Consider the following 129,153-nt stretch of genomic DNA (forward strand, 5'->3'; position numbering starts at 1 on the left):
ATAGTGTAAATGAGTTAAAATAAGAGAGTTGAATTCTTCACAGGGTAATATGGAAACCATCATGGAGTTATTTGCATTTCTATTTTGTCTTCTCCATTCAAATATAGGCTCATTGAGAAGAGGATCAGGATCAGGACTTCCACAGACCCAGCAGAGTTCCTTGCATATTAAGGGGACAGGTAAGTATAATTCTTCAAATGTCAGTTTTTTTCAACTATATAATGGTGTTAATAATAATTGCCTATTATGTAAGAGTATTGTTGTATCCACAAGAGAACAGTTACTACAGTAGTAAAATAAATTATATAAAGACTTGTAAATTTTGAAGTGCTATTGCTGACAGGTCATTAAATCATTCTGTTTAGTTACTGTATGTGTGTTTGAGAGAGAGAAAAAGAGAGAGAGAGAGAGAGGAATAAGGATATATATGTCAATTGGTCTTCTAGTGTGGTTTCTGGTGTCCCGGCATTTCCTTGTCCTTAAACTGATAAAGTTAGTGATTTGAACTGTCAGAATTTAGTAGACAGACTCCGGTATTTAACGTAACCAGTAGGGGGGATCTTAATAGGGAAAGAGTGAAGGAGCAGAGGTATCAAATGGTAACAGGCTTAGCAAATGGCATGACTATAAAAGCCATTTTTGAAAGACAGCCAACAAGACTAATTGGGGTTCTAGCCCAATAAAATAAAACGAATGTGCCTTGCCTCAAAGGGGGTCTGTAAAACTCTAGTCCGTTGTAGAATGCTCCACCACACCAAGTACATAGGCGCAATGTGAGATAGGCATGGAACACATCTAAAATCTATGCAAACTAGAGTGACACGAGGAGTTCTACAGGGGCCAGAGGTAGCGTTTCAGTCTTCTGACTTGGAAGATCACATGAAATGGAAATGTAGCTTTCTGGAGTTCACTTCAAGATAAATACAAATGGAAATATGTGGAAGCTTGTGAATACAGTTTTAACACTTCTGAATTTTTTTTATTTTTTATTTTTTTAACACTTCTGAATTTAATTAGAAGGATGATTTATACAGATGACAAGTGCAGTAGCAAAGAAAGAACCTAGCTAAAAGACAAGCTTGGCATCTCTCAAATCTGTTTGCATGTCTACAAAATTGGGATGATAATAAAAACAATATTATTAGAAAAAATAAACAGATTATCAAAATATTCTTATATTGCAAAACACACATAAAAATGTAAAGAATAAGACTCATGATTCCACTTAGCATATAGGAAGCCGCATGACAATGTCACTTTCACAAAATCATGCAAAACCATGACTTTTTTCAGTGCATGCATGAGAAAGCTAAGGTCAACAGACTACCAAGGGTAGAAATTTCAAATGGTTACAGCCCCTCTGAGGGGAGAGAGGGGCACACAATAGTTGGACTGTTGGTAGGGCATCTAAGGAAGAGGTCACCATAAAAGTGATTTAAAAAATTAATATTTTAATTTTTTTAACTGAATGTATTGGCTACATGAGAATTTAGATTTCCTGGAAGCTGAAGACATCATGAAATCTCATTAATTTGCTAAACCTATGACATGCTAAAATTAAAAACACACAATATCAGAGACTGAATTCAGCATATGAAACAGTAAATTAATTTGAAATTAAGATCAATAGAAAATATTTTTACTGAAATTCAGAGAAGAAAAAGAGTTTTAAAAATATCAGAACTTCTAGGATATAGGGGACAGGTCAAAGGATCTAATATACATGTAATTGGAATAAGAGAGGAAAAAGAGAATGGGACAAAAGAAATATTTGAAGAGACAATGGCCAAGTTTCCCCCTAAATCAATTAAAGAAAACAATCAGCAACTCAGAAAACCTAGGGATAAATATAAATAAAACTATAATTAAATACATCATAGACAAATAGATGATAGCAGACTTTCCAGCAGGCACTATACAATCCAAAAGAAAATAGAACATGAACTTTGAAATACTGAAAGAAGAAAAGTTATCACCTCAAATTTCTATCCTGAGCAATAAAAACATGTAAAAATAAAGATTAATTAAACACTTCTTTGGACAAAATGCCATAAGAAATGTTAAAAGAAGTTCTTCAAGCAAAATGAAAAATAGTACTCCATGGAACTATAAATCTAAACACACACACAGAGAAGCATCAATACAGTAGATGTGATAAATATGAATTTTTAAACATTTAAAAAAATCATTAAAAATAATTAGCTGTACAAAACAAAAAGAGAACTAAATTGTAGGGTTTATAACTAGTAAAATTAAGATGCGTGATAGTAATCCCATAAAGGATGAGAGGAATAAAGTAGAAGACTGCTGTTGAAAGATCATTACATTATGTATGAAATGGAAAAATATTTGAGGAAGACTATGGTGGCCTAAGGATGTATATTGTAAACCTGTAGAAACAATATAAAAATAAGCAAGAGATATAACTAATAATCCAATATAAGGCAGAGTAAGAGGAAACAGGGAACAGATAAAACCAAAGAAAATCATTTTAAGATTGGTTTTAAAAATATCAATAATTACATTAAAGGCAGTAGTCAAAACACAGCAATCAAATTTTAGAGATTATCAGAATGTCAGATGGGATAGGTTGACTAGAAGTGGAAGGATATGGAGAAAAGATACACATGCCATCAATAATCAAAAGAAAGCTATGATAAATTGATTAATAACAGACAAAGCAAACTTCCAAACAAAGATTTTTACTAGAGATACAAAGACAAATTACATAATGATACAGGGATATAAAAGGCTTAAGTATGAAATGCAAAAGCTGATAGAACTGAAAACAGAAATAGAGAAATTTTGGACTTGGAGAAATCAGCCTTCCTTCCTCAGTAATTGGGAGAACAAGCAGACAAAAATCTTTCAAGTATAGACTTGAACAGTATCAGCAAACTTACCTGAGCTTTATAAAATATTCCACCCAATAAAAATAGAATATACATTCTCTTTAAAGTACACATGAAACCTCACCAGAGTAGACAACTATATTATTGGTCATAAGACAAATCTTGAAAAATTCATAGGAATTAAAAGAATACAAAGTATGTTTCCTTAATACAAAACAAACTAGCAATCAATAACCAAAAATTATACAGAAATTATCAAATATTTGGCAATTAAATGAATATACGCTAAATGACTAGGACTAGTAGTCAATAATTTTAAGGAAAATTAGAAAATATTCCAAATTAATTAAAATGTGAAAACAGAGCATATCAAAATGTACAGGATATAACTAGAGCAGTGCCTACAGGAAAATACATTGTATTACATGTCTATATTAAAAGAAAATAAGTATCTATATTCAATAATCTAAGTATCCATATTTTTTAAAAGATTTCATTATTATTCATGAAAGACACAGAGGGACAGAGGCAGAGACATAGGCAGAGGGAGAAGCAGGCTCCTCGCAGGGAGTCCAATGTGGAACTCGATCCCAGATCTTGGGATCGTTCCCTGAGCTAAAGGCAGATGCTCAACTGCTGAGCTACCCAGGCATCCCGCTAAGTATCCATATTAAGAAAATTGAAAAAGATGAACAAAATTACAAAAATCATGAAACAGAAAGAAAACAACATGAAGTAGCATTCATTAAAATAAAATGACCAGGTGCTGATTCTTTTCAAAGATAAATAAAATTTATAAAACTTTAGGGTGACTAATTTTAAAAAAGACTGAAAAAAATAAAAATGAAAAGACTGAGGAAAAAGAATGCCAGAATTAGTAATCAAATAAGGATATCACCCAGATTGTACAAATATCAAAAGGAAAAAAGAGAGTAGTATAAATAACTTTAATAATTTAATGAGATGAACATTTTTGAAAAGTGAAAGCTATGAGACTGCACTCAAAATTAGCTAGAATGATTAGTTCTATACCTTTTATTAATGAATTTGAAATTTTAGTTAAACACCTTCCCTCAAAGCCATCTACCCGCACAGATAACCTCTCCTGGTGAATTTTATCAAACATTTCAGGAGGAGATGATGTAAACTTGACACAAACTCTTCCAGCAAATAGATGAGGGTTGTTATTGACTAAATACGTCCCTGCAAAATTCATGGATTGAAATCCTAACTGCCAGTATGATGTTATTTGAAGGTGAAGTCCTTAGTAGGTGATTAGGTCATGAAAGTGGAGCTCTCATGAACAGGATATTGCCCTTATCAAAGAGCTTCCAGAGAGCTCTCTCACTCTCCCTGTCATGTAAGGACACGGTAAGAAGACCACAATTTTTTTTTTTAAGAAGACCACAATTTATGAATCAGTAATAAGGTACACACCAGACACCAAATCTGTAGATGCTTTGATCTTGGATCTCCCAGAACATGGGAACTCAGTGTTTGTTGATTAAGCCACTTAGTCTATAGTATTTGTGTTATATTGTGAATGGACTAAGGCAAGCATGTAGTTCTTCCTAAACATTTATGAGACCTCTTACCAAAACTTGAAAAATATGTTTCAAGGAGATAAAAGATCTATATCCCTCATTAATCAAGATCTTTGAAAAGTAGTATCACTTCAAATCCAGCAGTATGGAAAAGGATAATATGTCATGATCAAGTGGAATTTATGCCAGGAAGGCAAGGTTATAATTCACTAGGGAGTAAGAGATTGAAGGTGGGTAAAACTGGTAAAGGGCGTCAAGAGATACAAACCTCCAGCTTCAAAATGAATAAGTTATGGGGATGTAACATACAGTATGGATACTATAGTTAATAGTAATGTACTGTATATTTGGAAATTGCCAAGAAAGTAACACTTGAAAATTCTCATAATGAGAAAAGAAATATGATCTTGTATGGAGATCAATGATAGCTAGACTTATTGTGGTGATTATTTCATAGCTTGCACAAATAGCAAACCATTACATTGCACACTTGAAACTAATATATGTCAATTATACCTCAATATAAAATGAAACAGGAATAAATTTAACAAAATACATGCAAGACCTATGCTTTTTTTTAAAGATTTTATTTATTTATTCATGGGAGACAGAGAGAGAGAGAGAGAGGCAGAGACACAGGCAGAGGGAGAAGCAGGCTCCCTGTAGGGAACCTGATGCGAGACTAAATCCCAGGACCTTGGGATCACAACCTGAGCCGAAGGCAGATGCTCAACCACTGAGCCCCTCAGGTGCCCCTATATGGTTTTTTAAATTAAAAAACTGTCAAGAAGAATCAAAGATCTTCATAAAAGGGAAATACAGTATGCTTACAGATCAGAAGATTTAATACTATTAAGAAGTCACATTTTCCCAAATTGATCTAAAATCCAATGAAATCCTAACAAAATCTCAGTAAGTTCTTTGGTATACATTGACAAACTGATACTAAAATTTTTGTGGCAATGTAAAAGACCTAAAATAGCCAAAAAAAAAAAAATTGAAAAACTTCTAGAAGGAAACATAGGAGAAAATTTTTTGCAAGCTTGAGTAAGGGAATGATTTTGGGGGGCACAAAAAAGCATGATTAATTAAAAAAAAAGACCAGATTTAATCAAATTAAAAATACCTACTCTGTGAAGGAAAATGTTATGACAAGGAAAAGACAAGCCACCTAGTGAAAAAAAAAAAAAAAGCAAAACACAAATCTTATAAAATTCTGGTGTTCAGATATATCAAGAACTCTCATAACTGAATATTAAGCAAAAGATTTAAACAGTTCATCAAAAATATATGAATGAGAAATAAGTACATAAAAAGATTCTCAGCATCATTAGTTATTAAGAAAATATAAATTAAAATAAAAGATACCAGAATACATTTATTCAAATGGCTAATTTTTTTAAAACTGGCAATGCATGTCAAATGGTACCAAGAATACTGAGCAACCGGGACTCTCATATATATCTGGTAAGAATGCAAAATGGTAGATCCATTTGGGAAATCAGTGTAGCTATTTCCTATTAAGTGAAAACTTGACCAGGTGATTTTAGGAAACCTGTATCTATGTATTTGTCCAGGTGAAACAAAAACATAAATCTCAACTCAAGGCCTCCTATATTAATGTTTATGATGACTTTATTCATAATCATCCCAAACTGGAAACTACCCAAATTTTCACCAACTCCTGAATGAATAAGTAAATTGTGGTATATCCATCCAATAGAACACTCTCATTAAAAAGAAACAAAGTGCTGATACATTTAGTAGCATGGATAAATCACAGGAGCTTTACTCTAAGTGAGAGAAGCCAGACACCAATGACTATATACTGTATAATTTCCTACAGCCTTCTGGAAAAGGCAAAATTATAGGGATAGAAATCAAATCGGTGGTTACCAGGACCTGGGGGTTGGGTAGGGTTTGACTGTGAAGAAGCATGAGGGAAATTTGGTGGGATATGGACAAAGTCTATATCTTGATTTTAGTGGAGGTTACATACGGTTTATGTTTGTCAAAACTCCTAAAACTGTACATTTTAAAAAGTCAGATTTTGTGTGTATAAATTGCATCTCAATTAACTTGACTTAAAAAAATGTTAGGAAGTAACAGATTTTAATTCAGGTAAACCACAGCATTTGCAGTCACGTTGGTCTTTACAAAGGATCTTATTTGTATGTCTTTTTAACACAGTTGTGAGGTTAGATAAGGTGTTGGGTCTTTTAGCTACACCATCCAATCCCTTTTCCAGTCGGGTGTGACTGAAAGTAAACGTAATAGTAGATTATGGGGAGAAAGCAGAATGAAATCCCGGTGTGTATTTCACACACACAATTCCCTCCCCTGTGGGCTGCTCTGGACTGGCCATGTCCCTTGATGAAAGGTCACATTTCTTCTGACAGGCAACTTTGTCTACCCATATTCCTCTGTCTCTCCTTAAATTTTAACCCTTCAAGATTAGGGATAATTGGCTACTATTGGGTTCAGGGACCAGAGAGGTCCCTCTACACCCTGCCCACATTAAATTCTCCACAACTTATTCAATTTCAACGTGCCATCTCTTTACTGTCACAATCCTGATTGATACATAGAACAAGGTTTAACTCCTAATTCCATCACTTTGAAGCTGTGAGCACTTGGCCCATGCATTTATCATATTTGAACTTTAGTTTTTTCATCTGTTAAACATGAATAATAATACCTCTTCAGCAAGGTTGTCATGCAGGTTAAATAATGATATACTAGCTGAAGAGTTTTCATTAATAGTTTCTCCCTTTTTCATCTTAGTCTCTCCCTTCTATCACTGGATGTATATTCTCTTTCAACTTCTTCACGTGCTCCTGTTTCTGCTCTTTCAAGGTAACAGAATTTCCCTAAAATGTATTAATGCATAAGCAATTTATACAGGGGGTATATAATGTGCAGAACCCTGCATAAATGGCTTAAATGTACCATGGTTATGTTCCTGGAATAAGCTTGCTATTTCGACTGCTGCAGAACAGTTAAGTCAAACTTTTGAATTAGGTCAACAAAATCCACAAATAGGGTGGAATCTTTGGACTGTCTAAGCAGGGACAGATCTGGAATAAATCAGCCGCAGATATCACTTGTCAGCATGCTGAGGGAGGCATTTCAAATAAGAGTAGAAGGTACGTCAAAAATATTGGCTTCTGGTAGCATTATGATGTATCCATTAAATCTATACTGAGAGTTTTCCATCATGTGGATTCAAGCTAACATAATCATTTTATGGCAGTAATGTCTAAACAAGGGTCCACAATTAGGCTGTATTTTTATCTTGACTTGTGAACTATCACTGCCAACTACTCAAATTTCAAGCTTTTGAGAGGTATGTTATCCTGGAAACCCTTCATTAAAAAATGAAACATTTTACTGTCCCACCAATTCAATGTGCTCTGGCCCGTCCCTATCTAGATCCAAATTAACCATGTAATTGTTTCTACCCTAATGACTAGTATTTTTAATGACTTTTAGAGAAAAACCAAAGAGAACAAATTTATTTCTATTTTCACAAAACATCATCTGGCTTGGATTCTTTTTCTAGCTTTTTAAATAGTGAGACAGGATGACGTTGTGGGAAAGGAACTGGATATGGAATTAAGATACGTATTTGAAATCTGGTTCTGCTACTACTTCCCAGCTGTGTGGCCTCAGAGTCATTTGATTTATCTAGACTCAGTTTCCTTTATCCATTAAATGGGCATCTGGTGGTGAATCAAATGAGCTCATAATGATCTAACAGCATAATACGTATTTTAGAACTTAGTAACTTATATTTATTTATTTATTTATTTATTTATTTTACAATCTGTGTGAATAAGGTTGCAAATGTGATTACTAGGAAATGAAATGAAGAAACCTTTCAGACAGAGGCAGGAATGTTTTGGTGAAATGAAAATTAAAATACTGGAGGACGGAGAAAGATATGAATGATTACAATGCCTGCATTTATAGCCCACATGTCACAGTTCGGTATTTATAGGTTTGTTAGTGACAACCTTCCCAGTATAGCAATGTTAATTATGAAGTAGCTGTCAGTCTCCCTGACACAGCGCTATGCACCTGACTAAGGCTGAAACTGCTCACCATTTCCATAGATGATCATTTCATTTAAGAGTCCAAAATATACACCAATAAATCAGTTTGAGTTTCTGGGTATAATCTCCCTAAATCTTACTTTGAAATAGCCTGGTGAGCCTCTTTTTTTTTTTTTAAACAAATCCTAGTGCATTTTTGTTTCCCAAATATGATTTGTAATTATCCGAGCTAGACATAAAACCTCAGGGAGAAGTGATGGGTCTCACGCTGAACACAGTATTAAATATATACTTAAATTTTCCAGAGCCCAAGCTCCTGTTGCTACTTAAATACCATGATCAAAGCAATAGATAAATATGGAGAAGAGTAAGAGGGAAAGAGAAAAGCTGAGAGAAAGAGAATAAGAAAGAGAGAGAGAGTGGGGGGGAGACTGAAGAGAGGCTTGGGAAAATGTTCAGTGGAAAATCTAGAAATGATGTAAGAGAAAGCAAAGACAGGGATTGGAGTAAGGGGTGTCTAACTGAGACTATAAAAACTCAGAGAGAAAACTCACCATCAGGGCTGAGTTTGGGAGAAACTGCACAGACAGGACTCTAAAGTTAGAATCTCCTGATTTTTCACAAGGTAAGTTAAATATAAAAACTATGAGAAAAACTTAAGGGTTTACTTTTCTTTTAAACTACTTTTTAAATTTTCACATACTGTTAAAATGTTTCGATTATATCTTGATTTTGAATGTTTTTTGGTAATATTTCCCTCTCTAAAATGAGTAGAAAAATCTAAGAAGATATTTTTGTAACACAAAATTAAGGTGGAGCTAATTGTTCAGATATTTCTTATTTATTATATTGTTTGTTGCTTTTATTTCCCACTTCAAAATAAAGAGAAAGACAATGCAAGATGATGATTCTCTATATATGTTAACAGTATTAATTTTGCTTTCATCAAAGATGTCCAATGTTAGAAAATGTTTAAGTGTATAAAAGTGCTCAACTTTTAAAAGCCTCGGTAGAAAAGAAAGGTTTTCTCTTATCTTGATTTCTATCAAAGTTAAAGCTTAAGAGATATCCCTAAATTAATCAAATTCTAAATTCAATATTCTATATTCTTTAAACCTAAAGTATCCTCTGGTTTTCTTCTTATAAAACTCAAATGTGCCACTGTGATATTAACAGTTTAGACTTAAGTCATACCAATTCTTTTGTATTTGAAGTGCTCTTGCTATTAAATGATTACATTGAGAGTTAATCTGAAACATATATTTGAGTTATGTTTAAGAACAAATTTAAAACTTTATTTCAGGTTTCCATCTGTAGGAATAGTGTACACTCAATAAATTCAGTTTTACCAATGCAAAATATTGCTCCTTCAAAATACAATGATAGATTCCACAGGTTTAGGATGGTGATAATTATTTGTTTTTAAATTATCTTTCTAGAAATTAAATAATGTTAATAATAATAATACATTATGAAGATTTTAATGCCCACATAAGTTTTGAAATTGATAGGTCTCCCCAAAAACATCAGGCATGGCATGTATCTCCTCCATACTTTGGTACTAGTTTTCAGTATTCTTACAGAATTTTTCTAAGGAAACTCTCCCATGGATGTGAATTCAAGTCTCCTCTTTGTAAGCAAACTACATGCACTGTGGTGTCATTCAATAAGTCATTTAGAGTAGGCTTTTTTTTTTCTCCCCCTTATTTCTTGGAGTTTTGAACTGATTCCAGTATAATGAATATGGGCAGTAGAGAAGCAGATATGTTTAGTAGACTAGATTTGGGCTCTTCGGGACTATAATTTTAACTTCTTGTTAAAATACTTTCAATGATTTGAACCTTTGATTAATAAAATTAGATTAATGGAACTTGTCCCAAAGGAACAGAGCTCAAGTAAGCAGTCCCAAAATATTGCCCCAACTCTGTCACTGTGTAGTTTATAGCTTCAGGCAAGTCTGAGGCACAGACTAGGGTTCAATAATATCCTGTTATTATGGAAAGAAACAAAAAAACTGGAAATGCCATGATACAGAGTGGGAAAATGGCCAAAGGAAGCTCCTACATCAGCTAGTTTTCCTATATTAGAGAATGAAGACTCAGTTTCACAGTACTTTGGAGCTAATCTTTACACATGGCCTAATTTAATCTTATTGCCCATATTTCATCTACTAAGATCTCTATCTACTGGACACTTTTGCTTAGAGACTATGGTGCCCTCAGAGGAACATGAGCTTGGGGGTCAGAAAACCAGACTTCTAATCCCAGTCGTGACTTCAGCACATTTCGCTCAGCCTTCTCTGAGGCTTCCTTCTCCCCTGGAGTTATAAAAGGTGAGCCCCAGGTCACCAGGTGCCCTCCTAGCCCTGGGTACCTCTCTATGTAGGCCAACTCCCCTGTGCCTGAGGTCTCTCTGATTAGAGGTCTCGTTTAAGTGAGCCTTTCCCTGTCTTTAATCAGATAGTTCTCAAGGTATCTCTGTGGAGCAGTGGTTAGAGCCAGCTGCCATCATTGCCGGGGTCTTAGCTGGCCTGAACTGACTGTCGCCCAGCCTTAGCCTTATCAGGCTCCCATCAGCTTAGGCCTCAGCATGAGGCTGCTCCCACAAGAACAGTTCCTCTATTATGCCTCACCCCACTCCCTCCTTTTCTTTATCCATCTTAAAGTTTTCCTTCATCTCCTTTCCCTTTGCCAACCTAATTATCTCTGAGCCTTGCTCTCTCCATCTGTTGAGAGTGTTAAATTTGACAGTTTCCGATGAGCATCCCCTCCATTTTCTAAAATTCTATGTTCCTGTGACACATGAGGCTGTAACCATGCAAAAAATGCACTTTTAAAATATCACCCATACCACTTGGCTGTTGGCCCACCAAGTCAGAGCTGTGGTTCCCACGGGATCATTTTGCCGGGTGCATTTTCCTGTAAGCTCTCTCTTGTCCATCCACACCAAGGCTCTAAGAGGCATCCTCTCTTCCTCTGTCTCTTTTGTGGTCCATCCCTTCCCAGCTCTTCCAGTGCTTGTGTAAGGTCTAGTTCCAGTAACAAGATCCTTCATTCCCTTAATCCCCATGATGGTTCTACTTTCATGACACAGCTTGACTATTGCTATACAGTCAATATCATAAAAACTCTGTGAAAATCATAATCCTAACAACATAGAGATTTTCAAAAAAACAAAGTCAATAAAGACATTTTATGAACTGTAAAACAAAAATAGGTATCATATAAAATTCTATTAAAATTCAATTAAAAATTCACTTTTGTTACTACAATGAGAACTTGAATAATTATGTTTTGAGTATAAAAGAGATTACTTCCCTTTGTTTTCTTCCCATTATGATATTCTGTTGTATGCTAATATTTTCATGGAAATATTTCATAGAAATGTTATTGCTGAAATTAATGATAATGCATAATGTACTATAACACCAAATGTCAGAGTGGTTGCCACTTATAACTCTCTTTGGTGAAATTTCTCTCCTTGCTCTATATTACTTTATTATAATTCATTTAATAATTACAATACCAGTTTGCCATAATTCTAGAATTCAAGTAATTTAACTGAATTTCATCCTTAAAATGCATAAGGATAAAAAAATATTTTTCATGACATAAAAAAGTAGTATGGCATCTTTCATTAAGCTGCCAGATTTAGAAGTCATTATCAGGATAATGATAACTATTATTTGCATAATTAATTTGTGCTAGTCAATTGCATTATTTGTAATCCTTATAATAAACCCACAAAGTAAATTTGTGCCCCATATTCCTGATGAAAATATTAAAGCAAGAGGCTAAGTAGCATACCCAGTCAAGAATCATATCCATATCTGTGTAACTTAAGGACCAACCTCTTCCTGCTAATTGACTTCATTGTATACAGAAAGTATACACACAGTACAGGGAGTTTGGATACCGGTATTCTAAAGTAACTCTGCTTGTCTCAAGGCATCTATTTTAAAAAATACAATTATAATATTTTTTCATTTAGATCTAGCATGATTGATGTGGTGATGAAAGGAGAAACATTAATTTCAAAATAATAAAGTACTATGCAAATGTTTAAAAAATGGTTACTTACAACAATTGCACTTGAAAGAAATGGAAGAGCCTGTTCTTACAGGAAGGAATTCCTGGGCAGAGCATGTGGTCAAGGAGTCTCCACTTTGACCAGGCTGTGAGCATCTGAGGACAAGATGGGTATCTTACTCACTGTTATCTCCCTGGCGCTTGACACATAATATATACCTAATAAGCACATCCTATTGAGTACGATAAAATTTATATTTTTGACCTTTCATGTACATTTTAGACAGTATTTTTTATTGATTATATTGGCCAGTTAATGTAATTGAAATGTAAGTTAATATTTTTATCATATATTGTATGTAAGTACAAAATGGGATAAAAGATAAAAGGTGGTGGTAACATTCCACAATATCTAGAGGCTTATCTATGCCATCTTTAATTGCGTTTATCCTTTGAAAGCCTTTTTATGCCAGATAAAAAGCCCTCCAATGTATCAAATGGCCAAGCAGCTAGTTTATGTACAAATCTACCAGCTTTTCCCTACCCATAATTTTAATGATACTAGTTTTTCTCATGATCGAGCATTAGAATAAAACAGGAACTCCCATTAGCAGAATTGTCTAGAATTGTCTACAGTCATACACTAAAGATTTTTTCTATTTCCAGGTGACATTGTTTTATTTCAAGAAACTTGCATTAATTCAGGGATCTAAGCACAAGCTAAGGTTGGATAACGAGCAATCTTAAACTCTACTGGGAGAATTACTGGAGAATATTGATTTGTGTTGCTTTCATTAGAATGAGAATCTGAGATATTGAAACATTAATGGACTTGCTGGGACTCTGTCATGAACTCCGTCCCATATTACTGTGGTTGTACAACTTGGGCAAATCTCTTCTCTTCCCTAAGCCTTAGTTGTTTTCATATCAATAAAGCTGGAATGTTAATATGGTCTGCATTCCTATTTACCTAACACATAAAGCTGCTACATTCATTCATTCATTCATTCATTCAACACATCGTGTTAACTCTAAATACTTTGTTAAATTTATTTACCTGGGCTTTTTAGTAATGCAATCTTCCCTTATTGTCATTATAAATTCCCTCTTAAATTTTTGCAAGAAAAGAAACTAGTACTATGATTGCAAATTCCAACTAAGCAAAAAGAGAGACTTAACAACAAAATTTTTGAGATTTTTCCAAAGGCAATAATGTCTAAAAAAAGAATGAAAAGGGTGCCAAATAGAATAAAATCAATTAACACATGTATAGTAGTAAATTAACATTCTTCCTGATTCATAGCATTCAGGAAAAGTCCTTTGAAAATGCAGGTGTGTGCTACACTAAGAACATGTCATCCGTAAACATTTTACTTTATAAGCAGTTTGTTTTGGAGATGGAAAAATGTTTTATGCTTTTATAAATTGGTTATACTTGAAGGAGCATGAAACTGAGAGTCTGAAATGTAAGTTGTTTTTCTGGCTCTTTTAACTTGCTCTGTGATTTTGGAAAAAATGTACTATTGCCTACTGAAGAGCAATGTGAATGAGAAAGAACACATTCCTGATATTTTAATTAAAACAAAAAAAAAGGGGAAATATTAAGCTGCTATCTCAATTTGCACCTTTCTTTCAGGATTGTACTTGAAACATAAAGTACCCATCACACGGGATCCCTGGGTGGCGCAGTGGTTTGGCGCCTGCCTTTGGCCCAGGGTGCGATCCTGGAGACCTGGGATCGAATCCCACGTCGGGCTCCCGGTGTATGGGGCCTGCTTCTCCCTCTGCCTGTGTCTCTGCCTCTCTCTCTCTCTCTGTGTGACTATGATAAATAAATAAAAATTTTTAAAAAAATTACTCATCACACAATTTACTCAAGATAACAAATTTTACAAAGAGAATTTCAAATAAATGTCTCAGCAACACAAGTATTTTTCTCAGATGTATTTTTGGGAGGATGATATAGATTTTATATATATATGCTGACAGAAGCCACAACTTATAATTCAAACTGCTTTTGGACAAAAATCCTCAGTGATTTTTAAGTCTTTTATTTATGATGATACAAAAGCAATTACCCATTCCTATAATTCTAAGTGCTACACTGAGTTGTTCACTGGGGCCAAATTCCAGAGGCAGGGAAGCTCCAGTAAGGAAGAGACCCTCAACTCATCTCTCAAGTATTTCCAGCACCTGGCTGCTTCACACTTCAAAGAAAACTAGTAGCAACTTTCTTACCACTCTGTTCAAATACTGTCACTCACCGAAATATCAAAATTATCTGTACAATGTCAAACTGCAATGTTGCACAATCTGTAATACTTTATCAATGCCCCCAAATTTTCAGTTTCCTACCTGGTTGTTGAGTGTAAGTTTAATGTTCCCTGGAAGAATTTGGCTTCAAAGATCTGCCTTCAGCTCAAATATAATCCCCTTGAAGCCATGTAGTTAATCTTTTCCCATGATCTTATAGTTTACAAAACGTTTTCATGTACAATTTAGAGTTCCCATTGAAAATTTTTTACCTATTGTGAAATAATAATAAAAGTGATTTGGTATATTTTCATAAATAATTATCTTTATACATAGTAAATAATATGAAATATAAGATTAAATACACTTATTACTGATATTTGGCAATCCTAAACCAAATCCACAATGCTTATGCTGCTGGTAAATTAATTAATTTTAAATTAACTAAAATCGAAATTTTATGAATTCACACAGTGAGTTTTATTAGACAATAATTTTATTTTGACAATTTAAGCATCTTGTTTAGGGTCACCAGACCAATAAGTAGCACAGCAAGGACACTTTTCTCTATCCTTCAAGTCTAATTCTGTGTTGTTTTTCTCACCATCACAGAAATTTTTATGATGTTTCTACCTATTTGTTGACTGAAAGAGTTATAGTTTTATAATACTAAGCATAATGACTTAAGCATGATGAAAAAAAAGTAAAAAAGCCCAAGTAAACATTTGAAAGTACATTACGTGTACTATATTTCATCCATTCTGATGCACATTTAACATCTTGGAAATTGGAATGCATCATACACTTGATAGGATGTCATAATTTAATTGGTAGCATGTTTTCTTTTTAAAATACATGTATTAGATGGGATCTCTTACTATAAATGACATGTTAAAATGAAAGATTTGGAGGTCCTCCTGATTCAGCTGGAAATACTTTAAATTCAAGAGGAATGTGTTTATGTCAAAACCTACATGCAATTTTATGCATAGACTGGATGATTTGAGGGACAGCAGAAGGTCTTTCTAGCGGCACCTGCACCAACTATTATCATTGCCTACAATGTCTGTACTTCTGCCAGAAAAGAGCCAGATTCACCAACAGACTTTTAAAAAGCTAGAAGCAACATTAGACGTCATTTAGACCAAGCCCATTTCACTCCACCTAGAGAGGAAAGAGTTAGCCCAAGCAATAGATATGGTCAAGCCAAGGCAGGGCCTCAGTCTCCCAAGACTTGGAGCAGGTCTCTTTCTAGTACAGTGAGCCACATAGACTTTGTGTCAGGCATTGTCCCTTTTAGGTCCTCTTTTGAGATAAAAAAATGATAGTCACTCTGTTATCTATTATTCCTAAAGCTTTTCTTTGTTATCAAAAAGACCTGGATGACTGTAACTCATGGAGCAGGGTACAGGGCACACTGAGCTTACTGTTTTACAGACTTACTCGGAGCCACGCTGATTCACCAATTGCTTAGATGACTACCATCACTTTCTTTTTTAATTAATTTAATTTAATTTAATTTAATTTAATTTAATTTAATTTTTATTTTATTTTATTTTATTTTATTTTATTTTATTTATTCATGAGAGGCACAGTGAGAGAGGCAGCAGAGACGTAGGCAGATGGAGAAGCAGGCCCCCTGTGGGGACCCCGATGAGGGACTTGATCCCAGGACCCTGGGATCAGGACCTGAGCCAAAGGCAGACCCTCAACCGCTGAGCCAACCAGGCATCCCACCATCATTGCTTTCTAAGAAGATGGTGAGCAGTGCAGTGCGCAGGTACCCATGGTCATTGCATAGTGTCAGAACTAGGGACCTTTTACAATATGTCCTATTAAATCTCACTTTAAAAATATATAAAGCCTTAATTAGTTTGTAAGTCCTTTATCCTTTATCTTTAAGCCCTTTATTTTTAGTTTTTGTTGAAAATAAGGGTAGGGCAAAGTCTATTTTGAATATTTCCAGTCAAGTAACTAGGGTAAATTAAAAATTCCCAAAGTTATCAAGGTTCACCCCCAAACTCAGTATTCTTGAGACTTTCTAACATTTCTACTACCCATAAGTCAGACAGTAATGATAGTCTTAGGTTGAAGAGAAGTTTTCTTCATCACCAGAGTAGTTTGTGTTTTTCAACGCCAGCCCTCAAGGCAGATAGTTTAAAAGTGTCATTAAAAAGTGCATACAGTCAGATGTTGGCTCACAATGTTTTTTTTTTTCCAGCTTAACCTCTCTCTCTCTCTCTGACACCTACCCTCATTCCTGTTTGCTTTCTTATTTAGATCTGTGGGTTTTGATCTTTTCTCTTTTTTCCTGTCTCAACCCACTTGAGAGGGTTTTGTTTTGTTTTGTTTTTGGGGTTTTTTTTTGTAACAACAATGACTCATTTTCTCACCGATTCTCAATAAGGCAAACATCTTTCTTCATTCTAACAGAATTCTCATTTAATTCTAGCTTAAATATAATTAAATAGTTTCTTTGCTACTGTACTTTCAGAGCCTTTAATATGCCAATATGCATGCTCTGTGTTCCTTGAGGGAATCTACAATACATGTTGCTTCCCAAACTTAAAGGACAAAACTTCACACACCTGGCTCCCTCCACTGCCACTCCAGCTACAGTTTGAGGATCCCTTTGGGATATAATTCTGACATGTGGAAAAGTCTTTGAAACAAAGGTTGAGAAGTTGCACAATGTGAATGTTTGTTTGTTCAGCAGTATTATTCACAATGTGAAAATGCAGGAACATAGTAGACCAGTTGGCTGACAGTGAATGAAGTACTGCACCTAATTTTATCAGTCAGGTCCCACACTCACTGTCTCCTTTGAAGATCCTCACTAGCCAGAGGAATAATATTCAAAAACTGCTCAATGTAAATTACTGATGTCCTGGAAAAATGACAAACGTCTCTGCTCTGGTATATTCCCACAATGAACATCCTTCAGTGTTCTTTCGATTTGGAGTGTACATGGGGCCAACTAGATTTTAAGTCATAGGCTATATTTATCCACTATCAACAAAATAGGGAAACGGAGCTCAACCTACTCTTTTCCTTCCCTCCCTATAATTTCCTCTATTTCTAATTTTGTGGCAATCAAGTTTCAACTAGTTAATCAAATGTCTTTTGTGTGGCAGGTGCCAGGGTGTTTGTTTTCATTAGTGTACCAACTGCCATATTTAGGAACTTGGCCTTTTGGTTAACTGGCTACAGCATGGCTTTAGACCATTAAATGTGTGTATTTAAACTCAGCATTTATTTTTACATCTCCCTATCCAAATAATCAGGATGTGGTTATCTGTAAGATGATACATTATGACTTTTTTCCTATATACACCCAAGCACAAAAATATATGCCTTGGACATAATCATCAATATTATAAATGCCCATCATCCTGTGCCATTTATAATATCGCAAAGATGAAGAGAAACCTGGTTAGTAAAACGTACATAAAAATAGTTAAAGGAAATCCACATGGAAAGACTTATAAAATTGGACAGTTTCACACTTTGTAACCTGTTTTTAACATGATAAAAAATGAGGAAGGCAAACATCACAATTGTAGCTTAACTTTGATTGAATAAGAGAGCTATTTTTTAAAAAAAATAAAGATTTGCCAGAAATATGAAGTCATTTTTAAAATAATTCAGGTTTTGATGTATCTTCTTCAGTTAAAAAGACATCAGAATAATCAGGAGGAAAAAGTGTAATTCTGTGGCAGAAATTCTAAATAATTTGTAATGCATTTTTATTGGTATTTTTATCGGATAGCTGTTGCATTCTTTCTTGTTATTTTTCTACTGTCTCAATTTAGAGAACTAGTCATGAGTTACTGTTTTTTGATACTTACAAAAGTGCTCAGCTCAGATATCAGTTTGTTAGAAAGAGAATACAGAATTTACTGCCCTCTTCCAGAAAGGGTGGAATATAAAGAAGCAACTAGTGGTTAACATAGTAAGAGTCCAAAATATTTGTTGGTGACATATTGAAGAACTAGTTTAGACTAACATGAAAATCAAAATTATATTCAATAAATGTTATAAACAACACTAAAATCTGTTTATGCCCATTTTAAATGTTAATAGACATGGTTAGCACAGACGCTACCCCGTCTATATAAAACACCTATTTGTCTGTATTCTAACAGATGGTCTTTCTTGCTAAAATCTACACTAAGGTTTCACAATAGCAGTATTATAAGGAAATGTCATAAAAAAAATTCTTGGATCACACCAAAGCGAATGTAGTTACTAAAGAAATACTTAGTAATACCTCATCAGTGTTCTTTCATTAACAAATTATAAGTACTATAGGGGATAAAAAAAAGTTTACATGAATCAAGTCAATCCTCTCAAAGCTCTTTTGAGGTGAGAATTATTTCTTGCTTCACGAATGAAAAAATAAAGCTCAAGTAGATTAGGTGATGCACATCCAGTGTTACTAATACAAGGAGACTCAAGTCCAATTCTTCAGATCCATCTAAGCATCCCATCCTTTTTAATCCCAGAAATTTTCCAAATTTTTTTTATGGAAATAAAAGTCTATTGAGACTTCTCACTCATCATATATGAACTGGGGGCTGGGGAGGGAGAGGTGGGAGGTGAGGCTTTGTCAATATAATGTACTAAGTGACGAAGTTGGGCCCATTCTATTGTAACCCACAGACTATAAACTTCCCTAAAACAGGCAATGCCTCCCCTTTACCAGCAGTCAAACTGGCAGCTAGCAGACCCAGTATAGACCATAGATTAGCTTTAATTGTCTATATAGTGGTTTTTTAAAATATAAGAAATCACAAATGTATAAATAACACATCTTTGTGCTCACTGCACAGAATTAACAAATGTACTATTGAGACGTATTTGCTTTAAAAAATATATTCATTAAAACTAAGTCCCTATGTTTCCCTCCCTCCACAGAGGCAATCATAGTCACGAATCAAGTTCCATTGGTTTATACTTTAAGTGTGTGTATAGATTTCAAAATATATAAAATTGCTTTGTGTATTCCCAATTTAGGTAAATGGTAGCATAGCATATATGTTGTTCTACAACTTCTCATTTCCCCCAAAGTAGCTTCTTTGAAATCTATGCATACAAATACACATAGCATTTAAGACATTGTTTTAACAGTAGATACAGATATATTTAAGTCATTTGTTCTAAGTCCATAATACGGATGTACCTCAATTGATAAATCCATTTCCTCCTGGGTAGAGTATTTGGGTTGATTCCAGTTTCACCACTATAAACAATGAGTATACAAACTTTCTGATACATGTCTCCATATAAACATGTAAGAGATACTTTGGAATATTTACCAAGAAGTAAAATAAATGGGTTATAGTGTAGGACATGATCATTTTCAACTTTTCCGGATATTGTCCAATTTTCTTCAATCCAATCCAATCAATTGGATTGATTTCCAAATCCACCAGCATCACTTGTGTTTTTCAGTGTCCAAGCACCATTCTAACATTTGCAATGTTCACTTTAAATTTTTGCCAACCTGATATATGTCTCTCTCTCTTTTGTATGAAATAAGTTGCAGGTATTTTGGGATGATGTATTTTTGGATGTTTATTTTCCATTAGGTTATTTCCTTTTATGAAATGCCCATCCATAACTTTGGCCAATTTTTAATATAATTGTTCATTAATTGTTATTTTTAATTTTATTTATCAGTTTTAAGCATTTCAAATGCTAATCTTTCTTTTATACAGCATGTTGAAGCTATATCCCATTTTGCACCTTTTGAATCTTAAGAAATCCTCTCATAACACAAGGACATATATATATTTGCCTCTCGGATATGTGGTGCTTTTGAATTTGTGAATTTGATAGCTTATAGACAGAGCACATTCTCTCAGGTTCATGCAGACATTGCTAGGCCTTATTTTCTAAAACCTGGCCAATTTCACACATTTCCCCTAGATATATGAGGTTACAATCCTTGGATTAGATAGTCAAAGAATAAAATTATACAAATTAGATTTCTCAGACTTTGGTTAGTTCAAATTATGATTATATCTATACAACCGCAGTCTAGGTTTCCATGGAAATGAAGCCTTGATAGAGTTCATGCCAGGAAAACTGACAGTTTCTATTAAGTATTATTTAAGTTTTGCAGAGATGCACTCCAGCACATAGAAGCTGAATGATTTGGCTTATCACCTGCATCTAACAAGTTTTACAGGAGCTTTTGTTCTCTATCTTTATATGCCAAACTAATAAATGTTGACTTTGATGTATGTGACCCTCAGATGCTGGACTGGAGATTGGCAAATGCACATTTTATTCTGGCCATGACGTTGATGCTGTGGAGTTCAGGAAAAGTACACTCAGTGGATGTAGCAACAGAGGTAATTAATGGAAACTAGCTTAAGGGATCATATATTTTTTATGAACAGAAGCCATTTCTACTAGTGTCAGAAGCAGGTGCTGCTGGAAAATAGATGCCTTCGTAGCACAAAATCAAGGAGATAGTTTTTTTTTTTTTTTTGTATTGTCTTGACTTCACTATAGATTCAGAGAAGGCCGGTTATCTGTCAAAAAATGAACTGGAAGTAATAAAGATTTGTATTCCCTGAACAAAAAGCATTAAGAGAAATTCCATTATCATTTCAGCCATATTTTTAATGAAATCAATTACATCAAGGTGAAGTGTTTTTGTGGGAAAATTGAAGTTGTTAACTGTCAAAATTTAACTCTCTTTGGCCAAACTCTGTACTACTATACAAATGTTTTCTTGCTGCCTTGACTAAAGTACACAGGGAAAGAAATGTGAGGACATCTCCATGCAGAGAAATGTTAATTTGGCTTATCTGATCTCATTAGAAAGTGTTCTCTGTACTTCGTAACTAAACAAGTGAGAATTTGAAATACATTTTACTGAAGGAAAGTTTTACATGAGTTCCATGAATTTTTTCCCCTGAGGATTAAGAATATCTTGAAAAGGAACCAAACTATTTTGTATGTGCAGTGATTGGAAGAATGAAAACATATCTTTTGGAGGATGCTCTGAGAGATAATAGAAGATCTCCTATATTTGCCCTTTGAAAGTTTGTCTACTACTCTTTAGAGTTTCTTTCTCATGATTATATAGCATCCTTCCCTTCCCAGTTTCTATGTCGTCAAGCTCATGTAAGGAAGAGATAGACATTATGAGTTTGTGGACATTATGGAGTCTGCTCTGTAAATAACAAGAGCCATGAGAGATTTCTTGTATTCTTTCTATATGAAGACAGTATGCATGAAATAATCAGCTTCATGGCAGTGTTAAGGATAGAAGAGAAAAAGGGGAGATAGGAGATAGAGAAGCAGGCCATAAAGTTATTAAGAGTATACACTAAGCAGTAAGGAGTCGCCGTTGATGGGAATCAGAAAGAGCAAGAGCAAGAGGGGTTTTCCAGGAAGTATTGACCAGACTTTGTGCAAATTTGGTTGGCTCAGGAAAGAGGAGGATTGATAGCTTTGAGTTTAAGTGTCAGACTATATGTATTTCAAGAGTTTCTGGGGCTAATGATGAAAAGAAAAATGTCACTCTTTCATTTTTTGAAGGGAAATGAAGAACATAGAGAATGGAAGAAATAATCGAAGAAGGACAGGAAGGGAAGAAAAAGAGTCTTGCCAAGACCAATAGTCTGGCATAAGGAGGAACGTGACTAGTGGAGGATGCAGGGAGGAGGCCCCTGGGACTAGTTTCTTCCCACAGGGGAATTTTATCATTTTCTTAGAAAAGTATATCCCCCTGACTGCACAATGACTAGAGATAATTAATAGAAACATTTTTTTAAAAAGATTTTATTTATTTATTCATGAGAGACACATAGAGAGAGACAGAGACATAGGCAGAGGGAGAAGCAGGCTCCCTGCAGGGGGAACTTGATCCCAGAACACTGGATCCCAGAACTGGGATCACTGCCTGAGCCGAAGGCAGACACTCACCACTGAGCCATCCAGGTGCCCCAATAGGAACATTTTTAAATGCTGTGATCAAGCTTAGGAAAGGAAAAGACAGGCTTCATAAATGACATCTACACTTTTCTGATTTGAATGAAGTGCAAACTGGCAAAATATGTAACAAACAAGAAATTTTGCATGGGAGGGTGAAATTATGGGGATAGTTCTGACTCACAGTAGACTCTCATTAGCATGTAGTAACACTGGGCAGCCCAGGGGGCTCAGCGGTTTGGTGCCTGCCTTTGTTTGGCCCAGGGCATGATCCTGGAGTCTCAGGATCGGGTCCCATGTAGGGCTCTCTGCGTGGGGCCTGCTTCTCCCTCTGCCTGTGTCTCTGCCTCTCTCTCTCTCTCTCCCTGTGTCTCTTATGAATGAATAAATAAATAAAAATCTTTAAAATTAAAAAAAAAGCATGTGGTAACACATCACATGGAAAGATATAGTAAGCTTCACGAGGGCAGAGACTGGATTCTGTTCATTTTCACATCTGCCAAGTCTAATGCAGAACCTGGTCCATAGTGAGTGCTTAATGGCTTGAATTAATAAATTGTGAATGAATGGTGAAAAGAAAGCAGTGTGAGGTTTGCATTTTCAAAATTTCTTCAACAAATATTCAGAAATTTGCTGAGTACTAACTATAAGCAAACTACTGGCCTAAGCATTGAATAGAATAAACAAATAAAAGACTAATTAGACACAGTTATTGCCCTCAGGATATTCACAATCGGAATCAGTACAAATATATGGTAACCAATGTAATACAAGGGAAAATGTAATGAGCACAATGATGAAAGAAGTATAGATAGAGTGCTGTGGGAATGATAAGGAAGGATGCAGTTGATTATTGAAAAAGATGTGAAAAGAATAATCAGTTAATATACTAAATTTTAGAGGCAAGTCTGTAGTTTTTTTTTTCCTTTATTCCTGTGTGTGTGTGTGTGTGTGTGTGTGTGTGTGTGTGTGTTTTGTTTTAATTATTTTGGATATACCTCACCTCTATGCATTTTTGTCCCCAAAAGGCTTTCTCTCAAGACCATAAATCCACAAGAAATCAAGTTTTCATGACAGGCAGGCAGGTCAGCTAAAGGTAACAAAAGCCAAATGAGATGATTATACATATTTAAGGTTTCTTTTTCTGAACAAATGGAATCACCTTTCCCGCCCTGTAGGCTTTTGATTCTGGAGTCATAGATGTGCAGTCACCACCCACAGTCAGGGAAGAGAAGTCAGCTACTAATCTGGCAGCAAAACTCTTGCTTCTTAATGAACTTGTGTCTCTGGAGAATGATGTGATTGAAACAAAGAAGAAAAGGAGCTTCTCTGGTTTTGGGTCTCCCCTGGACAGACTCTCAGCTGGCTCCGTTGATCATAAAGGTAAACAGAGGTAAGGAACATTTTTATTTTTTAATTCTTCCACTCTAATTTCAGAAACAGAATTCCACATAAAAAGTATAACGAAACCTTGTAGATAAGCATATTTGACAGTGTTTTAGCTAACTTGTGAGTTTAATACTATGATTTTGAACAGAATGATTTAGTATCTAAAATGACTGCTACAGTGTGCATTAATATTGTTATACTTTCCTGAGGAAACTTCCATTGCATGCAAATGTAAAATAGTTATTATCAGACTATTACAGCATTGGGAGGTGAGGGTGTGTGTGTGTGCTATGGGATAAATGTTCTCGCTACTTGAGTCTTCAATTTAATAGAGCTACCCAGAATTCCATTCCTATTTTCACCTATGAAACAAAGCTTTCCAGAATGAGTGAATGAGCCTACTCCCATATACCAAGAGGTGGTGGAGATCTCTCAGGACTTGGAGTCAGACATGTATGTTTAAATCAAATTTCTGATAATTTCTAGCTATATGACTTTACAAGAATCTTATTCTCTGTGATCCTCAGCTTATTTATCTGTAAAATGGGGATAATTACTTAACCTCTATAAAACTCAATGAGTACTTGGTATACTGTTATTATAAGAGAATTAGAGTCATTAAATCTCTTTAATCGTTGAGTAACTATAGTAATTTCGAATCAGTTTCAAACTTTTCATTTTCTACTTTCTCAGTCTTTGTTCCTGATCTCATACATTTCATATTAGAAATTGCACAAAAAACCACCCAATTACCAAGGTCAGGAATCTGAGGAATTTACCAGGATACCTTTTGCTTACTTTAAACATTTTATTTTTCATGAAATTCTTCAAATCTCATTTGTTTGGTGTCTTAAATATCTACAGAATATCTTTTCCTATTAAGGCTTTCCTAATTTGGGTCTAAATTATCTTTTTCATATTTATTTTTTCCTCCAATCCTCCTTCATCTCCACTTCTACTACCATCATTACCTTTTATCACCAATGTATCCTCTGCTCTACTGCCAGGGGAGATCATTTAACCCAAAAATCTTTTGGTGAATGTTCCCATTGCTTACAAGACAAAAGAAAACTCCTCAGCACACCCTACAAAGAATTTCAACATCTGGCACCTCATTTTTTCATACACTCATTTCCATGTCCTTTGCTCCAGTATCACCTGCTTACTTGGAGTTTGAGGACTTGTCATCTTTGTTCATAGTGCCATGACTTTGCTCCATGATTCAGCATACAGGATACAATTTTCTACACTTCTGAGAGTCTCAAAGCTACATGAGGAAATAAAATTACCACTTGGGGAGTGTAATTTATCCTACTTGTACTTGAAAAATAGTCCCTCACTCATACTTTGAAATTCAGACCCTATTTTAATTAAACAAATACAAATTAGTTCCACTTATTGTTGTAGGCATTGTGTTGAGTTCTGGTGGAAAACAGGAGGAAAGTATAGTCTCTTTCCCTCAAAGAAATCACATACTAATAAGAAATATGAAAATATTTATAATGAATTACAGTACAAAGCAAAAAGAGATATGTTTATAGAACAATTTATAGAAGGCCATGGAAATTCAAGGAATCAATGGAATTTTAGTGGAGAAAATATGCCTTCTAATAAATGATATTTCTTGATTCCTCAGTTTGCAGCATAGTCTATTAAATAATTGAAAAATCAACATATAGATGCCATATATAAGTATTTAAATATAGATTTATAATAGCATAAATACATAGCATATATATCAGATACATATATCATCAATATCATAAATGCATAAAACCTATATTGAAGTTTCATCCTAAAAATTTCTTCAGGAAGTATCATAAGGGGGGACCATATCAGGAGATATAATCTGTCTCAGACACCCCAGCTTGCAAGAAAAAGATTGGCAAGCATTTGATACCCATTTGACAGATTTTCACATATAAAGGCTCCAAATAAACTATTATAAACATTTAAAAAATCAGGGAATATTATTCCCCTGAGTACTTCTTGAAAAAACTGCTAGATGAGCTTCTTTGGAGGACAGAAATGATTGGAGAAATATCATCACAGGAATTGGCGTGAGTGTAACACTTCACTATGGAATCACAGTAAAGTGAGGGAGGCAAACCAAGAAACAGACTCTTAACCCTAGAGAACAAACTGAAGGTCCCCAGAGGGGAGACGGTTGGGGGAATGGGTTAAATAGGTGATGGGGATTAAGGAGGGCACATATGATGAGCACTGGGTGTTGAATCACTATATTGTACACCTGAAACTAATATTACACTGTATGTTAACTAATTGAAATTTAAATAAAAACAAAAAGAATATCCATTTACAAGTATGTATAAGGAACCAATAAGAATAATACTAAAATATAAAAAGTAGATTTGCACAAATGGAGTCTCACACTGTGTTCCTGCAAAAAAAGACTCAAAAGTAAAAAGATGGTAGCTCTTAGGTTAAATTACAAACAACACAATTTCAATAAAAAAATACTATCAGATATTTTTGTATCTAAAGAAATCGATTACAAAATTAACTTGAAAAAAATTAATAACTGGCATAGACGAAAAAAGAAGGGCCCTACAAAATATTTTAAAATACCATATTTTCCTTTCCATACAGTAGTATAATAGCCCATGGATAGACCAAAACTAAAAAAAGATAAATAAATTAAATAAACAAAACAGAAATTCAAGTAATAGACATATAACTTGATTTAAAAGCAGCCTCAGATATTAGTGAGTAAAAGGATAGACTGAATAAGTGACTTGGAAATATGGAAAACAAAAGATAAAATTGATCCTTTCTCAAACTATACATTGTGATAAATTGTAAATGAATCAGAGATTTAAGTGAGAAAACAGATGAATCCATTGATATGAAGAAAATATTGACAAGTTCTGTTCAGAGAGACAGTAGGTAAAGTCTTCAAAATTCTGATGCAAAAATCCAGAAAAAAATAAGGAAAAACTAGATACACTTGATTGATTACAGATTTTTAAAAGTTTCCATGGCTACAGATATAGTAAAGCAAAGTAAAAGGAAAAATAGTAAATTAAAGAAAGGCTTGTAACTTATACCAAAGACAAAGTGTTAATAACTTTAATATATAGAGAGAACTTTTAAAAATGGAGAAGAAAACAAACAGGTCTATGGAAGAATGGGGTAAAAATAGTTCACGAGAAAAGAAATGCAAATCATGAACAATCAAATGAAAAGATGGTAACTATTGTCGTAAGAAGAAAAGCATATTAAAGTTTTTCTGATATACTATTCTTGTGTATGTTAAATTGGCAAAAATCCATTAAAAAGACAAGATAGTCTTGCCCGAAATCCACCTAGTAGGTGGATTTTCAGGAAATATGAAAGGCAGAGAAATTACTTCAGAGACTCTAAAGGGATGTGAACAGCAAGTCAGACTATAGGGAACTGCAAGACGAATAATCCAGTTTCTTCAATAAAAGAATTACAAGGTTTTGAAGAAAAAGAAAGAGATGGAAGGGAAAGGGGATCCTAAAGATTAAAGCAGAATAAGACATTTATTAACCAGTCACAATGTTAGGGGGTCCTAATTCAAACAAGTGATTTATTTAAAAAATAACTTATGTAGGAGACAATTGTAAATATGAGCAAAAGCTACTTGATGATTTGAAGTAATTATTGTGTACTTTTATTTTTTTTTATTGTGTACTTTTAAATATCAAAATGGTACTGTGGTTACATTAAGAGAGGTTCTTATTTAAATATTTCATTGAATATGTTTATCTTAGATTTACTCCAAAGTCATACAGGAGTGAGAACAGAATGGATGAAACAGGTTTGCCTAACTGGTGATTGCTGACTTAGAATGAGGGATATTTGGGAGCTTATTACACTATTCTATTTGACAGGTGCCTGAAATGTCCCATGATAAATTAAAGGGGAAAAAGCTACACACTGAAAGAAAGAGTAGATTAGATCTGGCCAAACAGTAAATGGATTCATCATATGCGAAGGCTAAGGAAATTACTTTAGAATACACCAAGAGATGGAGAACAGAATAAGAAATTACAACATATAACTTAATCTAATAAGAGTTTAGTGGGAACAAATAGAACAGAAGGAATCACTACTTGAGGGGATGGGGTTATTTTTTTCAATATTTTCCAGAAAAGGTAAAATAAAGATAATTTTTCATATTCAGCAGTAATAACAAATTTTGACTGAAATAACTAGTATTGCTTTTGATCTTTAAGTGGATTAAGAATAATTATTCTGTGGAAAGTAACTCATGTAAGAGATGGTTTACAGGCTTGAACATTCAGGGCATGTTCTTGCAAGGGCTTAATAGCATGGTGTTGGCTCAATATCAGATACAGACAAGAAGCAAGATAGGAAACGAAATTGGGAAGGAGATTTGGGGCCACACAGGGACATCATGTTCAAAAACTATGTTCAAAAGCCATGCAAACCCCATATATAAACTCATTCAGTATCTCTGAAGCTAGACAGTGAAGGTCCCATCCAATGTATATAAATCAAGAAAGCATCGTAGTAGAGTGATGATCTTAGGAGGTCAAAAATTAGTTTTCTATTTCCTTTTTTTCTACCTTTCCCTTCACCTCTGACTACTTCCAGAAGTTGGAAATGAGTTAAGTGAAACTAATATATTGGCACAATAGTTTCCCAATGAGTTTAAAAAATTGAGGATTTCCCTTAATGTAGACTTTTTATCTTGTTTCACATCTGGAATTAAAATACAAAGACAAGGCCTTTCTGTAGTCTCTGGCATAACAACAAAGGTGAGCTCCGATGTCAGGATTATTTTATTTTGAATTTATTTAGAATTATCTATATACATTAATAATTTTCTCATGTAGATTTATTTATGCATTTTATATTTTTATTTTCACTAGTTGATGTTTTACTCTTTCAAAGTAAATTCAAAGGGCACATCTTGTGTGGGGAGTGTTTCGGTTTTATATTTTTAATAGGGATTTCTGTTCTTGGTAATAAATTAAATATTATATTTGGTTTGTATATTAGGAAGGTGAGAAACTTAAAATAAGTAGTAGCTCTTTTTTTTTAGTAGTAGCTCTTATATAAAATATTTCTCTATACTTCTTGAGTTTTAATAGAAAAAAATTAGATTTTTTCAAAGTGTAATGATAACTCAAAATTAAAGATTAAAATTTTAAATCATCTGATAAAAAAGTATCTTTGTATCATTGAAATGTATATAAAAGGGTGACAGGACAAAAATTTGCATTTTCCCATGTTTAATAGAAAAAGACACACAGTTTAGAATCCTGCAACTTTTTTATTAAAAGAAAATTCATAAGAACTATAGTAATTTTGCTTGGAGAGTCACACATAAGGTTATTTGCTGCTCTTTTATCATATATGAGACAATAACTTTGGTCCATTAATCCAGGTAGCTTTAAACTCTTCTCTATATATTTTTAAAATTTTCACAAAATTAGGAAATATCGTTTACTTTAACATGCATGTGTACACACTTTCGTTGTTGCTTGTAACCTATGGTTTTTGTGACTATGCCATCAAGTTTTATCCTTCCCAGGCATGCATTCTCTATCTTCTCATATTCACCCAGAGAGGGTCATGGGTCTGAGATCAATTTTCATACAATAGCCCCAAGATTGTATCCATCACTTAATCCAGGGATTCATAAACTTTTTTGGGTCATGGGCCACTTTGGGTAGTTTGGTGAAACTTCCTTCTTATATTATTATTATTTTTAAGTGGATAATATTCATAAAGTTCAAATCTTACCAATATTCGTAAAGTTCAAATCTTACCAATAGAATTATTCTGTATATAGAATTTTCCAAAAATTTTAAATTAATCCGTAAATAACAGCATATATGTTTATTAATACATAAAATAACAAGTTCTAAGAGCCAAGTCTAAAAAGTAACAATCAATTCAAGTAGCACTGAACATAAAAGCAATTTTGAAGTATCTACAGTGACTGAAATGTGATCTGAATGTAGCTGTGATTTCTATTTGTAACAGAGGTCTAGACACTCCTCATGTTATTGTGATTTGTTCCCTGCATTCATATTTCCATTAGAGGGCAATGAAACTGAAGATGTAACATTTTCCCATCTCATTTATGGATTCCTGAACTATATTGGTACAGGACTCCATATTTTAAAAATCTGACTTTCAAGTATATGACATGCATTATTTTATTTCCAATTATTTTAAAATATTCAGAAAAGGAAGATTTTACACTCTGCTTTTGAAAAGCTTCATAAGAGATAGAAATAGGAAAATGAATGAATAGTTGGGGAAGATTTAAAAAAAAATCATGAAAGGATAAACAGAGCAAAATCTATGTCAGATCATATTAAAATGAAGCAAAGAACCACCTATTGGTTCCTATTTTGTATGATGCTTAACTTTTTTCCTACCTTAGTTTGACATAGGCTGTACTTTCAAATGGATGTGCAAATTACTTTAATTCACGGGGCGAAGTTAACCATGCTTTGAAGTCCAAAGTATTTTCCTCATTCAGCTCATCTGTTTAAAGCCTGAAGTTAATGAATGGTTTTCTCATTTATGCAAATAAAGCAGCTATGATTATATCCCTGGCCAAGTAGTATCTACTGCATAAATGACCCTCTAATATTAGAAGATGCTAATAATTGGCCTGGAATTTCTCTAAAAACTGTGTCCCTTCACTCCCTCCCACAATGCTGAGACTACCTTGGGGAAATAAAAACAGTCCTAGTACTCGATATCTATATTTACTTGCTATAAGTATTTTCTGTTATTGTTTGAATTCCCTCATTAATATTTTGGGGTCAGCCAAGCAAGTGATATTATTGTGTCCGTCAGAGTTTCTGCAGGAAACAAGCAGCACGTGTGACATAGGAAAATTTGAGAAGGATTTGTTCACAACAGGACTTTTTATAAAAGACAGAGCAGAGGGGAATTGTTGTGGATGGCACAACAGCCTGAGACACTGGTCCAAAAAGAAAAGGAAGGGAGAGGTTTCCAAAAGTCGGAGAGACAGTCCTGAACAGCCAGATGGGTCAAGAGAAGCAGTGACCTTCCATCAAGAGGAAGTGATCTTGCAGGGCAGGAGGCAGAGGGAATTATCCTGATGTCACTTCCTCTGTTTTTCTAGTCTCTTTCCAAGGTTGCACATTACCTAACCAAACCAAAGACAGAGAGCAAAGGAACTTTTATGTGACCCAAAGAGGTCGGCCTCCTGGACTGAAAGTCAAATGAGCAAAGGTAGGGATTAATTCTGGCAAGCAGACGCTGGACTCCCAACGTAATTATATACATTGTACAGATACAGCTCAATAAACTTTGCTCCAGGACATTGTTATTATAACCACTTAATTCAAAGAGAAGGACTCCGTGGGACACACTCAGAAAAACATTTTAATCCTCGCCTACATGCATTCTAACCCATTCAGTAGAAGTTGTTTTTTTTTTTTTTAATTTTTATTTATTTATGATAGTCACAGAGAGAGAGAGAGAGGCAGAGACATAGGCAGAGGGAGAAGCAGGCTCCATGCACTGAGAGCCCGACATGGGATTCGATCCCGGATCTCCAAGATCGCGCCCTGGGCCAAAGGCAGGCGCCAAACCGCTGCGCCACCCAGGGATCCCTAGAAGTTGGTTTTTTTCCTATCTTTTAGATAAAGACAAGGGCAGGTACTAGGACTCCACTGGTCCCATTGAAATAATAAAGACCCCTCTGGTCACTTTTATAAGAAAACAACCATATTTCAGTCATCAAAATAACTGTTCTTATGTCTTAGCCCATACCATAGATATGATTAAAGTTTCTCTGCTCCCCTGCTTAGGCCCCATTCAAGCTGTAAAACTGTAATGGGAAAGGCAGGGGTGCTTCTAGTCAGTTGATCCTCACCCCTCCTCCTACTACAGTGGGCCGCCTTCCACTTCCCTGGTCTTGGGGATGGCAGTACAGAGAGGTAAAAAGAAAAAAAAATCTGACCTGACTGATACTTTTATGCCCCGGCTTTAGTGCTCTGTGGCCTCAGTAAATGGCCAAAGCTAATTCCTTATCATAGGATGTTTTTTGGGGGGATCATCACATAACCCCTATTGGGAACGTTGATATACACATCCTTGCTTCCTGCAATGTCTCTCCCCTGGTAAGTCAGTTTGCCCCTCAGCCTCATCCTCCCTTCTCAAATTCTTCATTTGACACCACCACCAGCATCACCCCTGGCGGCAAGGCCTTCAGGGAAGGTGCCTCTTGTAATGAACCTAGGCCAACTGTACCCATTGTGCTTGCCCTGCATCTGCTCCACAGAAAACCCACACCTTTGATTCTGGTCACTGAAACTGAAGCTATTCCCTATGTCACCATCTCTTCGTTCTTGCTGGGTGGAACTCTTATAGCTTCTTGCTCTTCAGATTTTCCTGACACTATCTCTGAGGCCTGCCTGCTTCCATGGGTATATGTCAGACTGTCTACATTTTTTCTTGAAGCTTGCCCCATATATGAAAGAAGAGGAAAAATACCACTGTTCTCCAATATCTCACTCCACAGTAATTCTCCTCAATCACCTACTCTACATCAGTTCTTTTACTAGAGTCAAGTTGGGAAAATCAATTTTTAGGAAACCCCTTTGCAAAAACTTTGTGAGTGTAGCATCCCACTTTGGAATGCAAGAAGAAACATTTGCCACCTACTTCTGTTTTTCCTCAGCTTTTTTGAGGCCACAGCCAAAACTAAGATAGAAAAAAAATCCCATTTTAACATTCTGATAAAATGGGATTTTTTTTCCTAATCCCTATAACTCCCAAGAAGATATTATTATTCTCATTTATTTGCATATTTTCAGGGAGACAAAATGGTTTTCCTGAGTTTACCAACCATAACGTTAGATTGTTTAAATACAAACCCAATGACTTTCCAGGTAAGCAGCTGCTTCTAACGAAGAAATTAAAGTCCTGCATGAATAAGGCACTTTTCCAAGGCCTAGAACAGCAAGGTTTACTTAGAATGTATGCATTAAATAAATAGTTTCAGAGAAAAATTATACCAATGATATATAGGTTTCAATCCTAAGCCAGACATAAAATTCAGACGACAGCTGAGAATAGAAGTTGTGGTTTCATCTTGTCAGATATGATTGCCCTTCTTGCTGACAGTCCCAAAGCTTAAAGATAAAAATCCTAACATTTCATTTGCCTTTCTAATTAATTGTGAAACAATCCTACAGACCTAGACTGACGTAGACATCTCATGATTTTTGCTATTCCTTTCCAGCTCTTATTTGGTGATGCCCAAGGAAGTAGTTCAAAATGGGCTCAATTTCAGAGTGAGAAACACAGGGAAATAATTCAAGTATGGTACCCTATTTCCCTGCTTCCTTTCTCCTAGTCAAAAAGCCTGGCTGAATAATAGGAAATGCTCTTAAGCATAATGATCCAGGACTCTTGTTCCTTATAGCTGCTCTTTATTGCCGGCCTCTCATCACAGCAGCTCAACACCACAGACAGTCCCTTTGCCTTCACTTCCTACCCTAGCTCATATATGAATGAGTTTAAAACCTTCTCCCCAAAGAAGATTCCATGGATAGGCTTTGATGTGTACATCACCCACAATCAATCAATCAATCAATAAATAAATAAATAAATAAATAAATAAAATTCTAGAAGACATTTTTATGTAAATCTATTTGCTGGGTAGAAGTTCTGAAGGTTTCATTAGGTTCTCACAAAGGTTCATGAGCCAAGCAAATGAAGATCCCCTATACCTTATCCTAGTACTCTACAGCAATTACGAAATCAAGCAAGCCTATATTACTTTACAGAAACTTGAATCTCATTTTTTATTCCAGTGTTCATGGTTTGTTTCTGAAGGCTTGTTCATATGCTCATTCCTTGGGATAATACTTCAGAAGGTGACATTATGCTTAGTCAGCACCATCATCATAAATTTAATAGAATCCACTTAAATTTGAATTACTACTTTGAAATAGAATTCCAAAAGTCATACATAAACTTTCTGCTAAGCCAAATAGCACTTTCTTCCATCTTCCTAAACACATCCCATTTATTAAGCCTCAAATTTCCATGTAGAGGAACTCTAATTAGGGAAAGACTGGCTTTTTGTCCTACCTACCCTTGATTCACTCCCTTCTGGAAGAGAAAGCAGTCATTTATCTAATAGGCCACTTACTGAGGACGAGTTGAGCATGTTTAGTAGATCCTTTTCTTCCTGTTATTAGATAACCATGACTAGTCACATAAAGCTGTCTAATACTAGCAGGAAATATAAAGAAGACCTTTCAAATGCAGATGTCAAGTCATATCTTATATTCAGCTGATCACTAAGAAAAATGACATTTTAATTTCCTTTCATTGATCATAGCTTGGTTATCTATTGTTTCTGAATGTGGATTCTGGTGGAAAAAGGATATTATGCATTGGTCCCTAAAAATTACATCATCATTCAGACTTATTATGGTCCTTCATCCTAATATTCTGGAATTTAGATTCAAAAGCCCAATATCTGTTTCAAACATGACCCTGTGGACTTTGATGATTTCCCTTTTCATGATTTAAAGGGCTTTGCTGAGTCCTTCATTTTAGTCTATCCTAATACATTAGTTCTTTCAAGTTCGTATAGCTGTCCTCTTATAGTCATTTCTTCTTTTTTTTAAGTTTATTTGTAAAGATTTTATTTATTTCTGCTAAGCAGGGAGCCTGATGTAGGGCTCCAACCCTGGACCCTGGGCTCTTGACCTGAGCTGAAGGCAAACATTTAACTGACTGAGGTACCAGGCACCCAAAGTTTATTTATTTAAGTAATCTCTACCCACAATGTGGGGCTTGAACTCATGACCCTGAGATCAAGAGTCACATGTTCTTCCTACTGAGCCATCCAGGCACCCCCTCATATAGTCATTTCTTAATTCTATACCTTAGTTTTGAATTGCAACAACAAAGATTGCAGGATTCAGAGGCCATCATTTGTTTTATTGTTGCCACATACTCCAAAAATTCTTCCTGGGACCTGCAAATTAGGTGTGATCTCTTCTCTTGTGGAATCCCAGAGCATTTTGAACTTCGCTGTATTAGATATCTATTGCTATTCAGGTGAACTACCCAACACTTAGCAGCTTAAGACATTAATAAACATTGATGTTCTTGTATAATTTCTGTGCATCAGAAACCCAGAAAACTCTTGCCTGAATGCATTCTGGCTCCAATGTTCCTGTAAAGGTTACAGTGAAGAAGTTGGCCAAGGCAGCAGTCACCTGGAGGCCTATATCAGGGCTGGATTATCCATTTCCAAAATGACCCATTCAACATGGCTGATGGCAGGAAGTCTTAGTTCCTCATTGGCAGTTGGCAGGAGGCTTTAGTTCATTGCCACATAAACCTCTCTATAGGACTGTTAGAGTGTCCTTAGGAAATGGCAGATGACTTCCATAATGTGAGTGATCCAATACGGCAGAAGCTGCAACATTTCCATGACTTAGCTTTGAAAGTCACACATTAATCACAATATACTGTTGGTTACAGAGGTCAGCCCTGCTCAGTGCGGAAGGAGACTGCATTATGGTGGCATTATTGAGGTTCATGTTGGATCCTGGCTACTGTACTCATCTAAGCCTCATAGTATAACAATTTAATTCCATCTTTTACTAATCTAAATTACCAAATTATTTAAGGGACCCCCAGTGGCTGAGTCAGATAAGGATCTGCTTTCAACTCAGGTCATGATCCCAGAGTCCTGGGATCGAACCCCCTATCAGACCCCTGCTCAGCGAGGAGCTTGCTAACCCCCTCTCCCTTTGCCCCTTTCCCCAGCTTATGCTCTCTCTCTCTCTCAAATAAATAAATAAAGTCTTAAAAAATAAATTCTGAACTATTAAAAAGAACATCCTCTGTTTACCACTACTGCATATGTTCCTTTTCTGCATATTACTCAAAGTTGCTGGAGTGCCATGCCTTTCTTGATAGGACCTGACATTTTGTTGACCATTTAAGAGATACCAGCAGATAAGACTGCTGTTTTTAGAGAACATTCCCCACACTCTGATTCTTAGGTTTCTTTCCTTGGAGCTCGAAATTGTAAGCAGGATTGGTAAAAGTTGTTGTTGTATAAAACAATTGGTAGAAAGAAAAGGAAAACATTTACATTCACATGAAATAGCTATTAACTTCAATGAAGTTCCAGTCCACAAACTAAGGCTTAAGATTTTTAAAGCTCTGGTTACCATATGGAACATATGTTTATACCTTGATGTAATTAAATCCCAATAGGATAACAAAAAAGAAGGTACAATCTTCAATTCATTTCATGAGAAAGCATTATCTGGTCATCAAAACTATATACAGAAAGAACAAGAAAAAAATTAGAATAGTAGCATTAAGGAGAGAAGATAAAATTCCTACAAAAAAAATATCAAAACAATTCCAGTAGTGTATTAAAAAGACAATACAGCATCATCATGTTTGAGTTCATCACAAAAATACAGTATAAGGTTAGTTTGCTTTGCAAAGTCAATTAACAGGATAATAGACTGAAGAAGCTAAGCCAGATCATTCAATAGATGCAGAAAAAGCACTCAGTAAAATTAAACATCTACTTATGATCAAAATCACTGATAAGCTAATAATAGAAACAGAGGGAAACTTTGTTTTAACCAAGTAAAGGACACCTATTAAAAAACCTTACAGCCCATGCTTTTAAATGGTGTCACAACAACAGAAAATCTAATAAACTATGAAAGGTCTTTTATGGAGAAAATTACAAAAATTCTTGAGAAGGCATGAAAGATAACCTAAAGAAAGATCTTAGATAGTAGGATTCGATATCGTAAAGACTTCAATTCTCTCCAGACTTATTTATACCTTTGATTCAATACAATTTGAGGTAAAGTTGCAAAAGGATTGTCCATGAACCTAACATTTATAAATAACTGAGTATGAATAAAAAAAAATGACCTTTGTCTCATTCCATATATAAAAAATTTCAAAAGAATTTAGAACATAAATGTGAAAGGAAAAACTACAAAAAGATTTTAGGATGAAATAAAGGAATATCTTCATAACATTAGAGCAGGAGTCATTAGTAAACAAAAAGTAAAAATATTGATAAATTTAAAAACAACATTAAAGATTTTAATAAAAGACACAATAAAGACTAACCACAAATGGGAAAGTATAACTGACAAAATCTAACTTTTGGAGTATTTGTAACCCTCCTACAAATCAATATTAAAAAAAAAAAAAAAAAGAACTAACTGGGATACCTGGGTGGTAAGTGTTGGGCTCTTGCTTTTGGCTCAAGTCAAGATTTTAGGGTTGTGAGATTGAGCCCTGCCTCGGGCTTCAAGCAGGGTCTGGAATCTGCTTAAAATTCTCTCTCTTCTCCCACTGCACCCCCCACCTTCTCTGTCTATCTCTCTCCCTTTCTAAAAAAAAAAAAAGGAAAAGAAAAGAAAAGAAAGAAAAGAAAAGAAAAGAAAAGAAAAGAAAAGAAAAGAAAAGAAAAGAAAAAAGAAAACAAAACAAAACAAAACAAAAACTAACCAATAGAAAACAGGCAGCAGACTTGAACAGGTACTTCCATGAGAAGAAATCCAAGCAGCCAATAAACAAAGGAAAAGGGGAGAAACTTATTCAGGGGAACCAAATTAAAACCACAATGAGATAAAATCGCAAATACTTGACATCTTGCCATTTGCAACAACATGGATAGAAGTAGAGGATATCATGCTAAGTGAAATAAGTCAGTCAGAGAAAGACAAATACCATATGATTTCACTCATTTGTGGAATTTATGAAACAAAACAGATGAATATAGGGGAAGATGAAAAGCCCACATTGCAAGGTTTGGCCTAGATCTGAAACAATTGGGAGTTGTCACACACCACTCTTGGATATGTAAATTGGTACAACTTTGGAACAGTCTGTCACTAGGTAATAGAATTAAGTATAGGCATAGTTGACAATGGTACGTCTACAAACACACTTGAGAGAAATCTTTAAATGTGCCCTAAAGGCATCTATAAGAAAATTTTCATCTGAAGAATACGTAACAACAAAAAAGAAAATAATTCCAATTTCCATCTACGGTAGAATGTCTAAATAAGCGGTTGTATGTTAATAGAATGAAATATTTACAGCAGTGAAAATAAAGAACTGAAGCTATATATATCAACATGGACAAATCTCAAAGCAAAATACTTGCTGAAAGAAGTCAAGAAGAGTTCGTACATGATTTCTTTTAAATAAAATTTTAGAACCATCTACACTAAACAAGAGAGTTTTGAATAATACATCTAGATTATAAGGAAAAGCAAGGAGATAATTAGACCAAAATGCAGTCTACAGATTACCTTGGCAACGGAGCCATGAAAGGGATGCAATTTGGGAGCAAGAATGCAGGTTAATTCCAAAGTGCAGGTAATATTCTATCTCTTCATTTGGTGCCAACAGGAATGTTCATTTTATTTTTCTTTAAACTGCAAATAGATAATTCTAGAGGCTATTTCGTATGTGTGAAGTGATTCTCAATAAAATATTTAAATACATATTTTATAACTTGTTTTAGAATGTAAAAAGCTTTTTAGAATGTGGATGATCAAAGAATATAAATGTTTTAAAAAATCCTATTTAACACAAGAAGTATATATTAGTGTAAAGTTTAAAGTTGTATTTAAAATAATCAATCTATTCTCTATATTAGTTTGGCAGATATTTTTGTATCCTTAAACTATTTCAGAATCGTTTAAAATGGAAAATGAACACAGATCTATAATATAAGCCATGTCATACCATTATTTTGTCACAAGAGGGACTAAATAGTCAGAAAGTACAGCTTTCCCCTTTGGTCTTAAGAATATTTCACTTTCTTAACTTTTATGTTTTACACATTGTTTATTCCTGTAAGTGTACTTGTTTAGAGCTTAGTACAGTGATATATATTTCATAACAGCAAAAGTGTTAAGATAAATACTAGTTTGCCATTTTACTTCTAAATAGTTGGAAGCTGTGTAGAAATAATTTAACTTACTGAAATATGATCTTTTTTTGGTTTAATTGCTTTATGGGAATAACTGTTTTCATTTTGTTTTAGTGCCAAAAATGTTAAATACTGAATGGCTTTTCATATATATTTGTTTATTGATTTTTCTTCTTTGATTTAAAGATACATATAAGCATTTGAAACCAATTCCAAATTTTAGAAAAAAACATCAAAGTATTTATATGGATCTGTGGCTAGAACAAAAGCATTCATATCCACTTGGCCAGTGGTTTTCAAACTCTGCTGTAAGCACCCTGAAGTGTTTCTGGAAGCTCTTTCAGGGACCACCATATAGGGAAAAGGAGGGGCACTTCTTTACAATGACAGCTCTTTTATTATTGTTTTTTATTATTAGAGAGAGAGAGAGCAAGAACACAGCAGGGGAAGAGGCAGAGGGAGAGAGAATGAGAGTAGCAGACTCTCTGCTGAGCAGGGAGCCTGATGCAAGGCTGGATCCCAGGATCCCGAGATCATGACCTGACCCAAAGGCAGATGCTTAACTGATTGAGATACCCAGGCGCCCCTATAGAGACAGTTCTTTACTTAACATTTTAGGTATTGATCTCTTTTACAAACCTTTTATTTGTATAAATAGTAAACTACAAATAGTTTGAAAACCAGTGGATAGGGGAGGACTGATAGAAAATGATAGTAGGATCAGTTAAAATGTGTAAAAATGATTTCATTAGCTTTTTCTTTTTTTTAAGATTTTATTTATTTATTTGAGAGAGAAAGAAAAAATACACAGGCAGAGGGAGGGGCAGAGGCAGAGGAAGAAGGAAAAGCAGGCTCCCCAGGGAGCAGGGAGCCCAATGAAGGACTGGATCCCAGGACCCTGAGATCATGACCTGGGCTGAAGGTAGACACTTAACCAACTAAGCCACCCAGGTGCCCCATTTTTTAAAAGACTTTATTTATTTGTTTGAGAGAGAGAAAAAGCATGAGAGTGAGAACATGATAGGTGAGGAAGGGCAGAGGGAGAGAGAGAAGCAAGCTCCCCAATGAGCAGGAAGCCCAACGTGAGGCTTGATCCCAGGTCCCTGGGATCCTGACCTGGGCCAAAGACAGATGTTTAACCAACCAAGCCACCCAGGTGCCCCATGTTTTTTTGTTTTTTTGTTTTTTTTTTAAGATTTTATTTATTTATTTGAGAGAGAGAGAGAGAGGCCTCGTTAGCTTTTCTCAAGTAAAATGTGAGCTTTAACAGATAATGCATATCTCATTCACCACTGTATGCCCAGCGCAGAGAATAAATAACAATGGTTCTGCATAAAGCAATCAAATTTAGTTAAGAAATAAGTGTGTTAAATAAACAAACAGGTCTGAAAGATAGGCGAGCAGGTATTATCTAAATTTGATCAAAGAGAGAGAGAGAGAGAGAAGCTCAGAATGACAACAGTCTTACAAACGCTTACACTACCATTAAGTAGAAGAACCAAATAGAATCAAAGTCTTTCATATCCTGGTTCCTAATCAAGTCTTGGGGAAAGAATGGAAGGAAAGGTCATGGAACAAGGGAAGATGTAAGGAAAAAAATAATTTATTTGCCTTTCCATCACTATAGCTGCCTTTTATTTGCTTGAGCAAAAAAAGATCAACTGCAGGAAAGAAAGGGGAAAATGCTACTTTCATTTATTTTATCTTTACTTTAAAAAAATGCATTAGGACTCTTAACCAATACATGTTCTGTTCTAATTTATAATAACACATCATACTTTCCTTTAAAAAAGCAGAAGCATTACTTTTCCTGCCACCATCCATGCCACAGGCGCTTTGGGAGGTCAGATCACATGTGTGGCACTACTCTTTCTCCAAACTGCCATTTCCTTCCCCTTCTCACCAGGCCTTTAAACATCTGGAAGGGGTTGCTTTCTCACTTCCTCTTCCTACTTTTTTTTTTCTTTTTTTATCTTTTTTTTTCTTCCTCTTCCTACTTGTCTGGAACTTCTGAGCACTCTCCTCCACCCTGAGGTGACTTTTATCTTACCCCTGCCCTGATGGAGTTAGTCAGTAAAGGGACTAAAGGGTTCAAGGAATAAAAGTCATTATCAGTCTCATTTTTTATATATACACAGCATTGCCCACGACATAAGCTCTCAATCACACAAATATATCCATGTTTTATCGCTATGGTAATACATTACCTTAAACTTCTGGACTCAAAACAATACAAATATATTATGTAACAATTCTGTAGGTCCGAAATCCAATAGAACCTTGGCAGTCACCATATGCCAATCTACACAACTTTTCTTAGTTTCCTTTCCAATTAGGTGCAGCCATGTGATGGATTGTTAGCCACTGTGTAACTATAATTCTCCCTGCTGGCTGCTCTGTGCTCTCCTTTCTTTGCCTGATGTGCCAGCTGACTAAGGAAGAAGTCAAGAGGTCAGCAGGTAGCACTCCTGGAGGGTCCAGAGGAGAAATCATTTCCTGTTCTTTTAGGTTGTTGGCAGAATTCAGTCCTTTTGGTTGTAGGACTTATATTCTCATTTTCTTTTGAGAACCTCTAGAAGTTACAGAATTCCTTTTCTTTTATTTTAGATTTATTTATTTGAGAGAGAGTGTGTGTGTGTGTGTGTGTGTGTGTGTGTGTGTGTGTATGAACAGAGGGGGAGGATGGAGGGAGAGGGAGAGAGAATCCTCAAGCAGGCTCCACACTGAGCGCAGAGTCAAGCAAGGACCTTGAGATCATGACCTGAGCAGAAATCAAGAGTCAGATACCCAACTGACTGAGCCACATGGGCACCCCTAGCATTCCTTTGTTCTTGATCCTTTCCTCCATCCTCAAGGCCAGTGGTGGTGGGTTAAGTGCAGCTCTCCAACCAACCCACTCTTCAGTCAGACTGGGCCTACTCAGATAATTCAGGATAATCTCACCTCAAAGTCCTTTTTAATCCTATCTGCAAAGTATCTTTTGCTACGTAAGGTGATGTACTTATGGGTTCTGTAGGTTATGGTGTGAATGTCCTTGAGGAGACCTTATTCTTACTACCATAAGGAAAATAACTGCTTAAAATAAAAGTTTATAAATTATGTGAATAAAAATAAAAAATATAAAAGGTGTTTTTTCTTTTTTCCAAAAATAATTCTTTATAATTATATCAGAATACCCATAGCACAACTGATATGCATAATTTCCTATGATTCTTCATCATTAAATGTATGCTTATTTTATAGAGAATATGTTTCCCCTTTGACTATCAAGTTGAAAAATATGTAGTCAATGTAGTATCAAAAAATCCAGAGTACAAAGATAGACCCCACTTAAGAAGGTATGTTTTTCAGAAATCTAAAGAGTAGAGGTAGTGTTATGGCTAGGTTAAGAATAAGCACTAATTTTTTTTCCTGGATTTCCCCCCCACTGATCGAACTACTGTCTAGCAGACAGCCTTATAAGATCATATATACTATGCCATCTGCATTGACTAACAGAACCACAAGCCAAACTAGAAAAGATGGTGGATGTGAATCAATAGAAAAGAAGGCTGCATTAGTACAAAACAGAACAAAACAAAACAAAACAAAACAAAACAAAACAATAAACACATAACATGGCCCTGTTCCTCCAATATCATTTGGAGATAACCTCCAAATTTGATTCATTGCCTATTTTTATCATCTTTGTCTACATAGTACTAGGCACATATGACTGACATATATAAAGCATTAAATATTAATTACCATGCAATTTATTGTTTTAATTACAATCAGTGTTAATGGATGTTCCATATGCAAGACACAGTAATAAAAATACCCCATGTTTCCATTTTTCTCTATACTTCTCAGAGCCTTAAAATCAATTATTTACCTAATAATGATATGAGGAACACTGATTAGACCTGGTAGTTAATGAAGACCTTGTGTCAATAAAAATGAGGTATTTTTTCCTCTACGTGTTCATATTTTCTCATTACTCATCTGAGAGTACTTAATCATAGATTTTTGAAAGCAAAGGCTATGTCTGATTTATCAATCCCAAGGTAGCCACAGGAGCCTTAAATGGTAGTTACATAATAAATGATAATAGAAAAAAATCATAGATATTGAAGTTTTTGTTCACATTTAGTGTTTAAATTGTGTAGTGTATATCGACAATCTAATGCAAGTAGTTAGAATAGAAGCTATTCAGAATGTTCTGAAACAAATATTGTTAATTCTTTAAGCCTTTGAAAATTGATTCAGTTGAGGATGCCTGGTGGCTAAGTGGTTGAGCGTCTGCCTTTGGCTCAGGTTGTGATCCTGGGATCAAGTCCTGCATCGGGCTCCCTTCGAGGAGACTGCTTCTCCCTCTTCCTGTGTCTCTGCTTCTGTCTGTGTGTCTCTCATGAATAAACAAACAACAAAAAAAATCTTTAAAAATAATTGATTCAGTTGTCTCTGTCTTCATGAAGAAGACTGAAAACTTCTCAAAGTTCCAAGACCAGTGAGAGATATGTTCTGAGAGTTCTGGGACCTCCCCTATTAGGATTTTTATTTGGTGGAACTAAGGGATGGCAATTACAAATCAAATTAAAATGTTTCTTCTTTCTAAAGAGAGAATTTACTAAACATACAAGCTAGAAGTCCTCTCCTCTGATTTTTTAAACTTCATTTTCATAATAAACTTTTTTTTCAAATAATAATTGACACAGAGAATATGTAACAGACATAGGCCATTTTGTACAAAGCTTATCTGGGTAAAATTTAAATGATGACATAAGTGATGACATAAGTAAGCACTATTACCACCCCCACCACCATTCTTCCCATGAAGAACCATTCTGAGTCAGAAACTGGGGAAAACACTGACCTAGTGCAATTGTCTTCCATAACAGAGGAATACACCAACATTTGAAATGAGAAAGGGACTTACCCAAGCTAAACACTCAGCAGATTGATATGCTGATTAGACCCGGCTTTTCATCTGCACTGTTTGATTTTGCATAAGTAATTTAATTTTTCAAACCTTCAGATTCCTCAGATATAAAGTAGAGGTAGTTATACCTACTTTGACAGAGGTTGAGAGGATAAGAGATAGTATCTGGCACATAGTAGGTGCTGATGAAGCTGATGAATGGTAACTAGTGTGTGTATTCCAACTCCTAAAGAAAGCCCCCAGATCCGCAAGATATAAAAGAACAAAAGTCATAATTGATAACTTGGACTTTAGCTTAAAAATGTTCTCCTTGGTTTGTTTCAGGAAAGTAATAGATCATCCAAAAAGGCGATTTGGTGTTCCTGTGGATCGGATTGGTGGAAACCGCCTCTCAAATTCCAGGGGCTAACTGATACCAAATGTGAGTACAATTTGAATGTGTAGCAGGATATGCAGGCTTCTGACTAGCATTTCACAATGGACTAATGGATGCATCTTGATTTGTATATTGCCCTTTTGATTTCCTAGCTTATAAATTCACTGTTTCAACATTCCTATACTCAGTTAGTATATTGATGTTAAGTAACTTAAATACATTAAAGAAGCAAAAGAATATTCGAGATCTACTTCACCATAAAAAGATTCAGTTATTCCCACAGATTTTATATAATTATTGAATATTAATATGTGAACAATGGTTAAAATTCTAATTGATGTAATAAATCACTGATGTAATCGATGTAATAAATACAGAACTGTGTAGTAATCCCTCTATTATGAAGAAGACAGATTTCAGTGACACGCACCATTTTGCATTTTGTTTCTAATGACTACATCCCCAGAATTGTAATAACATGGACCATAGGGGAGAGAACAGTATAGCAGAAAGAGTATTAGCCATGGCATCAGAACACCTATTCCCAATCCTAGCTCTGTCACTAGTTCATTATCTTGTTTCCATACTTGTTTCTCTATATCTTGTACTGTTAGATAGTAACATAGTGGTATGATGAGAATTAAATTAGATATATATGGGGCACACACTACACAAAGTGATCTTCGATTACAGTTCTGAAAATGTACTCTGTGCTGGGCCCTATACTTGGTGCGATCATCCCATTCCATAAATTAGGTCCGATCACTACTCAGTATCTTGAGAAGTAGTACATTACGAGGAGTGAAGTGTTAGCTGGAGAGGCCAGCTCTGTGGATCAAACCCCAGTTCATCTATCTGTTAGTTGTGGGACCTTGGTTAAATTCTGAAATTCCACTCTGTAAAATGAAGACAATAATAAATTCTATCAAATTATATTGTCCAGAGTACTAAATGAATTGAAACATATTAAGCATTTAAAGTAGTGTCTGACATGTAAGTACTCCATAATAATAATAGCTAATACTATTATTAATATTATACAATAAGCAGAAAAGGCATATTAACCCACAATGCCATATGGCTAGTAAATGATGTAAGTAGCTTAAATTCCAGAGCTTAAACTCCAGAAAGCTTAAATTCTGAGCTTACATTTTCAAAAGTATATTTAGTCATACATTATATATTTTAAACATAAAATGTTAAACATAAAATCTAGGCAACGTATTTTTTCTCAGTAAAGCTTACAGAGGATGCATCCTCCCTCTCAAGCAGATAAGACAATCTGGAACTGTTTTGCCAATTTCAAGCATGAATTTCGTGCTTTTTATTTCTCTCAGGATGATCCTTAGACCAATGATACAGATCCCCCAAAGCATCACACTAGCCCTGAACCTTTCAATTTAAATCCTGCCAGTTTTTTCTTTTCATCAAATGCCCTAAACCATAATGAGAAGTCAATATTTTTACTTCAACTTTATTATTCTCAGAATAACTCAGTTAAAAGAATTTTTTTTCTCCATGGAGCTCTTGATCAATGAAATCATGAAGTTACTGATGTCCACCAATATGAGAGGATTTAATGAGTACTGTGAATAAAACAGTGCATTTTGAGCACTACCATCTTCAAAACACGGTTTGAACTTTCCTTATATCTAGAGATACACCAAGTATGGTTACTCTTCAGGACTGTTTAAAATCACCACATTATCTTTGAGTAGGATCTAATTGCTATTAAAAACCAAGTAACTCCTTGAAATTAGGATCATAATCCTCCAGTTTCTCGATGTATTGAGAGCATTATGACACTGAGATTGAAACAATTAGGTTTCTACATGTACTCTATCACCTTGGACATGCTGGATTATCACCTATTTTAGTATTTCTAAATTAAACCAAAACAGGTTATGATTTAAAAAATCATGTAGGAAACTCATTTACATATACATTTTCATATGAAATTTTAGAGCATACAAACTCCAGATAACCACTGAACTATGAAAAGGTAGTTGAATGAATATAATGTCTCCTGAATCACTATGGGTGAAATTAAAATTCATATATTATGTCCTTCATAGTGGTATGATGACAACCACTATCCTTATTGTTAAAGTTTCAAGATAGTAATAAAACAAAAGAACAGGCTTACAATAAAATTTAGCATCATATATTTTCTCTTTCCCTTTTGTCAATAATTGCAGGTGCAGCCGTTCAACCATTAGGTTTCTATTCATTATTTCCTGCCATTATCACTGAGATTTCTCAGATGCTTTTTTGCTTCCTCATATGAAGTTTAGTGTTTTATAGTTTATAAATAGTAAAAAACATAAAAAAATATATCTGATTTCCATTTAACTTTACAAAATCACTTTTGTATGTTATTTCTTATTGGTACAGTATTTTTTGGATTAAGTCACTATGAGTTTCAAAAACATAAAATCTCACTTAATCCAATCCTTTTTTTAAAAAAAAATTTATTTATTTATGATAGTCACACACAGAGAGAGAGAGAGAGAGAGAGAGGCAGAGGGAGTAGCAGGCTCCATGCCAGGAGCCCGACGTGGGATTCGATCCCGGGTCTCCAGGATCGCACCCTGGGCCAAAGGCAGGCGCCAAACCGCTGCGCCACCCAGGGATCCCCAATCCTTTTGTTGTTGTTGTTTTGTTTTTAACAAAGGAGTCTGTGAGAGGGTCTGTGAGAGGAAATTGATTTGCTCAAAATTTTACAGACTTTTGGAGCAAAATCCCAAACCCAGGTGTCTCTGAACTTCTAGGCCAGCATTTCTCTTCATGACCTATAAAGTCTTCAGGATGCTAAGTTGTCATTGCTGGATGCCAACTTTTCTGGTTATACATTTCTAAAACAAACAGAAGTGGAATGTTATACTTTGTGAAAATCTTTGTTCCACTTCTGTGGGAATTAATGTATACTCTTTTAAAGTAGGTTTATTTGTGGTTCTCGGTTTCAGTCTTCATACTAAAAGTGAAACTGGTTCTAATCATGGAAGTTTTGCGTGGTTTGAGTTTAGATCTAGATGCAGCTGCTGTATGTTACCTAGTTTCCAGAACAGATAACCTCTTCTCAATATGTGTTTTAAAAAAGAAGATAACCTGGTATTTGGAACAATGTCTTCCTCAAGTCATTAACATATTGGACCACAGTTTTGAGTTTTTTATAGGCTTCAGCTCTAAGCAACTCAAATGGGTTTTATTTAACATTTCATATCTTCTCTAAATACAGTTAGCAAGTTCTACGTCACTGCCATTGAAACTAGGATGCCTTCCTGATGAAATTTGGTAGAAATGGGACTATTAGTTATGCTTTCCCTTGCTGCCACATGCACAAAGACTTTTAATAATGTAAGGCATATGTTGCTGTATTTTCCTGACAATTTTTTATTTTGGATAAATATTGACACACTATCATTCATATATATTAAAAGAATTCTCAAAGAGCAGAAATATCATGTTTAAATGTCAGTATTATTGTTGGGCCCTTTAAGTAGAGCAAAATATACAATTAGCAATGTGCTTTCATAGCAATAAACTGAAAGTATTAGTTTGATCATTTCTTTCTTATGTCATGGCAACATCCCTGAACCAAGATTGAAGACTGAAAAGAAATAGAATACAGCAGGTATCCAAAGCAAGGAATTGTGGCTTGAGCATAAGCACCTGGCTTGTACATTGAAGATGCTCCTTTTAATGTTTTTTCATCTGAAATTATCATTTTGCATTATTGTCTTTGCAATTAAAGCATGTCCTAAGAAAAAAAGCTATAATGAAACATCTTGTAGAGTTTTAGCTCTTGTCGATTGATGTTCATGGTACTTCCCTTATCTATGGAGCTCTCAGTAGCTTTAACAATTTCAATTTTCATTTTTGCAGACACAACTTCCTCGGAGGAAACGTCACAGAAACATGGAAGATGCTTCAGTGAAATCCTTTGCACTCCTGAATGATAAAACATTTAAAGAACTGACCTTCTGCAAATCCTTTCCACAGTTTGAACTTCAGTCTATCACATCAAAGTATTGTTATAACTTCAATTAAATTATGCAGACCATTTCAAAGCATGGATTTTTTAAAATATGTATTTTAGTTAAGAGAAATGGTTACCTAACTCCAAAACTTGCTTTTCCAAGAAACAATCGAAACACTATACAGTGAAATGCTTTCTATATGCATTTACTAGTTACACTTATGCTGTTGAAGAATAATAACTGAAGACCAACTTGTTTCTGTAAAACTTGGATACAATCTGTTTGCTCATTATTGAGGAACAAGGAAAGACACTGTTGTATATGTTCTCTTAAATATTTTATTTCTCTCTTATCCTTTGCCTGTGAGCCTCTTGGGTAATAATTATGAAATTAGGCTTCTCTTAATGTATTCACCTATCAGTCAGGTTCAACCAAATAAAACGTAGCCCAGAAATAAAAGAAGAAAGATTTATAAGCAAGGGGAAAAAAACCAGCAGTAATAAAGCCCATCAATTTTATTCTTCTAAAGAACTGAGAAAATACTTGCAGTTCAGAGCACATTAACAGAAGTAGGAAGTGAAGGATATCACTCATTTGTCAAGTTTGGAGGTTTCATGTCCCCTAACAACTTTTCTTTTCTCTAAATTACAACTGGTAGTTAATTAAGAGCAGCAGTGGTTAATTGTGAGAAAAACCTCACAGGAGTAACAGATGAAATTATGGGGGAAGGCTAAGAATCACTAAGTAGTAAACTACTAAAGCAGTCTGGGGCTCATTAAATATACATAATTTTAGCACAGTATAATAAGTATCTTCTTGATGCTTATTATACTGTGACTCACCTACAAAACTGGTTTCATACACTGTGTCTAATAAGGCGTTGAAAAGTATATTGTTTAAGAATGATTTCTTTAAAATGATTCAAATTATTTTTCATTGATCTATTAAAGCGTAAAGTGTCATACTCTGGAAAGTTCATTTCTCAACAGTAACTGTGATGTTACTGCAACTTAGGTACATGAGCCCGTTGTGCATTGGGTATGCTTTCAAAACACAAAGATAACTTATTTCTTGAAGCAGACACAGCATAAGTTAGCAGAAATTTTTAAAGCCTCTAGAAAACACTTCTTTAAACCCAAGTAATCACTGTCAAACAGATCTGACATATGAGAGGAAGGAAGTTTGGTCAGTAGGACAGAGGTTTATTTTAGCATAAAAGGAAGAATGTTATAAGATGGTATATTCATATTACAAGAGGAAAAATGGATAGTTGTTAATTTGAACTAAAAAATGAATAAATATATCAAAGAATAAAGTGGACTCAAAGAACATAGAAATGAACATGTATACTTAGAATACAGAGTGGGTTTGCATATAGATTCTTAGTTTTGGGGAAATCTTTCCAACTGATGAAAATCTTCACATTTAAGTTTAGAGAATAAACAATAAATTAATGGTTCTGTTAAATGTAATAGATGGACTGTAGCAAAGAGAGATGAATTTTGAGAGAACTAACCAATTCTGTTTTCCATAAACTTGCATTAGAAAGTTAGCAGTGGGTAAATATTCTGTAGGACTTGTCATTTGAAAGAATTATTTAAGAAGTTAGAATGTATCTTGCCATCTTTCCCCAACCTTCTGTTGAATTATAGAAATGTGTTCTAGGCCTTGGAAGTTCTTTCTTCCCTTTTTCGCCCATCTGGGTGTTTGTAAGCTTCTAATCCAACGAGGTGCTGCTGCTTCATGCATTGACAAAGGTATTAAAGCCTACTTTAGCCTACGATTTTCTTATGGTGAAGATTTATTTTTTTTTTCAGGTTACAAAGAAATTTTTAGGAAAATCTCTAATTTGTAATTTCTCCCCACCAAATAAATTTGTACAAGAGGTATCATTGGCAACTTTTTTCCCCATTGGGGTGACATTCATTTAACATAACATTAACCATTTTAATGTGTTCATTTGGTACATCACAATGTTGTGCAACAACAACCTTTATTTGGTTGCATAATACCCTCCAGTTCCATCCACGTTGAAGCAAATGGTGGGTATTTGTCATTTCTAATAGCTGAGTAATATTCCATTGTATACATAAACCACAGCTTCTTTATCCATTCATCTTTCGTTGGACACCGAGGCTCCTTCCACAGTTTGGCTATAGTGGCCATTGCTGCTAGAAACATCGGGGTGCAGGTGTCCCGGCGTTTCATTGCATTTGTATCTTTGGGGTAAATCCCCAACAGTGCAATTGCTGGGTCGTAGGGCAGGTCTATTTTTAACTCTTTGAGGAACCTCCACACAGTTTTCCAGAGTGGCTGCACCAGATCACATTCCCACCAACAGTGTAGGAGGGTTCCCTTTTCTCCGCATCCTCTCCAACATTTGTGGTTTCCTGCCTTGTTAATTTTCCCCATTCTCACTGGTGTGAGGTGGTATCTCATTGTAGTTTTGATTTGTATTTCCCTGATGGCAAGTGATGCAGAGCATTTTCTCATATGCATGTTGGCCATGTCTATGTCTTCCTCTGTGAGATTTCTGTTCATGTCTTTTGCCCATTTCATGATTGGATTGTTTGTTTCTTTGGTGTTGAGTTTAATAAGTTCTTTATAGATCTTGGAAACTAGCCCTTTATCTGATATGTCATTTGCAAATATCTTCTCCCATTCTGTAGGTTGTCTTTGAGTTTTGTTGACTGTATCCTTTGCTGTGCAAAAGCTTCTTATCTTGATGAAGTCCCAATAGTTCATTTTTGCTTTTGTTTCTTTTGCCTTTGTGGATGTATCTTGCAAGAAGTTACTATGGCCGAGTTCAAAAAGGGTGTTGCCTGTGTTCTTCTCTAGGATTTTGATGGAATCTTGTCTCACATTTAGATCTTTCATCCATTTTGAGTTTATCTTTGTGTATGGTGAAAGAGAGTGGTCTAGTTTCATTCTTCTGCATGTGGATGTCCAATTTTCCCAGCACCATTTATTGAAGAGACTGTCTTTCTTCCAATGGATAGTCTTTCCTCCTTTATCGAATATTAGTTGCCCATAAAGTTCAGGGTCCACTTCTGGATTCTCTATTCTGTTCCACTGATCTATGTGTCTGTTTTTGTGCCAGTACCACACTGTCTTGATGACCACAGCTTTGTAGTACAACCTGAAATCTGGCATTGTGATGCCCCCAGATATGGTTTTCTTTTTTAAAATTCCCCTGGCTATTCGGGGTCTTTTCTGATTCCACACAAATCTTAAAATAATTTGTTCTAACTCTCTGAAGAAAGTCCATGGTATTTTGATAGGGATTGCATTAAACGTGTATATTGCCCTGGGTAACATTGACATTTTCACAATATTAATTCTGCCAATCCATGAGCATGGAATATTTTTCCATCTCTTTGTGTCTTCCTCAATTTCTTTCAGAAGTGTTCTATAGTTTTTAGGGTATAGATCCTTTACATCTTTGGTGAGGTTTATTCCTAGGTATCTTATGCTTTTGGGTGCAATTGTAAATGGGATTGACTCCTTAATTTCTCTTTCTTCAGTCTCATTGTTAGTGTATAGAAATGCCACTGACTTCTGGGCATTGATTTTGTATCCTGCCACGCTACCGAATTGCTGTATGAGTTCTAGCAATCTTGGGGTGGAGACTTTTGGGTTTTCTATGTAGAGTATCATGTCATCGGCGAAGAGAGAGAGTTTGACTTCTTCTTTGCCAATTTGAATGCCTTTAATGTCTTTTTGTTGTCTGATTGCTGAGGCTAGGACTTCCAGTACTATGTTGAATAGCAGTGGTGAGAGTGGACATCCCTGTCTTGTTCCTGATCTTAGGGGAAAGGCTCCCAGTGCTTCCCCATTGAGAATGATATTTGCTGTGGGCTTTTCATAGATGGCTTTTAAGATGTCGAGGAATGTAGGCAATCTAGAAGAAATGGACGCATTCCTGGAAAGCCACAAACTACCAAAACTGGAACAGGAAGAAATAGAAAACCTGAACAGGCCAATAACCAGGGAGGAAATTGAAGCAGTCATCAAAAACCTCCCAAGACACAAGAGTCCAGGGCCAGATGGCTTCCCAGGAGAATTTTATCAAACTTTTAAAGAAGAAATCATACCTATTCTCCTAAAGCTGTTTGGAAAGATAGAAAGAGATGGAGTACTTCCAAATTCGTTCTATGAAGCCAGCATCACCTTAATTCCAAAGCCAGACAAAGACCCCGCCAAAAAGGAGAATTACAGACCAATATCCCTGATGAACATGGATGCAAAAATTCTCAACAAGATACTGGCCAATAGGATCCAACAGTACATTAAGAAAATTATTCACCATGACCAAGTAGGATTTATCCCTGGGACACAAGGCTGGTTCAACACCCGTAAAACAATCAATGTGATTCATCATATCAGCAAGAGAAAAACCAAGAACCATATGATCCTCTCATTGGATGCAGAGAAAGCATTTGACAAAATACAGCATCCATTCCTGATTAAAACTCTTCAGAGTGTAGGGATAGAGGGAACATTCCTCGACATCTTAAAAGCCATCTATGGTGAAGATTTAAAGTTGAATTAAACAAATTGATTTCCTATCATCTTTATTTTTTTAATGCAAAGTTATGCGTATGGCCTTCAGTTTAATTAAAGTCAGAGGTCACAATATATGGATTTATACTCTATTCTAATGTGTAATGCATTTATCTCATAATATATATACAAGACTTCAAGAACAAAAAGAGAAAAATGTTTTCTCCACTCATAGCTATTTTATTTTCTATTTTAATTTTTACCACTACTTTATACAAAGTAGAAAATAAGTCAGCAGTACACTAGTTTGAAATAAGGCATTCTTTTAACATAGCAGGAAATTAAAACATAATTTCTGTTAAGAATATTATGAATCATCTCATTCATTTGTGAAACTTCATAGAGCAAATTGTAAATATGGATTTATATCTTCTGGCATCAATTACATAACCTGTTTTTCATGAGAGATGTTCATTCCTGGTTGTATCATCTTAAAATTTACTCACACTACAAAAAGTCTAGCAAATTATACCTTTAATTTACAGATAACTTAAAGGAATCAAATTTCTCAAAGCAAACTATTAAAAGGTGATTTGGTGGAATCTTCTAAAAGGAAGAAGTAGCAATAACTTTTTAAAATGACCTTAGCCCTGAATGTTCAGAATGCATATTGTTTAACTATTCCAAAGTTAATAAATATGAGATGATGAACACAGGAGTTTTTGACTTTCTTTAGAACAGTATTATGTTTGTGTTTCTAACTAGTATAAATATGTGAGAATAATTAGGCATTATTGAGCAACTAATATTTATCTACATTTGATGGCTCCTAACAAGTATATAAATAACACTATAGATATATTACTCAACTTGATTTGTTTTATGGGTTTTTAAACTTAAACAATATTGTTCATTCTCTCTTACGAGATAGTTTTCTCTTTAAGCACCACAAAATTAATATTATGTAGATAAGCTGCATTTACCCCATGTGAAATAAGGAACTGTGTGTAGGCTCATCTGGCCATCTATTCTAGTCCTTGATTTTTTTTAAGCTACTTTGAGAGAAACAGAGAGGGAGAGAGGCAGAGACACAGGCAGAGGGAGAAGCAGGCTCCATGCAGGGACCCTGACATGGGACTCGATCCCAGGTCTCCGGGATCACACCCCGGGCTGAAGGTGGCACTAAACCACTGAGCCACCTGGGCTGCCCTATTCTAGTCCTTAATATTCTGTAAAGTTACTTTGATGATGTTTCTCTGCTAGCACAGGTGACAGACAAAATTGAACTCCCTGCCTTGAGTTGATTAAATAAGCTTGTTCAGATGCAATCAAGAGCAGTTTGATGTATAGATGTGAAAAAGAAAAAAAAGAATCAAGAAAACGCCAAAGAGTTTTGTTTATTTTTTTAGCACAATGAGTGTAGTCTCTTAAGACATGCTGAGTCTCGAATATTTCATGATGCTGTGGTGGAGGCAGAGATGAGAATTAAGAAACCAAAAGCCAAATAGTTTTGTAAGAAAGTTTTCGTAATAGCTATCTCTGAGACATCTAATGTTACTTTCTCCCAGAGCCCAATAAATCATATATTCCTTCTCTCTAGTAACATATTTATTTGGTTGTAGTAGTTTCAGTGACAGTTGTCCAAATGAACAGAAAAGAGATGGTAGCTAGCGCAATCATAAGAAAGAGAAAGGACAATTTTTTTTTCATAAATTGAGACCATAGAGTTTAATTTTCCAAGATGCTTTTTTAAAATATTTTAATGTATAGCTCAACAGCATGGTCATCACCAGACAAAACCATATATAGACATTGAATCTATGGAAAGCATACAATTATAGATACAACACTGTCAACTTTAGCACTACAAGTCCATTTGATATAGCCCATGCCAGACAAAAGTGCAACCGACTTGCCATTATTCACAACTTAAACCTTAAGTATGCAATATGTAGAATAAATGCCACCGTTACTTTATGCTTAAAATAGCTTCAATCTTTAAGCAGTAATAAGTAGACGTATTTCTTTTTTCTAATGTTCTTCTCTTTTTGTATCCAGAGAAAAAAACTTCAGACACAGTATTTCCAAAAGCAGGCTAAAAAAGAAAATGAAACAAATTCTTTATTAGGAGGATATTTGATGAAGCATTACATTTGAATAAAATAGTTCATGTGTAGCTCAGTATGAGCAAGAGAGTTTGGTAAAAGGATTGTTCAATGTGGTTGTTATGAGCCTCATGTGAATCTATACATTAATTAAAATTAAATAAAATTTAAAAATTCAGCTTCTCCATCACACTAGCCACATTTAGAGTACCCCATAGTGACTTGTAACCAGTGAGTACCATAATGGTCACTTCATCTCAGAAAGTTCATTTATATAGACTGTTCTACATAACAATGCACATAATACAGTTCAGAGAATACAGTAGGTTGTCCAATTAGATACATCTCTCTGTTTTATATTTGGGGTGACTGAAATCCCAAAGGAGAAGTCACATGAGTAAAAACTATGATAAATATGGTTCAATTTATGGGGGAGGGAGGGGAAAGGAAGGAAGAGAGTTTAAAGTTCACTTTGCAAATCCCCAAATGTTATTTAAGCAATTTGATTGTCACATTGAGTCTTCACATTCGGACCATAAAAATGATGCTTCAGAAAAATCAAACCAATTCTAACAGTACTCTTTAACTTTCAAATGCACAAATGAGTTATTTTAAATCTTCTATAGGTTGCTCCCAATCACTTGACTTATAGTAGCTTCATAGAATTCGGGATAAATTTCTCTGATTCCCGGGATGCCTGAGTGGCTAGTGGTTGAGCATCTGCCTTTGGCTCAGTGCCTGATCCCAGGATCCAGGATTGAGTCCTACATCCGGCTCCCTGCATGGAGCCGGCTTCTCCCTCTGCCTGTGTCTCTGCCTCTCTCTCTTTCTCTGTGTATCTCATGAATAAATAAATCTTAAAAAAAAATTTCTCTGATTTCCTTCAGTCTAAGTGGTTTAGAAAATTAAGACCTCAGAGGACAGGTCTTTGATTCACTATTGATGAATGGGACGCACAGTAAAAAAGAGTTTAAAAAGATATTCTTTGAAATACTCTTTGAAATAAATGATAAAAGTCTCTGCTTGCCAGGTTTCCCCTCCCTCTCCATTCACTCTGTAAACCAGTAACCCTCAAGTGCATCACCACCTACACACACAGTGTTATGACAGCCTCAGAGTATACTTTTCATTTCTACATGAGCCGCAGCTTCCTTTAATGAAACCACATTCAAATCCTATGAAAAGAGTTTATTTTCAGACACTAAACTGAGGAGCTTGGCCTAATTCAATCTTTTTATAGTGTGTTTCAGAGTTATCATCACTGACCTGTCTGGCCCTTTGGATATCATCGAATAACTCTGTCAGGAAGATATAAATGTACACATATCCAAAAATTACTCATGCGGGGCTCGATTAAGTATGCAATGGGAATACAGTTTGGGAAATTTTCTGGACCTGGATGAAAGGAAGTATCATGGATGATATCCCCAGTAGAGCCAAACTCTTCAGTGCTTATCTACCATTTGTCATCTGCATGAAGGAAATCCCTCACTATCATTCTGGTGTTGATGTCTGTCTGGTTCACTCTTGTAACCCTATTTTTAGCAGGATGCTATGCATTGGACAGCCATATATTTATTTATTTTTCATCTCCCCTTCCCAAGTTTCTTCAAATGTGCTGCTTCCATCTTATGTCAGCTTATGAAGCCAAAAAGCTAAAGTCATTGAGTGCAACTAAGTAAGTAAACCAAAGTGAGAGCAAAGAGACCTTTTCTTCTTCTTTTTTTATTTGCTAAATTTGACATTACATTTTGTAAATTTAAGGTGTGCAGTGTTACTTTGACAAATTTATATACTGTAATATGATTGCCATTGGAGTAGTATAGGTCACATTACATCATTATAGTACATACAATATCATTGTCTATATTCATTACACTGTGCATTAGATTTTTATGACTTATTTACTTCTCATTACAAGTTTGTATACTTAAACATCATCAATCTGATCCAAACCCCGTTTGCCTCCACAGCCCTCTGGTTACCACCATTTTACTCTTTTTTCACTGGGTGGACTTTTTTTAGATTCCACATAAAAGGGATATCATAAAGAACTTGTCTTTGTCTAACTTCTAATGTGCTCAAGTTTCATCCATGTCGTTGGAAATGATATTTTCCTTTCTCATAATTGAATAATATTCCAGTGTGTGTGTGTGTGTGTACACACCATTTTTATCCATTCATCTATTGATATATACCATTTTTATCTATTGATATACACCAATTTTATCCACTCATCTATAGATATATTCCTGGAAGTGGAATTGCTGGATCTTATGGTAAATCTATTTTTAATTATTTTTGAAGAATTTCCATATTGTTTTCAATAGTGGTTGGACTAATTTACATTCCCACCAATAGTGTGTAAGAGTTCCCTTTCACCACATTCTCGCCATCCCTTATTGTCTCTTACTTTCTTTATGATAGTCATTCTAACAGGTGTGAGGTGACATCTCATCGTGGTTCTGATTTACATTTCCCTGCTGATCAGTGAATCTTGAGCATCTTTTATGTGGCTTTTAGCTATGTTGATATCATTTTTGAAAAAAATCTAGTTCTTCTCATTTTAATTAGGTGTTTTTAGAGGTTTTTTGTAGTTATTAAGTTGTATTCTTTATATTTTTTGGAAATTAATCTTTTATCCAATATATGCTTTCTCAAATTTTCTTCCATTGTATAACCTGACATTTCATTTTGTTGTTTCTTTTGCTGTGCAGAAACTGTTGAGTTTGATGTGGTCTCATTTGTTAATTTTTGCTTTTGTTGCTTGTGATTTTGGTGTCACGTCCAAAGTCATTCCCAAGACCAGTATTGATAAGCTACTCTATATTTTCTTCAAAGAGTTTCATGTTATCAAGCTTATGTTTAAGTCTTTTCTCTATTCGAAATGAATTTTTGTGAGGTATGAGGCATAGGGTCCAATTTAATTGTTCTGCATGTGTTTCTCCAATTTTCCCAGCATTATTTGCTGAAGAAATCATCCTTCCTCCATTGGATGTTCTTGGATCTCTTGTTGAATATTAGTTGACTCTATATGCCAAGATTTAATCCTGGGCTTTCTGTTCTGTTTCATTAGTCTACATATCTATTTTTGTGCCAGTACCATACTGTTTCTTTTATTACTATGGCTTTGCAGTATAGTTTGAAATCAGATTTTGTTCTTTTATCCTCAGGACATCTTTGGCTGTTTGGGGTCATTTGTGGTGCCACATAAATTTTAGGATTATTTCTTCTATTTCTGTGAAGTATCCTTCTTTATTTTGGTGAGGATTGCATGAATCTGAAGGTGGCTTTGGAGAATATAGCCATTCTAACAATATTTATTATTCCAATCCATAAACACAGATTTCTTTCCATTTGTGTCTTCTTCATTTTCTTTCAGCAAAGTCTTAGAGTTTTCATTGTGCAGATTTCTCACTTCCGCGGTTAAGTTTTTTCCTAAGTAAATGGGCAGAGGACCTGAATAAACATTTTTCCAAAGAAGCCATACAAATGATCAAAAGACCATGAAAAATGCTCAACATCACTAATTATCATAGAAGTGCAAATAAAAAACACAATGAGGTATCACCTCATACGTGTCAGAGTGGCTGTTGTCAAAATAAACAAATATCAACTATTGGTAAAAATGTGGAGAAAAGGGAACCCTCATGAACTGCTGATGGGAATGAAAAATGGTGTAGCCACGATGGAAAACAGTCTAGATGTTCCTCAAAAATTAAAAATAGAACTACCGTATGATACAGCAATTATACTCCTGGGTATTTAATTGAAGAAAATTAAAGTGGTAATTTGAAAAGATACATGCATCCTTCTGTTGTTGCAGCATTATTTACAATAGCCAAGATGTAGAAGCAACCTAAGTGTCCATCAATAGACGAATAGATAAGGAAGACATTACATACACACACATACACACACACATTAGAATATCCATTAAAAAAAGAAATTTTTGCCATTTGTGATGTGGATGGACCTAGAGGTATTATGCTAAATAAGCCAAACAAAGACCATATGATTTCACTTATATGTAGAATCTAAAAAAAAACAAAACAAATGAACAAACAAAACAAAACAGAAATAGACTCTTAGATACAGAAGATAATCTGGCAGTTGCCAGAGGGGAGGGAGTGAAATAAAGGAAGAGGAATAAGAGGTACAAACTTCCAGTTATAAAATAAATAAGCCATGGGAACACAGTGTACAGTGTAGGAAATATAGTTAATAATATTTAAAAGCTTTATAGGGTAGCTAGATTCATCTTAGTGATCACTTCCTAATATTGTATCATTATGCTATACACTTGAAACTAAAATAATCTTGCAGATCAACTACAATTTAATTAAAAAATGTATTACTAAGTGTTTTACTGTTTTTGATGCTATTGTGACTGGAATTTTTTTCCCACTGCTTCATCATTAGTATAAAAAATGCCACAAATTTCTGTAAATTGATTTTGTAATCTGCCATCTTACTGAAATCATTAATTTTAGCAGTTTTTTTATCAAATTTTTGGGATTTTGTATATATAAGATCATGTCATCAGCGATTAGTGACAGTTTTACTTCTTCCTTCCTTCCTTGACTTTTATTTCTGTCTTTCTTAATTATTCAAGAAAGGACTTCAGCACTATATTGAATGGAAGTGGTGAAGGTGGGCAACCTTGTCTTGTTCCCAAACTCAGAGAAATCCCTTTCAATTTTTCTCCATTGAATATGATATTAGCCATGGGTTTGTTACATATGACCTTTATTATGTTGAGTTGTGATACTTTGATACCCAATATATTAAGGGTTTTTATTATGAAAGATGTTGTATTTTATCACATTAGACAGCAACATTCTTAATGAATTTAGTAGGCATCTATCAACAATATATTAAATGATTAAAGCAAAGTATAAGATTCCCCAGTAAGTATAAGTTATTAGTGCATTAGCTGGATCTCTGGGTCCATTTTCCTTTCATACAATCTTATTTATACCAGACAACTTCTAGTTACATAATGGAATCACACTTAAAATATAATGTAGGCTGTTTTTGTGACTTAACCTAGGCATTCAGTTCATATCTTTTATCACCACAAATATTTACTTTATTCCTACTACATACAAATATGTTTTAATATCACCTTGCTAAAACACAAAGAAGTTTCTTTGACATGCCCTCAAACTTCTCTAGCTGATATCCCAATTTCTTCTACTCTTTAGAATGAAATTTCTCAAAAGTGGTGTCTATTGTCGGCGGTTCCTGACAAATGATAAAAATATTGTTTTATCATGTTCTCTTTAACAAAAAGTCCACCAAGAAATTCATGTCAAATCCATTAATAATCTTTCATTGCTGTTCAGAAGGAAAGTTGCAGTTATCAACTTACTGGACTTATTAAAACTTTAAATACAGTTTCACTACTTTCTGGAAACAGTGCAGCCTTCCTTTGTCACTTCCTTCCTTGGTAGCTACTCTTATCAAGAGTTCCTTTGCTGATTCTCTCATCTGCCCAATTTCTAACTTTGGAATCACCCTGGATTCAGTCCTGGCTGTCTTCTCTTTTATATCTAGAGTCATTCCTTAGGTGGTCTGATCACAATACCAAGCAAAATTGATATGCTGATACCTGTCAAATTTTTATCTCCAATACGAGCTGCTTCCCTAAACTTCAAATTTATATATTCAATGGTCTATTCAGATCGTTACAAAAGTCTCCCCTTATCTGTGGGGGATATGTGCCAAGACCCCTTCTTCGTGGATGTCTTAAACTATAGATTGTACTGAACGCTATAAATACTATATTTTTTCCTATACACACATTAATATGAAAAAGTTTAGTTTATAAATTGGGCACAGTAAGAGATTAACAACAATAACCAATAATAAACTAGAACAATTGTTCTAGTTACAATTGTAATAATTGTAACAATATACTGCAATAAAAGTTATCTGAATGTGGCCTCTGTCCCTCAAAATATCTTATTATACTATAGTCAACCTTCTTCTGGTGATGATGTGTGATGATAAAATGTCTATGTGATGACATGAAGCAAAGTGAATGACATAGGTACTATGATGTAGCATTAGGCTACTATTGACCAGAATTCTGATATGTTATAAGGAGGATCATTTGCTTCTAGATCATGGTTGGCCACAGGTAACTGAAACTGCAAAATGCACATAAGGAGGCCTATTATACTGGGAAGATATTGTTATGCATGGCTGTAGTAGGGATATTCTTGTACTTTGTTTTTTGTTTGTTTGTTTTTTGTTGTTGTTTTTTTACATTTTCTAGGTGTTCCCATGACCCTGTTAAGTTAGATTATGATCATGTGCCTAATTTGGACAATTAAGAGTGTGTTTATCTATCTCCAATTCTCTCCTCTTCTACTACAGGGACACATAGAATAGGTAAAGAGTAAAGGAAGATAACCAACATACACAAGGTTTCATGTAAACAGAAAATAAATCTTAAAGCAATTTATATCACTGAGATTGTGAGGTTATTTTCCTAATGTAGTTTGCCTTATTTACCCCCCAAATACTACCTGACAACAAATAAAAAGGGAATAAAGAGAGTCAAGAAATACAAGATCTCAAAATGTTGAAAGAACTGACTTCTTCTAGATCCCAAACACTATAAAATAAGATTTGAAACTACTCCAAGTGACAGAGGCTCTGTAAATAGAACTCAGGGCAAAAATCAAATTGAGTGTATAGTCTTTAAGGTATGTTTCAGATATTTTCCAGGCAACTGCTACTAAGTAGGGGGTGAGAATGCAGAAAAATTAAAACTGTTATTTATTTATTTATTTATTTATTTATTTATTTATTTATTTATATTTTATTTATTTATTCATGACAGACACACAGAGAGAGAGGCAAAGACACAGGCAGAGGAAGAAGCAGGCTCCATGCAGAAGCCTGACATGGGACTCGATCCCGGGACTCCAGGATCACACCCTGGCCTGAAGGCAGGAGCTAAACCACTGAGCTACCCAGAGACCCCCTAAAACTGTTTTTTTGAAAGTATTTGCATATAGCAAGTACATGAGAAGTTTTCTAAATTTTTGAAACAATATCATTGCCAAAGAAACCATAAATCCTAAAACAAAAATATCTTTGACACTTTAAGACAAAATAAATCTTGGGCCTCCAACTTTGTAAAAGCAGGACGAAACCTGAGAAAACTATGTCATCCTGGAGAAGAGAATAATCCCAAAGTAGCATATAAGATGTGTCCAGGAATAAAAATGAAAAAGCAAAAATCTCAAACAGTACAGCCATTGGAAACATTACAGTGGGCAGATGACTCCTCCTAGATACCACAGAATCCAGTCAAGACACTTTTTCCCAACTGAAGGGTAGAGGACCTTTGTAATATTTGTCCAGCAGGATTTCAGAATTACTGGAGGATAGTATTCTTTGTGTCTCTTGTTTGTTTCCTTTATGAATGGGATTATTGATTGTGCTTATCTCATCCTTGTTCCTCTTCCAATTACTGGATTTGTCCTTTTAGCCAACAGGTCTATAAATGAAGAAGCTACACTGTAGCTGATGAAGACAGTATCTCCCCCGGGGGAGCCTATTCTTTGTTCTGGGTTCAGTCAGTGAAAGAAATCTGGAATTGTCTCTAATGGGAATGAGTTGAGTAGAGTCTATGTGGTTAAGGAGAGATCAAAGGATAGACTGTGGTAGAGGCAGTACTCCCCAACTATTATATGTACTTCTTAAAATCTCTCAACCTGTCTTGCCAGTATTTTGGGGCCAGCCCACTTGACTAATTCTAGCCAATGGACTTCAGGAGAAGCGACACCTATCATTGAACTGAGTTCTGAATTGAGGCAGTTTAGAGCTGGGATGTGTCCTCTATCCCTTTCCTGTGTCTTGGCAATATTAGGGACAGTAAAGATATAACAACATTCTAGATGATATAGCCAGAAAATAGAAGAGGATTATACTACATGCATTGAACTTGATTATTAATAGGCCTCTGAGATTTGAATTAAAACTGGTACCACATTATAGCCTAAGTTATGTTAATTATAGGAAGGCCCAATAAATCTCTATCTCAACACTTCTATACCATCAAACCTTTTCTTCTTCCAGCTATCTCTTGCTCAATAAATAGAAATCACCCCCTTTTACTTAGTTGCTCAAAATAAAAACTTAGAAGTCATTTATGATGCCTTCCTTTTTTTGAAAAAAAAATACTCAAACCACAGGTAATCCTACTATAAACTTCGTTAATTTTTTTATTCAAATATATCCAGAATCAGGCTCCTTCTTATCAATTCACTACTGCCACCCTAATCCAAGCTACTACCACGTTATCATCTGAAACACTAAATTCTCTTCCTTAATGGCTTCTCTGCTTCTACCTTTCCCCATCTTTTTCAGTGTATTCTCCATGAGGAGCAGTTCTGGTAAAGCTTATCTCATTATTCTCTTGTTCAAAGTTTCTAATGATGTCCCAGTAAAAGCTAAGGTCCTTAAAACTCCTGACAGTTCTCTCCCTGACAGCTTCCAATTCATCTTCTATCACTCTCTCTTTTCTGGCTCACTAGCTGAGTCACTTAGCAATTGGGTTATTGTTGGCATATAATTTTACCTCTCTGAGATGTAATTTCCTCATCTATAAAATAAGCATAGTAATGGATATCTTATGGTGTTTATGATGAAAATAAAATAATAATTATAGTATTGATCAAAACCATAAAAAACAAGTTAAGCTTACATAGTATTTACTATATGCCAGGCATTATTCTAAATGCCTTTCATATATTTACTCATCCCCCCAACAATCTCATAAAGATAATTATTATTATAATTTGCATTTGGGGGCAAAGAAAATGTATAGGAAGTTACATAATTGCTCAAGGTTACCAGGTAGGAAATGTCACATTGATTTTAACCCAAGCAGTTTGGCTCTAGAGCCTATGTATTTAACCACAATATTTTGACATATTAAAATATAAAATGTCTGGTATATGCTAAGTGTTTAAATAATACCAGTGCATCCTCTTCCCACTTAGTAGCATTGTGAATCTTAGGAAGGCTCACATCACTATTATAATAGAGGAATATACATATAATTTTTTCAAATATAATAACTAATTCAGCAAGAAACAATAATTTCCCAAGAAATGTTATAAGAAATAAGAGAGTCCAAAAGGTAAATCTTTCTAAAATTAACTGTGATGATTCAAACCTTAAACCAAGTGTTAGAGCAATGAGGGTTCTCCTTACTTCAGTAAAGATGTTCTAAAATTTGAATTGACTTAAAACTGGGTTGTTTCTATTTGTGATTCTCCCAACTTCAGTCTCTAAGCAAAATAGCAAGCATAGGTCACAATTTTAAACAATAAGACCCTATTTTACTTAAACCTGGGACATATGACTTTGCTACCTACTGCGGTAAACACAACATAGCTCAGATACATTCATAGGGGAACATTTTCATTGGCCTCTTTCTTAAAAATTAACTTGGATTTTGATATTCACCATAGGATTAAGAAATGTCAAGTTAATCTCTTCTCTCTCAGTAATCATTGCAAAAATTAATCTTTTAGATATCAATTTTAAAACTTTGAAATGAAAATTTACCTCGCTTATTTGGATGGGAAGAAGATAGACCATCTATAGCATAGGATATCTCAGCATCTTTTGCCTCTGTGAACTGCTCTTTTAGGTTTTCCAACTGTTAAAAGTCAAATATAAAAATTATTGATCTTTCATAAGAATGATGCTGCTTTCTACTGAAGAAGAATTAGAGTAAGACAAGAAAAGAGAGTAGGAAAAATGGAAGAAAGAAGAGAAAAGGGAATAGAAAAGGAGAAAAACTATAAAAAAGTAAATAAAAAGAATTAAATAGAAAAATACAAGGAAACTTAGAGACTAGCTGGAAAAGGTACATGACTCAACAGGAGATCAGGAAAAAACAAGTTTATGATGAAGGAAGTCAACTCTAGGTGTTAATTAATGGAGAGGCTGTAAACAGACTGTGTTGCTGGACTAGATTTTATGTCACCTATAACGAGCAGTCCTTTTCAAGGAGCTCCAAAGAGTTATGTAAATGTTTGAATTTCCTGAAATATTTCTCCTTTCCAGCAGAAAGAGAGAAGTATTTTGAGGCCTTTGAGGTTTTACCCAGGATTCAACCCATGTTAATTTTTAGCAATCTCTCTGATTGCCCATGCCCTGAAGACTTAACTCTTCAACCTGACTACTGAGGGTGTCCAACCTGCTCAGAACGATGGGGCATAATTCACTCTCCCAAACAGCCACATGGTTTGTATACTATTGGATTTGCATGTGTGTTTGTGGAAAAAGTTTTGAAATAATCTAACTTGGTGATCTTCACATTTTTTCCCCACATGTCAAGCAGTGGAGGAATAAAGCTGCTAACTGGCCCCCTATCAGGGCAGCTGAGAGCAGGTCAAGAATGCAACACCTCAGGCCCCCAACCAGCTGCTTTAAGCAGGACAGCTCCACCTGCATATGCTTCATTGACTAGGAACACATCCAATTTATTTGGGAAAAATGTATTTCCACTTTAAAAAATAATAATAAATTTTGAAAATCATGAATCTAGGTATAGTCTTCCATTTTATAGATGAGGAGATTTAGATCCAGAGAATTTCAATTTGTCCATGGTCTTATAGTTAGGTAATTGGAGAGCTGGGATGAGAATCCAGTTTCTACACGTTTCATCTCAAGATCACTTCAGCTATAGTTTTGTTTTCTTTTTCTTTTCTTTAAGTGAAATTTGACTATTTTTCCCCTACTTTACTCTGTCTCTAGCAGGAATAAAAAAAAAATTTACACTATAGTACTAATAATTTTTCAAAATGTGTCCAAAGAAGATGCTTGTAATTATCATTAAAATTGAAATGTAAGTATTTCACATTCTTACCTGGTTAAGTTCTTCCAGTTTGTTTGCCAGTTCTATTCCTGCAAGATACATTTTTCATATAAAAAATTTCATTGCAAGTAGTATTTCACTCACTTCAGAACACACATTCAGGATCTTATATGGAAGGCAAAGGTCTTTTCCATATGATTTAAGACCACCCATCATCCCTAAATAAAGCCCAAATATTTTCTCAATACCTGTAATATTGAATTGCAACCAGTTATGTAATGAGAAAATACTTAATTTCTAGTAACAAACACAAAGCTTTCTAAAATAGACCGTAGCTCTAACAAGTACTATTATTTAGTTCTAATAATTACTATTATTTAGAAATAAACTATTTTATTGACATGAGGAAATCTTATAAAACAATATTAAGTGAAAAAAGCAAGACACAAATATCTGTATAATTCAACTGAGAAATACCTAAAATATTAATAATAACTCCCTCCCTTACAATGAGCACGCATTTTTCTTTTTTATAATTTCATTCATTTTCTTCAATGAGAATATCTTACTTCTAATTTTAAAACTTTGTATTTTTGAAGTGTTTATTAAGATAGTGTAGTCAGTACATTGTCCCATGAATAGACATGTTCTTTAGGCCAGATGTTTTCTGAGAGTGTACCACACTGACATATTATCACATTTTTTTCTGAAGCTAGACTTACTGTTTCTGGCAGTATTTGTCATTTCTTGGAAAGCATTCTGATGCACAATTATAAATTAGATTCTGCTGTTCTTCAAAGAAAAAAAAAATCTCCATTGGTGTAGCCTAAATTTCCCACTGTTCTTTACTCCAACCATTTCCCACATTGAGAGAATTTGATTGCAAAATGTGCTATAAGACTGCAGTTAATTTGTGAAATTTCTAGTGGAAACCTATGAACAGATGTGAAGCATTTAGTAAAAGAAAATATTAACTGTGCCATTGAGGAGCTGCACAGATGAGAGGAAAATATGAGTAAAGGTAACTATTTTATAACAAGATGGTTATTGATCCCACTAGGACTCTCTAATTGAAGATACGATTTTAATATTTGTTAATAATGCCTTTGCTTTTAGCGTGAATATGAAGTAATAAAAACACTTAAGCCATCAGTGCGGCATAAAAGGGAGTAGTTACTATTTTATTTAACATACATTAACATTTAGAAAGAGCAGTTCAGAAGGCAGAATAAATTCTTGACTCACCAACATTGGAAGGTCTTTGGAAATCAAAATTTGTATTCAGTAGATCCAGCAATAGTTCCTTGCTATTTGTATCTTCTTTTGCTGGAAACAATTCATTTCCTGCAATAATCATCTCAATGTAATGAAACCTCCAATTTCAATCCGTCACTGAAAGTATTTCTAATTAAATACATTTTACAGGTAACTATCAATGCATATACTCACCAATAAAAGGGGTGTGGAGAAAGTTGTGTAATCCAAAAAAATGGGCTGATAAATAAATCGTTGCATGCATAGGAGCACTCAAAGAGAGTTTGTGAGAGGAAAGGTGGAGACGTATGTCTGAAACATGATACCCTAAAATTTACCTGCCATCATTTCTAGGTAGTAGAATTGCAGGTAGATTTCTTATTTTTTATCTGTATTATTGAAATTTTCTACTCTTGTGCTTAATATAAAAAATATAAATCAAAAGTTTTATTTTTAAAGAAAAAATAATTTATTTTAAGATTTTATTTGCTGTACAAATTTAAATATGAGACTTTTTGTGTTCTTGAGATTACCTTTAAAATCATCTAAGGAAACCTTGCAGGAGAGGTGGTATGATGTCTACTTTCTCCCTATTTTTTAAAATATTTTATTTATTTATTCCCAAGAGACAGAGAGAGAGAGAGAGAGAGAGAGAGAGAGAGGCAGAGACAGAGGCAGAGGCAGAGGGAGAAGTAGGTTCCCTGCAGGGAGCCTGATGCGGCACTCCATTCCAGGACTCCAGGATCATGACCTGAACCAAAGGCAGTTGGTCAACCACTGAGCCACCCAGGCATCTCTACTTCCTGTCTATTGACATCTTTCCATCTTTGTCAATTTACTTCCCAGCCCCTTCTTTGATCAGATGCTCAACTTTTTTAGCACTTTAAAATCAGAAATATCACCCAAATTTTTGTAAATATTTTATTCTGGAGTAGAAATCAGGACAAAATGGCCTTTACTCAAGCCATAAAACATGAAGACTCAATAAACTATCAACAAATAATGCAATTGAAACAACAGCTAGTGTATTAAAACAAAATGAACTTTTGTGAGGTGGCCTGCAAAATCAAACCTCTTTCACAGAACTTCTGTAGATCATTCACCCCATTTCCTAGTTCCTCATAGTCACTGACAGTGTGAGCAGAAACTAGATTTGCGAGTTTGAAGTTTATTTTTTTATTTATTTTATTTTTTATTTATTGTTATTATTTTTATTTTTTTTTTTTTTGCGAGTTTGAAGTTTAGATGTGCAAAAATTGTGGTTTTAGGTACAGAAATGGCTCATGATTTGAATATAAAATTCCATTAAATCGGGGATCCCTGGGTGGCGCAGCGGTTTGGTGCCTGCCTTTGGCCCAGGGCGCGATCCTGGAGACCCAGGATCGAATCCCACATCGGGCTCCCGGTGCATGGAGCCTGCTTCTCCCTCTGCCTGTGTCTCTGCCTCTCTCTCTTTCTCTCTGTGTGACTATCATAAATAAATAAAAATAAATAAAATAAAATAAAATAAAATTCCATTAAATCATCTGCCTTTCCTGTATCTACAGAATGTTAATTGATGAATCCAGAGGACTAAGAGGCTAATGAAAGGAATGAGAAAACCTTGGTGAGGAAGCAAATGGATGACTTGGGGCAAGTGACAGTATTGTATCTACACTGACCATAGTTCATTGATGCTTAGTCTTCAATTTCTTTACTTCATAAACATAGAAATTATCTGTGATGTTTTTTTTCTATTGATCAATTAAAACACTAATAAAATATTAATGGGACTTTTATTTAACATCAATTATATGAAGACCTTCAGAAATCATTTAAAGATGTGGCCATGCAATAACATAATTGTTATTACAGTTGTTTATGAAAATGTTAAATAATACACCTTATAATGTTTGTTTGAAAAAGAAATACCATACATTTGACAGCCAGATGATAATAGTTAACTTGTTTCGGAAAGAGAACTGTATAAGAAAAATTGATTCATTACCTTCAACTTAGAGAATGTATAAGATGAGAAGGAAGTAATGAGGAAAGCTTAGAGCTGAAGTTTTTATGTTTCATTCACAATCCACTTCTGCATGTTTAAGTGGGACATTTTTCACAAAAGAAAATTGATCTATTTTCCTTTCTTGGCCAGTCTGTTTTCTAGTAACTATGTTTGCGTAACTGTCCTCAGAACGTCTTGTCACTACCTTCTAAAGCAACCATCATTTACAGGAATCTCGGAAGAAATATTTTCTCAAAAAAATTTTTTTTATTATTCCTGAAGTTAATATATTCTCTAAGAAATATAATAGAAAATAAGTCTTTTTTTTCTTGATTTCATATTTAGTTTTAAAACAGATGCATGGGCAGCCCGGGTGGCTCAGAGGTTTAGCGCCGCCTTCAGCCCAGGGCGTGATCCTGGGGTCCTGGAATCGAATCCCACATTGGGCTCCCTACATGGAGCCTGCTTCTCCCTCTGCCTGTGTCTTTGTCTCTCTGTCTCTCTCTCTCTCTGTGTCTCTCATGAATAAATAAATAAAATCTTAAAAGTAAATAAAACCGATACAGCCTTAAAAAATTGCACTATTCAGACTGTTTCTGCCCTTGAACTAAAAGTTAATATTGATAAAGGAAATGCTAAATACCTGAGTGTCAATGCACCCTTAGCACAAAGGATGGCAAAGTGACCCAGATGTGATGGAGTGAATGCTTTTAGAAACACACAGATAATACGTGTTCATTTTTTAAAAAAAGATTTTATTTATTTATTCACGAGAGTCACAGAAAGAGAGGCAGAGGGAGAAGCAGGCTCCATGCAGGGAGCCCGATGTAGGACTCGATCCCAGGACTCTGGGATCACGCCCTGGGCCGAAGGCAGACTCGCTTAACCCCTGAGCCACCAGGCATACCAATAATACTGATTCATTACTACTTAAGATACTGGATCAAGGGTTTACTGTCTCCTTGCTTTACATTCAAATGTGAAGCTTTTTAGTTGAGACAGAGAAATTTTACCAGAAACAAATCTGAAACCCCTAAAATGATAAAATACCAAAACTTAATAAATTATATATACAGTATTCTGGGTCATGATATTCACTCTTCAGTCTTTTGTGTTAGGCAGTATGCTCAGTGTCAGGTTTTACCCATCAAGCCGTGCTTTTCTATAGTCCCAACAAAACGAAAGCTGGCAGAGTGTGCCATTTGTCTGAAATACTAACACAGAAAGAGCAAGGGATGGTAACCCCAACTTTGTACCCTGTCAGCAGACAAATGCTTATTTGAGAAATGTGTTAAAAGATTACAATAAGTCAAACATTTGGCTGCTATGACAAATGTGTGTATGGACAGAGGCTCACTCTAATCATAGACAATTTAGATAAGAAAGTGACCTTACTAGTAATTAAATCTTTTCCATTTACGTACAATGCAACAGATCCAAGGGAGTCCCCGAGAGAAAACTTTCCAATATACTGCCAGTGATATAAGCACATCAATGTGTGGTATTCTAGGGTCAGAGGTGTTATTTAATTTTAATCGAGAAAAAATGCTTTAGGGTTGGATTTTTCTAGATTCCACATCCACGTGAAATCAGAAGTTACATTTACCACTAACTAACATCCAAGGGAATAAAGGGGAAAGGAGAAAAAATGAGTGGGAAATATCAGAAAGGGAGACAGAACATGAGAGACTCCTAACTCTGGGAAACGAACTAGGGGTGGTAGAAAGGGAGGTGGGTGGGGAGTGGGGTGACTGGGTGATGGGCACTGAGGGGGGCACTTGATGGGATGAGCACTGGGTGTTATTCTATATGTTGGCAAATTGAACACCAATAAAAAATAAATATATTACCACTAACTAACATCTTAACCTTTTTGCAAAGCTCCCAATGAATGATGTCATTTTTCCTCACATGTCAGCAGAGTGGTAAGAATATTGAAAATCTCATTATTTCACAAGACCAGTGGAGGCCCATGAAGTGCAATGATTTTGACCAGCCAAACACAAAATGAGAGCCATGGATAAAATCCAAAGTTTTTGATTCCCAAGCTTCTATTTATGTCTCTGAGATAATTTGTTTTTCAATGGGAAAATCCCTATAAATAAATAACAAGGATTTATGCTTTTTTATTTTCACTGCCAAAATAACTGTTCTTTCACTGACTTTTAAAACCACACTTGAGACAACATGATCTAGTAAAATTGAATTCAGTCCAAAAGGGAGAAACTTAGCCCTCTTCTTAAGCCAATGTCATGTAAACCAAATGTATTATGTTCTTTTTTTAATTTTTATTTTATTTATTTTTTGTTTTTTGTCCTTTGATTCCCTTATGTAAGACAAAAGCTAAAGACTCCTTCCTATCAGGGAGGTCAGTTAGATGATGGTAACCTGAAGCTAGAAGGGAAAATAGCACATTTTAAGTTACTATTTTTCAAACATAAAGAAATATACAAAAGTCTCAATGATATTGCTCACCTAATAAACCAACATTAAATTTAGCTCTACTGATTTTCAGATGAAGAGTTATTTACACTACAAAATGAAGACTTTAAAGAAAGATTAACAGAAGTTACAATATTATTAGAGCAGATATTTATTTTCTCCAACTTTATATATAGTAAATATTTGTAGATGTCATAGATTAAATTATTTCATTTAACATAAGTACCCTAATATGTTAGAGATCTGATAAATGCATAATGTGGGTGCTAGCACTGTCCTCCTTGAAAATACTATGTAGATTTCCCCTTGCATTATTACCTCCCAATCTCTGCAAATACAAATTTCCATCTTAATTTGTTCTTTTCTGAGCCATTCTCCTCTCATAAATAACTTATTTATAATCTCATTGGATAAAAATATTACTTTTCTTTCCCCAAATGTACTTCAAAATATGCACATATTAGTTCATTGATTGTATTACTATTTATACACTCACCACCTATGGTCATAGAGTAGAAGTAAGAAAAAGGTTCCCCATGGTTAGAAAAAAAATAATAAAGTGCAGTTAAAATACATTTAGTACAAATTGATTAAAATTAATTTACTTGAGAAGAACAGCATCATAGATTATAATTTAAAACAGCAACTTCTGAAGGGATGTTTGATGATTACATAATACCAGTGCCTTAGAGCATTATTTCAATAATGGCAGAAAAATCAAGGCAATGCAAACAGGAGAATAAGGATTATTCACCCATCTGTAGGATTTTAGATTCACGTGTACATACCTTGGGTAAGATATGGCCGTCCATGCACCATTTCCAAAAAAATCATTACAGATAACAAAGTTAGGAATCCAAAGCAAAGAGTGGTTGAAAGAATCTTGTTCATGTTAAAAATCTGTGCTAGCAGAGAAACTGACTATCCAGGTCAAGATGAATACTTCAGTGGCTCTGGAATGCTGCAGAGATCACTTTTAAAAGGTGGCAAGTGTGCTTCAACTACAAATGATCTGAACAAAGAAAAAAACTTATAAAATGTAATGCATTCTGTCAACATGATTCACTACTTGGAGAAGTGACAGGTTTGCTACTCAGTCAATGACAGGAAGAACTCAATCGATATATCTCCTACCTGCCCATTTCGCTAAAAGCAGACATTCCTATGCATGCCCACGCACTCAGACACATGCACAAGCATAGTGCAAAAACTGGCAATGTCGAACCTATTGGTTGGATTTTCAGAACAATTAAATGGGAACAATGCCTTTCATTTGACTAATTTAGAGCCCCACGGAGGTCTTCCCATGTTATTTGCAGCCACCACTTCATTTTTAACCAACCAATAGATTTGAGTTGGGAAAGAGCTCAAATTGGAAATGAATCATAATGGGAACATTAATGTCTTACTGCACTGAAGAAGGATGGTTTCATTTTGCTGCAACCAGCACTTCTAGAGATTAAAGCTAAATCTAATTAATTCAAAGTTGGCAAATGTCCCGTCAATTACACTCTTTAATACTTGCTTTAATTGTAATGGTTTTCTTTTTAAGTCAAAGTCTTCCAGTATATCCACAATTCCAATTTTATGGCTCCAAGGATGTGCTAATGACCTCTGGCCTTGGCATTTACTTCTTCGATCAGGAGAACTCTGGATGCATTAGCTCTAAACTGACTCAGTTTCCTCTGCATAAACGGCAGCATGGGATGATATGAAAAAAAATGCAATGACCCAACTTTTCATGAACCCATTGCTTTAATAAATTCCCTGAATAAACTCTAAACTGCTTAGTTTGATATTCAGGCTTGTGTTTCCTTCGCAGGCTCATTTCCACTACATGGCCTTCTGCACTGGTCATAGTAGGCTTTCAATTGATGAACATATCTTGCACTTCCTTACTTCAGAGCATCACTTCTGTCTACCTGGACTCCATTCCACCACCATTTCACCTACTCATTCCTTAAACCCCTGGGAAATGACACTAGATCTGTTTAGTCTTCTGGATCTCTCTCTTTTGCTTTCAGACATAACTTTTTTTTTTTTTACCTCATTTGGATTACCACAAAACTGCTTAGATATCTATCATCACCCCAAATCCATTCTTCCATTACAGTTCCATGTTTTGTGTGTCTGCTTCCACTATTAAATTGTGAATACTTTGAGTATTCACAGTTCTTGTCGTGGACATTTCTGCCCTATTTGCAAATTTTGGAGCATTTCAAAGGAAAAATAAGTGAAAACATATTTGATTTGTGAATAAGCAGTAACTGAAATTTTTGGTAATTTAAAGGCAAAATTGGATAATGCTCTTAAATTTTACATGTAGGTATCAAGCTAGATGAATGGAAAGAATAATTGTACCTCCTTAAGTGCCTATTTTCTCTTGAGCCTTAAAATTCAAGAACAATGTCTTTGCAACTTGATCCTTAAAGTTGTTGGGTTTTTTTGAAGATTTTTATTTGTTTATTCATGAGACACACACACACACACACACACAGAGGCAGAGACACAGGCAGACAGAGAAGCAGGCTCCATGCAGGGAGCCCAATGTGTGTGGTCTCCAGGGTCTCCAGGATCGCACCCTGGGCTGAAGGCAGGCGCTAAACCGCTGAGCCACCCAGGCTGCCCTGATCCTTAAAGTTTATCATACCATAGTGTTTCAAAACCTTTCATCATTCAAACATACCTTGATACTATCATTACTTATTTAATACATTATTTGAACTAGGTTTTTAAGCTCTATTTTTAAAAATATATCAATATGGAAAATGAGAAATAAATATTACTTAATGGACAAATAATATACAACTATTATGAAAAATAGTATAGTTGCAAGTAATTATTAAAGAAAAAAGTAAAAACAAAATATAAAGTGCACCTATAATAAATCTGATCAATCATATATAAAATATAATAATAATAAATCTAATAATTGAAAATGAAGATCTGGGAATAAATAACAAATGAAATGCAAGTTAAATATGAATCAGTATTAAAGACATGTTCAGTTTATGGTTACTTAATTCAAAAATATTGAATATAAATAAAATTATTTGGATTTTTAAAAATTTTGTTGTTAAATAGGAGCACAAGGAACTCCAATTCCCATGGAGTTTGCCTTCTTAAAAAAAAGGTAGCTTAATTGAATTGCCTTCTCTAATAAAGTTGGATACTGATGACTCATTTCTTTTTTTTTTTTCTTTTTTACTGGCTGAAAGAGAACTTTTTACTACTATTCTGTACAGAAAATTCAACAGCATCCACTCAGCCCAGTTTGGTGGCCAGTTCTTTAGCCTTTGTCTTTTCCAACTTGGCAGCGTGGGCCACCCCAGTGAGGGTAGTCCTCATCATGTCTGTCATTGTAATTGGTCCTGATGGCTTCCACCAGCTTAGCCAGAGCTCCTCTGTCTTCCAAGTTAACCTGTGTGAAGATGACAGTGGTGCAGGTCTTCCTTTGACCTGAGGCCCCAGCCTGGCCTTCCCCTTGATAATGCAATGGGGACCCCCATCTCAAGACATGGGGCAGGCAGGAAGACAATCAGCTCAATGGAATCCACATCATATACAATCACTACCAGTTGAGGCTTCTTCTTCCTTTCCACCAAGGTGGTGACAGAATTAACCCCAGCTCTAAGGACAGGAGGGGTCTCAGTGGGGACATCCCATTTGCCAGCAACTTTCTTCTCAGCCCAGGCCACAGTTTCTTCTTCTTCTCTTGCTTTGTCTCTGGTCCATGTCTCTGGGCCAGCTTAGGCAGTTGAGTAGCTGTTTGGCGTTCCATGGTTTGGGTGAACTGGTTCATCACGAGAAGCACTTTTAGATGTTTATAGAAAATAGCCCTTTGCCACTGCTGCTGAATACTGCAGAGCCATTTTCAAAAAGGTTGAAGTCTCTTTTGGACTGAATGTCCTGTCTGATGACAAAATTCTTGGGCATTTTCTCAGCCAGGAGATTGACCATCTTCTTGGCTTTGGGCTTCTTCAGAACAGCAGGGGCTAGGACCACCTTCTCCTTAGCCCTCTTTCCTTTCAGAGTCTTGGATGGCTACAAAATGTTATGTATGACTTTTGTTCCACAAACATTTATTTCAGGAAACCACATGTAATGTCCTGAATTTTCTGTCATATTTTAGCTAATGTTGGCAAAGTCATGAAAAACAAGTTCTTTATCTGTGGCCATTCCATCTACTTTGGGAAAAAAAGCTACAAAGATCCTTATACTAAATATTTTATCTATCTCTCTTAATAATCAAAATATTTTACTAAATTATTCTCATGAGTATTTAATCTAATTAGTTGTTCAAGTAAAAACAAATTTTCAAGACTGGTCGCATTAAACAGACAAATGAAGTTAGAATATTTGTTTCTGGAGCCTTTAATGTACACAGCAATAACACATAATCAAGGACATTGTTGCCACTAATTGAAAAATCATCCATGCCAGGCCCTGTTCCAAGCACTTCACATACAGTGTCTTATTTAATTCCTTCTGTAGTCCCTCAAAAACTGTAAAGCTATTTTGATTTTTCACCTTTTACAGCAAAGAGCCAAAAGGAAACCTAGCTCTACTGCAGAGTCATACTCTTATCCAGTTTGTCTCTTGTCCACAGTCTGGAAAACATAGAAATGGAAAGTGATTGGTTGTTCCAATCAGAGAGATCCTGATTTTAAAGGAAATTTACATTTTGCTTCAAATTTTCAAAAGAAATCCTCTTGATCACTTAGTCTGTATCTCACGTATTGTTTCTAAATAGCATTTCTATTTTGTCAATGAAGACATTGTCATTATAATTTACTGATCACTCTAAGATTAATTTACATCTTAACTATTTCTCATAATGAGTGACAGCAAAAGCACAGATAATCAGGGTCCATAAGGTGACTCAAATACATTTGAATGATTACTTTCTGACTCTATTAAACAGTTGGGCTTTTTTTTTATCAGTAAGTAAAAAAACTTAAACAATTTCATTTTGACCTCCTTCTGACCCCATTATTTCTTGGTAGAATTCCTAATGTACAGTTAAGTGAGTGAAAGAAACAGCAGACAGAAGAGACGAGGCAAAAGTAGAGGCTCTGCATTCTGATAACTGTGTGCATGGATTTTTTTTTTCATTTAAAAGAGTTCAGAAAGCCTTTATTTGTCAAAATAAAGTAGAAATGTCTATTCAAATAACTTCACAATTTTTTAAATTGAATTGTCTTTTTATTATTAAGTTGCAAGAGTCTCTTATATTCTGGATGCCAGTCCCCTATCCAATATATAATTTGCAAATATATTTCTACATTCTATGGATTGCCTTTTTACTTTCTCAATACTGTCCTTTGAAGCACAGTTTTTGTTTGGTATTTGTTTATTTTTTCTTTGTGTGTATGTGTGTGTGTCTATTTTTTTAGCTTATCGAAAAACCATTGCCTAATCCAAAGTCATGAACACTCATGACCATGTTTTCTTTTAGAGTTTATACTTTTAGTTATAAAATGTAGGACTTTGATCCATTTTGCATTAAATTTTGTATATGATGTGAGGTATAAGTCCAACTTTATTCTTTTACATGTGGATATCTAGTTTTTATGGATATGTGGTTTTCCATCGATCAATTTGTATGCCCTTATGTCATTACCATACTATCTTTTTTTTTTTTTAAGATTTTATTTTTACATAATCACTACACCCAACTTGGGCCCTGAACTTACAATGCTGAAATTAAGAGTTGCATGCTTTGCCAACTGAACCAGCCAGGTGCCCCTATCATATTATCTTGATTAATGTAGCTTTGTAGTAAGTTTTGAAATCAGGACACATGAGACTTCCAACTTTGTTCTTTTTCTGGATCTTTCAATTTCATATAAATTTCAGAATTTGGGGGCAGCCCAGGTGGCTCAGTGGCTTAGCACTGCCTTCAGCCCAGGGCCTGATCCTGATCAGGTCCTATGTCGGGCTCCTTGCAAGGAGCCTGCTTCTCCCTCTACCTGTGTCTCCCCACAGGGAGCCTGCTTCTCCCTCTGCCTATGTCTCTGCCTCTCTCTCTGTATCTCTTATGAATAAATAAGTAAAATCTTTTTAAAAATTTTAGACTTAGCTGGTCAATTTCTGTAAAAAGGGCAGTTGGGATTTTGATAGGAATTACATTGAATTTGTAGATCAATTTGGGAAATATCACCATCTTAAAGATATTAAGTCTTTCAATCCATGAGCAGTTTTTCTGCTTATGTCTTTAATTACTTTCAAAGCTATTTTGTAGTTTTCAGTGAACAAGCCTTACACTAATTTTGTTCAACTTATTCTTAAATATTTTATCTTCTTGATGCTATAATAAATGGAATTGTTTTCTTGATTAACCTTCGCATTTTTCATCGCTAGGGTATGAAAACACAATTGATTTTTGCATATTGATCTTATTTCTTAAAACCTTGTTGATTTCATTTATTAGCTCTACCCTTTTTGTTTGTTTGTTTGTTTTTTGTTTGTTTTGAAGATTCCTTAGGATTTTCTATATAGAAGTTCGTGTCATCCATAAATATAGTTTTACTCTTTCTTTTCACTCTAGGTGCTTTTTTTTTTTCTTTTTCTTGTCAATTGTTCTAGCTATAACCTCCAGTACAATGTCTACTTATCTTGATCCTGATCTCAGAGAAGATAGATTTCAAGCTTTCACCCTAAGTACAATCTTAGTTCTGGATTTTTTGCAAGTGCGCTTTACAAGGTTGAGAAAATTCCCTTCAATTCCTGGTTTGTTGAGTGCTGTCATTATAAAAGAGCGTTCAATTTTCTCAGATAATCTTCCTCATCTATTGAGATGATCATGTGATTCTGTCTTTTATTCTATTAATGTGATGTATTACATTGGTTGATTTTTGTAAGTTAAATAAACGTTGTATTCCTGGATACATCCCATTTGTATGATCCTTAGTATATGTTTGATTCAGTGCACTAGTGTACTTTTTTTTGCTTGCATTTTATTGAAAAATTTGGCATCCTTACTTATAAGGGATATTGTCCTGTAATTTTCTTCTTATTTCATTGTCTGGTTTTGGTATCAGGATAATACTGGCATCATAGAAGGAATTAGGGAGCATTCTTTCCTCTTTTATGTTTTGAAGAGTTTCTGAAGGATTGGTGTGTATTATTCTTTAAATGTTTGGCAGAATTTGACAGTGAAATCATCTGGTCTTTGACTTTTCTTTGTGGGAACTTTTTGAACTACTAATTCAATCTTCTTATTTTTAGGCCTATTTTACTTATTGATTTGGTTTTAGTACTTTGTGTCTTTCTAGGAATTTGTCTATTTCATCAAGGTTATATAATTATTGGCATACAACTGTTCATGGTATTCCTTTACATACCTTTCTATTTCTGCAAGGTTTGCAATGATATCCCCAACCCATGGAGTTTACTTATTTTCCAATATAGAAATAAAACACTGAGATATTTTTTCACTTTTTTTATTAAGAAAAACCGTGAGATACAGAGACCTTTCTGGCAGGATCCAGGGAAGAGGAATAATCATAATAACGTGTATACCTAATATTGAATATCAGTAGGAATTAACATTCAGAGGGGCTCTACACTAGTAGATGGGCAAGACAACAGAAATTTCCAGGCATAGACACATTGTACTACGGGAGTTTAGCCTGTTTTCTAGTAGCACTTTTGTTAATAGTTGAAAGCATAAAAGATGTCTGAGTAGAAATGAGTAGGGGCTTAGATTCTGGTCAAACTAGAGGTTTAAAATCAAGGTTCAAATATAAGGTTCTTCCCTTATAGCACATGATGCAAAATAAAACATTTTTCCAAAATATAACTGAGGTGAGAACACTGGGCAATATATCATAAAATACAGTCTATTGGAACAGAAAGAAAGGAAAAACTGGATGGAAAATCCAGGATCTATTAGCATTGTTTGTGTAATAAGAGATTCTCGAAGCCTACAGATGTTAAGCAGTAGGAAACCAGACTCTTAGAATTGAGATTAGAAGAAGAAACTGTCAAAAAGGTTTGAGCCTCAGTTTAAAGGGTAGACTCCCTGGCCATCAGGGGCCCTGGGCTACAATTAATGTCTGTAAACTCTTCTTCCTTCAGCCATCATGGAGGTAGTAGCTGTCAAGATGGTCTATCCTTGCATCAAGAATCAGAACCTCCAGGGATGCCTGTGTGGCTCAGCAGTTGAGCGTCTGCCTTTGGCCCAGGAGAGTGATCCTGGAGTCCCGGAATAGAGTCCCATATCAGGCTCCCTACATGGAGCCTGCTTTTCTTCTGCCTATGTGTCTGCCTCTCTCTCTCTCTCTCTCTCTCTCTCTGTTTCTCATGAATAAATAAATAAAACTTTTTAAAAAATCCCTCCATTTGCCACTATCATTTAAACCAAACTTTCTCTTTCTCATCTTAAACAACAAATAAACTTTACTAGACTACTCACAGTGTCTTCCAACTACGGTTCCTAGGTTCTCTCTCCATCAAGGCCAAACTGCCAGAAAAAATTTCCTTCCTCTGGTTCTTTCCCACATATTTACTTTAGCCCAATTCAATCTTGCTTTTACCACCCTGCTCCCAACTCCACAAAACAGCCCTCTGCAAGAATCCCATTGCCGTTAAATCCAATGAACCCTTTTTAGTTTTCCTCTCCTCTTTTTCAGAATCTTCTTGGTTGACCACAGCCTACTCACTGAAAAACTCCCTGGTTTCCTCTGACTTTGCTAGTCATTCCTTTTCAGTTTCTTTCAACATTTCCTCCTCCTTTGACCTTTGAAACGTGAACTTTGTCAGGGTTTTGTTCTAGATTCTCTTTTCTTATCATGCTTCAATCTCTTCTAGGAAATGTATAACTTTAATCACTCCCTGCATATCATGACTCCAGAATGTCTGCCTCTCTCCTCACCTCTTTATGGAGTACCATACCTGGATTTTTTACAAGGTTCTCAATCATATCCAAAAGTGAACCCTTCATTTTTACTCTAGTGTTTCACTTCTCTTCCAAAGTTTGCTACCTGAGTGAGCAGCATGGCTATTTACCCAGTCATTCATTCAAGAGCCCTCTTCCTCTCCCTCATGCCCCATCTTTTCCACCCAATCGCAAAGTTCTATCATTAAGCCTCTTAAATATTTTTCAAATCTTTCCATGTCTATTTTTTTGGCACCTCCCTAGACTAGGAAGCCAACATCTCACACCTGCATTACTGAAATACCATTATTACCAAGTCTCCATATACTCACCATTGCTTCTCTTTAACCCATTCCCCACAAGCTTTTAGAGTACTCTTTTGGAAATGAAAATACCAGTTCATAATATTCCTACTTAAAACCCTTGAATCCTTTTTTGTTACACTTAGGATAAAGATTGAAATTCAGAACATGGTCTATAAGGTCCTGCATGATCTGCTTCTACCCATATCTTCAATTCGTCCAGACTTATTTTTGCCTTACCATAGATTAGCCACAACGATCTTAGTTCTTCAAAATTGTCAAGCTACTTTCTCCCACAAGGACTTTGTGTCTGTAGGGAGGCACACACTCTCTCCCCACTTATATACCCCCACACACATACATACACATATTCCATTTCAAGCCTCAGTTAATATTGTTACTTCCTTAGTGAAATCTCTCTGATTTTTCCAGATTAGGTGAGTCTGCCTGTCATAGCTCTCACTGCACTGTACATTTCCTGATTAGCCCATGTCTCAACTCTAAAAAAATTACTATGTATGCTTTTGTGCATTATCTGTATTTAATGCACTATCGAATTCAACATGTTGATTTCTGTTTGCTATATTTATAACCATATTGTCAGCAACCTCAAGAGGCCCTGGTACATGATAATCCCTAGCCAAATATTTAATGATTAAACAAATGAATAGAGTAAGGGTCCATTTGTAGTAGAGTTTATGCTTGGATACTTCCCATTAGTTTGACTACTTCCCTTCCATCTGCTAAAGGGAAGAAGGATACTGACTATTCCAGATGCAGAATAAGACTAAAGGAAGAAGAAAAGACAAATATTTCCAAAATAGACAGGGCTAAGATCTACAAATTTAGAGTGCTCAGAGGAAAAGATGGCAAGAAAAGGCAAAGGCTGGCATATTTTTTGTTGTTGTTTCTCTCCTACAGAGAGGAAATAAATGGCTTTGAATGAGTGAGGCAAAGAGGAACCAGACATGCCTTTGATGTAATAGGCAAATTAACTAATATGTGAACACTTTAATGTCTGTATAGGTCATGCAATAAACTGTAATGATGCTTGCTATGCTTGAGAAAAGAATGTCAATATCTGTGAGGAAGAACTGTGTTGAAGCCAAGAGATATCAGGAAAGAAAATTGGCAGGCATCCTGCAGATTCATTGAAGGTCTGAATCAATGCTTCTTCCAGAGGAGGTTGGGAGCACAAAGTATTTTTCTATGAGAATGTCTTCAAATGAAGAGCTTCCTGGTAACTTCTGTGCCTTTTCTCCTTGTGTGTGACTCTTGGATTTGAACTGCAGATTAAAGGGTTTGTCCCTTAGAAGTATCTAACTCATAGAGGAATACGTCTGTGTTTGGCCACTTTCCTGACTTTATTCTTGTTAGGAACTAATCTCAGAAGTCCTACTAACTCTTCTCTGACACTGATTTCAGCTTTCTCCTTTCTCTTACTCTGAGGGCTGGTTTAGCACTTGCCTCACTATGAGGTGGAGATAGGAGAATACTTTCAAGAAATTATTCTTTTGTTCGCATAGCTCCCACTGCCTAGAAGATCATTATCCTTCATTATTCTACCCAGGACACTCATTAAAAAAGAAAAAGTCAGAGGTCTAAGATTATATTTTCCAATTAAGAATTCCTCGATCTTCTTAGGGCAGAATTAATTGCTTCTTCTTCCATATACTGTGAGGCATAATACAAATTATGTTATTGCACTTGTTGCATTATGTTGCACTAATGAGAGCTGCATGTGGGTCTCTCTCTAAATCTGAATTGTTTGAGTATAGGGATAATGATTCCTTATCGTTCATTGTGACATACACCTTCCAGCCTGTGGTAGGATTTAAATGAAAAAATAGATGTAGAATATTTAGCATGGTTCTCGACACATAGTTTGTGATTGCAAATGCTAGTTAAAGTGAATAGTAATTCCACCATTGATTATTCTCATTTAAATAATCGCTACTAATAAAATTAATTTTAAGAAAATATTATTCAGCACAATAATGCACTTAAGAAATCTTTACATTGTCATTCAGCCAGGTTAAGTGTTTCTTGGTCACCTAGTGAAGAAAAAAAGTTAACACCTTCTCCTTCTGCCACATAACATAACTTCCAAGCTCTGGGCTTCAGTCTCTCATGTAAAATGTTAAGGTTGATTACATCCAACATCTCTTCCTCTTGACCATTTCGTAGCAACATTCTGCTAAAAACTTTCTTATAGCCTATTGTTCTCTATTTGTAGCATGTATAATCATTTTTTTTATGTTTTAAGAAGAAAAAAGATAATTCAAGATTGTTTGTACATTCATACATCTGACATAATATCTAGCACAATAATAGAACTCACAAAAAATTCATTGATGAATTATGAAAAAGTCACTGCTTTAACTCAAAATGGTTACTCTTTCTCCTCAGTAAATCTATTTTTTGTGTGCATTCGAGTTTATCACTTCCTTTCTTTTCATTTATAGGAATGATTTCCTGCTTACCCACAATATGTCGCCTTCTTCTCCTTGACTGAGCCATCTCCTCTTTATTTAGGTGAATTCCATCAGGTCGTTTTGGGTGGCCAAACAGATTTATGTATTTACATAAGACTTAGTCAAACCAGCAGGAGAATTTGTCTCATTCTAGCTGATGGCCTGAAGATATGAATAAAAAACAATAAAGTAATTAAAACATCCTTGGCTTTGCATAATCCATTTTGCTCAGTCCTAGATGATTCACAATGCTACATCACCCTCCACAAATTTCTTTTCATTTCTCACCACAATATTCTTCAAGATTTCACTCTGAGAAACCTTCTATATTATCAATACATTAAATAATAAATGAAGATAGACATTGAGCAATTCAATCTTATTAACTAAATTCTTGGTGATATTGATACATTTATAGAACTTCTGTCCAAAGAACGGTGCTTTAGAGAGAAGATGCCATTATCGTAATGAGATTTCTTCCTCTGATAAAAACCATTAGGTGGAGTCAATATTTATGAAGCTTTTATCCTGACTTGAGTAATTTGTAACTCCTGCTTGGGTATGACTTTTCAGCTCAGTTCTTAAGTCCATTAACTACTATAACAGGATGAACTCAGATTTACTGCACTACTAGAAGCTTTGCAAAGAGGTGTGGGTTGAGAGGAAGAGTCCTTGGAAATTGGAGGACACAGAAACAATCAATTTTGTTGGCTGCTGAGATTCAGCTCCATAGATAGTTTTGGCATAAGATACCCCAGCAGGCACAACTTACATCCCTTGAACTGATATTCATTTCCTCTAGGAGGGAAGAATTAATACAGGATTTGGACAGTAGTATCTGAGAACACATTCCCCTTCAAAAAAAAAAAAAACCCACAGTTGATTCATAATATTTATCCCCAATCTTATGACCATCAGTGAGGTGGGTGATATGATGGATACAATCATTCAAGGAGCTGTGTTCCATAAAGGAAAGGACCCATCAATAAGATTCTTAATGCCTAAATTCAACTTCTGATGCACTACCCATGAATATCATAACAATTAATGAGTCCTGATTTCTTTTTCTCCTTCCACATCCGGTGTTCTTCCTAGTGTTTCGAGCAGAGGGTACAGTGAGTAGTTGTTTATGGAGTATTATGTGCATGACCTTGACCTACATCCAGGCTATTTGTATTTACAGTCTTCACTATAGCAAGGCATATACTAGGGTGAGCACACTTGTTGAGATGCAAGTGGGTACCAGATCCTTCACTGGAAAATTGCAGAAGAGAGATATGGGTGATGGCTTTAGAAGAAAATCTAGTAGAGCTCCCTGAAACAGACTTCATCCAGTGAAAGACAGGGATGTACAAAATAAATATGCTGGCTTCCTTGACCTTGGTTGGGACAACTGTGAACTACGTGCTTCCCTGTCACCCAAAATTCCCTAGTAGATTATATTCCACTTGCCCACAGTGGTAACCTGCTTGATAACATTCTCTTTTGGTTTTCTTTCTTTCCCAGGCTCACTTCTCTCCCCATCAGATCCCTTTTGATATTTCCTCCCAAATAAACTACTTGCATTTGAATACTTGTCTCAAGGTATACTCTTATAGAAATATAATTAAGAAACCACTAACACAATGTGAATATAATATTCACATTTCATTTAAACCTCAATACAGAAACTCAGCAAACATACAATATGTTTTATATCATTTATCTTTCCTCTCATTACTCTATAAGATAAAGAAAGACTACATTGCTTTAAAACATAAAGAATACAAGTTAACTTCAGAGATAAAATCAACATGCTCACTGATTTCATTGTCTATAAATTAGGCAAGGGGATGATTGAACTCTGGCACATTTCACAATTTGCGAACAATTTATCATGTATTTTGCTAGTTTACATCTATTCTCATTTTACCCCAAACAACCTGCATCAGAAATATAAATAGCAACCAGTTTCCATGTTAGCCTCAGAAATTGCCAAAAGCATCATAGAGATATTGATAATAGTACAAAAGACATGCCTGGGGGTTCATAAGATGCTTGAGTACCAAAGTTTCCTCCGGTAAGGAGGAGAAATTTTCATGCTGAAGTTTGCAGCAGATTTCCTATTAACTAATCCCCTGAAGAAGCTCCAGTTCACCTCTGGCAGACCTTTCTTCCTCAACAAATGAGGGATGGGCTGCTGACAGGAAGCAGAGTGCACCCCACATAATTAAACAAAGGAGAGATTCCTAAGCATTACGTGACAAGAAAGACTCAGCAATCTCTGCTCCACCATTTAATTAGCTAATGAATGCCTGGACAGGCACTAAGTTACTTTATTGATGCAGAATTCTGTTCCTACCACTTTGTGTGAATACAGAATAATAGATTTTTGGAACCTGAGCTTCTTTTGAATGCTTAGCTTGACTTTTAAGGTGCTCCATGCATGGATGAGCCGCAACCTGTCTCTAGTCTCCTTGCTGACCACAGGTCCATATGCCTTCCATATTTCTAATACACTGTGCTTTTAGCCCAAGTTTTTCCAAAAAAGAAACCCCGAGACAAAATTATACGCTGGTGCTTTACTAGAGGGTACTAAAAGGTGGCGGGATATGCCATTTTGACATAAGGATCACTGAGAGATAAAGACACTTGAAAAACAGCAGGTGCAAGAGGGGTGGTATGACTCCTCTTTTTCTACCTGAAAGCAAGACATTAAACCTCATATGGAAAATACCTTTCCAGTATCAGGAGAAAACTAACATTCTTATCACTGAAAGAAATCTATAAAAAAAAAAAAAAACCTTGTTAAAATAAAACTTGTCTTTCTGGTCACTTATCTATCGGATTAATTACCCTAGCCCAAGCGCCTCTGCACTGTCACATCTTCACAACTTATTACTCTTTGTTCCATTCAGCATAGACACACATTCAAATCTAACTGCTTCTTTGGGTTTTCTTTTTTTTAAGATTTTATTTATTTATTCATGAGACACACACACAGAGAGAGGCAGAGACACAGGCAGAGGAAGAAGCAGGCTCCATGCAGGGAGCCTGATGCAAGACTCCATCCCAGGACTCCAGGATCAGGCCCTGGGCCGAAGGCAGGTGCTAAACTGCTGAGCTACCCAGGTGTCCCTGGGTTTTCATTTACTTATGTGGGCTCTCTGTCATGCAAAACTTATATTAAATACATGTTTATGCTTTCCTCCTGTTAATGTGTCTATGTCTATGAGTCCCAGTCAAAAACTCCAAGAAAGTTAGCGATACAATTTTGTCTCCTCCACAGTACAAAGAAGCATAAGATAAAAAAGAAAAGTAAGGCATGAGGGATCCCTGGGTGGCGCAGCGGTTTGGCGCCTGCCTTTGGCCCAGGGCGCGATCCTGGAGACCCAGGATCGAGTCCCACGTCGGGCTCCCGGTGCATGGAGCCTGCTTCTCCCTCTGCCTGTGTCTCTGCCTCTCTCTCTCTCTGTGACTATCATAAATAAATAAAATTAAAAAAAATTAAAAAAAAAAAAAGTAAGGCATGAAAAAAGGAAATCAAATACAGGGTGATGTGTTTCTGTGCTGGCTATAGTCTTACCTGAAAACCTATGTTTGATTGCTGAGTCCTGCAGAATAAAACTGACATCAGAGAATCACTGTACTATAGAATAGTCCACGGTGGATTAAAAGGGCAAGGCAGGGAAATTCTCTGCTGCCTCCATCTCATGTCTTCTATCTTTGCTCTACCCCATGGAGTAATAACTGGCACTTGCAGGTTCTATTATTACCCTCTTGACCCCCTAGGTATTCAGGTGGAAAGCTGGAAACTCCTCAACTTCATTGCACCAATAAGCCATTGCAGTTGTCTCTCCTTGTCTGTCAGTACCTCACCAATGTTCTTTTTTGTTTGTGTTGGTGGAACAAGCAGAAATAGTTGGGCCCTTATCACCTGGGTAATGGCAAGAGCTATTGTTAAAACATCTATGGCTTGGAAGGAAATCAGTGCTAGGGCCAGGGATAAAAGTAGAGATAAGCCACATGAATATATTTCAAGTGGCAGGGCAGCTTGCACTGCAATATGGGCCCCTCTTGCATAGGACTACACGAAAAATGTGCAGCCTCCAAGTCATTTAATGAAAGGGTCTCAATAGTATTACCAGTCGCCATAAATGTTACCTCTGAAATTCAGAGGGACCCACATACACAATCTTTTTCTCTTATATAGAATTTGCAAAGGACAACATTATGATTATTACTTTAAAGCAGAGTTTCTCAATCTTGCCATCATTAAGATTTGGGGTTAAATAATTTTTTATTGTGAGGGGGCTTTCCTGCACATTGTAGGATGTTTAGTTGCTTCCCTGGCCTCTACCCACTTTTGTTGTTACCCTGGCTTCAACCCCTAGTTTACTGCCTACTTGATGTCACCCCCGCTCACTGATTTTTGAACACCAAAATGTCTCCAGGCATTGCCAAATGTCTCTTGAAAGGAAAATCATCCCCAATTAATAGCCATTGCTTTTATTTAAAAAAAAATTAAAGATTTTATTTATTTATTCATGAGACAGATTGAGAGAGACAGAGACAGAGACAGAGACAGAGACAGAGACAGAGACAGGCAGAGGGAGAAGCAGGCTCCATGCAGGGAGCCCAACGTGGGACTCGATCCTGGGTCTCCAGGATCAGGCCCTGGGCTGAAGGCAGCGCTAAACCAGAGCCACTGGGCTGCCCTAGCCATTGCTTTTAGACACGACTCAGTCTGCCCCAGATCACCAGACCCTAAGAACATTACCCCTAAAATTTGTGGGTTTTAGTTCCACTTTCTGACACATATGTCCTGCTAGAGTATTAGGGATATTTGTCACCTCTTGCTTATCAACGTAATCAGAATGATGCTATCTACAGAGTTGACCACTAGGATATTCTGCAGAATGTGAGAATGACCATCATGGTCCGGATACCCGAGGATCAAGGTATAGTCCTAAGGACAATATTGCAAAAAATGTAGGATAGTTAACATAGCCATGAAAAGGGCAAGCTATATCTGATCCTCCATGCTAAAGGGATCACTAATTTGATAATAGCAAACCAAATGTCAGAGGCTGACTAATGTGCTTCAATAAACATAATGCATCCGCTATTGGGAGTCAATTCTCAGTGAGCATCCCACATTTTTGCATATCCTGTGAGCAGAGGCACTGGCTTCCTTTGTTCTAGGCTATTTTTCAAAGGAAGTTTTATAGCAAACAGCTTTGAAGGATAGAAAAAGCATATCCCTTAAGAGCAAATAGTAGGTGTATTTACATTCCAGTATAAGAAAAATAGTATCTCCCATCAAGGCATAGGATAAGCAGGCTTACTTGCCATTATGAAAGATTCAGGATCCCAAAGCTTGAGGTTCCTCTCTTAACACACCCCACCGACTATAAAGAAACGCCTGGCTCTGTTTGCAATACCCTGTGAGTTAGAGCTTGAGGAACTGGTGTTAAGTGTTAATGTACTGCTTTCTGCTCTTTCTGTTCATTTGTCTCCAACTCAGGAATCTCATGTTTTCCACCAGCATCCATGGAACTATGGCAGGCTAACTTATTAATTTGCCAGTGGAGTCGAATCTCAGACCTTTCACGGTTCTTGACATCCAGCAAAACAGCAGTGATTGGAGTTATAATTTGGCTAAGGCTATTGTACTCTCCATCATCCCCTATGCTCCAAGTGGTTTTTACAGAGGTCAGAGATGAATTGAAGAACATGCTGGTAACTAACTTTGCAGTTTAAGTCTTTGATGGTGGCTCACATCTCTTCAATTACTTTAGAATGTGGTATTGCTTCTTATTTCCTACCTTTGAAGTGGGGGAGGGCAGTCGCAGAAGCTTCCAGTTGGCATCTCCAGTTGGCTCTTACTCCAAAGGTCAGAGAATGAATCTAAGAGTTCCGTCACCTGCTAAGTATATCCATCCTTAGTATGCATTTGCTGACTTTGGAAATAACCACTGGGTTAGTCTATAGATGCAGTGGACTCACTGAGAGACAGACTTGGATCAAAACTGTACTTAACATCTGTCCTCTATGAGGTCCCTCTCCCATCAGGGGTCTAACATGGCATTTCAGGTTCCCTATGCATAAGTTCAAATTGCATATATGTCTTTTAAAAAGCACCCAGGAAAAGTTATCTTGTCAAATGGCAGCAAGTCCCTATGGAGAAAGTTGGAGGATACTTATTACATATGCCCTCAGGTCTCCAGCCTCTCTTTCAATCAATAGAACCTAGCTCTGTGAATAGACTTCAATATGGAAACTGAAAGACAGACTGTGATTTTCCAATGTGACATTGGATGTCAGACATCCCTCACCTTCTTTCTTTCTTTCTCTCTGTCGTATATATAAAACAACTGTCCATCTTTGTTACCCCTTAGGAAAACCATAATCTATTAGCCATCAGTGTATTTCTCTGATGGTCAAGCTCCTCTGACCACCACTCCAGAATTTCTGCATATTAACTTTGTCCTTGGCCATTCCAAAATCCCATATTCTTCATGTGTATTTAATTAGCCTAGTTTCATAGCATCATCTCCCACTGATGAAGGAAGCTACCTTTGCTGCTTTTCTTTTTTAAAAAAAATTATTTATTCATGAGAGACACAGAGAGATGCAGAGACATAGGCAGAGAGAGAAGCAGGCTCTCTGTGGGGAGCCCGATGCAGAACTCGATCCCAGGACCCCAGGATCACACTCTGAGCCAAAAGCAGATACTCAATCCCTGAGCCACCCCTGTGCCCCTACCTTTGAGCTTTTCAAAGATATCAATGTCTTTCTCACTGTGAATTCATTATTGCCTTAATAAAAGCAGTTTTCTTTGGGCTTTAGGTAATAATTCTCAGGTGTTCATTCCAATATCTCTACTTCTCTGAGACTTGACAATCCTCAAGAACAAATTCCAAACAATAACAAACAAAATGGACACTCTGGCATCTTGATTTCATTTACCATAGGCCATTATCAATGCCAGGTTTCAAGAGACCACACCAGCAAATTCTTAGATTTGTACTTCCCTAGTCAGGTTGTACCAAAACCTGATTCTGGGTGTCAGCTCTGGAAACTATGAGGAATTTTAAGCATGGACCCTGAGGACATCAGTGGTCATATTAGAAGTCACCATTTTGAGTAGCTATGGCATAGTCTTTAGGTTATGCTGTCTTCATCTGGCAATTAGGAAGGACTGATTCTGCAGGCCCTGAAAAATCAGAGAATTTAGGAGATTCAAATTCCCAAATATCGTCATTTCTGGCCTCAGGGACCCCCATTTGTTTTGTTTGCCTTAAGAGACCCACCAAGTCTTCACCTGTTTTCTTTTTGCAGCTCTTGCAACTTTATAATCACAAATGCCTCTAAACTGATCTAGTATAGTAATAGCCCCTTAACCTCATTTTAAAAAAATATTTTATTTGGGGAGAGAGAGCAAGCATAAGTGGAGGGAGGGACAAATGGAGAGGGGGAGAGATAATCCCAAGCATGGGGCTGGACCCCATAACCCCAAGATCATGACCTGAGCTGAAATCAAGAGTCAGCCACTCAACTGACTGAGCCACACAGGTGCCTTGCCACTTGACCTCTTAATGCCCTTCCTTATACCTACACTTCATTCCACTTAACCAAAGGTGAAAGCTTGGATAATTGTAATTCCATTGCAGGCCAGGAAGGTTTGCCATTCCACTTTATGACAGTAATGGAGTGAGTTGCTCTGGCTCCAGGACATGAGTGATTTAACCCAAAACCTCATATTGAGGATGGGCTTTTGAGGGCCATTTTTTGTATCAGTTATGTTTGCCTAGGGCTGTTAGGAAACAGAACTTTTGACAAAACTTATTATATGCTAACACTTTATCATGAGGTAAGAGGGCAGCAGGAGTATAGAGAAAAGAATACTGAAGCAGAACTGTGGTAAGACAAATACAAGGTGATGTTTTCTTTGCAGGTCACATTTAGATAGAAAGTGAAGGGTCATGGGTTACATGCATATTTGACATGAAAAACTGTCAGTATTCTAAAAGTGTTGTAAAATTTCATACTTATAGAACTGTGAAAAAATCAATTAAATGCATATATTTACTTCTTTCTGGATTCTTATTCCACTGGATTATTTCCTTATGCCAATACTACACTTTCTTGACTATTGCAGTTTTATAGTTAGATTTTAAAACAGAGTATATCTCCACTCTCACCACTGCTACTCAACATAGTGTTAAAAGTCCTAGCCTCAGCAATCAGACGACAAAAAGAAACAAGCATTAAAATTGGCAAAGAAGAAGTCAAACTCTTCCTCTTTGCAGATGACATGATACTGTACCTAGAAAACCCAAAAGACTCCACCCTAAGATTGCTAGAACTCATACAGCAATTTGGCAGTGTGGCAGGATACAAAATCAATGCCCAGAAATCAGTGGCATTTCTATACACTAACAATGAGACTGAAGAAAGAGAAATTAAGGAGTCAATCCCATTTACAATTGCACCCAAAAGCATAAGATACCTAGGAATAAACCTAACCAAAGAGGTTAAGAATCAATACCCTAAAAACTACAGAACACTTCTGAAAGAAATTGAGGAAGACACAAAGAGATGGAAAAATATTCCATGTTCATGGATTGGAAGAATTAATATTGTGAAAATGTCAATGTTACCCAGGGCAATTTATAAATGTAATGCAATCCCTATCAAAATACCATGGACTTTCTTCAGAGAGTTGGAACAAACAAGATTTGTGTGGAATCAGAAAAGACCCCAAATAGCCAGGGGAATATTAAAAAAGAAAACCAGAGATGGAGGCATCACAATGCCAGATTTCAGGTTATATTACAAAGCTGTGATCATCGAGACAGTGTGGTACTGGCACAAAAACAGACACACAGATCAACGGAACAGAATAAAGAACCCAGAAATGGGCCCTCAACTCTGTGGTCAACTAATATTCGACAAAGCAGGAAAGACTCTCCCCTGGAAAAAGGACAGTCTCTTCAATAAATTTGTGCTGGGAAAATTGGACATCCACATGCAGAAGAATGAAACTAGACCACTCTCTTTCACCATACACAAAGATAAACTCAAAATGGATGAAAGATCTAAATGTGAGACCAGATACCATCAAAATCCTAGAGGAGAACACAGGCAACACCCTTTTTGAACTTGGCCACAGCAACCTTTTGCGAGATACAGCTATGAAGGCAAGGGAAACAAAAGCAAAAATGAACTATTGGGACTTAATCAGGATAAAAAGCTTCTGCACAGCAAAAGAAACAGTCAACAAAACTAAGAGACAACCTACAGAATGGGAGAAGATATTCACAAATGACCTATCAGATAAAGGGCTAGTTTCCAAGATCTATAAAGAACTTATTAAACTCAACAGCAAAGAAACAAATAATCCAATCATGAAATGGGCAAAAGAAATGAAGAGAAATCTCACAGAGGAAGACACAGACTTAGCCAACATGCACATGAGAAAATGCCCCACATCACTTGCCATCAGGGAAATACAAATCAAAACCACAATGAGATACCACCTCCTACCAGTGAGAATGGGGAAAATTAGCAAGGCAGGAAACAATAAATGTTGGAGAGGATGTGGAAAAAGGGGAACCGTCTTGCACTGTTGGTGGGAATGTGAACTGGTGCAGCCACTCTGGAAAACTGTGTGGAGGTTCCTCAAAGATTTAAAAATAGATCTGTCCTACGATCCAGCAATTGCACTGCTGGGGATTTACCCCAAAGATACAGATGCAGTGAAGTGCCGGGACACCTGCACCCGATGTTTATAGCAGCAATGTTCACAATAGCCAAGCTGTTGAAGGAACCTCGGTGTCCATCGAAAGATGAATGGATAAAGAAGCTGTGGTCTATGTATACAATGGAATATTCCTCAGCCATTAGAAATGACAAATACCCACCATTTGCTTCAACGTGGATGGAACTGGAGGGCATTATGCTGAGTGAAGTCAGTCAATTGGAGAAGGACAAACATTATATGGTCTCATTCATTTGGGGAATATAAGAAATAGTGAAAGGGAATAAAAGGGAAAGGAGAGAAAATGAGTGAAAATATCAGTGAGGGTGACAGCACATGAGACTCCTAACTCTGGGAAATGAACAAGAGGTGGTGGAAAGAGAGGTGGGCAGGGGGTTAGGGTGTGGGTGACGGGCACGGAGGGTGGCACTTGATGGGATGAGCACTGGGCGTTATGCTACATGTTGGCAAATTGAACTCCAATAATAAAATACACACAAAAAAACACATAGTGTAAATCTACTGGTGTTGGTCAGTTTCAAAATTGTTTTGACTATCTTAATCATTTGCATTTCTATATTAGATTTATAAACAGCTTGTCAATTTTTGCCAAAAAAAATCTGTTGGAACTTTAGACAGAATTGCATTACATCTATACATCAATTTTGAGACAGCTGGCCTCTTAAAATATTAATTCTTCCAATCCATGAACACAGAATGATTCTTTCCTCTAGGTCATCTTCAATTTCTATGAGCAACAGTTTGTAGTATTCAGATTGGGAATCCTGCATATATTTGTTAAACTCATTTCTAAGAATTTTATGTATCTTGATGCTACAGTAAATGGATTTTTAAAATTTGTAAATTTTTATTCTTTAATTGTTGCTAGTATGTAGAAATAAAGTTGATATTTATATATTGACCCTTTACTCTGTACCTTTGCTAAATTTATCATTTCAAGTAGTTGCTTTGCACATTTCTTAGAGTTTTCTACTTAGCCAATAATATAACATACAAAATTACTTCTTTCTCAATCTAAGTGCACTTTATTTTCTTTCTTTCTTGCTGCACTGTGGATTACTGCCTGGTAAAATATTGAATAAAAATAAAGAGAGCTCATAACCTATTATTGTTCCCAATATTAGAAGGAAACAATGTAATATTTCACTAACTTGTGTGTTCTTCGTAGATACATCTTATGATATTGAGGAAGCATCCTTCTACTTCTGGTCTTCAGGAGTTTTTTTCTTTTCTTTTCTTTTCTTTTTTTCTTTTTTTTTTTTTTTACTATAAATTGATGTTGCATTTTGTCGAAATTATTTTGGTAATATCTATTGAGATGATTAAGACGTTGAATTCCACAGACTGATTCTTAAATAAATTCTGCATTCACATCCTGGGAGTAACTTCAATTGGTGTTCATGTGTTATTCATTTTGCATATTTCTATATTTGATTTACTAATATTTTGTGGAGGATTTTCACAACTATATTCATAAAGGATATTGTTCTATATTTTTTTTTATATCTCTGTCAGGTTTTGTAGTTAGTGCTGTGCTGGACACATAAATAAATTGGGGCATGTTCCTTTTTAATTTATCTAAGTTTTTCACACCTCAACTTCACAGCAATTTAATTTCATTTATCCACTCATTACTTTGTACTTTTGTTATCATGAATTTTACTTCTACATACTTTATAAACATTAACTTACAATTTTATTTGTTTATTTTTTGTTTTAATCAATAAATTATGTTTTAGGAAAAAGTGAAAAGATAAAAGCAGCTAGATCTTTGAGGACTTATCCTCATATTTAGACTTTTCTTTCTTTTAATCTGAAATTCCAGGGGCAACCCTGGTGGCTCACTAAGGTGGCTTAGTGCTGCCTTCAGTCCGGGGTGTGATCCTGGAGACCTGGAATCGAGTATCATGTCAGGCTCCCTGCATGGAGCCTGCCTCTCCCTCAGCCTATCTCTCTCTCTCTCTCTCTCTCTCTCTCTCTCTGTCTCTCATGAATAAATAAATAAAATCTAAAAAAAAATTCTGAAATTCCATTTGCTATCCTTTCCTTTAGCCTTTTGAACCTCCTTTTGTATTTCTCATGATTTAGGTATGGTGATTACAACTTTTCTGAGCTTTCATGTATTAGAAAATAACTTTATTTTTATTTTTGAAAGACGTTTTATTATTTATTTATTTATTTATTTATTTTGAAGATTTTATTTATTTATTCATAAGACACACACACACAAACACAGAGCGGCACAGACACATGCAGAGGGAGAAGCAGGCTCCATGCAAGGAGCCAGACGTGGGACTCGATCCCGGGTCTCCAGGATCACACCCTGGGCTGAAGGTGGTGCTAAACCGCTGTGCCACCTGCGCTGCCCTATTATATATTTAATAATGATTTGATAGGTATTTTTTCTTGTTGCCACTCTAAAGCTGTAATTTTATTACTTTCTGGCCTATATTGTTTCTCATTAGAAGATAGTCATCATTTATATAGTTGTTTTCTTATATGTCCCATTCTCCTCGGACGCTTTAAAGATTTTCTCTTCATCTGTGATTATCAAATTCTTGATTGGAATGGCCTAGGTGTTTTGGTTTGGTTTGGTTTGGTTTGGTTTTTGTATTTCTCCTTTTGGGATTTCCTGAGCTACTTGCACCCATCGGTTGATGTTTTGAAATAAAATCTGGGAAACCATTAACCATTATTCCTTTGAGTATTTTTGCCTTATTCTCTCTCCACTCCTGGGTCTCTAAGTACCAAACAGAATGATATTATACCAAAGGCACCCGAGGCTCTTCCTTTAAAAAATCTGTTTTCTGTTCCTTCAGATTAAATCCTTTCTATTGATCTAGCCTCAAGTTCAGAGTCTTTTTTCTACCATCTTCATTCTACTATTAAGCCCATCTAGTCTTTTTTTTTTCACTTCATGTATTATTTTTTTTCACTTCAGATATTATAATTTTTACTTTTAGAATTTGCATTTATGTTCAGGTTTTATCTGAAAAATTTCTAGATTTGTTTACTGATTTTTGTACAGTTTCTGTTGTCCAGGGAGATCCTCCAGTTATTCATTCCTTATAACCATATATTCTGCTTTAAATCCTTGAAAATACTTTTAATAATTGATAATGAGAGCCTCTTTGCGTCCTTGACTACTATTTCCAACATCTGGGTCATCTTGGTACCTGTGACCTCTGATGCCTTTTTTTTTTTTTTCCTATTACTACATTTTCCTACTCTTTTGCACATTAGATAATTTTTGGTCGATGATTTTTTTCTGGACATTTTGAAAGACACATTTTTAATCTAATTTGAATTAGATTGTTTTTTTAAAAAAATCAATTGTTGACTTTTGTCTTGGCAGATAGTTATTTATTAGAAGCTCTCTTTCTTTCTGTCAAGGCTTGGCTTTAGACTTTCTTAGATTAGCTAAAGAGTAGGCTTTGCAAGTAAGCTATCCATATAATTTATGGCTTCTTTGGTAACTTACCTGAATACTAGATGCGTTAATGAGTCCTCTCTACTCTAAATGGGTCTTTAATATGACATTTCCAGCATCTAGTGACCTCTTGAATTACTATTCCATTCTCTATTCTAGGGATACTGCTTTCTGTTAGGGAAACTCTTTCTGTCAGTTTCATCTTGTATATGTTCAGGCTTTGGCCAAGCACTTGGGAAATCGTATGTACAACTGTCTCTTCTGTACTCTACCCCACATGTTGAAATTGTGTTCGCAGCCCTAAGCTCAGTTCTGTCCCTCTCCAAAAAGACTCGGCTTGGATTATACCCCCTTTTTCTTTCTTTCTTTCTTTCTTTCTTTCTTTCTTTCTTTCTTTCTTTCTTTCTTTCTTTCTCTCTTTCTTTCTTCTTTCTTTCTTTCTTTCTTTCTTTCTTTCTTTCTTCTTTCTTTCTTTCTTTCTTTCTTTCTTTCTTCTTTCTTTCTTCTTTCTTTCTTTCTTCTTTCTTTTTTCTTTCTTTCTCTTTCTTTCTTTCTCTCTTTCTTTCTTTTCTTTCTTTCTTCTCTTTTTAGTGCCACGTGTGCAGGGGGCTGAGGGGGATGCTGGGTAGAGAGAGAGGGAGAGAATCTTGAGCCGGTTCCATGTCCAGTACAAAACCTGATGTGTAGCTTGATCTCACAACCCTGACATCATGACCTGAGTCAAAATCAAGAGTTGGATGCTTAACCAACTGAGTCATCCAGGAGCCTACACCCCCTTTATAAACATTAGAAAATTGTACCTTGCTACAGAGTTGCCAAGACTGGGAGGCTCACTGCATGTGTCTATCTTTCCTCAGGGATCACACCATCTATCAGTCCATATTTGAAAACGGTTGCCATATATGCTTTCTCTAGCTGTCTAGCTGCATATGGAGGGAGGCTGTGGTTAGAACTATTTACTCTATCCTAACCAGAAATGCAAGCCTAAATGGGTTTTTAAATTTTGAGTTAAGAATTACATAAAATTTCTTATGTAAAGAAAAAATGGAAAATAATACAGTCACCAAAGTACCACAACCAGATTCAAGGAAAACATTTTTCCATATTTGTCACAAATATGTGGCCTTTTCTCAAGGAATTGAATCTTCACAGATAGAGTTGAAGCATAGTCTTTTGGTTACCTATCGATACATAGTATACCACTCTAGCTAAAGCTTATTAGCTTTAAACAATAACATTCATTTATTTGTTTAATATTCTATAAACTGGGCAAGATCAGTGAGGACATAGTCCCACATGGCTTTACCTTAAATGTCTCAACTGATTTTGAAGAAAATGCTTGGCAAACATCTTGGGGTTACCTGTCACTAGAGATGTTGGCTGGGCATCTTTATTCCCACTCACATAGCCTCTCTATATAACTAGCTGAGTTTCTGACAACATATATTAGGACCGTCAGATTTCTTACCAGTCCACTGACTTTTTTCAGAGCATAAAAGCAGAAGTTGCCTTAGTGCCAAGACTTAGAAGTCTTAGAGTGTTATTTCTGTTGCATTTTATTGATGAATGTCATCACAGGTCCAGCCAAGATTCAATCAGAGGAGAATTAGATTTCATCCCTTTTGTATTTAAAGACTTTATTTATTCATGAGATGCACACACAGAGACAGACAGAGAGAGAGAGAGAGAGAGAGAGGCAGAGAGAGGCAGAGGGAGAAGCAGGCCCCATGCAGGAAGCCCAATGTGTGACTCGATCTCGGAACTCCAGGATCATGCCCTGGGCTGAAGGCATGCATCAAACCGCTGAGCCACCAAGGGATCCCCTAGACTCCACACCTTGATAGGGACTACCATGTCATTTTGCAGGAGGGCATATGCGACAGGAAATGATGCTGTGGTCACTCTTGCAGATACAACCTATGGCACAGTTTCCTCACCTTCCCTACTTCTTTCCTCAGAGATAGCCACCATGATTGATATGTATTGATATGTATTCTTGTCATTCACATGTTTATACTGTTAGTATAGTTTTCCCTAGCACTGAACTCGTTTTATACTTCAAGCATTCTCCACATTGAGCCAAGCAGAATATTGAGGAAATTCACAAATGTGTTAGAGACAGTGATTCCCTTGATATGTTTACCCAAGAATCTGCTAAGGCCATTTCATTGCTGATGCCTTAAGCTGCACAGATTCATCCTTTCTCCTTCTCCCAATTTGAATTTATAGCCCTGCCTTTCCAGTTACAGATATCTTGAGGAAAATCACATGTAGAAAAAGTTTCCTAAATTATGAATCTCCTGCAGAAAAAAATGGATAGTGTAGTTCATCCTTTAAAGGTAGATTCCAGTCTTTTCTGAGTTGAAGCTCTCCTTTTAGTCAAAACCTTTCTCCATACTAAATGTTCTGTTGTTGTCGTTAACCTTTGGTTGAAAAAAACACACATAGTTATAAAAAGTTATGCTGATCTTAGTGATTACTTTGTTAACATAAAAAATATTTTATCAGCAAATGGGTTTATTCAGGAGTAGCAGGGAATTACATTTGGAACATACAAGTTGTGGAAAAACCACAGGCCGGGTCCCACAAACAAAAGAGGTGAGTGTTATTTCATGGAGAAGAAGAAGGAAGTTGGGAGAGGTTGTTTTAAATGAAAGTCTATTGAAAAAAGTCAAGAGTTCAGGGTAATGATGGTTTCTCATTGGCTGACTTGCAAGGGTAGTTGATTTTCTTGTCAGAGATGCAATGTGCATCTTTCCCTGTTGGGGCCTGTAACTGACTCTTGTTGATTATGCTTCTTTTGGGGTCTGTAATTGACGATTCTTCCTATAATTGAGATTTGAATGATGGGTTTCCCCTTTTTGTGTTCCCCTTCCTGGCACTCCCATTGTATTTTAGAGAGGTTTCCTTTCACTGATTTTCACAAATTGTAAATAAATTCATCACAACTGTACTGTGTTCATTAAAAATATAGAAATATGCTTTTGAGGGGCAGCCCGGGTGGCTCAGTGGTTTAGCACCACCTTTAGCCCAGAGTCTGATCCCGGAGTTCCGGGATCGAGTCCCACGTCAGGCTCCCTGCATGGAGCCTGCTTCTCCCTCTGCCTGTGTCTCTGTCTCTCCCTCTCTTTCTCTGTCTCTCATGAATAAATAAATAAAACCTTTTAAAAAAAGAAATATGCTTTTGAGAGATTTATAGTTTATGAAGTCAGCATTATAATTTTTGATATGAATATGAATTTGTGAAGCCTAGCATAATAATTCTAGCATACTGAGCCCAGAGGTTATGCACCTTTTACATAGCTCATTCTATTGAAACTTGCATTGGTGGTGTTAGTTCATGCTTCTCCTTATGGTATGCTCCTTGCACTAATCAGCACTTGTGTCAGTGTGTTTAACATCCCTGGATGTAAAGGATCCTACCCTAGTCCCTGACAAGTCTTATGGATGAGATTCTCTTGCCCTGGCTCCCTATAGACTCACTTTCTTCAACAATGTTCTTTGCCTACACTCTCATGGCAGCCATGAAAATACCTCCCAAATGACAGTGGTGTCCATCATTTTTTTTTCTTTTTTTCCACATTGGAAATAAATTTATCTGGAATAAATAAAAGGCCTTTAAAACAAACATAGGCTTCAGGAGAAGATGGTATAAGCTAAAGATTCCTCTTTGCAAAGTGATATTTCTTTTAAATCCAGTTGTTTCTCTAAAATTTTTTAATTATATCTGCTATCTATTAAGTTCTTGGCTTTTTCTTAAAACTCATTTCTGAAAAACACACTTTTCTTTTAAAAAAAAAAGTTACTTTTGGGATCCTTGGGTGGCGTAGCGGTTTGGCGCCTGCCTTTGACCCAGGGCGCGATCCTGGAGACCCGGAATCGAATCCCACGTCGGGCTCCCAGTGCATGGAGCCTGCTTCTCCCTCTGCCTGTGTCTCTGCCTCTCTCTCTCTCTGTGTGACTATCATAAATAAAAAAAAAATAAAAATAAAAAAAAATAATAAATAAATAAATAAATAAATATTAAAAAAGTTACTTTTTAGGGCTTCCTGGGTGGCTCCATTGGTTAAGCCTCTGCCTTCGGATCGGGTCATGATGTCAGGGCCCTAGGATTGAGCCCCATATCACGGGCTCCCTGCTTGGCATGGAGTCAGCTTTTGCTTCTCATTCTCCCTCTGCTCCCCTCTCACTTGTGTGCAAATGGTCTCTCTCAAATAAGTAAAAATTAAAAAAAAAAACTTTACTTTTTAAAGGATATTGTTTGATCAGCCTAGTAAAAATGATTTCCTTTAATAATTCTTTACCAAATACTTTATGCAATGATTTATTCAACACATATCTTATGAGCAGATACTGTGTGCCAACATTATTCTAAGTACTATGGATACAGTAGTGATTCACATAGACAAAGTTCCACTCCTCCTGGTAGATTGGATGGACACAACGAATACACATTTAAACATGTAATATCTGCAGAGATAATTGACTTGGAGAGAAAAATAGAAGAGTGAGCAAGATACGGAATGATAGGATTAGATTACCATTTTAGATAAAGTCAGGGAGGTCTCTCTGAGAAAATGATATTTGAGCAGATATCTGAATAAAAATGGAGAAGCACATCTTGCAGTTATTTGTCAGATGATGGGGCAAGGGTAGGGGCTTTCCAGGAATAGAGACCAGTTAAGTGAAAAAGACTTTGGCAGAAAATAAACAATCCCCCTCCCTCCCCAAAAAAGAAAAACAAAACGAAAACAAACAAACAAATCAAACTTAAGAAACAAAATAGAAAAAAAAAAAACATTTGAAGAAAGAAGGTTGGATCATATTTATTAAAAAGTAGCAATAGGTTGATTAGAGAAGGGCTGAAAACTGAGCTCAGGATTTGACAACATGAAGGTTATTATTTGTGTAATAAAAAATTTTTTTGGAATGGTGGGCCTAAAAAATATAATTGGAATGGGTTCAAGAAAGGATGAGGAAGTAGCAAGAGGAGATCATGGGAATAGATGAACATTTCAAAGAAGTTCGCTAGAAACGTGCAGAAAAATGTAGTAATTGATAGAGGGGAATTTTAGGTCAAAGGAAGTTTTTGTTAAGGTGTAAGAATTATAGCATGTTCAAATGTTGTTGGAAAATATTTACCAGAGAGGAAAAATGATTACTGTTCGGGAGTAATATCCTTGAAACAGTAAGAGAATAGGACCTAATTACAACTGATTTCAGGGGAGGCGGGGCAAGACGGCGGAAGAGTAGGGTCCCCAAGTCACCTGTCCCCACCAATTTACCTAGATAACTTTCAAATCATCCTGAAAACCTACGAATTCGGCCTGAGATTTAAAGAGAGAACAGCTGGAATGCTATAGTGAGAAGAGTTTGAGCTTCTATCACGTACAACTTGTTTTTAGCCACTCTGCACTGAGCAAAATGACTAGAAGGAAAACCTCAACACAAAAGAAAGAATCAGAAACAGCCCTCTCTCCCAGAGTTACAAAATTTGTATTACAATTCAATGTCAGAAAGCCAACTCAGAAGCACAATTATAAAGCTACTGGTGGCTCTACAAAAAAGCATATAGGATTCAAGAGACTTCATGACTGCAGAATTTAAATCTAATCAAGCAGAAATTAAAAATCAATTACATGAGATGCAATCCAAACTGGAGGTCCTAAAAACGAGGGTTAACAAGGTAGAAGAACGAATGAGCAACGCAGAAGACAAGTTTATAGCAAGGAAGGAAGCTGAGGAAAAAGGAGAAAAACAATTAAAAGATCATGAGGATAGGTTAAGGGAAATAAATGACAGCCTCAGAAGGAAAAATCTATGTTTAATTGGGGTTCTCAAGGGTGCCGAAAGGGACAGAGGACCAGAAAGTGTATTTGAACAAATCATAGCTGAGAACTTCTCTAACTTGGGAAGGGAAACAAGCATTCAGATCCAGGAGATAGAGAGATCCCCCCCCCCCAATCAATAAAAACTGCTCAACACCTCAACATTTAATAGTGAAACTTGCAAATTCCAAAGATAAAGAGAAGATCCTTACAACAGCAAGAGACAAGAGATCTCTAACCTTTATGGGGAGAAGTATTAGGTTAACAGCAGACCTCTCCACAGAGACCTGGCAGGTCAGAAAAGGGCTGGCAGGATATATTCAGGGTCCTAAATGAGAAGAACCTGCAGCCAAGAATACTTTATCCAGCAAGACTCTCATTCAAAATAGGAGAGATAAAGAGCTTCCAAGATAGGCAGAAACTGAAAGAATATGTGACCACCAAACCAGCTCTGCAAGAAATATTAAGGGGGACTGTAAAAGAAAGAGGAAGTCCAAGGAAATAATCCACAAAAACAGGGACTGAATAGGTATCATGATGACACTAAATTCATATCTTTCAGTAGTAACTCTGAACATGAATGGGCTTAATGATCCCATTAAAAGACATATTTAGATAATAATATACTTATACTTGGAGACTTGAATATGGCACTTGCTACAATTGATAGATCTTCTAAATACAACCTCTCCAAAGAAGCAAAAGCATTAAATGATACATTGGACCAGATGGATTTCACAGATATTTATAGAACTTTACATCCAAATGCCACTGAATACACATTCTTCTCAAGTGCACATGGAACTGTCTCCAGAATAGACCACATACTGGGTCACAAATCAGGTCTTAACCAATACCAAAAGATTGGGATGTACCCTGCATATTTTCAGAGCATGATGCTTTGAAACTAGAACTAAACCACAAGAAGAAGTTTGGAAGGATTTCAAACACGTGGAGGTTAAGGACCATCCTGCTAAAAGATAAAAAAAAAAAAAAGGGTCAACCAGGAAATTAGAGAAGAATTAAAAAGATTCATGGAAACTAATGATAATAAAGATACAACCATTCAAAATCTTTGGGATACAGCAAAAGCAGTCCTGAAGCGGAAATACATCACAATACAAGCATCCATCCAAAAACTGGAAAGAACTCAAATACAAAAGCTAACCTTGCACCTAAAGGAGCTGGAGAAGGAACATCAAATGAAACCTTTACCCAGCAAAAGAAGACAGTTAATAAAGATTTGAGCAGAACTCAATGAAATAGAGAACAGAAGAACTGTGGAACAGATCAACAAAACCAGGAGTTGGTTCTTGGAAAGAATTAATAAGATAGATAAACCATTAGCCAGCCTTATTAAAAAGAAGAGAGAAAAGACTCAAAGTAATAAAATCATGAGTGAGAAAGGAGAGATCACCACCAGTGCAAAGGAAATACAATTTTAAAAACTTATTATAAGCAGCTATACGCCAAGAAATTGGGCAATCTAGAAGAAATGGATGCATTTCTGGAAACCACAAACTACCAAAACTGGAACAAGAAGAAATAGAAAACCTGAACAGGCCGATAACCAGGGAAGAAATTGAAGCAGTCATCAAAAACCTCCCAAGACACAAAAGTCCAGGGCCAGATGGCTTCCCAAGGGAATTCTATCTAACATTTAAAGAAGAAACCATACCTATTCTGCTAAAGCTATTTGGAAAGATAGAAAGAGATGGAGTACTTCCAAATTCGTTCTATGAGGCCAGCATCACCTTAATTCCAAAACCAGACAAAGACCCCACCTAAAAGGAAACTTATAGACCAATATCCCTGATGAACATGGATGCAAAAATTCTCAACAAGATACTAGCCAATAGGATCTAACAGTACATTAAGAAGATTATTCACCATAACCAAGTGGGATTTATTCCCGGGATGCAAGGCTGGTTCAACACTCGTAAAGCAATCAATGTGATTGATCATATCAACAAGAGAAAAAACAAGAACCATATGATCCTCTCAATAGACGCAGAGAAAGCATTTGACAAAATACAGCATCCATCCTGACCAAAACTCTTCAGAGTGTAGGGATAGAGAGAACATTCCTCAGAATCTTAAAAGCCATCTACAAAAAGCCCACAGCAAATATCATTCTCAATGGGGAAACACTGGGAGCCTTTCCCCTAAGATCAGGAACAAGACAGGGATGTCCACTCTCACCACAGCTATTCAACATAGTATTATAAATCCTAGCCTCAGCAATCAGGCAACAAAAAGAAATAAAAGGCATTAAAATTGGCAAAGAAGAAGTCAAACTCTCCCTCTTTGCAGATGACATGATACTGTACCAAGAAAACCCAAAAGATTCCACCCCAAGACTGCTAGAACTCATACAGCAATTCGGCAATGTGGCAGGATACAAAATCAATGCCCAGAAATCAGTTTCTATACACTAACAATGAAACTGAAGAAAGAGAAATTAAGGAGTCAATCTCATTTACAAATGCATCCAAAAGCATAAGATACCTAGGAATAAACCTAACCAAAGAGGTTAAGAATCGATACTCTAAAAACTACAAAACACTTCTGAAAGAAATTGAGGAAGACACAAAGAGATGGAAAAATATTCCATGCTCATGGATTGGAAGAATTAATATTGTGAAAATGTCAATGTTACCCAGGGCAATTTACAGGTTTAACACAATCCCTATCAAAATACCATGGACTTTCTTCAGAGAGTTGGAACAGATCATCTTAAGATTTGTGTGGAATCAGAAAAGACCCCGAATAGCCAGGGGAATATTGAAAAAGAAAACCAGAGCTGGGGGCATCACAATGCCGGATTTCAGGTTGTACTACAAAGCTGTGGTCATCAAGACAATGTGGTACTGGCACAAAAACAGACACACAGATATGGAACAGAATAGAGAACCCAGAAGTGGACCCTCAATTCTATGGTTGACTAATATTTGACAAAGCAGGAAAGACTATCCACTGGAAAAAGGACAGTCTCTTCAATAAATGGTGCTGGGAAAATTGGACAGCCACATGAAGAAGAATGAAACTAGACCACTCTCTTTCACCATACACAAAGATAAACTCAAAATGGATGAAAAATCTAAATCAGAGACAAGAATCCATCAAAATCCTAGAGGAGAACACAGGCAACACCCTTTTTGAACTTGGCCACAGCAACCTCTTGCAAGATACAGCTATGAAGGCAAAGGAAACAAAAGCAAAAATGAACTATTGGGACTTCATCAAGATAAAAAGCTTCTGTACAGCAAAAGAAAGTCAACAAAACTAAAAGACAACCTACAGAATGGGAGAAGATATTCACAAATGACCTATCAGATAAAGGGCTAGTATCGAAGATCTGGGTGGCTCAGTGGTTTGGCACCTGCCTTTGGCCCAGGGCGTGATCCTGGAGTCCCAGGATCAAGTCCTGCGTCAGGCTCCAAGTATGGAGCCTGCTTCTCCCTCCGCCTGTGTCTCTGCCTCTCTGTCTCTCTATGTCTATCATAAATAAATAAATAAATCTTAAAAAATAACTTGTTAAACTCAACAGCAAAGAATCAAACAATCCGATCACGAAAGGGGCAAAAGACATGAACAGAAATCTCACAGAGGAAGACATAGACATGGCCAAGAAACACATGAGAAAATGCTCCTCATCACTGGCCATCAGGGAAATATAAATCAAAACCACAATGAGATACTACCTCACACCAGTGAGAATGGGGAAAATTAACAAGACAGGAAACAACAAATGTTGGGGAGGATGTGGAAAAAGGGGAACACTCTTGCACTGTTGGTGGGAATGTGAACTGGTGCAGCCACTCTGGAAAACTGTGTGGAGTTTCCTCAAAGAGTTAAAAATATACCTGCCCTATGACCCAGCAATTGCACTGCTGGGGATTTACCCCAAAGATACAGATGCAGTGAAAGGCTGGAGCACCTGCACCCTGATGTTTCTAGCAGCAATGTCCACAACAGCCAAACTGTGGAAGGAGCCTCGGTGTCCATCGAAAGATGAATGGATAAAGAAGCTGTGGTCTATGTATACAATGGAATATTCTTCAGCCATTAGAAATGACAAATACCCACCATTTGCTTCAACGTGGAGGGACCCAGAGGGTATTATGCTGAGTGAAATAAGTCAATCAGAAAAGGACAAACATTATATAGTTTCATTCATTTGGGGAATATAAAAATTAGTGAAAGGGAATAAAGGGAAAGGAGAGAAACTGAGTGAAAATATCAGTGAGGGTGACAAAACATGAGAGACACCTAACTCTGGGAAACTAACAAGGGGTAGTGGAAAGGGAGGTGGGTGGGGGATTGGGGTGACTTGGTGATGGGCACTGAGGGGGGCACTTGGCGGGATGAGCACTGGGTGTTATGCTAAATGTTGGCAAATTGAACTCAAATTAAAAAAAAACTGATATTCAGCGGATGTGAATAACCACAGACATAATGGTTGCTAAAATAGTAACACTTTCAGGCTGGCTTTTGTTTTAGTGCTGTCTTGAGCCCCCTTATTACCCCTACCCCCACTGACACTACATCTCTTTTCTTTGGAGCTCTCTAGGTCTTCTCATCATCCAGAAACAGAGGGGCAACAGCTGGAACAGGGGGAAGATCCACAACTTGCTCTGTTTCCATGTTTGTATTTCTGCCATCCTGTTTATAATTTTTTTTGAAAATCACCCAAGGATCCAGTCCACAATGAAGATGTTAGTCTTATATAGAGAAATAGACAGGTGGACTGATAGATTTGGAGAGGGTGAGGTTGGAAGTCCTCTTTTCAATGATTTTTATTTTCTTAATAGTCTAAGAAACTAAGAGTAAAGAGATGTAAGGGACTATATAGGTAGAAGGGAAGAAGATGTGCAAATAATGTCTAATGGAATAGGAAATAAATTGGTCTGGGCAATATGCAGAATTTATAGTCAATTAGCCATGGCTGGGATATTGCCATGCAAGTAGGGAAAAGGAAAACAGAGGTAAGGGAAGTGAGAGTATCTTGCAGGGAGTGATTACAAAATAGGCCATAGACTAGTTAAAAAAGAAGTAGAGATATAGGGAGAAGTGAGAATCAGTGCCGAGGTGGCAGGATAAAGAGATGATCGGTTCTGCTGCTGTTGGAGAATTGTTGGAGTTGGGGTTTTAGTAGGAGTGAGTTGCAGAGATAGAAACGGTAGGTGGAGAATGAGGTGTTCAAGATTGATGAAGGAGCACATTCTCTAGTAATGCCAAATTCTAGTTAATGACCCTGGGACTTTTTGGTGGAGATGGGGTGGGGTAATAAAATCACTGGGCATAAGGAAGTCAAGAAAAGAGAGGTGGACTGTCTATGTAGACATTGAAATCACCAAGTTACAGATGATGGACACAATGAGAAAGAAGCTATCATCTTGAAGGAACAAGAAGTTACCCAAGGGTATGTAAATAACTACCACAGGAGATGTAGGGATTCTGAGGGTATGAGCTTCAGAGACACTAGATATATTTAAGAATAGGAGATAAGTATGTTCTAGGAGAGGCAATAAGATAAAAAAGAATACAACCGTAGCACCTCCAAGCCCAATGGGGTATAGAGCATTCGAGAAGAAACCCATTAATTGTTGAGGGCTGCTGGAAAAACAATGTTCCCAGGTGACAGCTAGGCTTTAGTGAGAAGGTGGCCATCTGCAAGCCAAGGAGAGAGGCCTCAGAAGAAACTAAATGTGCCAAAACCTTGCTCTTGGACTTCTAATCTCCAGAACTGTGAGAAATAAATTTGTTTAAAACACTCTGGCTGTGGTATTTCGTTAAGACAGCCCCAGCAGACTGACAATGTCTACTTAGTAGAAGTTGCATAATTAGCTCTAATTATGGCCTATTTTGGGGGGTAACTTCTTTCTTAGGTTGACTGTGGTGGTGAAGTTTCTAGAAAGCACTGGGTGCCAAGAAAAGGAAGGGGTCTTTCTAGGAGCATGTGTAACATCGTGGGTCCCCTTTCTTGCCTTATCAAGGTCCAGTGTGACTTATTCATTTGACCATATTTCTTTCCCTTTAACCTTCTTTTAATTTGGGATTTTTATAATTGGATAGCTATATTCATTATTTAACAAGCATTTATTGAGTGCCCCTTTTGTGTCAGGCATTGTTCTAAGTATTAGGGATAGTAAAACAGGTGAAAAATCCCTGACCTTACGGAGTTCGCCATCTAGTACCACTTGGCTGTCTCTTGAATATTTTAGTTTTCTGATTTGACTTCTTATGGCCATACTCTCCCCCTTCCAATCCACGTGTTTTGTTATTCCCAAATTAACCCTCTTCATGTAGAAAATGTGCCGTATAACTCTCATTTATAATAATCCACTCAATTAGTGGTTTGATAGTATCTTATAAATAAATCCTTATTTCTCCCTGTGGCATTTGAGTTGCGATTTAGCCCTGGAATGCTTGTTTGAGATCTGCTTAAAATTGGGGATTTGTACCTCCTCTGGGAGGTATCTTTTGAATCTTCTTACTGCAAAACTGACATTTCAGGACATTAAAATACATAAACTAGATATAGGAATTCACTATACATTCATTTTCTTTTAAATAGTCAAAAGATATTTAGACATTTCAGCCCTGTGCTGGAAAGTGCTGATCCTATAACTCTAAGTTCTAATTGCTGAGGTTGGGGGGGGGGGGTAGATATAGAGTAAGGGTGGGGATAGGGAAGGATAGCCTGATTTGGGGGGGGGATTTTCATGTTATCTGGTCCAGCAACTGAAAGGGGCTTCTGGTCACCTTTCATTACTTTTTCTGTTGAAGGCAGCTGATGCCCTAAACAATAGACATGACTTTGAATATATTTATTTTTCTCTAGGACAGAAATGTGGGTGTTTTTAGGGAAAACAAAGCAGCGACCTTTCGGCATTTCTTATTTATCCTATCAGTCAGAGTCTAGGCAGAAAACAGAAGCAGCATGCAAAATGCTTTAATTGAAAAGAATATAATGAAGGATGATTACAGAGGTGTGGGAATGGTTCAAGGGCCAAGCAAAGTGGTACAACCCTACACCTGAAGGGGCACTGGTAGGAAATGGTATTATTAGAGACCCAAGAGAGCTATAGCCATGGAAAAGAGTCTTTGAACAGGCATTGTAATTAGAGGGCCAGGGTAGGGCCAAAATTTTGGCCTAATACAAAGGTGAGAAGAGGGTAATTCACAGGCTGGTATTTCTCTCCTTCCTTCTTTTGATCTTCTGATAATGCTTCCCATTGGTCCAACTCAACAGAAATCACAAGGCAAGGAGGTTCCCGTGATACATTCATAAATGTCAGCTCCCAGGCAGAGCATGGAGAGAAGTAGAGGCAGTGGATTTGGAGAGGAAAACTGAAAATATCTATTATAAATATTCTCTATGACCATAATTTTTTTAAAAAGTCAGAAGGCAAGGAACTTAAAAATCACCATAACACTACCTTCCTAATAGTATCACCTTCCTATTCAACCATTTGGCTTACTGAGTGCTCTTTCTGCCTAGTACTAGTTGACAAACTTTTTCTGAAAAGGGTCCAATAGTAAATATTTTAGATTTGAGACCTGAGAGAAAATTGAAAATATTACATTGTATTTATGCAACCACTTAAAATGTAACCATTTAAGCATATAAAATGTAGTCATTAAAATCTAGTGGGCTGGGGCACCTGGGTCACTCGGTTGGCCTGACTTGATTGTAGCTCAGATCATCATCTCGGGGGTATGGGATCCAGCTCTGTGTTGGGCTATGCACTGGGAGCCTGCTTGGGATTCTCTTTCTCCCTCTCCCCCTGCCTGTTCCTACCCTTCTCTCTCTCTCCCCCTAAATAAAATTTAATTAATTAATTAATTAATTAATTTAAAAAAAAACCCAAACCCAGTGCCTGGATTTGGCCTGTGAGCCGTAGTTCATCACCTTCTAGTCTAGAAAGTCTTCTCCTAAATGTTTGCTAACCTACATCTATTTTTTAATGTCCAGTCCAAATAAAACCTCTTCCCTGTGGCCTGTTGTGCTGAGATTCTCTGAGTTATGAATGAAAGAAAATCCATTTTTACAACCTTAAGAGAGTAAAATTACCAGCTTGAATTTGAGACGATGTTGGAGGGAGATCCCAGAATCAAGGAGCTGCAAGCATCCCAGCTATTCCAGGGACCTGGCTTGCTATTGTGGTATCAGAACATGCCCTGTTTCTCTCTTCCTCTTACCTTTGCTCTGTTGGGAGTTTGGTTTCACTGTCGACTGCTGAGGGCAAAGCCTCCCCGTAGGGAACAGAAAGTACCTGCCTCTCTTTAAGCTATAATCTTGGGGGAGCACTCTGCTTGACCTATCTCGGTCACACACCCATCCTTGGATGAACACGCGTAGGTGGTGGTGGTGGTGGTGGTGGTGGTGGTGGTGGGAGGTTCTATGATCGCGCAAGCTCCGGAGAGAGGAGCCCACTGCTGAGGACAGTGTCCCAAAAGGAGGGAGAATTGCGTTGCCAGGAGATACAGACAGGATGTCTATATTTGAGAGATGAAAATGTCACAATTATAGCCTAGTATGTGATGTGCTGTAAGACAATGTCTGAGACACGTTTTATCACCCCCTAGTACCTAATTCCACAGTTGGTAGACAGTCCTGCGTTTTTGATGAATGAATGACTCAGTCCCCCCAGCTGGTGGCGAATGCTCCCCTCGGTAAACTGGCCCACATAGCAGCTGTTGTCTAGCTCTGTAGGTTGTATCAGAGGTTTTCCACGTCCATATGTTATCCTTCCTCTAATCCCCGGAGGCAAAGCATGCCTGAGACACAGCCAGGCAGCAGGAAATCCCAGCCCCGGAACCAGAGCCCCGGCGGCGAGGCCGATTCTGTTCTGGGTGACCCACGTGCCCTGGTTGAGGCCTTCAGGAGCCCTCGGACCGGACGGCGGCGGGGCCCGGGGCGGGGGCTCAGCGCGGCCGCAGCCACCGGGCGTCCCTCGGCACAAAGGAGATGGCGGGGAGGCGGCCGCCGCGCGGACCTCGGCACCCCTGCGGCCCGCAGGCCCGGTTACAGACCCGCAGCCCCCCCGGGGCTCGCAGGCGCGGTTACAGACCCGCAGCCCCCGGGGCTCCCAGGCGCGGTTACAGACCCGCAGCCCCCTGGGGCTCGCAGGCCAGGTTACAGACCCGCAGCCCCCCGGGGCTCGCAGGCGCGGTTACAGACCCGCAGCCCCCGGGGCTCCCAGGCGCGGTTACAGACCCGCAGCCCCCCCGGGGCTCCCAGGCCCCGTTACAGACCCGCAGCCCCCGGGGCTCGCAGGCCCCGTTACAGACCCGCAGCCCCCGGGGCTCGCAGGCCCGGTTACAGACCCGCAGCCCCCGGGGCTCCCAGGCGCGGTTACAGACCCGCAGCCCCCGGGGCTCGCAGGCCAGGTTACAGACCCGCAGCCCCCGGGGCTCCCAGGCCAGGTTACAGACCCGCAGCCCCCGGGGCTCCCAGGCGCGGTTACAGACCCGCAGCCCCCGGGGCTCGCAGGCCAGGTTACAGACCCGCAGCCCCCGGGGCTCGCAGGCGCGGTTACAGACCCGCAGCCCCCGGGGCTCGCAGGCCAGGTTACAGACCCGCAGCCCCCGGGGCTCCCAGGCGCGGTTACAGACCCGCAGCCCCCCCGGGGCTCCCAGGCCCCGTTACAGACCCGCAGCCCCCGGGGCTCGCAGGCCCCGTTACAGACCCGCAGCCCCCGGGGCTCGCAGGCCCGGTTACAGACCCGCAGCCCCCGGGGCTCGCAGGCGCGGTTACAGACCCGCAGCCCCCCGGGGCTCGCAGGCGCGGTTACAGACCCGCAGCCCCCCCCCCCCCCCAGGCTCGCAGGCCCAGTTACAGGCCCGCAGCCCCCCGGGGCTCGCAGGCCCAGTTACATACCCGCAGCCCCCCCCGGGGCTCCCAGGCTCGGTTACAGACCCGCAGCCCCCGGGGCTCGCAGGCCCAGTTACAGGCCCGCAGCCCCCCCCCCCCCCCCAGGCTCGCAGGCCCGGTTACAGACCCGCAGCCCCCATCTGGTCGCAGGCGCGGTTACAGGCCCGCCCCGCCCCGCCCCGCCCCCGCGCCCGGCCCGCGCGCCCGCCTTTCTGTCTCCTCTGTCCCTCCGTACGGGACGGCCCGGCTCCACTTCCGGGCTCGGAGATCGGGTATCGATCCGGGCGGGGGGCGGGGGGCGCGGGAGCAGGTGGCTGCGGCGGGCTCAGCGGGGCCGCCTGCCCGGGCGCCCGGACGGCCCTCCCGCCGCCTTTGTCGCCAGCGCTTCCGCGGCGGCCGCTCCTCCCCCAGGTCGGCGCGCGCTGCCGGCCGGACTTTGCGCCGCGTCGGGCGCTGCTGCTGCTGCTGGCGGTGCCGCGGCTGCTGGGGCTGCGGGGCTGCGGGGCTGCGGGGCTGCGGGGCTGCGGGGCTGCGGGGCCGCGCTCGGGGCCGGCGGCGAGGGGCGGGCGGCGAGGGGCGGCCGGGACCCCGGCCCAACATGGCTGAAGTCACCATCGACCAGTCCAAGCTGCCCGGAGTCAAGGAAGGTAGGGGCCGCGGGAAGAGCGGGGGCGCCCCCCTCCCCAGCCTGGCTCCGGGGCCGTCGCCCTTTGGGCCCCCGAGGCCCTCGCGCGGGCCCCACCCCCCGGTGCCCTGGCCCTGGCTCCCTGCTCCCCGCCCCCCGTGCCCTGAACCCGGCTCCCCGGATCCCCCGGGTGCCCTGACCCCGGCTCCCCGGACCCCCTGGGTGCCCTGACCCTGGCTGCCCGCCTCCCCGGGTGCCCTGACCCCGGTTCCCCGGACCCCCGGGCCCTGACCCCGACTCCCTGGCCCCCCTGGGTGCCCTGGCCCTGGTTCCCGGGCCTCCCCACCCCGTGCCCTGACCCTGGCTCCCTGCCCCCCCTGGGTGCCCTGACCCTGGTTCCTCGGCCCCCCCGGGTGCCCTGACCCTGGCTTCCGGTCCCCTCGGGTGCCCTGGCTCTGGCTCCCTGGGTGCCCTGACTCCAGCTCCCCAGCCCCCTTGGGTGCCCTGGCCCTGGTTCCCCGGCCCCCTTGGGTGCCCTGGCCCTGGCTCACTGGCCCCCTTGGGCGCCCTGACCCTGCCTCCCCACCCCACCCCCCGTGCTCTGACCCTGGTTCCCTACCCCCCTGGGTGCCCTGACCCTGGCTCCCCGCCCCCCCCCCCGGGTGCCCTGACCCTGGCTCCCCGCCCCCCCAGGTGCTCTGGCCCTGGCTCCCCGGCCCCCTCGAGTGCCCTGACCCTGGCGCCCCAGCCCCCCTGGGTGCCCTGACCCTGGCTCCCCGGCCCCCTTGAGTGCCCTGACCCTGACGCCCCGGGTGCCCTGGCCGGTTACGGGGTTGACTTGAGGCTCTACTGTGGTACCTTGGGCGAGTCACCCGGTTCTGAGCCCGGCTTGCCCTACGCCAGGAGGTGGGGGGAGACAGGCTAGCACCACCCGCGGCAAGTGGTTGTGCAAATGCTCTAGTGACAGGCCAAGCCTCGGTGAACGTTCGAGGGCTGGGCACATCTGACTTACTTGTGTCCTGAAAAATCCAGGCCCAGCCTAGCTGCTGGCGTGAGGGCTAGGGAGTGGGGAGGGGTTGACGTTCAGTTCCTTGTGGAGCCTTTGTTTTGAAACTTGACTCTTTCCCTCCTTCTCTCCACTTTTCCTAGCCCAGCGTCTGGCTGGCTGACTTTCCCACCTCCCTCAAGGTTTAAAAGTTTCATCTTGGCACTGCCCAGCGCGGGCAGGCTGATGGGAAGCTGCTGCAAGCATTTTCTTAGAAAAAGCAGGGGGTAAGGGGGGACAGGGGACTGACTGGTGACCTTGATTTTTAAAGGCTCTTTATACTGATGTCCTGGAAAATCGTGGTTGATGAGTACTGGTCTGGTTTAGCCACTGGCAAGTAGCCCTTTGACTTCCCTCCCCTGCTCGTGATCGGCTGCTCCAAGATTTAGCATTTTTTTTTTTTTTTTTTTTTTTTTGTTGTTGTTGAAATTTTGGGTGGTGTTAGATCACCTTAACCTTTAGTTATCTTTGGCTCCACTTTGGCCCCAGGAAGTGTGGAAATCCCAGAGTGCTATCCAAGCTCGCAAAGGTTGTCTTTGTTGTGAATGCCATTTGTTTCAACTGAACATCTTGGCCTCGGGTGTCTTGTCTTGGGAATGTGGAATTGAAAATAAGAATTTTTGCTTTCTTGCAACTGCATGTTTCATTGACAACTTGATTTAATTCTGGTGTTCAGACCGACGCCAAAATCCCAAGGAAGCTTGACTGCTTTCTTTCCCAGAGTTCCAAACACTACAAGATAGAGTCCCTGGTTTTATGTAGGATTTTTCTTGGGGCCAGGCTTGTCCTATTTTTCCTGCAGGGTCTTAGAGTTTAGGCCTGAGATCTTTCAACCTTTCAATTTCCAGCAAGGCTTTGGTGAAGACTCAGGCATTCACATGTAAATGTCGTTTTCACAGCAGTGTCAGGTCTGGTGCCTGAGTGAAAGGAAAAGCTGATAGACACTTTGAAAGACCTAGTCTCTGAGATTGTCTGGTTGCCCTTAGCCTTTTGGGTACAGTGTTATGGACAAATGTCTCTAAAGAAAAAGTGACCCTGTGTAGTGTGTAGTGTGCTTCCTTGGGGGTGGGTGATGAGTAGATTGAGCACTGGAGTTCAAACACAACCTTAACAGGTAAAGTATTAATCGTGTGGTGCTGTGATCTTACCCAGCCCCTTGCATCTGTCAGTGACCTGGAACAAACTCGAAACTCACTTTCTGTATTAGCATTTATATGACTCTTAGGTCTTCTGGTTTCTAACCAAAACAGGAATGATTTATTCTAGTACATTCTTTCTCAAAGGGTTCAACAAACACTTTCCATCTAAAAATGCAAGATGTTTCTATTGCTAGACTCTGGAATTTTAACACATTCAAATTGGCTTTCACTTTGCTCATGTGTTTGGCAGTCCAGTTTGCATGATATGGTAAGGTGGTACGAAAATTTGGTGTGGCTTTTTTATTAAGTTAGAATTAAATGTTGATTGTTTTTGAAGGTGGTCAGATTATTGTCTTTGTGAGCAGCTGACTTTTCTGATTCCAAGATACTCAAAGGAAATGATGTATCAGGCTAGGAACGCCCTAATGGTGGTGTAGTTTTTGATCTGGGAAGTATTCAAGTCTAATAAAATGTATCTTTCTCTAATGTAATTCTTAGTTATGGCCTAGTTACTCCCTAATAATGTCTTTGAACCCTAATTTAAAGAGAAGAAAGCTGATGCCCTTGTTTGGGTAAAACATACACATTTGAGACTGTTCTTAATACTGAAACTACAACAGAGTTTGTAAAGGAAGTTTAGTGGTAAATTGCTTAATACCCTGGAATAGATTTTTAAGCTCTGTTTTTAAAAATCTGTCTCTTCCACTTCTCTTTTCGATCTAAATTTTGGTAGATTTATATAGAATTACGATTTCGGGTCATGGGGTAGATTCCAATACAGATTAAGAATAATGTAGTCAGTGTCTGTGGCTTCCCGCTGCCTTTTCTTTGGGAGGGGTTGGGGAGCCCTGTGACCTCTGTTGTGAACGTCTCAACAGAGGTCATGGGTAACAGCTGACAGCAGGGAATGTTTTAATATAATTTTCTTTTCTAGGTTAAAATCCAATGCTTGCTTAGTCAAAGACATTCATAATTTGGCCAGACCTTTAAAAAATACCCAAAGTTACAGCAGTATTTTTACCTTAGGAAATCTCTTAGAATAGGAGACAAAAGGACACATTTGAGTTGATATGTAGGTGAAAGGAATTAAGTCTAGCTAAATGTTCACACACGTCATTATTTCTGGTTTAAAAGCATATTTGGGACACAGGCATACTTTTTGTAATGGAAATACTTTGCCAATGTTTAGGAATAGTCCTTTATTTCTTCTGAAACATTCGAGCTTCTACCCAACAAGATTTGAAATAATCCCCAGTGTTTTTTAGATCAGTAGATGTATGACTCAAAGGCATCATGCAATTTTCGAATGTTAGACAAAGGTGTATTCAGGTTCCAACAGTATTCTGTAAGCTTCTTAGTTTAGATCAGAGCTGGGAATATATTTCTCTTAGAATGAATGCTTTTCTTCAGTTGACAAATTTAGATTTTTGGTCAATTGTAACGTCGTTGCCGAATTTTCTTTCTGACAAAATAGTCCAGACTCCTTACTTTCCTTTTTTCCCCTCTCCAGTCAGATTCCCATATCACTTCTTAATTGATCACTTATCATCATAATCTTGCCCCTTCTCCCATCTTACAAAGTTTTGACACTTAAAGTGTTGGTCTAAGAGCTAATATTAGCCTGTCCACCAAAGCCATTTCTAGACGCTTTTAAACTTTTATCAACTCCTTTGCAATTAGAATTTTCCCACTTTTAGCCATTTAGCCCAACACACAAACCCTCCTGTCAATTCCCAGGGCCAGCCTTCTTTTTTCTTCTTTTACAACAGTAAGAAGTGAAATCATTTTGTTATGTATTTGTACTAGTCTTCATATGGAAAGTTCCACCATCTCCAAAGTTGGTTATATCTATGTTTCATGTGCATGTCTGAAATAAATGCACCTAGTGACTTTTTTCTTGAAGTAAAAGCAACTAGCTATTCTAAAAGAAAATCTTTTCTTTTTTCTTTTCTTTTCTTTTCTTTTCTTTTCTTTTCTTTTCTTTTCTTTTCTTTTCTTTTTTCTTTTCTTCTTCTTCTTCTTCTTCTTCTTCTTCTTCTTCTTCTTCTTCTTCTTCTTCTTTTTTTTTTTGTGGAAGATAAGTACATCTTAATACATTTCCAGAAATATGTCTCAAAGGACTGATTCATTTTAGGTCCAGGACACCGTAGTCGCATAATGAGGTAAATTAAGTTAATGGCACAAATCCAGAATTTTAAGGAGAAGAGTACAAAATTAGGTCTGATGCATTAAGTTAAGCAAGTATTCCCAGAGATCGAAAGCATGTTGTGAGCATACAAGGTGTGTAATGGGAAGCAGTGAAGGTGAGATGTATAGATGTATAGCACATGGCTCCAGGACAAACTACAGTTTCTCTTTGCTTCAGAATTCTACAGCAGGTTTTTTTGTTACTCTTTTTTAATGAGACAATGGCTGTATCTCCTTGAATTGGGAGATTTATATTTTATTTATCTTTCTTTATCCTCATCTGGCTTCAGGTCTTTCAGCCATAAAGTATTCAGCAAATATTTGCATATGTGAGTGAATGAATGAATGTGTTATTAAATGTTCCCTGTTCAGGAATCATACCTCTGGCAAAGTATATTATTTTTTTATTATTATTATTATTATATTATTATTATTGTATATTATAGATAATATGTTATTTTATATTCCTTCTCAGAGTATAAGCTCTTAAGGGGCAGAGATAATGCTTTCTAACCATGGGGGGCACAGATCACAATGCCAGAAAGTAAATTTATTTAAAGAAATACATATTTTTTTATTTTTTATATAAGAACTTTTAATATTTTTTCTAATGTTTATTCTCTTTTTTTAAAAAATTTTAAAAAGATTTTATTTATTTATTCCTGAGAGATACACAGAGACAGAGACAGAGAGAGAGAGAGAGAGAGAAAGGCAGAGACACAAACAGGCTCCATGCAGGGAGCCTGATGTGGAACTCAATCCCTGATCTCCAGGATCATGCCCTAGGCCAAAGGCAGGCTCTAAACTGCTGAGCCACCCAGGGATCCCCCTAATGTTTATTTTCTCATTGGTGCATAGTAGAAATAGATATCATCCCATATAGGTAAGTATAACATAAACAAGTGAAAAAATATAAAGGAATTGTTATGCTCTTCCTTCTGTCCTTAGAGAATCATTATTAAGAATAAAATTTTAGTGAAAACTCGTAATAAATGCTCTTTTGTGGTTTTGATTTTTATTTGAGTAATAGGTTTAATACACTTATCTCACAGTTTGCAAGTTGGAAGGAATCTTAGATGCATATTTTTTAAAAAAGTGTTTATCTACTGTGTGCCACCTGTTGCGCAAGGGTAGTACCATCATAAAGCATGCCCTGTAGTGCATGGACGTGATATTCACTGTGGTGGGGAAGCAATTGTGTAGAGTTCAAGGAGTTGCTGTAAAGAACCCTCTAAATTCATTCTGTAGCCAAAATGCCCCTCACATGAAGGAGAAAGAAAAGCTCTTCCAGTTTATGGATGCAATACTTTCTTGAATGAGTGAATTAAAAAAAAAATGGATATAGCTATCATTTGTAAAATAAAGATTTAAAACAAAATAAAAATAAAGATTTTTTTTAAATAAAGCATTTTTTAAGTCATTGAGTTTTTTTGTTTTGTTTTGTTTTAACTAACAGGTTCCTAAAGGGCAACTTCTTCCATGTGTGAAACCATAAAGTTAATTGATACTTAATCAAAGGATCTCAGAGTAGAAAGCATTAAAAAAACCACTAATCTAAGCCAACCTCCTCATTTTCTAGATGAAAGTCTGAGGGCCAGGATGGGGAAGTGAGCTACAGGAACTGGTGAGGTTGAGTAGCTAGGAATTAGCACATTGAGACTAGAATTAGAAACACTTATAGCTGCAGATATTCTCTCCTTACTTACCTTCCCCCTCCTCTCGCATTTTCTCCCTTCTCTCCTGCCTTCTCTCTTTCTCATCCTTTTCCCCTTTCCCCTCGTCACCTTTCTTTTAAATTATTCTGTAGATACATAAGATTAATTTCTAATATGTTTCCTTAATACTGCCTTATGTTTACAACAGTGGAATGAAAATAATGGACAAAAGTTTCACAGATGTTTTAAAGTTATTTTAGGGATAATGTTTGGTATGAATGTTAATGAGTTTATGTAGGTTTTTAAAAACTTTTTAACTAAGATTTTGTTTTTAGGTTTTATTTTTGATTCATCAAATGAATTACTGAGTGAACTATAAGAGGGTATACTCCTGCATCAGTGTTATATCTAAAAAAAAGATAATAATAATGCATGTCTTCTCTGCTATAGTCAGCCTGACTGACGGGGCCAATGTTTAAAGGCTTGGACCCTTTAAATGTATAGAGGGATAAAGTCAAAGAAAACTACAGGCCATGGTTTTTCCATAGTCCTTGTCAGGGGGTAAGAGTTGTTATTGAGATGAGTGAATTTGCGTCAATGACAAAAAGCTATGTGATACTCTTATAAAGAAAGCATTTATAGATACCACAAAGCTTTAGTAAACTCTGCTTGAAATCCTAGTTTTCTTAAGTACAGGAGCATATTTTCAAAATGAACCACTCTGAAGCATGGGGAAAAACAAACCTATAATAGCTATATTTGTGGTTTCAGAAGTAGCTGGTGGAAGATCTATTGAATTAATATTTTTAACTGATGACCCACTTAAAGGTGTTCTGTACTTCAAAATGTAAAATTAGGATATCCTAGATCTTGAATAAGACCTATAAAGGATAATTGGTTTGTATATTCAGAAGGACCTTGGGGATTATTTAGACCATTTATTCCCAGATGTTTGAATTTAGAAACCAGTGCAAAAGAATTCTCAGAGATTACCATTAGAAGTCATGACAAACGCGTGTGCACACACAGTCATTTATTTTGCCATCATTTATTTTACAAGAAAAACCCCACATAAAGTATGTACATATGCATATGATAGTTGGTAATCATACATTGACATAACAACATTAAGAAGTTTCTCATAAACCAGAACCAGTTGTAATCCGTTTTGCTTATATATTAATATTTTTTCTTTTTAGTCAAATTCATTGGGGTATAATTTATGTACAGTGAAATTTCATCCTTAATTTACAGTTCTAAGTTTTTGACAAATGTATAGTCTTGTAATTATTGCAACAATCCAGATCAGAACAGTTATATAACCACCAAACTTCTCTACTCTTTTTCCCTGTCTCCCGCTAGCTAGCCATTGATTCGTTTTTGGCCACTATAGTTTTTTTCCTTTGGAAAAATGCCCTGTCTTTGGATCATACAGTAAAATAGTTTTTTGAGTTTAGCTTCTTTCACTTAGCATAATGTATCTGATATTATGTTGTATATATTAGTAATTCTCTTTATTTCTGAGTTCCAGTGTTTGGCTGAACCACAGTTTACTTATCCATTCACTTGTTGAAGAACATTTGGGTTGTTTTCACTTTTCGTGGTTATAAATAAAGTTACTCTAGACATTTGCATATAGAGGGGGTTTTTTTGGTGAAAAAAAGTTTTCCTTTCTTTTGGTTAAGCACCTATGGTGGGATTGCTGGGTCATATGGTGAGTGTATGTTTAGCTTTATAAGAAACTGCCAAACTGTTTTTCAAAGTGGCTATACCATTTTGCATTCCCACCAGCAGTGTATGTGAGGTCCAATTGCTCTGCCTCCATGCCCACAGTTTGTGTTGTCAGGGTGTTTTTTGTTTTCTTTTTTCCTTTTAGCTATTTTAGTAGGTATATGATAACATACGTGGCTTTAGTTTACATTTCTCTAATGACTAATGATGTTAAGCCTCTTATCTTATGCTTATTTGCCATTCTTATGTATTTGTTGAAGTATGTGTTCTAAGCTTTTGCCTTCCCTTTTTAAAAATTAGACTATTTTCTTTTTATTGAATTCTGAGAGTTCTTTATATATTGTGGAGTCAAGTCTTACATCAGATAAATATGTTGCAAGTGTCAGTGGATTTTAAACCTTGGTACAGCATTAGATTGTTTATGTTGGGCAATTTACTATAAACACATTCCTAGCCATACTAGATACCAGTTGAATCTCTTTGATATGGTCCCAGGAGTCTGTAGTTTTTTTTTGTTTTTTTTTTTGTTTTTTTTTTTTTGAGTCTGTAGTTTTTATACCCAGATTATACACTTGGGCTTACACGATGGACATTTGCAATATAATGTGGTCACCCTAGTGCAGGAGTCCTCTCTATTCTAATTTCTCAAGTTTTTGCAGTGTTCTCTATCAATGTTCAAACATAAGCAGCATTTTCCCCCCTCTAGTAATTGACGGTTCCACTAAGATAGGGGTCTGTACACTATGGATCATAGGCCAATGCAGCCCACCTACCACTTGTTTTCATTCAGCAGGTGAGCTGAGACTAGGTTTTATATTTTTTTAGTAATTGAAAAAAAAGAGGAAGAAAGATTAGTGACATATGGAATTCATATTTCATTTCTATAAGTAACGTTTTATGGGAACAAAACATGCTCATTGTTTACATATTGTCTGTGGCTGCTTTCATGCTACAAAGGCTGAGATGAGTAATTGTGGCAGGGACCATATGCCAGCAAAGCTTAAAATTTTTATTATCTGGTACTTTATGGGAACAAATAGTGGGGTTTTTTTTTGACCATTTTTGATGAAACTTTAAAAAAACTTCCTTATTTGACTTTTTTTAAATTATTTATTTATTTATTTATTTGTTTGTTTGTTTGTTTATTTATTTATTGATTGATTGATGAGAGACAGAGAGAGAGTGTGGCAGAGACACAGGCAGAGGGAGAAGCAGGCTCCATACAAGGAGTCTGATGTGGGACTCAATCCTGAATACTTCAGTTATCACCATGAGCATCAGTTACAGCTTTAATAGGTTGGTGTTGTTGGGGACTATTGCTGATTGAACTCTTATGGTAGTGTATTTTCTATTTGTAGTGACTTTTAAAATTATATACTTATATCCTGATTTTTTTTTTTAGGAAGAAAAAATTTACACTCCGTGTATTTCTAGGTACTTCAAAATTGATTATCTAGATAGAAGCCTTATATAAAATAAGAGCATGTCATATGCCAGCTCTGAGTGAGGGTCTGTGGCCTTTCCTGAGTGAAGTGCATGAGTAAACAGATTGAACTTTTTGAAAAAGTTTACTTATGATTTTTAGTTTATTGCTAATTACTCTCTTCAAATGTGTTACTGACATTTGCATGAAGGAAATGTTACTTTGTCTTCTTGGAAACTTCTATCAGAAGTACCTAGGTTGAATTACCCCTCAGCTTTGAAGGTTTAGTGTGTAATGAGCATTTCCAGTCTTGATACAGCTCCTCAATGACCAAATACCAGGGGAGTCTCCACTGGACTTTTTTGGCTTTTATTTTTCTAATGAGTCATAAAGGTTGAGTCACTTTCCATTAACTTTACTCCAGAACTTTTAACTGCACATAGAAAAGTGTGAGTGCCTTATAGGGATGTCTTTTCCTCTTTGTTACCTCCCCATCAACAACATTTGTTTTGGATTCTGTATTTTTTTTTTAATTGACTGTATGGAGGAGTCCATGATTTACTTTATTACATTAATTACATAAGTTGGGGGTAACATTCTGTCAAATGCTTTAAAATGTTAGGTTTTTTCCTTTGGTGTTATGAAGATGTGTAAAATATAAAATGTTAGGGTTGACAAATACTGTCCAAAAGTCCTTATTGTCTAGATGGGAAACCTGAAGTAGAAAAGGAGAAAATAAATAAATAAATAAATAAATAAATAAATAAATAAATAAGGAGAAAGAAGAGACTTAAGATCTTTGTTCCCCCATCTGTACTTCTTGAGCTTGGTCTGACATCTGGGCCAAGAGCTATTTGGAAAGAACTGTTCATTCTCAATGTCTGTATTTACCAGATCACTTTTTAGCTTTGCCTACAAAAGGTCCCTTATCCTATCAGTGATGGCAGGATTTTAACTTGACATGTCTGCTTCTCTTGTTTTTCCAGGTTTCCATGGTCAGACCTTATTATTTCAAATTGGGCTTTAGTGGACCCACAGAACATTTCTTTTCTTTCTGTAGTTACCCCGTTAGAGCTTCACAGAGCCGATCCTCAAAAGGTCATTTTGGCTAAGTGTGTATGTTAGAGGGGAGAGACAGGAGGTTTAGAGAATAGTTAGGGAGCTATTGATAGATGCCAGTTTACTGTGCTTTTAACATCCCTGAGGTCTAGGAACTTGGTTTCAGTGACTCTCAAGCTCCCTGTACTAGGATAATCACTAGGCTTAAAGATGGGATCACCAAGGAATTTATAGGCCAAACCCAGATCCTTTGTGAGTAAAAAGGGTGATTCTAATTATTTCACCAGAGTAAATGGATACTGGTAATCACACAACTAAAGGAGACATTGCTGAAATACCATGAGCAGTTGGATGTGGTGACTGAGTAAAGTCCTTGTGTTACAAAGCCTCTTCTGGATATGTGAGATTTTCATTGGCACTTAAAACCTGAAGGATACCTGTCTGTCACAGATTGTCTTGAAGTTCTAAGTTTGTTTTCTGTTTCATAATTGATTACTATGTAAAGCATAAAACTGCTTTGTAGGTTATAGAATAGAAATCATTAGGGTGTCATTCAGCTATTCATATTGGGGTTTATCAAGATTTTATTTTTATTTAGTTTTCTGTTCCCTATTTATGGGTTCTTTCCATGTATTCTCCCCAAAATGTGGGGAACAGGTGTTGAAAAGATTTGTGCCAGTTGAAGGGAGATAAGACATGGAGACATTTCTGATTCCCGTTTACTTGGCAATATGTAATATTTCTATCATTTTTCTATTTTAAATACTACAGGAGGCTACATTTTTTACTCTATATACCTCTACGATGCATCTTTTTAGTAACTGAGCTTTTCTTAGAATTATTTTGCAGTCTTTGCTGTAGTTTACTGGTACATTAAATAATTCATCCCAATTGCAATCAGACTAGTGGTATAAAATTTAACTTCAGTGGACTGATTTCTTCCTAAAGGGAAATACCCCAAACCTAGACTTGTAAGACCTGGTTTCACATCTCTTTATTTACCACCTATTAGGTGTAAGATCTCAGAGATAACACTCAGTATTTCTAAGCTTTAGTTTCCTTATCTGTTTATTGAAGATGATATTTACATGGGCTTCTGATGGCAGCTAACTGAAGAAATGGATATGAAAACTTTCTATAAAATGTTGTGGTATCCAATCAAGCTCCTGATGACATTATTGTTTAAGTTGCCCTGTAATACTTTGACTTTTTGACTTCTCCCGGAATTTTTATATTTACTGTTTTCTCCTTTAAATTTATTTTGGCATAAAAGGAGTAAGGTTCTTACAAAGCTTTAACTAAACATATCAAACATAACATGTATTTTTAAACTTCTTGATTGTAAGAAGAGATAGTTGTGAAGAATCTGAAAGTTTCTGGTTGGAGACTAGAGGGACGATGTACAGATTGCGAACTTGGAGTGGTTTAAGGTCAAAAGGTGGGAAAGCATGGGTAAGAGCTCAATAGATTTTGCTTTGGGCCTGGATATGTCCAGTTGTACTTATTTTGGAATGGTTTTCTAAGGCCACATTGTTTAGTTTCTTTCAGCTTCATATGATATATTAGGAGTTAACACTACTTTAAAAACAGTGCTGTAAAAAATAAATTTATACTCATAGACAGCTATTTCAATTTTTAAAAAATTGCCAAAATAATTTTGACTCCTTAAAAAAACAGTAAAGCGAGTAAATCTTGTAGAGCAGAAAGGATTTGGACAACTTGTCTTCCTATTCACAGATGCAGGCGGCCCCTGATTTTCTTTCACTTCCTCTGCAGGGGAATTACACGATAACCAAGCATACTATAGAATGTACTGAAGCTACTTTCTATAGCATTGCAGAGAAAAATCCAAGGCATATTAAGAATCCATTCTACTTGAATTTAAAACATTTGGTGATCTTTCAGAAGCCTTCTGAATTTCCCAGGCTATGCTGTGATCATCTGCCCCGTATAAGCCCTTTAGTTAGTGACACAGTTCACATTTATATTCATTGGACAATAAGTGACCGATAACATGGTCTCATTTTGCCCTAGTATTGAAGGCTCTGTGAGAATTGCTAGTTGAAACAGGAAAATATCACTTTTTTATAAGGCAGCAGTTGAATGAAAGGTTATTTTAGGATTTATTGATGATTAAAGCTACTATACAGATTAATAAAAGCAAATGTTTGCCATTTTGTATGGTGGGAATAGTTAAATCATCAGAAACAATGAAGAAAGCGGTATTTGGTGAAGGAGAAAGCCTAACAGTCATTCTATAGAGTAGTCTTTTATACAGGCTGTGATGATCACATTTTATATACTCGTGTCCAAGAGAAATGTTTAACACTTACTCTGAATCAACTACCTTTCATGCAACCCTATGTCTAATTTGGATGATTTATTTTTTTTTTTATTTTTTAAGATTTTATTTATTACAGAGAGTGAACACCAGTGTGATGGGGGCGGGAGCAGAGGGAGAAGCTACTGAGCAGGGAGCCCGATGTGGAGATTGATGGGGGTTTCTATCCTAGGACCCTGGGATCATGACCTAAACTGAAGGCAGATGCTTAAGTGACTTGAGCCAGCCAAGTGCCCAGAGATGGATGAATTCTTAATTTGGACTGATTCTTTACAGCTCAGGACAGTGAGGCTCTGATTTGGAAAGTGACTTGTCAGAGGTCACTTGGTGAACTGTTGACAGAACCAGAACTAAAACTCTGTCAGGTGTCTGGAATTGAAGAACAGGGCTCTTGTACTTTAACTTGTGAGTTCCTTATATGCTACAATAAAGCTATATTTCTATACATTGGGCAAGAAATATCCACATTTCTAATAGTAAAGATACCAAAATGACATGTGGATTTGGGAGAAAGCTTTCACTAGAGCAACTCAAAAATAGAAATGAGGAAAAGACATCTAGTTTTAAGCATGCACTGTTTTTAATCTACTTGTTAGTGTGTTTATATTTTTTTAATTTTTATTTATTTATGATAGTCACAGAGAGAGAGAGAGAGAGAGAGAGAGAGAGAGGCAGAGACACAGGCAGAGGGAGAAGCAGGCTCCATGCACCGGGAGCCCGACGTGGGACTCGATCCCGGGTCCCCAGGATCGCGCCCTGGGCCAAAGGCAGGCGCCAAACCACTGCGCCACCCAGGGATCCCCGTGTGTTTATATTTTGACTGGTTATACTTCTGCTCAGCAGTCTACCATCATCATTCTTTTTTTTTTTTTTTTAAAGATTTATTTGTTTATTTATTTATGATAGACAGGGGTGGGGGTGCAGAGACACAGGAGGAGGGAGAAGCAGGTTCCATGCCGGGAGCCCAACGTGGGACTCGATCCCAGGACTCCAGGATCGTGCCCTGGGCCAAAGGCAGGTGCTAAATCGCTAAGCCACCCAGGGATCCCCTACCCTCATCATTCTTGATGTTGATTAAGCTATTACATGACTTTCTCATGTAATTCTACTTTTCTAACATTGGACATTCAATAGAAAAAGTTTGAAGTGATGTAGGTTATTACTCTGCTTTCTAACTCTGGACATTCGCTTGAAAAAGAAAGTTTGAAGTGATGGAGCTTATTAAACATTTTAGACACACTGATTTTCCTTTGACTCAGGCCCACAATATGTAAAGGAAACATTCTCCTTCAGTTGGACAATGGTTAGCAAGAGCTATAGAAATGTAGTAAGGTGTGATTACAGTTTAATTTTTTGCCAGGATATTTCTAAACATTCATAAGAGGAAGCAGTGATTGCATATTCTATTATAGATTCTATACTAGACAAGTGCCAAGATCTGTGTTAGTGAGTAACTTAGTTGAGGGACTTGATTGGAAGAAATACTTAATGGGACATAAGTATAGGACTTAAGAATTCCTTAATTCTGATGCTGCCAATAATAATAGGTTCCATTTATTGAATTTCCTTTTATTGAGTGACAGATGTATTTGTTGGCCCTTCACTTGTCTAATTTAGTTCTCAAGACATTTATTCTCATTTTACAGAGGAGGAACCTGAACCTCAAAAAGATTAAATAACTTGTACAGGTCTTATAGCCATTAAGTAAGCCATATTTGAATCCTGGTCTGTATAGCTCCAAAGTTTTTTTTTTTTTTTCCCCCTCTGAAATACTCTTTACACAGCAGGAAAAATCCAAGACAGAATAATGCTGCCACTTTATATAATCTTTATTTTTGCTTTATTGAAGAGGTCTCAGCTTTCTCGTTATTGGAATTTACCTCTATGCTTCAGGTTTTGCTTCTTTCTCCCGATAGCAGTAGCTGCTTCATTTCCAGCTTTCTTTAGGAATAGGGAACTATCAAAAGTTTACATCTAACTTAAGTACCACTAAGGTGAGTACATTTTTTTTCTCAAAAATTAAAAAAAAAAAATAGGGGCACCTGTGTGGCGCAATAGGTTAACATTGGATTCTTGGTTGCAGCTCATGTTGTGCTCTCAGGGTTTTGAGATCAAGCCCTGCATCAGGCTCTGCACTCCGTATGGAGTCAGCTTGAGATTCTTTGTCTCTCTCCTTCCGCCCCTCCTGCTCATGCACGCATGCTCTCTCTAAAATAAGTAAATCTTAAAAAATAAAATACCCTCTCTGATGAACTGCATAGAGAGAGCCAAAGTGGTTGAAAGAATCACTTTTTAAATTCTTGGCTCAACTCCCTGTTTATCAGCATAGGCATTTTCTAGGTGTGCTTTGAAATATAAGCTAGCTTCTTTCAGTTTACTGTTGGGTTGCTTCCTTCTATATAGATGGTAATTTCCAGGAAATCTGATTTAAATGTAAGCCTACTTGTATTATAATTAGAAAGCTAAATCTCCTGATCTTCTGGAAAGGCATTCCCCTAGATTCTAAGAAAGGTACCCATGATCTCAAGATATCTTGTAGAAAAACACATTTCTAGTCAGTAAACATGACCAATTATTGAGCATATGGCAGCATATCAGAGTAAAATTCCAAAAAATCTCCAAATTTACTCATTTGTTTTTTTTTATATATTTTTAAATCTATATGATCTAAGATTACTGGAATTGTGTGTAGAGTTCTGAAAAATAGTTACCAGAGTGGAACTGTTGAGTAGTACAATTTGCTTTATAGGAACAGGATTCTAAGAGAATCTTTTTACAATGCCTATTTATTCCATGGCTGCTATTTGAAACAAAATTTGGGGGGGGGGTGAATATTACTCTTGATTTTTTTAAAATAATAATTATATATATATATTTGAGAGAGAAGGGAAGAGCAGAGGGAGGAGAAAATCTTTTTATTTTTTTTATTTTTATTTTTATTTTTTTTATTGGAGTTCAATTTGCCAACATATAGCATAACACCCAGTGCTCATCCCATCAAGTGCCCCCCTCAGTGTCCGTCACCCAGTCCCCCCCACCCCCCCTTTAAAAAAAACGAGTGGGAAATATCAGAAAGGGAGACAGAACATGAGAGACTCCTAACTCTGGGAAACGAACAAGGGGTGGTGGAAAGGAAGGAGAAAATCTTTTTTTTTTTTAAGTATTATTATTTTTTTATTTTTTTATTTATTTATGATAGTCACACAGAGAGAGAGAGAGAGAGAGAGAGAGAGAGGCAGAGACATAGGCAGAGGGAGAAGCAGGCTCCATGCACCGGGAGCCGATGTGGGACTCGATCCCGGGTCTCCAGGATCACGCCCTGGGCCAAAGGCAGGCGCTAAACCGCTGCGCCACCCAGAGATCCCAGAAGGAGAAAATCTTAAGCAGACTCCATGCTGAGCAGAGCCCAACTCAGGGCTTGATCTTACCATCTAGATCATGACCTGAGCTGAAATCAGAAGTCAGACGGTTAACCAACTGAGCTACCCAGGCACCCCTTACTTTTTTGAAATTGGTGACGGGCACTGAGGGGGGGCACTTGACGGGATGAGCACTGGGTGTTATTCTGTAAGTTGGCAAATAGAACACCGATAAAAAATAAATTTATTATAAAAAAATAAAAAATAAATGTGTTTACTAATCCTGATAGGAAAGAAAGTGCTAGCTAAAGTATCTCCTTGCAGGAGAGACGTTGAAAGTGGAAATATCTGACTCAGGGTAAATAGAATTTGCCGTAGCTAGTACTTAAGGAAACTCTCTTGTCATATGAAGCCAATAAACCAAAATGGTTTTCTTTCCCTGGTGTAAACTTGTACTTAAGTTGGGTTGGATGTGATCTTTTGGGTTTTAATGGGCATGACTGGGTTTATCCTACAGGGGTTTAAGGAGATGGGTGGCTTTTCTTTCTAGGCTAAGGCAAACAGAGAAA

The 129,153-nt window shown here is 36.9% G+C and overlaps 2 protein-coding genes across 5 annotated transcripts; one reads left to right on the forward strand and one right to left on the reverse strand.

Moving 5' to 3' along the window:
- Nucleotides 1–8,896: 8,896 nt before the first annotated feature.
- OSTN (osteocrin) lies at nt 8,897–50,402 on the forward strand. Its single transcript, XM_038583273.1, has 5 exons — nt 8,897–9,076; nt 20,993–21,091; nt 23,861–24,075; nt 44,282–44,378; nt 48,219–50,402. Exons 2-4 carry the CDS (start codon nt 20,993–20,995, stop codon nt 44,364–44,366), a joined length of 399 nt encoding a protein of 132 aa, XP_038439201.1. The 5' UTR covers nt 8,897–9,076; the 3' UTR covers nt 44,367–44,378; nt 48,219–50,402.
- A 4,156-nt stretch (nt 50,403–54,558) lies between these two features.
- Nucleotides 54,559–113,809, reverse strand: UTS2B (urotensin 2B). 4 transcript variants are annotated; one of them, XM_038583703.1, is made up of 8 exons: nt 110,346–111,058; nt 88,921–89,021; nt 83,123–83,275; nt 72,245–72,468; nt 67,019–67,117; nt 65,825–65,862; nt 64,516–64,609; nt 54,559–54,911 (listed from the first exon to the last, which is right to left on the reverse strand). In XM_038583703.1, exons 4-8 carry the CDS (start codon nt 72,345–72,347, stop codon nt 54,886–54,888), a joined length of 360 nt encoding a protein of 119 aa, XP_038439631.1. In that variant the 5' UTR covers nt 72,348–72,468; nt 83,123–83,275; nt 88,921–89,021; nt 110,346–111,058; the 3' UTR covers nt 54,559–54,885. The 4 variants fall into 4 exon arrangements, with proteins under 4 accessions (XP_038439631.1, XP_038439628.1, XP_038439629.1 ...); XM_038583700.1 differs by lacking the exons at nt 54,559–54,911; nt 88,921–89,021; nt 110,346–111,058 and adding exons at nt 55,767–58,359; nt 113,658–113,793; XM_038583701.1 differs by lacking the exons at nt 54,559–54,911; nt 88,921–89,021; nt 110,346–111,058 and adding exons at nt 55,767–58,359; nt 112,027–112,095.
- Between the last annotated feature and the right edge of the window lie 15,344 nt (nt 113,810–129,153).

This window comes from Canis lupus, chromosome 34 (genome assembly GCF_011100685.1).
Source record: "Canis lupus familiaris isolate Mischka breed German Shepherd chromosome 34, alternate assembly UU_Cfam_GSD_1.0, whole genome shotgun sequence".
NCBI lineage: Eukaryota > Metazoa > Chordata > Mammalia > Carnivora > Canidae > Canis > Canis lupus.

Bases quoted from the DNA above. Each gene is read 5' to 3' on its own strand.
- OSTN (XM_038583273.1), top strand. From the start codon at position 20,993: ATGCTGGACTGGAGATTGGCAAATGCACATTTTATTCTGGCCATGACG. The intron at 21,092-23,860 runs GTAATTAATGGA...CCCGCCCTGTAG, and splicing joins CAGTGGATGTAGCAACAGAG to GCTTTTGATTCTGGAGTCAT. The intron at 24,076-44,281 runs GTAAGGAACATT...GGTTTGTTTCAG, and splicing joins GATCATAAAGGTAAACAGAG to GAAAGTAATAGATCATCCAA.
- UTS2B (XM_038583700.1), bottom strand. From the start codon at position 72,347: ATGAACAAGATTCTTTCAACCACTCTTTGCTTTGGATTCCTAACTTTG. The intron at 67,118-72,244 runs GTATGTACACGT...TGATTATTGCAG, and splicing joins ACGGCCATATCTTACCCAAG to GAAATGAATTGTTTCCAGCA. The intron at 64,610-65,824 runs GTAAGAATGTGA...GACTTTTAACAG, and splicing joins AACTGGAAGAACTTAACCAG to TTGGAAAACCTAAAAGAGCA.